This window comes from Dasypus novemcinctus, chromosome 10 (assembly GCF_030445035.2).
Source record: "Dasypus novemcinctus isolate mDasNov1 chromosome 10, mDasNov1.1.hap2, whole genome shotgun sequence".
In the NCBI taxonomy this organism is placed as follows: Eukaryota; Metazoa; Chordata; class Mammalia; order Cingulata; family Dasypodidae; genus Dasypus; species Dasypus novemcinctus.
The window spans coordinates 101,319,351-101,463,529 of record NC_080682.1 but is presented as its reverse complement, the minus strand read 5'-3'; the positions used below and the strand labels follow the sequence as shown (position 1 = coordinate 101,463,529).

The following is a 144,179-nucleotide window of genomic DNA, read 5'->3' as shown; positions in this document are numbered from 1 at the left end:
GTAAAGGAGAGGGTAGACAGAAAGGTCTCCCATGCTGCAGCTGCGGCGGCATTACTCAAGGATTTACTTTGGGAGAGAGCAAATTCAGAATGCCTTGGAGCAATTACACCATTACGCAATGGCACCCCCGAGGATTGGATACTTTCTTGTAGGGATATTGGGGCTTCCTCAGCAGCTGTCCTTGCAGCGGCATTGGCTGATCTCTTAAACATCAAAAATACAGGTAGAACATGTTATAAATGTCATCAGCCTGGTCATTTTGTTAAAGAGTGCCAAGTCACTGCAATTCCAAAAAATAGGAACTGCCCTCCCTTAGTATGCCCTTGCAGCAAAAAGGGGCTACATTGGAAAAGAGACTGCCATTCCAAAACTGATGTGCAGGGAAACCCTCTGCCACCTTTAAACGAGACACGGGGCACCTCTCAGCCTGCCAGTAAGAGAGACCCCTTTATCTGAAATATATTGGACTATTCCCATAACCCAAAATAAAGCTTGGCTAACCCTTACAGTAGAGGGAAAGCGGATCACTGGCCAAGTAGATACTGGAGCAGACATTTCTGTCATTAGCTCTGCTGACGTTGATCCTAGATGGCCTCTTAAAACAAGCCCAATAATTCAAGGAGTTGAGGGCCTAAAAGTTTCCCACCAAATTGTGAAACCTTTAAAATGGGCAGATCCAGATGGAGCTTCAGGCACCTTCTGCCCCCTAGTGTTAAGTAAACTAACCAACACCCTTTGGGGACGAGATGTTCTCCCAAAACTCGGAGCCCTTCTCACCACCTGTCACCCCCAATCCTAAAGGCCACTGATCCACCTCTATTTACCATACCACAACCCAAACCTATCAAATTAACCTGGAAAACCCAAGAACCCCTCTGGGTGGACCAGTGGCCATTGCCTCGAAATAAACTTGAGCCCCTAGAAGCTCTCGTCCAACAACAGCTAGAACTAGGACATATAGAACCCACCACTAGCCCTCATAACTCTCCTATTTTTGTAATACAGAAAGTCAGGAAAATGGAGACTCCTTCAAGATCTCAGAAATGTTAATAACTAAATGGACAAGATAGGCTCTCCTCAGCCAGGGCTCCCACATCCCTCCGCAATCCCTCAAGGAAACTATATTATCGCATTAGACCTGAAGGACTGTTTTTTCTCTATCCCCCTATATGGAGCCGATTGCCAATATTTTGCATTTTCAATACCTGCCATAAACAATGAGCTACCCCAGTTAAGATACCAATGGAAAGTCTTGCCACAAGGCATGAAAAATAGTCCAGCCATATGTCAGCATTGTATTAGCTCAGCCACCCATCTGTTGGTGCCCTTTTGCCAAGTTGTCAATTATATGGATGATATTTTAATAGCTCATCCTGACCAAGATCACCTAACTAAATGCTTTAAATCACTCTTAAACAATTTAGAACAAATAAACCTACATGTTGTCCTGGACAAAGCCCAAACCCTGCCACCATATAGCTTCCTAGACTACACTATCACAAATTTTGTAGAACCAGTAACCCCTTCCTTAAAGTTACCCGACAAATCCAGCTTAAATGAACTCCAATGGCTATGTGGAGACATAAATTGACTCCGTCCTCATTTAGCAATAACCACACAGGAACTCAAGCCTCTTTTCAGTCTGCTGGAGGGCAATTCCTATCCTTCCAGCGTTCGAGAAATTGACACCCCTGCTTACGAATGCATACGCAGAATAAATCATCAACTGAAACATTTAAAATTAGCTCGTTACCAGCATGATTTGCCACTCCTTGTGTTTATTCTTGCTACTCAAGGTACCCCCACAGGAGTTTTATATCAAAGCTCACCCCTTTATTGGGTTCACTTGTCTCAGCTTTTTAGGGAAAGTTACCTCCCATTGTGATGCTGTTTGCATCCTTGGGCGAAAACTCCGAAGAACAGTCATCCTACTATATGGAGTAGAGCCTGACACCATTGTCTTACCGTTCACTCAGGAATAAACCCAACATCTAATACAAATAACCTAAATATGCAAATCCTATTGTTAGGCTACACCGGACAGATAGACAATCACTTGCCAAAGGATAAATTAATTACTGCTATGGACCTCTTACCATTTACCCTCTCTACATGCTTTCCCCTCCAGCTTGCCTATCCCTTGTGTACCGTCTATATTTACAGATGCCAACAAAACTCACAGTGTCGTTGTCATTAAATATATTAACACATCAAATTCGGTCCAAGTTGGACCTCACTCTGGCTCTGTTCAACATGGAGAGCTATACGCCCTCTTACTAGTCGTCCTGCATTATCAATCCATTCCTTTCAACATTTTCTGTGATAGTGCATATGCAGCTAATACCATCAGGGCTTTGCCATATGCTGTGCTCAACACCAAAAACAAATCTATAGATCATTTACTCGCCTTCATCCAACATCTATTAGAAAACAGAAAGCACCCTTGGTACATCCAACACATTCGTTCCCATACTGGACTCCCAGGTCCTCTTGCCAGAGGCAATGCCCTAGCAGATTCTTCACTAGCTGTCCAACTTTTAGCCACTGATATTGATCAAGCAAGAGAACTCCACGCTAAATTCCACAAGTCTGCTCACTCCCTACACTGATTATTTCCTTCTTTAACACACCAACAGTGCAAACACCTCACCCACACATGCATATACTGTGGCCCTCTTCTTCCGCTGGGCCCACTTCAGCCACAAGGAGTTAACCCTCGTGGCTTGTGTCTGAACACCATTTGGCAAATGGATGCTACCTTTGGAAAGACAAAATTTCTTCATATCTCCAAATGTGTTTTTGCTACTGCATTAGCTGGGGAAAAAAACCAAGCATGTCATCACTACTTGTCTTCAGGCTTTTAATCAAATGAGCATACCATGGACTATAAAAATGAATAATGGGCCCTCCTATTCTTCTAAGCAATTCCAGGAATTCTGCAAAACATGGCACATTACACACAAAACTGGTATACCATATAATCCACAAGGTCAAGCCATCATAGAATGTATACACGCTACACTCAAACAACAAATCAAAAAACAACAGGAGGAATTCCCCCAGGACACTCCCAGAGATACCTTAAACAAAGTCCTAATTACCCAAAATTATTTTTCATTCAATGATACAGGCTACAACCCCACCAGTCAACATTGGGGTGGGCTTAAAGATGCCCCAACCCCCCTGCCTCTAGTTAGGTGGAAGGACCCCCTCACCAATGAATGGAAAGGGCCCCACCCCCTATTAACCCAAGGGAGAGTGTATGCTTGTGTCTTTCCAGAAAATGCAGAACAGCCAATATGGGTCCCTAGCTGGCTTTTCCGACCAGCAAGCAAAGATGAGCTCCAGAGGGCAGGGCAAGATGGTGGTTGAGTGAGTGCACCTGATAGTCTCTTCCTGCAAAGAAGCAGCTGGGTAGCATTAGAAATTCTTCAGGACCAGGCTGTTTCAGGATTTTGCAGGACAGGAGGTGTCTGGACATAAGTTTCATGGGAAGGTACCAGAAAATTTGTGTAAAAGATAAAATTGAGGCTCTCTTATCTGGAGTTAGGGGCTGTGAACGGGACGCTTCCCCCTGGGGCAGGCGATCCCATGGCACTGGCACTGCAGCAGTGATTCCTGGAGGCTCTGCGGTACTGGGGAATTCATAAAACCTGAGCAGGCTATTAAGGGGCTAACAGGGCAGGAGGCCTTCGCAAATTGATTTGGTGATACAAATGGGAGTTTTTTGCGAGGCGGGGAATTTTTGATTTCTGACATGAATAATAGTGCTTCCAGCTAGAGCCCCACCCCCAAGGCCAGCTGCTGATCTGCAGCGGCCTTAAATCGCTTGCAGTAAAGAGACGTCACCAGGAGGCTATTTTGGGGGATTGCAGGGTGGGAGGCGTCTGGAAGCCAATTAGGGGAATCTTTTGTGAGGCATGGGATTTTCAGTTTCGGACACTGATACAGCGCTTCCGGCTAGAGCCCCACCCCCTAGGCCTGGCTGCGGATCTGCAGCGTCCTTAAATTGGCTGCAATATTGAGTAGCCCCCAACTGGCTGTTTCAGGGGCTTGCAGGGCAGGAGGTGTCCTGAAGTCGAATAGGTGATACAGCCACAGAATAGACCCCAGAGAGAGGGGGAATTGCGGGTTTCAGACACATAGGTCAGAGTTTGCAGATGTGACCTCTCCCATAGGGCTGGCACCCAGCTGCAAGAATCCCTGAAGGCTGCGTTGCACTGCGGTGCTCCCAGGCTCCCTGTTAACTGGATTTGAGGTTTCCAGGTCTGTGTCCCCTAAACCCTAGTGGCCCACATCCCAGAGACTCATACCTCTTGAGTCTGCAATATCACAGACTTTCCATCCCTGAATCCACCATGCCCTGAGGCCCTTCTGAGGTCCTTGATTGTCCTAGCCCTCAACGTTTGTGTTTTTTTGTTTTTGTTTTTATTTTTAATTTTTAATTTTTAATTTTTTATTGTCCTGGTTGCTAATATTGCATTATTTCCCAGTCTTTTCTCCCATTGTATCCCCCAAGGTCTTTTTTTTTCATTTATTTAGGGTTTTTTTGTTGTTGCTGTTGTTGGTGTTCTATATCTTCTTTTCTTTTCCTTACTTGTTCCCCTCCCTTTTCTTTACCCACCCCCCTTTTTCTTTCTTTCTTCTCTTTCTTTTCTCTCTTTTCTCTTGTCCCTCATTTTCTTCTTATTTTATTTTGTCTTAATTATACAATAGGTGCTGCAGGGAACACATCACATTTGCTGGGTTTCCTCATCCTCCATTGCCTCATTACTGTGTGAATTGATTTTGGCTACCTACACTATCCCCTTTCCCCCACATCTTGATATCCTCCATCATCTACTGTCTCTCCTATATTCCACATCCCTTTCTTTGATCCCCAAATTGTCTAACTCTTAATTTTTAATACCTTTGTTTTGTTTTGTCTTTTATCCACTCTTGAAACTATTGCCTTTCTTTTCTCTTTCCCTCTCTCATGAAAACACTAGCTTTTTAATTCATATCATATTCCTCCCATATTCAGTTGACTACCTCATTAAAGGTACTCTACTTACTGCTATAACTCTACACAACTTACATGAATCTAATATCCATCCCCCAGATCTCATATTGTTGCTCTGTCAACATTTATTACCAATACTACTTTACACATTTTCCTACCTTACACAATTGCCTTTCCCTGGCCCTAATACTTTCCCTCAAAGTGAACTCAGCCAGCAATAAGAAATTAGAATAAGAAGAACAAAGTGACAAAGAGAAGATATAACACTTATGCAAAAACAACAGCTAATTAATCCCGAAGACTAGACAAAGAAGCTAAGGAACTGATTAAACCCGTCAAGATAAAATGATGACCAGACAGCAACAAAAATCTACAAACCAAACCAGTAATCAGGAAAACATGGCTGAATCTAATGAACAAACTAAAAACCAGGAAGGGGAACAGAACTTCACACAAGTAATGAAAGATCTCAGAACATATATCACAGACAAATATAATGAAGTAAAGGAAGAGGTTAACAATATGAAGCCAACACTTGGAGGGGAAACTGCAAACATATGCAAAAAGATAACAGATATGATGGGAATGAACACCAAAGTTCAAGAAATCAGAAATACACTGTCAGCAAATAGCAGCAGATTAGAAGAGGCAGAGCAGAGAATTAGCGATGTGGAAGACAGTACATCGGAAATCAAACAGATAGTAGAATTGATCAATAAAAAGATAGAAAAAATCCAGTTAGGACTTAGGGACCTGAATGACAATGCAAAATGCACAAACATACATATTATAGGCATCCCAGAAGGAGAAGAGAAGGGACAGGGGTTAGAAGGAGTGTTGCAGGAAATAATGGCTGAAAACTTCCCAAATCTACTGAGACAGAGGTACATATCCAAGAAGCACAATGCACCCCAAACATCATAAACCCCAACAGGCCCACCCCAAGACATATACTTGTCAAATTATCCAACGCTCAAGACAAAGAGAAAATTCTAAAAGCAGCAAGAGAAAAGAAAACCATCACATACAAGGGAAGCTCCATAAGATTAAGTGCTGATTTCTCATCTGAAACCATGGAGGCAAGAAGGCAGTGGTATGATATAGTCAAGGAACAAAAAGAAAAAAATTTCCAACCAAAAATACTCTATCCAGCTAAACTAGCATTCAAAAATGATGGAGAGTTCAAAATATTCACAGATAAACAGAAACTGAAAGAGTATGCCAACAAGAAACCTCCCCTTCAAGAAATTCTAAAGGGAGTTCTGAAGGAAGAAAGGAAAAAACAGGACAGGCAGAGTTGGAGGAGAGTGTAAGAGCAACAAAAAAGAGAAAAAGAGAAGAAAACAAACAAACAAACAAAATATGACAAACACAAGTCCAATCAAAATATGGCTAACATAAATAATTCCTTGAAAGTAATAATGCTGAATGTCAATGGATTAAACTCACCTATCAAAAGATTCAGACTGGGACACTGGATAAGGAAATATGACCCATCTATATGCTGTCTACAAGAGACACATCTTAGACCCAGAGACTCATGGAGGCTGAAAGTGAATGGCTGGAAAACAATCTTACAAGCAAACAATAACCAAAAAAAAAAAAAAAAAAAAAAAAAAAAAAAAAAAAAAAGGCAGGAGTAGCTATATTAATATCAGACAAAATAGACTTTAAATGTGAAACAATTGTGAGAGACAAAGAAGGATACTACATATTAGTGAAAGGGACAATCTGTCAAGAAGAATGAACAATCATAAATATTTATGCTCCTAACAAGGGCACCTCTAAATACATGAGGCAAATGCTGTAAAAACAAAGTGAAAGAATAGATGCATCTACAATTATAGTGGGGGATTTTAATACACCACTATCAACTCTGGACAGAACATCTCAAAAGAAAATCACTAAAGAAAAATATTTGAACAGTATATTAGAGGAGCTGGATCTAATAGACATATATAGATCATTATACCCAAACACAGTAGGATATACATTTTTCTCAAGTGCACATGGATCATTCTCCAAGATAGACCATATGGTAGGCCACAAAGAAAGGCTTAATGAATTCAGAAAGATTGAAATCATACAAAATAAAATCTCTGACCACAGTGGAGTGAAGCTGGAAATCTGCAAGGGCCAGAGGCCCAGATTTCACACCAAGATATGGAAATTAAACAGCACACTCTTAGAAAAACAGTGGGTCAAAGAGGAAATCTCAAATGAAATCAATGACTACCTTGAAACAAATGATAATGATAACACAACATACCAAAATTTATGGGATGCAGCAAAAGCAGCATTGAGAGGGAAATTTATAGCCATAAATTCATACATCAAAAAAGAAGAAAGAGCAAAAATTGAAGAACTACCTGAATATTTGGAGGAATTAGAAAAAAAACAACAGGGTAATCCCACAGGAAGAAGAAGGAAGGAAATAACAAATATAAGAGCAGAACTAAATGAAATAGAAAATAAGAAAGCACTTGAAAAGATAAACAAGACCAAGAGCTGGTTTTTTGAGAAGATCAATAAAATTGACAAACCTTTAGCGAGACTAACAAAGAGAAAAAGAGAGAAGATGCAAATAGACAAAATAAGAAATGAGAAAGGAGATATCACCACTGACCCCACAGAAATAAAGACTATCATTAGAGGATACTTTGAAAAACTATATTCCAACAAAAATGACAATTCAGAGGAAATGGACGAATTCCTAGAAACACATAAGCAGCCTATATTGTGGAAAGAAGAAAATGAAGATCTCAACGAACCAATCACAAGTAAAGAGATAGAGCCAGTCGTTAAAAACCTCCCAACAAAGAAGAGTTCAGGGCCAGATGGCTTCACAGGTGAATTCTACAGAACCTTCCGGAAAGAACTAACACCAATCCTGCTGAAACTCTTCCAAAAAATCAAAACAGAAGGAACATTGCCTAACTCATTCTATGATGCCAACATTACCCTAGTACCAAAGCCAAACAAAGACACCACAAGAAAGGAAAATTACAGACCAATTTCTCTAATGAACATAGACAAAAAAATACTTAACAAAATACTTGCCAATCGTATTCAACAACACATTAAATGAATTATACACCACGGCCAAGTGGGATTCTTTCCAGGTATGCAAGGATGGTTCAACGTAAGAAAATCAATCAATGAAATACACCATATAAACAGATTGAAGGAAAAAAATCTCATGATTGTATCTATAGATGCAGAAAAAGCATTTGACAAAGTACAGCACCCTTTCTTGATAAAAACACTCCAAAAGATTGGAATACAAGGAAATTTTTTGAACATGATAAAGAGTATATATGAAAAACCCACAGCCAACATTATTTACAATGGAGAAATCCTAAAATCCTCCCCTCTTAAGTCAGGAACAAGACAAGGATGCCCACTGTCTCCCCTTCTATTTAACATTGTCATTAGAAGTACTTGCTCGAGCACTGAGGCAAGAACCAGATATAAAAGACATTCAAATTGCAAAGGAAGAAGTCAAAATTTCATTATTTGCAGATGACATGATCCTATACATAGAAAACCCTGAGAGGTCTACAACAAAGCTTCTAGAACTCATAAATGAGTTTAGTAAAGTCACAGGTTATAAGATCAATGCACAAAAATCAGTAGCATTTCTGTACACCAATAATGAGCAAGAACAGGAGGAAATCAAGAAACAAATACCATTCACAATAGTAAATAAAAAAATCAAATATTTAGGAATAAATTTAACTAAAGATGTAAAATCTTTTACTCAGAGAACTATACAAGACTGCTCAAGGAAATCAAAGAAGACCTAAATAATATTCCTTGTTCATGGATAGGAAGACTAAATATTATTAAGATGTCTATCCTACCAAAACTGATCTACACATTTAAGGCAATCCCAATAAAAATAAACACAGTCTTCCTTGAAGAACTAGAAAAAGTAACTATGAAATTTATTTGGAAAGGAAAGAGGCCCCGAATAGCCAAAGACATATTGAAACAGAAAAACGAAATTGGAGGAATCACACTACCTGATTTCAAAACATACTACAAAGCTACAGTAGTGAAAACAGCATGGTATTGGCAGAAGGAGAGACACACAGACCAATGGAACCGAAATGAGAGTTCTGATATAGAACCTCATATATATAGCCATATAATATTCGATAAAGCCACCAAACCCTCTCAACTGGGAGATTATGGCCTCTTCAACAAATGGTGCCTGGAGAACTGGATATCCATATGTAGAAGAATGAAAGAGGATTACCATCTCACACCTTATACAAAGATCAACTCAAGATGGATCAAAGACCTAAATATAAGAGCCAAGACCTTGGAAAGCAGTGTAGGGAAACATCTACAAGACCTTGTAATAGGAAATGGCTTCATGAACATCACACCAAAAGCACGAGCAGCAAAAGAACTAATAGATAAATGGGACTTCCTCAAAATTAAAGCCTTCTGCACCTCAAAGGAGTTGGTCAAGAAAGTAAAAAGGGAACCTACACAATGGGAGAAAATATTTGGCAACCATATATCTGATAAGAGACTTATAACTTGCATATATAAAGAACTCCTATGTCTTGAAAATAAAATGATAAACAACCCATTTAAAAAATGGGAAAAAGATTTAAACAGACACTTCTCCGAAGAAGAAATACAAATGGCTAAAAAGCACATGAAAAAATGCTCCAAATCTCTAGCTATCAGGGAAATGCAAATCAAAACTACAATGAGATACCATCTTACTCCCATAAGATTAGCAGCTATGAAAAAAACAGAAGAATACAAATACTGGAGAGGATGTGAAGAAATGGGAACACTCATCCACTACTGGTGGGAATGCAAAAGGATCCAACCATTCTAGAGGACAGTTTGGCGGTTTCTCAAACAGAAACCACAGATTTGCCATATGACCCAGCAATTCCATTGCTGGGTATATACCCAGCAGAACTGAAGGCAGAGACACAAACCTATATATGCACACCAATGTTCATAGCAGCATTGTTCACTATCGCCAAAAGTTGGAATCTACCCAAATGCCCATCAACAGATGAGTGGATCAATAAAATGTGGTATATACATACAATGGAATACTCTTCAGCTTTAAGAACAAATAAACTAGAAGCACACGTGATAACATGGATGAAGCTTGAGAACCTTATGTTGAATGAAGCAACCCAGGCATTGAAGGACAAATACTACATGACCTCAATGATATGAAATAAGCAAGCTGCCTCAGAGAGCTAGAGACTGGAAGATAGGCTTACAGGAAATCAGGGCATAGAGGAAGGATGTAAGCTGACACCTACATGGGTGAAATCTATGATAAGCTGGAGGTAAGTATGTGTACAAGGAAGGGATAAAATGGGGGCATAGGGTTACCTTTGGGTGGGACTTTGTGGGTTTGAGGGGGGCTAGGGATGGGTGGATGGGTAATATTGCCCAAGAAATTAGGGGGAGGGTGGGGCAGCATACGAACATAGGAGATTGTCAGGTGTTGGTTGAGAGTATAATGCTGAGAAAACCTTTTCAAAATATAATTAGGAAAGTTACCTGTTTAAGATACTCGATGGGGATAATCTGACACAGGACAGACTCCTAGGGAATATCTGAATGCTCATTTTGCTAGAGTGGGTTATACCATTGGGTAGAGACCCATATAATGAGAGTGAAGGTAGACCCACAACCTGGGGAGGACTAATGCCATCAAATAGAGGGAACTGTATCTATCAAGAGAAAGGGTGGCTTCCAGGGCATTAGGGCAGCTGAGCAAGTCAAGCCCTCAACACTGTTGCAAGTATCTCTGGACGTGGCTCCTCGGGAAATGGAAATTGACTGTCACTGTGCGCCCCAAGGGGAGGGGGAAATAGATATTGAATAGATGGAACCAAAGTAAATGTGAGGGCAAAAGAAGTGTTTCACAAGAGTATACAAGGATGGATATAAAACATGTAATATTACACTGAAAACATATAGAGGATGACAGACTAATAATGTAAACCATAATGTAAAACATAGGATAACTAAAAATTTAGAAAACTGTATAACCTAAAATATAAACCACAATGTAAACACAAATGTTACCTTGTTTGAAAGCTATTGTCTCAATATCTGTACATCAGTTTCAGTAAATATGATATGAATAAGTTAAAAGATTATCACTGTGGAAGGGAAAAGGTTTTATATTGGATATGTGGGAGCATTGTATATTGTATATATCAATTACTGTGATCTAAGGCTCTTGTGAAGAGAAGCTCAATAATTAGGGAAAATAGAAAAGAAAAAGATAGGATGTAGAATTTTTCCAAATCAATATGTATTCTATATCTAACCTTTAAACTCATCGCTATATTCCATTTTACTATTAAGGGAACCTGGCATTATATTGGGCTTCACTTTTCAGGAAGTTTTGGATCACAGAGTGGTTCAACAATGGCAGCGTAGGAATACTGGTATGGGATGTTATTGACAGGGGACATATAGTTGACAGGGAGTTATACAGGGCATGTGTCCAGGATGCATGGAAATGTTTGGATATACTCATAGTGGAAACAATTAAAAACAACAGCTGGGGGGGTACTGGGTTCCTGCCCGGGGTGGAGGAGGGCTTTGTCATGGTCCCTAGGGGAGCAGCAGCAGTCCCCCAGGTGCAACGGCAAGGACCAGGAAGGAATGAGGATCCAACAGTGACCCCCTGATACTAATGACTATGCTTGTGAGCCTATACACCTGAAATAAGAACAAGGCCTAGAGCAGCACTGTGCCTAAGAGTTCCCTCCTGACAGCCTCTGTGTTACTCAATTGTGGCCAGTCTCAAAGCTAAACAGCATGTAAATGCAATGCCTTCCCCCCAGCGTGGGACATGACACCCAGGGATGAGCCTCCCTGGCATCAAAGGATCACTACCAAGTACCGGCTGATGATGTAACTAGAAAATGACCTTGAATTAAAGGTTCAATGCGGACCAGCAGAATATCCATGTGTACATATAATAATAGAAGTTAAAAATGCTGTTTGACCTAAAGTAAGGGGGAAATGGAAAGGACAAATGAGTTTATATGGCTATGAGTCTCTAAAAAAGAGTCTGGAGGTTTTCAGAAGGATTGCCCGTATGCACACCTGAGCAGAGTCTCAGAGACAGATAAAGTAGATGTAACCCCAGGTGTTGGTTCTTTTGAGGGCTAAAGTGACCCACAGGTTCTATGGTCATAGCAGATGGGGTTCACTGCCATGTCAATTGGCCCTTCTTTGGAGCTGGTGTTTCTGCGTGATGGAGCTGGACTCAGATGTGATCTCTTCACAAGCCTTTCCTGCTACTTTACTGGAATTGTAGTTGGTGCTGGGGTTTAAGATATATCTAGGAGATTTGAATCTCTGGACTGACAATATGATAGCCAGGCCCTGAGCCTCAACAGACTTCAACTCCTACACTCTGATTTATTGGACTTACCCCACTAGCTAACATGGAGTTGAAGAATGTTAACCACTACAGCATGGAGCCTAGAGTGCCTACAACTGAAAGCAGAAGGATTGCATCCAGTATCCATGCGGAATCTAAGCCCCCTCTTGAAATAGATGTGGAATGGACACAACCAAGCCAGGGTCCACAGGAAGGAGGAATACAGTAAAGATTGGAGTGGACTTAATGATATTCTATTCATGAACTATTGTGGTTAATAATCGAGAAAATGTGGCATTGGTGTGGAAAAAGTGGCCATGGTGGCTGTTGGGTGTGGGGAATGGGAGGAAGAGATGAAATGAGGAGGCATTTTCAGGACTTGGAGATGTCCTGAGTGGTGCTGCAGGGACAATTGCCAGCCATTGTATGTCCTCCCATGGCCCACTGGATGGAATGTGGGAGAGTGTGGGCTATGGTGTGGATCACAGGCCATGGGGTGCAGCGATGCCCAGAGATGTACTCACCAGATGCAATGAATGTGTCATGATGATGGGGGAGAGTGTTACTGTGGGGGGAGTGTTGGGGTGGGGGCAGTGGTGGTGAATGGGGACCTCATATTTTTTGAATGTAATATTTTTAAAAAAATGAAAAAAAAAAAAAAGAAAAAAGATGAGCTCCACACCTGACAACCCCTCTGCACCAGACCCTACATACCATCTCTCTCCTCTGCACTGGATCGAAGGAGAACAACTCATCAAATGACCGCATGCCCGAGGACCACGGAGACATGCACCTCAACGACTGGTCAACTGGGGAGACATCAAAAATTTATGCCGCAAAGCTGAATGCCTCACACCCCTAAATCCAACACCCATGCAATAACTTTAAATGCCACTTTATTCACTGATGTTCTCAATAAGTTACGTTCCTTCTTCTCCCTCCCCAACCTTGTTACCTTTGCTATTGTTGGAAGTGCCTTTATTATCGGTGTGTTTTGTCTCAGATGTGTAATGCTTCAGTTGCGTAATATGCAAAAAGATATTAAGGCCTTAGCAATTGTTCAGCAGGCAACGGTAAGTGCTCTGGAAGCAGAAGAAGGCAATGCAGAAACCCTGTCACAAGCCACAAATATATTCGGCCTTGCTATTCTGCAAAAGCTGCAGAACAAAAATCGTCAATAGTACTGCCACAGAACTTGACTGGTAGCCAATGATGGGTAAGATCCTCAGAAGAGGAAAACCGAAGACAGGTACAGTCACCTTGGCTCACCCACTATACAATGTTGGCTCTGCGTCTCGCTTCTTGAATTAAAAGGAAAGGGGGAAATGAGGCTAAGCCAGGCGAGCAGCCCATGTAACTAGTGCAGCTGCTCAGCACATTGTCAGATGAGAAAACTCTCTGGCAAGCACATGCTTTGGGGAACACCCTAAAGATGGCGCCAAAGCCTGAGGTGAAAGCATGCGGGTCTGCCCCTGTGCAACAAGAGCAACAAGAGCAAATGAGCCTACCAGCCTCGCTGAATTAGCATAGCCAATCAGCTATAGACATGCCTGCTAACAGCATATAAAAGCTATAGCACTTCCTGAATAAACCAGACCTGCATCAAGAACCAGCATCTCTGGAGGGGTTACTGAGTGTTCTTTTGCTCCGTCGTCCTTACCTCTGCCTGGTCGCAGTTCCCCTGACCCAAGCGGGCAACAATTCTCCTCCCTCATCATGAGACATTCATTGCATTTGGTGAGTACATCTCTGAGCATCATTGCACCTCATGGTCAATGGTCCACATCATAGCCCACACTATCCCACGTTCCATCCAGTGGGCCATGGGAGAACATACAATGTCCGGTAATTGTCCCTGCAGCACCACCCAGGACAGCTCCAAGTCCCAAAAATGCCTCCACATCTCATCTCTTCCTCCCATTCCCTTTTGGTAAACTGAGGCGGCATGGCAGCTGGCCAGAGTGGGGGCCCCCGGGTGCCTGGGCCCTTCCTCAGGCACTCAGGAGCCTCTCCCTAAGAGGAGGATGGCGGGTCTGGCCTAGAACACACCTTGGCATCTGAGGCGCAGGCTGACAGGATGGCTGATGCCTGGGCCAATTCCCCTCCTCTGCCCAAGGGAGTGGGGACATGAGACCTGGAAGTGCTGCCCTGGGGACGGTGCCCTCCTGGGCGGGGCTCTACTTGCCCCACACCTGTTTGAGGGTAAAACCACACACCATTTGTCTTCAGTCCCTGGGGTGGTGGATGCTTTGGGGGAGGAGTTAGTAATTCACATGGCTCCACTCAAACCCCAGTGTCCCTCATCCTGGGCCCTGCTTCTGGCCCAGCTGGGTCCGTTCAGTGAAGCTACAGGAACAAGGACACTGTACTAAAGTTTTCTAAGGAAAAAGAATCAATAGGATACATGTGTTTATTAAGAGATTTATTACAAGGAATTGACTCATGCGACTGTGGGGCTTGCAGGTGCTTTGCTGGAAATTTCTATAAAAGTGACATTGGAGTCCTAAGTCTGAATTCCTCTGGAGAAGCTGGCTCCCTGGGAATTCCAGCAAAAGCCAATGTTGAAGTTGAGGCAGAAATTATTCTTCTGACCACTGAGACCCTTAGTTCTGGCTGTTACGATGTCCAACTGATTGGATGAAGAGGTTATCCACTTTGTCGATGGTCTTTGTTGAACTTCAAATCAGATTTGAGAAATATCTCAGAACGAGCAGCAAAAATATAAAGATACAGAAACCGTGCTCATGCTTTGGGTGTAAAGTCTGAGAAACCACCGCATATTCCAAGATCTTGAAGATGTTTCCCTATAATTTCTTCTAGTAGTTTTATGGTCCTGGCTTTTATATTTAGGTCTTTGATTCATTTTGAGTTGATTCTTGTATAGGGAGTGAGGTAGGTATCTTCTTTCATTCTTTTGGTTATGGCTATCCATTTCTCCTGGCACCATTTATTGAGGAGACTGATTTGTCCAGTAATGTGGACTTGGTAGGTTTGTCAGAAACCATTTAGTTGTATAGGTGAGGGTTTATTTTGGACTCTCAATTCTCTTCCACTGATCAAAATGTCTATCTTTATGCCAATATCATGCTGCTTTGCAATATGTTTGAAGGTCAGGCAGTGAGAGCCCTCCCACATTGCTCTTCTTTTTTAGGATGTTTTTGGCTGTTTGGGGCTCTTTCCCTTCCAAATTAATTTAGTAATTGCCTTTTCTATTTCTGTAAAATAGGCTGTTGGAATTTTTCTTAGTGTTGCGTTGTACCTATAAATAAGTTTAGGTAGAATTGGCATTTTCACGACGTTTAATCTTCCATTCTATGAATATGGAATGTCTTTCCATTTGTTTAGGTCTTCTTTGTTTTCTTTTAGCAGTGTTTTGTAATTTTCTGAATATAGGTCCTGTATGTCTTTGGTTAAATTGATTCCTAGGTATTTGAGTCTTTTTCTTGCTATTGCAAATGGAATTCTCCCCTCCCCCATTTCTTGATTTCTTCCTCAGATTTTTTAATACTAGTGTACAGAAACATTTCTCATTTTTATGTGTTGATCTTGTATTCTGCCACTTTTATGAACCATATTAGCTCAAATAGCATTGTTGAAGATATTTTGGACTTTTTTTTAACTATAGGACCATGTCATCTGTGAATAGTGAGAGCTCTATTTCCTCTTTTCCTATTTGGATACCTTTTATTTTATTTTCTTGTCTAATGTGGTGTATTACATTAATTAATTTTCTTGTGTTGAACCATCCTTGCATATCAGGAATAAATCCCAGTTTGTCATGGTGTATAGTTCTTTTAATATGCTGTTAGACTGTATTTGCAAATATTTTTTTGTTGTCTTTTGACATAATTTTTAAAAATATATTTTTGTTAGAGAAGTGGTGAACTTACAAAACAATCATGCACATGTGTGGAATTCCTATACAACACCCTTCCACCAACATACCACACTGTTGTGGAATATTTGTTACAGATTATGAGATAATATTGTCAGACTATTACCACTACCTATGGTCCATAGCATACATTTGGCCTATTTTTTTCATACCCCCCTATTATTAACAAGTACATCTTTGGCATTGATGCAAGAATATACATACTACTTTTAACTATAATCCATAGGTTACACTAATTGTATTTTTCCCATGCTTCTCCACATTCTCATCAACCTGCAATAGTAACATACATCTGTTCTAGTTCACAGATGGACATTCTTACATTTGTACTATTAACCACAAGGCTCATCCACCTCTGGGTTCGCTATGTTATTCAGTCCCTAGATTATCCTCTAGCTTTCTTTCAATTGACATTTATATTCCTAGACTACCCTTTCCAGTCACATTCCAATTTATAAATCAGCTGTGTTAGTTCTACTCACTGTAATGTGTTACCATTTCCACACTTTACAGTCAAGTTAGTTAAAACTTTTACAAACTTTAAGCATTAGTACTCCTTCTCAGCCCTCCTCCTATCTCTGAATAACCTATACTCTAGGTTTTAACTTTATGTGTTTATTCTTTGTATTTGGTTCATATTAGCGAGACCATGCAATATTTGTCCTTTTGCGTCTGGTTTATTTCACTTAGCATAATGTCTTCAGGGTTCATCCATGTTGTCATATGTGTCCCAATTTCATTTCTTCTTACCACAGCATAGTATTCCATCATATGTATTATACCACATTTTGTTTATCCATTCATCAGTTGATGGATGCTTGGATTATTTCCATCATTTGGCAATCGTGAATAATGTTGCTATGAACACCAGTGTGCGAATGAATGTTTGTGTCACAGTTTTTGTTTCTTCTGGATATATTCCTAGTAGAGGAATTGGGGGATCATATGGCAGTTCTATATTTAGCTTCCCGAGGAACCACCAAACTGTCTTCCACAGAGACTGCACCATGTTACAATCCCACCAATAGTGAACGAGTGTTACATTTCTCCACATCCTCTCAAGCACTTATTATTATTATTATTATTATTTTAAATTTTAAATAATGGTCATTCTATGTGGTGTGGAATCTCATTGTCATTTTGATTTTTATTTCCCTAATAGGTAGAGATACTGAACATTTTTTTATGTGCTTTTTTGGCCATTTGTATTTTCTCTTTGGTGAAGTGTCTATTTAAGCTTTTTGCCCATTTTTAAATTGAATTGCTTGCTCTTTTCTTGTTGAGTTTTATGATCTCTTTATGTAGAATGTAAATCAAACCCTTATCGGATATGTGGTTTCCAAATATTTTCTCCCATTGAGTGGGTTGCCTTTTCACCTTCTTGATGAAGTCCTTTGAATCACAAAACTGTTTAAGTTTGAAGAGGTCCCATTTATCCATGTTTTCTTTCATTGCTCATATTTTTGGTGAAAGATTTAAGAATCCATCATCTACCACCAGGTCTTGAAGATGTTTCCCAACATTTTCTTCTAGGAGCTTTATGGTTCTAGCTTTTATATTTAGTCTTAGATCCATTTTGAGTTAATTTTTGCATAAGGTATGAGATAGGGATCCTCTTTCTTTCTTTTGGTTATGGATGGATATCTACTTCTCCCAGCATGGTTTGTTGAATACACTGTTCTGTCTCAGCCAGGTGGGTTTGACAGCCTTGTCAAAAATCACTTGACCATAGATATGAGGGTCTGTTTCTGAACCATCAGTTTGTTTCTATTGATCTATGTCTCTATGTATCTTTATGCCAGTACCATGCTGTTTTTACCACTGTAGCTAGGTAATATGATTTAAAGTGTGGAAGTGAGAGTCCTCCAACTTTCTTTTTCCTTTTTAAGATGTTTCTTGCTATTTGGGACCCCTTCCCTTTCCAATAAATTTGATAATTGTGTTTTCCATTTCTTAAAAAAATGCTTGTGGAATTTTTGTCAGATTTGTGTTGAATCTGCATATCAGTTTGGGTAGAATTGACATCTTAATGATATTTAGTCTTCCAATCCATGAACATAGAATGTTCTTCCATTTATTTAGGACTTTAAAAAAATTTTCTTTCAGCAATGCATTGTAGGTTCCTGAATACAAGTGCTTTGCATCCTTGGTTAAATTAATTTGTAAATATTTGATTCTTTTAGTTGCTATTGTAAACATATTTTTTCCCCCTGACTTCCTCCTCAGATTACACATTACTAGTATATAGAAAAACTACTGATTTTAGCATATTAATCTTGTATCCCACCACTCTGCTGAAATCGTTCATTGGCTCTGGTAGCCTCGTTGTAGATTTTTCAGGACTTTCTAGGTACAGGATCATATCTTCTTACTTATATGTATTGTGTTGAGAATTTTTGCATCTATGCTCATGAGGGAGATCTGTAATTTTCCTTTTTTTGTGGTATCTCTATCTGGCTTTGGTATTAGTGTGATATTGGCATAAAATGTTTTGGGTACTTTTCCCTCCTTTTCAAATTTTTGGAAAAGTTAGACAGTATTAGTGTTAATTCTTCTCCAAATGATTGGAAGAATTCACCTATAAAGCCATCTGGTCCTGTACTTTCCTTTGCTGGGAAACTTCTTCCCTTTACTTTTAAAGAAGCTTTAGATTACATAAATGTTACATTGAAAATATAGGGGATTCCCAGATACTGCACCCCCCTTCCCACATGCTTCCCCATTAACAGCATCTTTCATTAGTGTGGTGCATTTGTTAATATTGATGAACCCACCTGGAAGCATTGCTATGAACCATAGTCTGGTTTACATTATTATTATTATTATTATTTTGCTTACATCTGCCTGTTTAGAGGCAGCCTTGAAGTTTTTTTTTTGTATTGTTTTTTTTTAAATTGGTTTACATTATTGTTTATACTTTGCACTGCAGAATTTAAAACAAAATGTGTAATGGTTCATATCTGTCATTGCAATATCATGCAGAACAAATTCAATGTCCCCCAATTGCCCCATGTTATACCTATTCTTCCCTCTCTCTCTCCTCAGAATCTTGGGTGACCACTGTCTTGATATCAATGTTACATGTTCTTACATTACTAGAATAACAATTAGTCTTCTTTAGCTCTACTTATATTCCCATATTTGTTTATTCTTTCCCCAATCTTGAGAATGTTGAGTTGGTGATGCTACTCTGCTTCTGATTGAGATGGGGCTTAGATCCCATGGGAGAGATGGAAGAAATTGTCTTGCTTGTTGTTGTAGAACCTCTTTGTTTTTTTTTTGGGATGGGCACTGTCCATCATGATTCTTTTATTCATTTTCCTGGGTGAGTCTGATGAACTGGAGAATAGGTGTTGGCTGTAACTCTGCTGAGATTCAGGGATCAACCAGCACATGAACCAGGGTAACTATGTAGTTAGCAAGTGTAGTGCTAATTCTAGATTCAACTAAAAGGGGCAGAAGAACCATGTGCAGGAAAATTATAAATAAGTCTAACCCTGATACCACAGGGAGATTAGTTATCATAATATTCCAATGTAAGGCCCACTGTTGGGGCACCAATTTTCTGGGGTTGCCTGCCTTGCCTACACTGTCTAGATGTCTCTAGAGCCTGCAGGAGCACCCCTGCATAAGACACTGTTTACTGTCCCAGTCAGTGAGAGCCTTCTGAGACATGCATAAGTTTAAGCTCTAGTATGATCTTCTGACTTACTTTGAGATTTCTTAGCAACAAAAACAAAAACAAACTCATTTATGTTTAATATTTCCCTCTTTTGGCCTTGTCTTTTTCCAAATGTATTGCTAGTTGTCACTTGGTAATAATCTCTGTGCCAGTGAGGCTTACCCCTGGGAGTTATGTCCTATGTTTGGGTGGGTAGGAAGTGAATTTATGTGCTGAGTTTGGCTTAGAGAGAGGCCACATTTCAGCAACAAGGAGACTTTCAGAAGGTAACTCTTAGGCAATATATAATTCTAGGCTAAGTTTCCATTGCTCAAGAACAAAGTTCATAAGTACAAACATCAATATCTAGGGCCTGGTGTATTGGTCTGTTCTCCTTTGCCAGGCACTGTTATTCACTCTAGAGATTCTTGCCACTCTATTAGAAATGGTAGCAGGACTCCCCATCATGGGAATTCAATATTACTTCAGTTATTGTGTGGGTCTCCACCCACCAAGACAATATCCCATGACCACTTGAACACATTCATATTACATAGAGGCATGACTTTATTGGGAAATTTTTGATGACTAATTCAATCTCTTTAAATGTAATTGGTTTGTTGAGTTCTTCTATTTCTTGTAGAGTCAAGAAATAGAAATTTCTATTTGTGTGTTTCTAGGAATTTGTCCATTTCACCAAGGTTGTCTAATTTGTTGGCATACTGTTTCTCATATTATCCTCTTATGATCCCTGTTATTTCTGTGTGGCCAGTCATAACTACCCCCCCTTCATTTCTGATTTTATTTATTTGCATCTTCTCTCTTTTATTCTTTGTTAGTCTACCTATGGGTTTATGAATTTTATTGATCTTCTCAAAGAACCAGCTTTTGGTTTTGTTGCTTTTCTCTATTGTTTTTTTTGTTCTCCATTTCATTTATTTCTGCCCTACTCTTTATTATTTCTTTCTTATGCTTGCTTTGGGATTGGTTTGCCATTCTTTTTCTAGTTCCTCCAGGTGTTCAGTTAGGTTTTTGATTTTAGCTCTTTTTCTTTTCTCATATAGGCATTTAGGGCTATTAATTTTCCTCTCAACCCTGCCTTTGCTGTATCCTATAAGTTTGATAAATTATGTTTTGTTTTCATTTGTCTCAAGGTATTTAGTAATTTCTCTTACAGTTTTTTCTTTGACTTACTGATTGTTTAGGAGTGTGTTGTTTAGCCTCCACATGTTTGTGAATTTTCCCCTTTCCTGTTTATTATTGATTTCCACCTTCATTCCATTATGATTGGAGTAGGTGCATTGCATATTTCAAACTTTTTTATATTTATTGAGACCTGCTTTGTGACCCAATGTGTGGTCTATCCTGGAGAAAGATCCATGAGCACTTGAGAAGAATGTATAATCTGTTGACTTAGGATGCAATATTCTGTATATGTCTGTTAGGTCTACCTTGTTTATCATATTGTTCAGGTTCTCTGTTTCCTTGTTGATCTATCTACTCATTCTACTGAATGATGTGAGTACTGTATTGAAGTCTCCAACTATTATTATAAGGATGTTTATTTCTCCATTCAGTTTTGCCAGAATTTGTCTCAAGTATTTTGGGGTATCCAGGTTAGGCACATAGTTATTTATGACTGTTACTTCTTTCTGGTGGATTTTGTCTTTTCTTAATATAGAAGACCCTTCTGTATCTCTTATAACTTTTTTGAATTTGTAGACTGTTTTGTCTGATATTAGTATGGCTACCCTTGTTATATTTGGTTACTGTTCACATGGGATATCTTTTCCCAAAGTCTCACTTTCACCTGATTTGTAGCCTGGATCTAGGGTGAGTATCCTGTAGACAGCATATGGATGGCTCATGTTTCATTATCCATTCTGTCAGTCTATAACTTTAAAAAAATATAATAAACTTTATTTTTTAAACAGGTTTTAGATTTCAGAAAAGTTACATCAAAGTAATAAGGGATTCCCATAGAGCCCACCTTCTTCTCCTCCCACATCTTTCCTTATTAATAACATCTTACAATAGTGTGGTACATTTCTTACCATTGATGAATAATTATTGAAGCATTGCTACTAACCAAGGTCCATAGTTTACATTGTGGTTTATACTTAATTCCAATGCCCTAAAAATGCCCTATCTTCCACTTATTATTCCTTACCCCCCCCCTCAGAATCTCTGGTAACCATTACCTTTATATAAATGTTACATGATCCTCCATTATTACAATATTTATTAGTTTGCTTTGTTCATGGCTGCATTCCCCCCTTATGTTTGTTCATTCCTCAACCTTGAGGATTTTTGATGATGATGCCTGCTCTGTCTCAGATTGAGTTGGGGCTTAGATATTATGGAGCAGATGGAAGGGACTATTTTGCTTGCATTTGTAGATACTTTCTGTTTTTTGGTATGGGGGTTGTCTAACATCATAATTTAGTTAGTTTTCCTGGGTGAGTCTGATGAACTGGAGAGTAAGTGTTGGCTGTAACTCTTCTGAGATTCAGGACTCAACCAGCATATGAACAGAATGAAGAGTTAAGTCTCTGAGATGTATATTTAACAGGTATAGTGCTAATTAGAGGTTCAAATAAAAGTGGTAGAAGAATCATGTGTAGGGAAATTATAAGTGAATCTAACTCTCTTGTATTGGGAAAATTAGATATCATATATTCCAAGTTAAGGCCCTCTGACAGGATACTGATTTCAAGGGGTTGTGTTCCATGCCTACAGTTTCCAGATGGCTCTAGAGCCCCCAGGAACACCTCAATTTGAGGCTTTGTTTACAGTGAAAGTTAATGAGATCTGCCTGAGACATGCAAAAGTATAAGCTTGGGAATGACCTCCTGACTCATTTTGAAATCTCTGAACCATAAAACTCTTTTATATTGATGCTTCCCCCTTTTGGTCAAGGTTTTCTTTCAAATGCATTGCTGGTTGGCACTTAGCACTTCAGTGCCAGAAGGCTCATCCTCCGGGGTCATGTCCCATGCAGGGTGAAGGTAATGAGTTTATTTGCTGGGTTTAGCTTAGAGAGAGACCACACTCCAGTAACAAGTTGGTTTTCAGGAGGTAACTCTTAGACAATAGCTAGTATGAGGCTAAGTTTCAATTTTACAAAAATAATATTGAGGGCTTGACATATTGGCCTATGTTCTTTTACTAGGCACTGCCTATGTACCTGAGAGCTTTTTGCCCCCCTATTTAAAAATGTAGCAAGACTGCCCCAGATGGGAATTTAATGTTCTGTTGGTTATTGTGTGGGTCTCTACCCACTGAGATATCACCCTATGACAAGATGAACACATTCATATTCCAAAAAGCATACTCCAGGCACACCCTTTCCCACATATTCTTTCACCATCAACACCCTGCACCAGGGACTCTCCCCTGCCATATTTTCTAAAAGAAGATTCCACACTTGTATTTTCAACCACAGACCTCCTCCTCTTCAGAGATCACCTATTCCTTCCTCCAGCCTTTCCCCCAGTTAATAGAAAGTCCAACCCACCACCCCCAACCTTGCTCGCCCTTACCTTTCATCACTTTCTACCCCACTCACACCCCTGCACCACCATCACCCCCATCCACTGCCAAACCACCCCTTTCCACCTTATCATAGTTTCTGCTCAGATTGAGCATTAGCCCACCACTCTTTACTCCCTTTCAGTCTACTGGTAACTACATTCCATACTCTATCTCTGTGTGTCTGCTCAATATGCTTAGGTCATATCAGTGAGGTCATGCAATATTTATTCTTTAGTGATTGGATTACTTCACTCAACATAAGGTCTTCAGGATTCATCTACATTGTTGCATGTATCAAGACGTCATTCCTTCTTACAGCTGAATAATATTCCATTGTATGTATATACCTTATTTTGCTCATCTATTCTTCTGTTGATAGACATTTGGTTTGCTTCCAACTTTTGGTAGTAGTGAATAATATTGCTCTGAACACCGGTGTGCCTATGTCTGTTCGGTTCCCTGTTTTCTGTTCTTTTGGGTATATACCCAGAAGAGGGATTGCTGGATCATATGGCAGTTCTATAATCAGCCCTGAGGAAATGCCAAACTGTTCTCCACAATGGCTACACCATTCTATATTCCCACCAGCAGAGGATGAGTGTTCCCTTTCCTCCACATCTTCTCCATCATTTGTAGTCCTCTGTTTTTTTAATAACTGCCAGTCTAATAGGAGTAAGATATCTCATTGTTGTTTTGATTTGCATTTTCCTAATAGCTAGTGATATTTAGCATCTTTTTATGTGCTTTTTAGCCATTTGTATTTCCTCTTTGGAGAAGTGTCTATTCAAATCTCTTGCCCATTTTTAAAATGGGTTATATGCCTTTTTATTTTCAAGATGTAAGATTTCTTTATATGTTGAATATTAGACCCTCCCTGGATAAGTGGTTCCCAAATATTTTCTCCCATTGAGTAGGATTCTTTTTCACTTTCTTGACAAACTCCTTTGAAGTGCAAAATTTTAATTTTGAGGAGGTCCCATCTATCTATTTTTCTATCCTTGCTTACATGTTGGGTGTAAAGTTTATGAAACTTTCCTACACAAGAACTTGTAGATGTTTCCCTACATTATCTTATAGGAGCTTTATGGTCTTGGCTCTTATATTTAGGTCTTTGATCCATCTTGAGTTAAGTGAAATGGTGATCCTTATTCTTTTGGATATAGATATCCAGTTCTCCCAGGACTATTTGATGAAGAGGCCAGTCAGTCCTTGTTGAGTGGGTTTGGTGGTCTTATCAAATATCAGTAGATCATATATGAGAAGGTCTATATCAGAAATCTCATTTTGGTTCTGTTGTTCAGTGTCAAAACCATGCAGTTTTGACAATTGTAACTTGTAGTATGCTTTAAAGTCAGGTAGCATAATTCCTCCAATTTTGTCTTTTCTTTTTCAAGATGATTTTTACTTCCAAGTAAATTTCATATTTGACTTTTCCAGTTCAGTAAAAAATGGCATTGTAATTTTTATTGGTATTACATTCAATTTGTAAATCAAATTTGGATAAGATAGACATCTTAATGATATTTAGCTTTCCAATCCATGAACGTGGAATTGTCTTCCATTTATTTAGGTCTTTTTTAATTTCCCTTAACAATGTTGTGTAGTTTTCTGTGTACAAGTCCTTTATATCCTTAGTTAAGTTTATTCCTAGATATTTGATTCTTTTAGTTGCTAAAGTAAATTGAATTTTCTTCTTCATTTCCTCCTCAGATTGCTCTCTATTAGTGTAAAGAAATGCTACTGATTTTTGTGTGTTGATCTTATATCCTGCCACTTTATTGAACACATTTATCATCTCTAGAAGCTTTGTTGTAGATTTTTCATGGCTTTCTATGCATAGGATCATATGCAGTGAAATAGTGAAAATTTTACTTCTTCCTTTTCAATTTAGATTCCTTTTATTTCTTTTTTTTTTTTTGCCTAGCTACTTGAGTGAATACTTTTCCAACAGTGTTGAATAAGAGTAGTGACTGTGGGCATCCTTCTCCTGTACCAGAGCTTAGAGGGAAAGCCGGAAAGCCTCTAGCATTTCATCATTGAGTATGATGTTAATGTGGGTCTTTCATATAAACCCTTTTTCATGGTGAGGAAGTTTCCTTCTATCCCTGTCTTTTGAAGTATTCTTATCAAGAAAGGGCGCTGTATTTTGTCAATGGCCTTTTTGCATCAATAAAGATGATCATGTAATTTTTTTTCTTTTGATCTATTAATTTGGTGAATTCATTGATTGATTTTCTTATGTTGAACAATCCTTGTATACCTGGGATAAATCTCACTTGGTCATCGTGTATAATTTGTTTGATGTGTTGTTGAATAAGATTAGCAAGTATTTTGCTGAGAATTTTAGTATCTAAGTTCATTAGAGAAAATGGCCTATAATTTTCATTTCTTGTGGCATCTTTATGAGCTTTGGTATTAAGGTGATGTTGGCATAGGGGAATGAGTTAGGCAATGTTCCCTCCAATTCTACATTTTGGAAGTGTTTAAGCAGGATTGGTATTAGTCCTTTCTGGAATGATTGGTAGAATTCACCTGTGAAGTCATCTGTCTTGGGATTTTCTTAATTTTGAGGTTTTTGATGAATATTTCAATCTCACAACTTGTGATTGGTCTGTTGAGTTCTTCTACTTTTTTCTTTCTTTAATGTAGGTTGCTTGTGTGTTTCTAGAAATTTGTCCATTTCATCTAAGTTATCCATCTTGTTGGCATACAGTTTTACAGAGTATTCTCTTTATTTATGTGGGATTAGTTGTGAATATCCCCCTTCTTATTTTTAAATTTTATTCATTTGCTTCTTCTCCTTTTTATTTGTTGGTCTAGCTAAGGGTCACATCTGAGTCCAACTCCATTACCCTCAGGAGCACAAATTCCAAAGTAGGGCCCACTGGCAAGGTCATGAACTCCAGAGCCATCTGCCATAACTGTTGGACCTGTGTGTCTCGATAGTCCTCAGGAATACCTGGGGTTATAGCTACTTTGGCTGTCTCTGGGATCCTGTTGAGACGTGCATAAGCATGACCCCTCTGATGACCTCCTGATTCATTTTGAAGTCTCTTAGCCATATAAACTCATTTTTCTTTACCATTTCCCCCTTTTATTCAAGGTCTTTTTCTAGTTGCATCATCAGCTGGTGCTTGGTATTAATCCCTAGGCACCAGGGAGGCTCATTCCTGGGAATCATGTCCCATGCTGGGGGGAAGGTAATGCATTTACCTGCTGAGTTTGGCTTAGAGAGTGGCCACATCTGAGCAACATGGAGGCTCTCAGGAGGCAACTCTTAGGCACCCTGCAGCTCTAGGCCTAGTTGAAATTTCAGGCATACAGGCTCATAAGCATAGTCATCAGTATCAAGGGCTCATCATTGGGCCATCCTTCACTGGTCTTTGCCCTTGCACTTGGGGGATTGTTGCTGTTCCATTGGGGAATGTGACAGAGCTCCCCTGGCTAGGAATTCAGCACTCCCTCAGTTCTCATGTGTAACTCTACCTACTATGACAATACCCAATGAATATCTGAACATTTTTATATGGTCTACATATATGCCCTGGAAAGCTTCCTCCCAAGCATGGGCCTCCATAAATGACACTCCACACCTGTGCTTCTTCCCTGCCATAGTTGAACCCCTCTGTGACCCAAAACTTCTTAAAAATGAAGTCTAATATATTGCCAAATTCAATTAGTAGGAAAATGAAATAGTAATGATAGGTTCTATTTCTCTTGTATCTTTTCTCATCTTTCTCCTCTAGGATTCACTGGGATCAATCTTGGGGACCTCTAGTGTAGAGAGAGGTTCCCTGTCAATTCTGCCACCTCAGTTCCTGGTCTCTGCTGCCCTGCACCTTGATTCTCCCCTTCATCTCTCTTTTGTTGTTTCATCATCTTGCTGCATGAATCACTTGTGCAGGCACTGGCTCACTGCATGGGAACTTTGCTGCATGGGCACTCAGCTTGCCATGCAGTTACTGGCTCACATGTGGGCACTCACATGGGCATTCAGCTCACCACCTGGGCATTCAGCTCACCACCTGGGCATTCAGTGCACCACATGGGCACTGGCTTGCCATGTGGGCACTGGCTCACCATGCGAGCATTCATGTGGGCACTCGGCTCACCATGCGGGCACTTAGCTCACCATATGGGTACTCACATGGGCACTTGGCTCACCACATGGGTACTCAGCTCATTGCATGGGCACCCACATGGACACTCGGCTTGCTGCACAGGCACTCGGTTCACTGAGGAGGCCCCAAGGATTGAACCTGGGTCCTCCCATATTGTAAGCAGAGGCCTAATCACATGAGCCACATCTGCTTCTCCATTTTTACTTTTTATATAAATGTAATCATGTAATATATAGTACTCTGTGTCTTGTCTCCTTCACTTGATACAATTTTTTTTGTCTGATACAACATTTTGTGGTATTAACCTACATTTGCTCAACTTCAAAGAAAGTCTTAAATATGCAATTTTATCCATATTTATATTTTACATGATTTATTTATATTTCACATATTTTTTTCATAATAGGGCAATCATACAGTATTTGTCCTTTTGTGTCTGGCTTGGTTCACTCAACATAATTTCCTCCAGGTTCATCCATGTTGTCATATGTTTCATGACTTCATTTCTTCTTACCACTGCATAATATTCCACAGTGTGTATAGGCCACAATTTATCCATTCAACAGTTGATGGACACCTGGGTTGTTTCCAACTTTTGGCTATCATGAATAATGCTGCTATGAACACCAGTGTGCAGATGTCTGTTATATGTCACTGCTCTCACTTCTTCTGGGTGCATTCCTAGTAATGGTATTGCTGGGTCCCATGACAAGTTAATATGTAACTTCCTTACAAATGACCAAACAGTCTCCCACAGTGGCTGTCCCAATTTACATTTCCACCATAAGTGAATAAGGATTCCTATAGCTCTCCACATCCTCTCCAACATTTACAGTTTTCTGACTTTTTAATAGTATCCAGCCTAATAGGTGTGAAATGATACTTCATTTTAGTTTTGCTTTGCATTTCCCTAATAGATAATGATGTTGAACATTTTTTCATGTGTTTCTTTGCCATTTGTACTTATTCTTTGGAGAGTGTCTTTTCATGTCTTTTGCCCATTTTTTCCCCTAAATTATCTTACTTCATTTTTTAAAAATATATTTTTTATTTTTAAAAAAAGATATTTAGGGGAAGCAGCTGTGGCTCAATCAGTTGGGCTCCCATCTACCATATGGGAGGCCCTGGGTTCTTGTCCCAGGGTCTCCTTGTGAAGGCAGGCTCACCCACATGCTGTGGAGAGCTGCTGGCCCAGGTGCTGTGGAGTGCTGCCCAGCCTGCCAGTGTCACAGAGAGCTGACTCAGTAAAGTGATGTAACAGAAAGGGAGACAAGCAAAAAATGCAGAAGAGTGCACAGTGAATGAACATAGCAAACAGCAAGCAAACTGCAAGGGGGAGGGGAAATAAATAAAAATAAATACAGACACAGAAGAATGCACAAGAAATGAACACAGAGAGCAGACAGCATGCAAAAAGCCACAAAGGAGGGGGTAATAAAAAAATCATACAAAAGATTTTTAGATTACATAAATGTTACATAAAAATTATAGGGGATTCCCATATGCCCCACTCTCCACACCTACCCCACTTTCCCACAATAACGACATCCTTCTCAAGTATGGTACATTCATTGCAATTGATGAACATATTTTGAAGCATTGTGTCTAAGTATGGATTATAGTTTACATGGTAGTCCACACTCTTCCATACAACTCTGTAGGTTATGGCAAGATATATAATGGCCTGTATCTGTCATTGCAATGTCATTCAGGATGGTTCCCAAGTCCCCAAAATGCCTGTTTTTCCCTCTCCTTACCCTCAGAAACTCCAGTGGCCATAGCCTCCATATCAATGATATAATTTCTTCCATTGGTAGAATCACAATAAGTCTATAATAGAATACCAGTAAGTCTACTTTAGTCCATAGTTCATTCTCCAATCCTGAGGATTCTGGGGTGGTGATTTCCACTCCACCTCTAATTGAGAGGGGGCTTCTATCAAATATGGCTGATGGATGGGGCTCTCTTGCTTGAAGTTGTAGACTCTCAGTTCCTTGTATGGTCATTGTCGATTATCTCCTCCTTGTTAGTTGTCCTGGATAAGTCCAATGAATGGAGAGTAGATGTTGCAACTCAGTTGAGATTCAGACCCTACTGGCATATGAACAGCCCAAGGATTTGTCTCTTGGATGTGCACTTACCAACTCTAGTACTAACTATAGGTTCAAATAGAAGGGACAGTAGAACAATGTGTAGGAGAAAACACAACTGAATCCAACTCTGTCAAAGTAGGACCCAAATTCCAAAGTAGGACCCACTGGCAAAGCACCAACTCCTGAGCTATCTGTCCCGACTATAGTGTCTGGATAGCTCCAGGGCCCTCAGGAGACCTGTTATTTGGGGTAGTGTCTAATTTGGCTGAGATGTACATAAGCATAACCTTATGACTCTGCTGTCTCTTAGCCACATAAACTCATTTTCCTTTACATTTCCCCCATTTTGTTTAAGGTCTTTTCCAGTTGCATTGCCTAATCAGAGAGGTTGTCTTTTTATTGTTGAGTTGTATGATCTCTTTGTATTGCATGGATATTTAAATCCTTATCAGGTATAGGATTGCCAAATTTTTTTTTCCCATTGAGTTTGCTGCTTTTTTACCCTTTTGACAAAATCCTTTGGGGTGCAAAAGTGTTGAATTCTGAGGAGGTCCAATTTATTTTTTCTTTTGTATTTCATACTTTGGGTGTAAAGTTTAAGAAACTACTGCCTACAACAAGTCTTGAAGATGTTTTCCTACATTTTCTTCTAGGAGTTTTATGGTTGTTGTTTTTATATTTAGATCCTTGATCCATTTTGAGTTAACTTTTGTATCAGGTCTGAGAATGGGATCTTCTTTCTTTCTTTTGGATATGGCTATCTAGTTCTCCCAGCACCATATGTTGAACAGACATTTTGACCCAGATGAGTGGGCTTAACAGCCTTTTCAAAAATCACTTAATTGTGGCAATGCTGCAATATGTGTTCATCAACTGTAACAAATGTACCACACTAAAATAAAAAATCACTTGACTGTAGATGTGAGAGTCAATTTCTTTTTCTGTCTTTATTTGTTTAATGTTACATTCAAAAAATATGAGGTCCCCATATATCCACCATCCTCCTCCCCCACACCTCCCCCATAACAACAATCTCCTCCATCATCATGAGACATTCATTGCATTTGGTGAATACATCTCTGAACACTGCTGCTCCTAATAGTCAATGGTCCACAACATAGCCCACACTCTCCCACAGTCCACCCAGTGGGCCATGGGAGGACATACAGGGTCCTGTAACTGTCACTGCAGCACCACCCAGGAGAATTCCAAGTCCTGAAAATGCCCCCATATCTCATCTTTTCCTCCCACTCCCTACCCCCAGCAGCCAACATGGCCACATTTTCTTTGATTACTAATCACAATAGTTCATGAATAGAATATCAGTAAGTCCACTCTAATCCATACTCTATTCTTCCATCCTGTGGACCTCGGAATGGTTGTGTCCACTCCACATCTATGTAAAGAAGGGGCTTAGATTCCACATGGATGCTGGATGCAATTCTGCTTTCAGGTGTAGGCACTCTTGGCTCCCTGGTGTGGTGGTTGACCTTCTTCACCTCCATGTTAGCTGAGTGGGGTAAGTCCAATAAACTAGAGTGTACAAGTTGCAAGTCTATTGAGGCTCAGACCTGGCTATCACATGGTCAGTCCAGGGATTCAGGTCCACTGGGTATACATTAAACCCCAGCACCAACTACAGTCCAGGAAAAGTACCAGGAGAGGCTTGTGAACAAAGATCACATCTGAGTCCAGCTCCATCACACAGAAACACAAACTCCAAAGTAGTGCCAACTGAGATGGTACTGAACTCATCTGCCATGACCATAGAACCTGTGGGTCTCTGTAGCCCTCAGAAGAACCAGTACCTGGGGTTGTATCTACTTTATCTGTCTCTGGGACTCTGCTCAGGTGTGCATGAGGGCAAACCCTTTGATAACCTTCCAGCTCTTTTTGGAGACTCATAGCCATATAAACTCATTTGTCCTTTCCATTTCCCCCTTGATTCAGGTCAAAAAGCATTTTAAACTCCTGGCATTATATGTAGATTGAGATATTCTGCTGATCCGAGTTGATCCTTTTATTCAAGGTCATTTTCTAGTTACATCATCAGCTGAGACTTTAGTAACCCCTCAGCACCAGGGAGGTTCATCCCCAGGAGTCATGTCCCATGCTAGAGGGAAGGCAATGCATTTACATGCTGATTTTGGCTTTGAGACTGGCCACGTTTGAGCAACACAGAGGCTCTCAGGAGGTAATTCTTAGGCACCCTGCAGCTCTAGGCCTTGTTCTTATTTCAGGTGCACAGGCTCACAAACATAGTCATTAGTATCAAGGGTTCATTGTTGGACCTTTCTTCTTTTTTATCTTTGCTGTTGGACTTGCGAGATTGTTGCTGATCCTTTAGGGATTGTGATTGAGCTCCCTGGCTAGCAACTCCGCACTCCCTCAATTGTTGTTTTTAATTGTATCCACTATGAAAATATCCAAACATTTTTATGTACCCTGGATATATGCCCTGGAGAACTCCCTGCCAATCATGTGTCCCCGTCAATAACATCCCACACCAGTATTCCTCCCCTGCCATTGTTGAACCTGTGAGAGTCAATTTCTGAGTTCTCAATTTGGTTCCATTGGTCAATCCGTCTGTCCTTATGCCAGTACCATGCTCTTTTTACCAATATAGCTAAGTAATATGCTTTAAAGTCAGGAAGTTAGAGTCCTCCAACTTTATTTTTCTTTTTAAAAATATTTTTGTCTATTCGGGGCTGCTTAGCCTTCCAAATAAATTTGATTATTGGCTTTTTGATTTCTGAAAAAAGGGCTATTAGGATTTTTATTGGAATTGTGTTGAATCTGTAAATCAGGTTGGGTAGAATTGATATCTTAATGATCTATAGTCTTCCAATCCATGAACATGGAATGTCCTTCCATTTATTTAAGTCTTTTTCAGTTTCTTTTAGCAATGCTTTGTTGTTTTTTGAATACAGGTCCTTTATGTCCTTGGTTAAGTTTAATCCTAAATATTTGATTGTTTTATTGCTATTATAATGGAATTTTTTTCTAATTTCCTCCTCAGATTGCACATCTATTATTTTTGCATATTAATCTTGTATCCTGCCACTTTGCTGACTTTGTCTATTAATTCTAGTAGCTTTGTTGTGAATTTTTTCAGGATTTTCTTCATATAGAATTGTGTCATCAGTGACTAGTGAAAGTTTTACTGCTTCCTTTCCTATTTGGGTGCCTTTTATTTCTTTATCTAACCTAATTACTCTAACTAGAGCCTCTAGCACAATATTGAATAACAATGGTGATAGTGGGCATCCTTATCTTGTTCCTGATCTCAGCAGGAAAGCTTTCAGTCTTTCACCATTGAGTACTATGCTAGTTGTAGGTTTTTCATATATGAACTTTACCATATTGAGAAAGTTTCCTTCTATTCCTACTGATGACTATGCTAATGAGCCGGTATGCCTGAAATATGAACGAGGCCTAGAGCTGCAGGGTGCCTAAGAGTTACCTCCTGAGAGCCTCCATGTTGCTCAAAAGTGGTCACTCTAAGCCAAACTCAGCTTGTAAATGCATTACCTTCCCCCCAGCATGGGACATGACTCCCAGGGATGAGCCTTCCTGACACTCAGGGACTACTACCAAGCATCAGCTGATGATGTAACTAGAAAAAGACCTAGAATAAAAGGGTTAACTCAGACAGCAGAATATCTCAGCCTACATGTAATATCAAGTGTTAAAAATTGCTTTTATGACCTTGAATAAAGGGGGGAAATGGAAAGGACAAATGATTTTATATGGCTATGAGTCTCCAAAAAGAGTCAGGAGGTCATCAGAGGGGTCATGCTTACACACACCTCAGCAGGGTCCCAGAGACAGCCAAGATAGATGGAAACCCAGGTGCTGGTTCTCCTGAGGGCTACAGAGACCCACAGGTTCTATGGTCATGGTGGATGGTGCTGGAGTTCAGGGCCATGTCAATTGGCCCTACTTTGGAGTTTGTGTTCCTGAGTGTGATGGAGTTGGACTCAGATGTGACCTTTCTACACATGCCTCTTCTGTCACTATGACTGGACCTGTGGTTGGCACTGGGGTTGGTGTGTACTCAGGATACCTGAATCTCTGGACTGTCCATGTGACAGTCAGGCCCTGAGCCTCAGCAGACTTGCAACTCTTAACCTCTGGATTATTGGACTTACCCTGGCCAACTAACATGGAGGTGAAGAAGGTCAACCACCATTCCAGGGAGCCAAGAGTATCTACAACTGCAAGCAGGAGAATTACATCCATCATCCATGTGGAATCTAAGCCCCCTCTTGATATAGAGGTGGAATGGACATAACCATCTCAGGGCCCACAGGATATAAGAATAGAGTATGGGTTAGAGTGGACTTACTGATATTCTACTATGGAACTATCATGATTAGTAATGGAAGAAATTGTAGCATTGATGTGGAGAAAGTGGCCATGGTAGCTGCTGAGGGTAGAGAGAGGGAAGAAGAGATAGGATGTGGGGCATTTTCAGGACTTGGAGTTGTCCTGGGTGGTACTGCAGGGACAGATGCTGGACACTGTATGTCCTGCCATGGCCCAATGGGTGGACCGGGGGAATGCAATGAAAGTCCCATGATGATGAATGAGGTTGTTGATGTGGGAATAGTGGGGTGAGGGGATGGGGGGTGTATGGGGGCCTCATAGTTTTTGAATGTAGCATTTAAAGAAAAAAAGAGAAAAAAAGAAAAAAAAGAAAGGGTGCTATATTTTGTCAAATGCCTTTTCTGCATCAGTAGAGATCATATGATTTTTCATGTTCAATTTATTAATGTGGTTTATTGCACTAATTACTTTCTTGTGTTGAACCACCCTTGCATACCTGGGATAAAACCCACTTGATCATGGTGTATAATTCTTTTTTTTTTTTTTTTTTTTTTTTAAAGATTTATTTATTTATTTTAATTTCCCCCCCTCCCCTGGTTGTCTGTTCTTGGTGTCTATTTGTTGCGTCTTGTTTCTTTGTCTGCTTTTGTTTCTTTGTCCGCTTCTGTTGTCGTCAGCGGCACGGGAAGTGTGGGCGGCGCCATTCCTGGGCAGGCTGCACTTTCTTTTCACGCTGGGCGGCTTTCCTCACGGGCGCACTCCTTGCGCGTGGGGCTCCCCCACGCGGGGGACACCCTTGCGTGGCACGGCACTCCTTGTGCGCATCAGCACTGCGCATAGCCAGCTCCACACGGGTCGAGGAGGCCCGGGGTTTGAACCGCGGACCTCCCATATGGTAGACGGACGCCCTAACCACTGGGCCAAAGTCCGTTTCCCAGTGTATAATTCTTTTAATACACTTTTAATTTCATTTTGCAAGTGTTTTGTGAGGATTTTTTGCATCTATAGTCATTAGAGATATTGGTCTGTAATTTTCTTTTTCTGTAGTCTTTTTTTTTCTTTATTATTTTTAAATGTTTCATTAAAAAATATGAGGTTCCCATATACCCCCCACATTTTGGTATTAGGGTGATGTTGATTTCATAGAATGAGTCTGGTAACATATTTTTTCTGTTCAAATTTTTGGAAAAGCTTGAGGAAGATTGGTATTAGGCTGTCTTTGATTGGTAGAATTCACCTGTGAAGCCATCTGGTACTGGGCTTTTCATCTTTGGAAGGTTTTTGATGTCTGGTTCAATCTCTTCCTCAAGTGCTTATTAAATTATCAATTTCATTTAGTTCTGCTCTAAGTTTTGTTATTTCCTTCTTTCTGCTTGTTTTGGTATTGGTTTGTTGTTCTTTTTCTAGTTCTTCTAGGTGTGCTCTTAGGTCTTTGGTTTTAGCTCTTTTGAAAATATAGGCATTTATGGCTATACATTTCCTTTGTAGTACTGCTTTAGCTGAATCCTGTAAGTTTTGATATATTGTGTTCTCATTTCATCATTTTGAGGTAGTTACTGATTTCTTTTGCAATTTCCTCCTTGATCCACTAATGGTTTAAGAGTGTGTTGTTTAACCTCTCCAATTCACTGGACTCACCCAGGACAACTAACAAGAAGATGATGATGAACAATGCCCATCCCAAGGAACAGAGTGCCTTCAACTGCAAGCAAGATAGCTCTATCCATCTGCCCCATAGGATCTAAGCTGCCTCTCAATTAGAAGCAGAGTGGATATCACCATTGCCAAATCCTTAAGATTGGGAAATGAACAATGGACTAAAGTAAATGTATTATTATTATCCTACTATAGACAGAATTGTAGCAATGGAACAACTCTTATCATTGATATAAAGGCAGTGGCCACCAGAGGTCTGAGGAATGGGAGAGGAATAATAGGTGTAACATGGGGGCATTTTTGGGACATTGGAGTTGTCCTGTATGACATTGCTGTGACAGATCAGGCCATTGTATATTTTGTCATATCCTACAAAATTGTCAGGACAGAGTGTAAACTATAATGTAAACTGTAATCCATAGTTAGTAGCAATGCTTCAATATGTGTTCATCAATTGTAACAAATGTACCACACTAATTAGGGATGTTGTTGATGTGGGAAACTGTGGGAGAGGAAGGGAGTGGGGCATATGCGAATCCCTTATATTTTTAATGTAACATTTATGTAATCTAAGGCTTCTTTAAAAATAGACAAAAAGTGTGTTTTTTAACTTCCATGTATTTGTGCCTGTTCTGCATCTCTGCCCCTTATTAATTTCCAACTTCATTCATTTGTAGTCAGAGAAATTACTTCATATAATTTTAATCTTTCAAATTCATTGAGACTTGTTCTGTGACCTAGTATATGGTAAATCCAGGAGAATGATCCATGTGCCCTCAATAAAAACATATATCCTGCTGTATTTGTGTGTAATTTTCTTTTCTTTCTTCCTTTTCTTTTCTTTCATTCCGACATCTTTTGTATGGTCTTCATTTTCTTTCTTCTTTTCTCTTCATTCCATGATTTTATTTTATTTTACTTCTTTTCTTCTACCTTTTTAAAAATTAATATTCATTTTTATATTTTATATTTTATGATTTTTCACTTTTATTACTTATATTTTTCCTGGCTCTTTTATGGTTCCTTTTCCATCCATTTTTAAAAATTCTTTTTCTCATCTGCCTTCTTTCTCTTTTTATGGACTTAATAAGTTTTCAGGGTAATATGGACAACTACAATGGTACAGAATAAATGAGACCAAGTGTCAAAGAGGGCCATACACCAACCAAAATGAAATAAAACTAGAAAGAGAAGCTAACCAACTGAGTAAGTCCATTAAGACAAGCATAGGCCTAGACACCAGCAAAAAATTATAAGCCAAACTAAGAAACAGGAAGACATGGCCCAATCCAATGAGAAACTAAAAATCAGGAAGAGACAGAGAACATGGAACAACTAATCAAGGATGTACAAACAAATACCATGAATCAACTTAATGAAGTGAAGGAAGAGATAAACAATATTAAGAAGGCACTTGGGGAACATATAGAAGAAATCTGAAACATACGTAAAAAGATAACATATCTGATGTTGATAGAAGGCACACTGCAAGAAATTAAAATTATGCTGGAAACATATAACAAGAAAAGGAAGAGGTAAAAAAGAAAGACAATAAAGAAAATAAAGAGGAAGAAGAAAACAAAGAAAAAAGACAGAGAGGCAACCATCTCGCTTACCAATAAATCACCCTGTTGCCTGCCCTCTGCAGGAAAGGTACCCAGATGTAGAGAAAAAATAAAGAATAAACAAACAAAAAAATAATACCTCAAAAAAAAATCTGAGTCTAAGTTCCCTGTTGTGAGGCTGCTGTTCCACAGCTTCCCCTCCACCAGGAAGCTGGCTGGGTGCTTGACAACCCCCTAGATTGCTCTCTGGCTCTCTTCTCTTCTGGGCCAGTTCTGCACCTTAAAGTTTGCAGGTTGTCTCTCCCTTCCCCTTTCCCTTAGGCCAGTTGGGCATCTGAGGTCTCGCTGATCTGCCTCTCACAGCTCCCTTTCCCCTCAGGTTGGTTGGGCATCTGACTGCTCACCGGCTGCCTCTCCTGGCTCCCCTCTTACCTGAGCTGTTTGGCTGCTGTCAGCCCATCTCCTCACCAACCCAGTTCCTCTCTGTCCCAGGGTGGGTGGGATCAGCTTCCCCATCCCTTCTCCTTGGAGCCACTTTAGCACCATCTGGCATCTCTTTTTCCCAGAAACCAGCTGAGCTCCAATCTGCTCCTCTCATCTCCCCTCTCCCCCCATTACCTCTCTTCCCTGAGCCAGCAGGCTGCCTGTGCCCACAGCTCTTTGCCTTGCAGTTCCACCACGTTGAGAGCCTACTAGGCTCTGGGACACACCCCTGGTCACTTTGTGGCTTTTCTACTGTCAGAGCTAGTTGAATTCTGGTCTTCCAGCCAAATCACTTGCCTGGCTTCCCTTTCTCTCTCTATCTGAGCTGGCTGGGTGCTGGCTTGCCTGCCCTGTCTCCCATGGCTTCCCTCTCCCCCAGCCAAGTACATACCTCCTTTCTAGCTGCCCTCTCTGATATCACCCACGGCCCTGTAACTTCCCCTCTGCCAGGTAAACCTGGAGAAGGAGCGCATCCTGCATTCCCTAGGCCACCAACTTGGATCTGTCTGCCAACCTACACCTTTTGATTGGGTTGTTTACTTCATTTACATTTACTTCTTTACTTCTTTTGTTTATACTTTCTGATAGTCTTCCCTCTACCCTCTTCTCCAAGACTCTCTCTCCTGTCTTTTTCTTTCAGGCTGTAAGGCTCATTTTAATGCTTCCTGCAAAGCTGGATTCTTTTTTTTAATGAATTCTCTCATTTGTGAATATTTAAAACTCACTTTCATATTTGAAGGACATTTTTGCTGTATAGAAAATTCCCAGCTGGCAAATTTTCTCTTTCACTATCCTAATTATATCATACTACTCTCTTCTTGCCTCCATGGTTTCTTTTTTCTCTCAAAATATTTTTTTTTTTGCCTCCATGGTCTCTGATAAGAAATCTGCACTAAGGTCTTACTGGGCATGGCATCCCTTTGTATGTATGATGGTTTGCTTCTCCTTTGATGCTCTAAGAATTTTCTCTTTATCTTTGCTGTTTGACATAGTATGTATCTTGGAGTAGGTCTATTAAGATTTATTTTGATAAAGGTGCTTCTCATTTCTCTCATGACAGTTGGGAAATTTTCAGCCATTATTTTCCTCAAATAATAATTCTGCCCTTTTCCCTTCTCTTCTCCTTCTGGAACTCCCATGACACGTATGTTGTTGTGCATCATGTTATCATTCAACTCCCTGAGCCCCTGCTCAATTTTTTTCTGTTTTTTCCTCTGCGTTCTCTCTCTTCAATTTAAGCTGTTCTGTCTTCTGCATCACATATTCTTTTTTCTATCATTTTAAGTCTGCTATTGTATGCCTCTAATTTGTTTTTTATCTCACTTATTTTGTCTTTCATTCCCACAAACTCTTGTTATTTTTCTATTCAGGTTTTCAAACTCTTCTTTGTACTTGTCCAGTGTCCTCTTAATGTCCTTTATCTCTTTAGCCATATTGTCTTTCAACTCATTGATTTGATTTAGGAGAATTGTATGAATCTTTTGATTAGTTGTCTCAAATCCTATGTCTTAAGTGGGGCTATTTCTGTCTGTCCTCTACCTATTTTTTTGGTAGAAAAGTGAGTCCTCTGTTTCTCAAATCCCTCATCTTCCCAGAAGGCACTTTTGTACCTCAAAAGATTTTGTCAAAAGAGTGAAAAGGCAGATGCTCCACGGGGGAAAATATTTGAAAATTATATATCCGACAAAAGTTTAATATCCATACTATATAAAGACATCTATGGTTCAACAATAAAAGGACAAACAACCTGATTTAAAAATGGGCAAAAGACTTGAATAGATATTTGCCCAAAGAAGAAATACAAATGGTGAAAAAACACATGAAAAAATGTTTCACATCACTAGTGATTAAGGAATTGCAAATCAAAGCCACAATGAGATATTATTTCACACCTTTTAGAATAACCACTATTAAAAAGATGAAAAATTACAAGTATTGGAGAGGATGTGAAAGGATAGAAATGCTTATTCACTGTTGATGGGAATATAGAATGTAGAATGGTACAGCCACTATGGAGGACTGTTCGGCAGTTCCTCAGGAAGTTGAATATAGATTTGCCATGTGACCTGATAATGCCACTACTAAGTATTTATACAAAGAAGAACTGAGAGCAATGATACAAGGAGACATCTGCACACCAATCTTCATAACGGTGTTACTCACAATTGCCAAAAGATGGAAACAACCCAGGTATCCCTCACCTGAAGAATTGATAAACAATCTATGGTGTATACATATAATGGAATATTATGAAGCTGTAAAAAGAAATAAAGTCATGAAGCATATGGCAACATGGATTAAACTGGGGAACTTTATATTGAGTGAAGCAAGCCAGACAAAAAAGAACAAATACTATATGATTGTGCTATTATGAACTAAATATATTTTTAACTTCATGGAATAATAACTAGTATTTAGGTCACCAGAAAAGAGAGTGAAGTTAGAGAATGAAATCTTAGTGTTAATCTGTGCAGAATTGGTAAAACGGTTGTTCATAAATCTTTGGAAATGAATAAAATGATGAAAGCATACTGTAGTGTTTATAACTAGCAGAGCTAATATTTGGGTATGACAGTGATTGAAAGGGAAAGTATAAGTTCATGTATATTACTAGAAGAAAAGCTAAAAAATGAAACATGGGACTGTATAGCATAATAAAACCTCATATTACCCATCCATTAATTTATTAAGCAAAAAATTGTTGTGCATATGACTTTTAAATAAAGCTTACTTTTAAAATAATCATAAAGAAAAACTTCATGTGAAATATGAATGTGGGTAATACTGCATATAAAAGATGTTCTTTTAGAAACTGAACAAATGCATGTTAATTTTAAAAGATGTTAATATCAGGCAAAAATACAACCAAAGCAAAATATCGACAGTAGTATATAGTAATACATTAATAGTTTTCCATTAAGGGTAAAAAAATAAAGGAAACATACTATCTGGAAGAAGCTAGATAAAAAGTACTACATATTGTTGACTCCATCTATACAAAATATAATTATAAATAAATTCGAGATGGAAACAGGATAGCAGCTATATATGGCAGTGGAGGGAAGCGGACTTGGCCCAGTGGATAGGGCATCTGTCTACCACATGGGAGGTCCACAGTTCAAACCCTGGGCCTCCTTGACCCGTGTGGAGCTGGCCCATGCGCAGTGCTGATGTGCGCAGGGAGTGCCATGCCACGCAGGGGTGTCCCCCACGTAGGGCAGCCCCACACACAAGGAGTGCACCCCATAAGGAGAGCCGCCCAGTGTGAGAGAAAGTTCAGCCTGCCCAGGAATGGCGCCGCACACATGGAGAGCTGACACACAGGATGACGCAACAAAAAGAAACACAGATTCACGTGCCGCTGACAACAGCAGTGGACAAAGAAGAATGTGCAGCAAATGCACACAGAGAGCAGACAATGGGGCAGTTAGGGGGGAAGGGGACAGAAATAAAATTTTTAAAAATCTAAAAAAATATGGCAGTGGAAGCATAGAGAGATTAAGAAGTGATTTTTAAGGGGTAGAGGTTTATTACTGTTATTTGTAAAATAATGAAAATGCTCTAATGATCAAAATGATAGATGCACAACTGTGTGATTATACCAAAGACCACTGATTGCACACTTTGGATGGATTGTATGCTTTATTAATATATATCAATAAAATTGAAAAAGAATAACAAAATATAAATTATTAGAATTCCAGAAGGAGTAAAAGGCATTATCAAAGGAGAGATAATAGTTAAGCAAAGAATAGTAGACCATTCTCTGAGCTACAATAACAGGCTCTCTGTGTTTCAGGGTAGAACATATATTCTCAACAGGGGCAATATTGCCCCCAAAGGGGTGAAAATTTGTACTTGGGGATGAAAAATCTTACCATTTTTAATGTCTAAATTGTAGGTGTACATACACTACAGTAACAGATAAACAAGCTACAATATCAAAGTTTCATGTGGGTGGGTAGGGATTAGGAACAAATTCCTATAAAATCTTCTGAGGGGACAATAATGAGAGAAATAAAGTATGAGAAACGCTGAGCTAGACTGACAAGAGAAACACTAAGTCATGTGCCGGTAAAATTTTTGAATTTCAAGGAGAAAGAAAATCATACAACCATCCTGTTAAAAGATCATGTTACATACAAAAGAAGAATCACACTGGAATTAGACTTTGTATCTCTAATTCTGGAAGTAAGTGGAACGGCAGTTAAGGACTATTGAGAGAAAGGACTATGTTCAATTAATCTTAAATTGAGCCATAATGCGGCTGATTATCAAGCTGAAAGATATTTGAAGATATACAGAAATCCAGAGAGTGTATCTCCCATATTCTGCACTTAGGAAAATACTTGAGAAAAGAATTTCCAATCCAAAAAAGTGCATCAGAACAATGCTACATATATGACTCAGCATGTTAGGCACATTGTGCTGATTTTCGTCATGTGGATTTTGGTGTGTGGTATTAGCCTCAAATTTTGGAAACTTGCAGTGCCGCTGTGATGGTTAAGTTCATGTATCAACTTGGCTTGGTTATGGTGTCCAGTTCTTTAGCCAAGCAAACATTTGCCTGATTGTTACTGTGAGGGCATTCCTTGGATTTAAATCATTAGTCAATTGATTGCATCTATGGCTGACTGCATGTACAATCATCAAAGGAGATTGCTTTCAGCAGTGAGAGAAGTTTCATCCAATCAGTTGAAAGCCTTACTGCAGGGACAGTTGCTGGACCTTGTAGGTCCTGCCATGGACCATTGGGTGGACTGGGTGACAAACTACAATGTAAACCACTATCCATGTGGTGCAGCAGTGCTCCAAAATGTATTCACCAAATGCAATGAATGTGCCACAATGATGAAAGAGGTTGTTGATGTGGGAGGAGTGGGGTGAGGGGGGTGGAGGCTATATGGGGACCTCATGTTTTTTGAATGTAACATTTAAAAAAAAAAAAAAAGAAAGAAAGAATTTCAATCTCTCTTTTGGCCATCAGTCTTTCCTGGGGAATTCACTGAAATCTTCATGGGAGTTCCCAACTTGCTGTGCTTGCCCTGTGGAATTCGGTTTTGCCAATCCCCATGGCCATGTGGGCCAATTCCTATAATAAATCTCATTATATTTACATATATTATTAAGGTATATATCCTGAAAAAAATATTCTGTTTCCCTGGAGAATTCTAACAATCAATAGCATGCCAACATTAATGGAAGTCATTTGTTCAATTCTTATCCCTATGTCCCATTACAAATAGTTACTCAGAGTAAATGAGTTTTATTAATATTATGTAATTTATTTGAAATATTTATTAAAAAAGAACATAGATATTTTACATTTCTTTGTTAATGGATTTTTACACTGCTTTATTACTTTTTTTTAGAGCAATTGTATGTTTACAGAAAAATAATGTTGGAAGACCAAGTTCCCATTTATCACCCCCATCCAGTCCTACCTACCGCCGAGTTGTCCCCTTTATGACATTTTGCATTAATGTGATACCTTTGTTTTCTTTGTTTATTAGCTTTGATGAGCTAATATTATTTTAATTATATGCTTAGCTGTAGTCCATAGTTTACATTAGGGTTTACTTTTATTATTATTATTATTTTTATTTTTTTTCAGATTTATTTTATTTATTTCTCTCCCCTCCCCCGCCAGTTGTCTGTTTTCTGTGTCCATTTGCTGCGTGTTGTTCTTTTTGTCCGCTTCTGTCGTTGTCAGTGGCACACGAATCTGTGTTTCTTTTTGTTGCGTCATCTTGTTGTGTCAGCTCTCCGTGTGTGCGGCGCCATTCCTGGGCAGGCTGCACTTTCTTTCGCGCTGGGCAGCTCTCCTTACGGGGTGCACTCCTTGCGCGTGGGGCTCCCTACGCGGGGACACCCCTGCGTGGCACAGCACTCCTTGTGCACATCAGCGCTGCACGGCGGCCAGCTCCACACGGGTCAAGGAGGTCTGGGGTTTGAACCGCGGACCTCCCATGTGGTAGACAGACACCCTATCCACTGGGCCAAGTCCATTTCCCTAGGGTTTACTTTTTGTGTTATACATTTCTGTTTCTTTAAAAATTTATTGTAGTAACATATACAACATAAACTTTCCCATTTTAACCACTTTCAGGAATACAGTTCAGAAGCGTTAAGTTACATTCTTAATGTTGTGCTACCATCACAACCATAATTAATTTTTTAAAACTTAAAGTACTGACCTTTAATTTACTAATTGGAAAAATATTTATTAGATGATTTACTATTGGCTAGCACAATGCCAGTTACTGAGAAACAGTGTAAGAAGAAATAGATAGTGTCTCTGTCCACAGGAGAGCTCATCCTAGTGAGGAAGAAAGATAAACATCAAATAATCACACTCATGAACGCACTTTCATGAGTACTGTGGGATTTTAAAGGAAAACTTGTTTCAGACTGAGGGGTGAATAAGGGCTTCCTTGGAGGAAATGACCTCTAATCTGTGATCTGAAAGTTGAACAGATGAGTACAATGTGTCTGAGGCTGGAGCATGTGCAGAGAACTTTGAGGGGGGAGAATAGATAGAGGTAGCTTGTGTAAAGATATACTGAACCTGGGCCAAGAGTGGAGTCTTAAAAGAATCAAAAAAAGACTAAAAGACTACAGATTATTTTCCTAACAGGCAAGGTTAAGGTCTTTGTCTTTTCATTTTTAAAATACATGGAAGTTATCCAAGTTTTTAAACAAGGGTAACTCCTGATCAGGTTAGTCTTTTGAAAGTATTCTTTTCTCTGTCTGCTCTGTGAGCCTAGGTTGGAATGAGACAGAGTAGTAGCAGACAGACTTGAGGGAGTCTGTCAAGCATGGAAGGTTAGGGCGAAGAAGATGTCATTTAAGAGATCTAATTTTGAAGCATATTAACTCTGTCCTGAGCTGTCCTGGTGTGTAAGCTCTCTTTAGTATAACTTATAGGGCTTTGCTGCTCAATGCAGTTCTCAGCCTAATGCTCGGCATCATCATACTGCAATTTGGAAATGCTTCCATCCTGCACAAATGAATCAGAATTTGGATGTTAAAAATAGCCTCAGGTTATCTGAATGCAAATAATTTGGGGTGGGGCAAAGATTCTCAAATTTGGCTGAACATTATAATTACCTGGGATTACTAGTTTCCACCACCAGAGACCTGGATTCAAGTGGTATCAATTTTGGCCTGGAGTGAACAAGGTTTAGCCACTTCTCAGGTGCTGGAAATGTACAGTCAAGTTCCAGAAACCTCTTCTTTAAGATAGTTTTTTTCTCAAACTTTAGTGTATATAAGAATCACCTGTAGGATTTTAAAAAACAGATTGCTGGGGCCCACTCCAAATTTCTGATTGAGCAGATCTGTGGCAAAGTCCAAGAATATGCATTTTTAGCAAGTGATACTGATGCTGCTGGTGGGGGGGTGGGGGGGAGTACACTTTGAAAAGCAGAACTGTAAAGTGTTTACTGATTTAGAAATATTTGCAGTGTAAGATGGACCTTAATTGGGACTGATGTGGAAAAATATGCTCTGCTGCTTTACAGATAGATTTTACCCATTCACTATTTTGAAGTCACATGATTATTCTTATTTTCTGGTACTTCCTATATAATTTTGAATTCTACTTGGTTCCATTTATATAAAGGGCAATAAGAGAAAAATTATTTAAAACATATTATATTTCAGTATGAAACTCCTAGACACACTGTACTTGAAGACATACTAAAGTAGAAAGAGACTTGTGTCAATTTCTATATTCCAGTGATCATCAGTATGAATTCAAGAGTAACAAATGCAAAATATTTAGTTGTGTTGTTATGAATCCTCAAATAACAGCAGAGAGGTTCAAAATGTGATTTTCTGCATTGGTGAACATTTTATGAATTTCTGGGCAAAACTATGTACAATCTTCCTTTGATTCACTGAATATTAAAAACATGCAATAATACTTTTAACTATATGTATGATGAATTTTTTTTATAGGCTCAGGAAACTTTAAGTAGGTTTTTACCCATACCCATGTCCAAAAGCCACTGGAGAGTCCTGTGACATGCTGGACAATTTGGACTTGTGCAATACTGTTCTGAGCATTGCAGATAGCCACTATAGATAATAGCAGCTCTTAATCTCTCAGTGAGCACTGACTGTGCTAACTCAAGATTTCAAAATGCTCCCAACAGGGTGGCCACCAATCCTGTTGTGAATTAGTGATTTAGGTGATTTAATCACCTCTAGCATCCTCATGATTAGAATAGGCTCTGCCATTATAGTCCATGAGGGTAATTGAATCAACCAAGACCATGAAAGCCTCTTCCCATTCTAAGATGACTTATATAAGGTTGTTTCCTGTTCTTCAACATTTTGCTTGTTGGAAGAGCTGACGGTAGGGATCATCCTGGTGGCTTCAGAGTCCCTATAGCTGCTGAGGCCCATCAGTCTTGCTGAAGTTCCAAGTTGCCATCACCATGGCCTCAGACCCACTCAGGCTGGCAGTGGTATGTATGAGTAACATGAATAGGAGCATGGAAGTCCACAGCCTTCTCAGGAATAAAGGGTTCAGTGTTTAGTTTTTTGGAACTGGACATGATGTGAAGCTCCCAGGCCCAGGTCCCAAACTGTGTGATTTATGGTTTCACACCACAGAAACAAAATATACAATGGCCTTCTAAGGAAAGACAGAGAATTCTTTATCCAGAATGGAATCTTACACATTTTGGGTAGAAATCAGAGAATCAAGCCTCAGCTGGAAAGATTTCAAGAGTGTACAGATTCCTTTGATTTCATCTTTACCTGTGAAGAGAGTTTATGTTAGAGTAGTAGAAAATCTATTTCAGAGGACAGGAGACCTTCCAGCCTGTGCATTTGATCAATGTGGAAATTGAAGACACCCAGGAAGATGCCACTCTGGGAGCCTCCTCATTTATGAGCTCTGCCAGCACATACAATGTGCAGATGACAGGAAAGCCAGTCTGGATGAGCTGCTCCTGAAATTGGAGGAGAAAAACAGGAAAGACTTTTCTTCACACCATCTGCTTTCACTGATGATCTTGGCTGGACTTGGCTCCTTCCTAAATGACTTTTGTGTCAAATTTGACTACTCCATATTTTCCCTGAAAAGCTTTGTCTTAGTTTTCCAGGAGGTTCTCTGAGAAATACCATGTACACTGGATGGCCTACCAGACATTTATTTTCTCTTGGTTTTGAAGGCTGGAAGTCTTCACTTAAGGTGTTAGCAAAGGCATGCTTTTTCCTGGAGTCAGTAGTATTCTGGTGCTGACAGATCTCTATCAAATGGTGATCTTCTCTCTGGCTTCTTCTGGCTTCTGGCTTCTTCTTGTGGCCCTCTCTGATTGACTGCATCTAAATTTTGTCTCTTTATGAGGCTTCCAGTCATGTGGATTAAGACCCATGTGGTGGTCTGCAGCTGTACCTACCCCATAAAAATATGTTCTTAAATTTAATCCATTCCTGTGAGTGTGAACCTTTTGTAAGTAGGGCCTTTTGATGGGGCTACTTCAGTTGAGGTGTGGCCCAGCCCAATCAGGATGGATTATTAATGGAATCCTTTATGAGGGAATGAAATTCAGACAGAGAGAGCCTTAGAAAGCAAAAAGCTGAACATCAATGGAACCTGGAAGAGGAGGAAGAGACCAGGAGATTCCACCATGTATCTTGCCATGTGACAAGCTAAGAACCAAATTTCCCAGCACCCAACCCCAGAAAGCAACACCTTAATTTGGACTTTTCCCAGTCCCAACCGTGAGTGAATAAATTCCCATTGTTTAACTGGATCCATTTCATACTCTTCACTTGAACAGCCTAGGAAACTTAACCCATCCTGATTCAATGTGGCCACAGCTTGACTAACAGCATCTTTAAAAGGACCTATTTACAAATGGATTCATGCCCACAGGCACAAGTGATTAAGATTTGGGCATATTTTTTGTTGGGGATGCAATTCAATCCCCAGCAGCATCTTTAAAGACCTTTCTCCTAAGTGCTGTTTGGGTTATTATTTTTAGGTATACCACCAGAAGAAAGAATGTTGTCAAGAAAAGCCTTTTATGAGAAATGAAGAGAAAGCTGTAAATAGTTACTGTTTTAAAGCACTCAAAATGTTCATTATTCCCCTAGGTACTTAACATTGGGCAATTAATGCTCCGGGCTCTGTGAGGAAGTTACCACCATTACTGAATTTCCTGAATGAGCAAACCAAAGCTTTAGTGGGTAAATGATTTGTTTAAAGATATCCAGTAGATAAAGAACATTTTAAGAGCAATTACTTTTCACAACTTTTAAAATTTTGTTGAATTATACATACATACACATATGTATTCAATAAATGTATAGTTGAGAACTTACAAAACAAACAAGCATCTCATCATACAGAGCTCCCATACAACATTTTTTTCTTGTTTTCAGTATTATATTGAAGATATTTTCCCTCTAATGAGAAAAGGATTATATTGAATTTTTAAATTTAAGTCTTTGCTTAAGTATTGCATCTTTTTTCCTAATGTTATCTTCAATATGAAAAACATGAGATAATGTGCTGCATATTATTGCTAAAAACATCACAGTATCTATTAAAAAATACCTCACCAAATGATATCAGGTCAAATCTAATTTAAATAAAAGGTATACACTTGTTTCTGTTGGGGGATGAATTGCATACCACTAAGCCACATGCTTTTTAAAACTTTTTTAAGCCTTATCCATTACACTGAGCAAAGCATTCTTTCCTAATGAGAATTTTTGTTAAAACTTAAAAGTTTTATTGGTTTGAACATTGAGATCATCAGATAATAAATCCAAGGATGTCCAGAGAAAACAAGGGAACTATTTTCTTCTTAGGCATTAGCAGTGGAACCAAACCAATGTGTTATTAAAAGTAGAAAAATAAAGCAGAATTAGGTGGTAAGAGCTGAATTAATGTGTGTTATAGAATGAACTAGATTTAAACTTTCAAAACAAGATTTCTCCTGTCAGGATGGGGCAAGAGTGGAAGTGGGCATCAGCTAGCAGGGTGTTTCATGCAAGAGAGAGTGGTCCTCTGGAGTAGGGCGGTGGCTGTGGAAGTACAGAGGAGTCAAAGGATTGTGAGAGATGTTGGAGTTAAAGTGACAGGAGTTGCTGATGAGAAGAGGGTGAGGGCAGGATTTGGAATCACTCTCGGGTTTCTGACTTATCTACAGGGTGGCTGGGTCCAGATACGCGGGTGGGGCGGTGAGGGCCTTCTCCCCTCTTGGGTTTTCTCTCTTTTCCCGTTGCACTTCCTGGTACGGCCATGAGCTGACAGTGGGCAAGCTGGGTGGCAACTGCGGCAGGGGATGAGGACAGGTGATTCGAGTAATTGTTTCAAATTAAGGGAAAGCAAACTGAATAGAAGTTATAGAAAGCAAACTGAATACAAGTTTTATAGTCGGGTATGGAGCAGCCAGTATTGAGGAGAGTTTGAAGAGAAGGGAAGCCCTTTCTGGAGGAGTATATTCCTCAGGAGTGGCTAGGGGATTGTTTGCAGATTACTGGTGGATGGCGAGCAGAGGAGGGGTCCCTATTCCTGTCCAAGCATAATCCAGCCATCTCCACTTGGATTTCCTGGGAACTGGGAAGAGCGCTGATGCTTGAGGGAGCCTATGTATCAAGCCGCTTCCTGAAGGGAGTAGCCACAACCGGCATTTTCCTAGGTTCCTGTTGATGAAGCAGCACAATATGTTTGGGAGCAAGACAGAGTGACTTTTCCAGACACAGAGAATGTGGCCAGAGACCCTTGCTTGATGAGTTCAGGGTAACTTTGTCACTTCTGCAGGGTTTGGCAAAATTCTGCCCAGTATAGGTTTCCGTACAAACAGGGTGAAAACAGGTCTCCGAAAACTTTTCTGTATAAAGAGCAAGTGCAGGATGACTGAAGGAAGGGACAGGTTGTTATCCTGGGAACAAAGCAGGCCACATTCCACCACAAGAATTTGTTTCATATCCTTTGTCACTCTCTTCAGTCATTCTAATCCTTCCCTAGACTTTGTATCCATACTGCAGCATGAATGACTTTTGCAAGTTTCAAATAAGACCTTCTAATCATCCCCGTTTCCTCACAATGTTTCAATAAATTAACAAAACACATTTAATGACTTCCTCATCAAAATCGTTTAAAATATACGACTGACTCTCAGACTGTTAAAAGTATTCAGCAATATGCTATTTTTTCAGTAAAGGTACCCAATGCAAAAGGACAGAGCATGGTTGTAAATGAATATTGCTCACTGCTGTAGCAATACTAATACTTGCAAATAGTATTTAACATCAAAATAATTTAAAGGGACTTTGATGATTGATTCTTTTTTTCATTTTTTTGGTCTTTATTTTTTTAATATTACATTAAAAAAATATGAGGTCCCCATATACCCCCCACCCCCCTCACCCCACTCCTTCCCCTCACCCCACTCCTTCCCCCATAGCAATAATTTCCTCCATAATGATTGATTCTTAAAAACTAGAGCCAACCAAGAATGAATTCATAAGTATTTAAATACAGCATCAAAATGTATAAATAAAACTGACAGGTTTATCAGGAGAAATTTCAATATACACATTCATAGTAGAAGATTTTTGTCATCATCAGATAAAAAGGAAATATCTTTCATAGAACATTTAAATTTGGTTAACAATCTTGATCTAATGTAGATATATACAATCCAATAATAGAAAATACACATTATTTTCAACTACACAGGAAACATTTACAAAACTAAAGCACTGTATCAGCTCACTAAAATGTTTCAGCTAATTCAAAATAATTGATAATCACAAATGACCATTAGGGGAGTGGTTGAGTAAATCATGGTACAGTCATATGATGGCATACTTTGTTATTAAAAAACTGAGAGAGAGAGTTACATATTTCAATTAATGATCTATCTCAAAATACTGTCAAAGAAACAATTGCACAGGAGAGTGTTACAGGCAAGGTGACTTTATTTGTAGCTACCTTGGTAGGAGAGAGAACTAAACTCTGAGGAAGGCAGAGGGTGGTTAAGCTTTCAGAGAAAGGGCAGTGAGAAATTACCAGCAGGCCATCTGGCCAAAGAGGGGAGGGAGGGTCAGTGTGAGGTTGATAACTTGGAATAGCTAGTCTCTGAAGTTGTCCTCCGCCCTGCCTTTTTATTTGCAGTCTAAATTGATTTTCTTGGCAATCCCACAGTTGCAAGATAAGTTTGAAGGTAGTCAGGGAGGGGGAGGGAGCAGGTAGGGGCCTGCCAGGAGCAAGCCTGGCAGCTTTGTCAAGGCAAAGACTAATAATTTTGGCCAATACTAATCTGAAAATTTTCCTTGAACTATATTAAGTAAAAAAATTTCAGTTTAGGATGAGATATTTATCATGGTAAGGAATGTAAAACTATATTGCTAGTTATGATTTTGTACCCACGTAATATATTTTTAGGAAGGCTATAGAAGAAACTAAATAGCAGTTACATTGAGGGGGGGGACTTTAAATTTTCTATTAAATGTACGTAGATCAATATTTATTTATAGAAATTGGTTAGAAAATGACTGAATCCCAATGGTTGAGGTTTGGTTCTTTACAATAGTACATGTGTCGGAAAACTGCTGATACTGAACTCTGTGAATTTGATACTTGTTACTCTTAATTTGCTTCAGGCTTTGAGTATCGTGTATGTGTCACCAGAGAGGATTATTAAACCTTTAATAGAGGGAAATGGATGTGGCTCAAGCAGTTGGGCTCCCTTCTACCATATGGGAGGTCCAGAGTTCAATGCCCAGGGCCTCCTGGTGAAGGCAAGTTGGCTTGCTTGCGAGCTCTCCCACGCGGTGTGCTGGCCCAAGAGGGAATGCTGCCCTGTGTCCAGTGACCCCTGTGCAGGAGTGCTGCCCTGCATAGGAGTTCCGGCTGATGTGGAGAGCTGGTGCAGCAAGATGATGCAATAAGAGACACAAAGGAGAGACCATAGAGACATAGCAGAAAAAGGGAGCTGAGGTGGCACACGAGAATGATTGCCTCTCTCCCACTCTGGAAGGTGTCAGGATCAGTTCCTGGAGCTGCCTAATGAGAATACAAGCAGACACAGAAGAACACACAGTGAATGGACACAGAGAGCAGTGGGAGGGTGGGGGGGAGAGAAATAATAAATCTTAAAAATATTTAATAGAGATAGATCTAATTGCTACTATCAGAGTGTCTAATTTAAAAATTGAAGCACTCATAAAAAATGAGTTGTATTATTCAGTTTCCTCAGATATTTGTTTAAAGATCATGTCTGATATTTTTTCCTGTTTCCTAAATGAGTAGTTGTTTTCTCTGAAATTAGTCTCATTTAGTTAATTAATTCAACATATATTTAGAAGATAACTCACTCTGTGCTGTGATGCAACTATAAGCTCAAATACTTCTCTGTGTGAGACTTCTAAGTTTTTAAAGCAGTTTTATTGAGATATATTCACATACCATACAATCCATCCAAGGTTTACAATTGATGGCTTTTAGTATAATCACAGAGTGGTTCATTTATCACCACAATCAATTTTAGAACATTTTCGTTGCTCCAAAAAAAAAAACCTCACACTCCTAAGTAGTAACCTCTCAATCCCTCTATCCTTCCCCAGCCCAACATAATGACTAATCTCATTCTGTTTCTATAAATTTATTTATTTTTAAAGAATATTAAAATATTACTGTTAACCATAGTCCATAATTTGCATTAGGTGTATTTTTTTCCATATACCCCCCATTATTAACAACTTGTAATGGTGATATATATTTGTTATAGTTCCTGAAAGAAGGTTTTTGTAATTGTATTATTCTCCACAGATACAGTCCACCATAAGGTTCACTGTGTTACACAGTACCATGTTTTATCCTCATGCTTTCCTTCTAGTAACATGTACTACCCAAAACTTCTCCTTTCAACCTCATTCACACACATAATTGAATGCTGTTAACAATATTCACACAAATGTGCTATCATCACCTCTATCCATTTATAAACATTTACTATCAACCTAAATAGAAACTCTGCACAAATGAAGAATAAGCTCTCTATTCTCTTCCCCCATTCTATCTCTTGGTAACCTATATTCTAGATTCTAACTCCATGAGTTTGCTTATTATGTTTAGTTCATATTAGTGAGATCAGACAATATTTGTTCTTGTATCTGGCTTATTTCACTCAACATAATGTCCTCCAGGTTGATCCACATTGCTGCATGCATCAAAACTTCATTCTTTCTTACTGCTGGTTAATAGTGCATCAAATGTATAATATATACCACATTTTCCTTATTCATTCATTGATTGATGGACCTTTGGGCTGCTTCCATCTTTTGGCAATTGTGACGTGTAATTCTGAATAGTCCCTGCCCTCAGGGTTACAAGACTAGTGGAGGGAGAAAAATAGTCATCAAACAATCCCACATGAATGAGGTACTGTGAGTTTTGGGAAGCTTTGAAGAGGCGATCTTCATTCCTAAGGGGATGAACTTTCAGCTGAGACCTGAAGGGGGTGGATAGACAAGTACTGTGTGAAGATCTGCGTCAGGGATTGGGGCAAAATAAACATAGTAAGTGTGTAAGAGACGGGGATTAGTTTAGTTTTCACATAAAGGTAATATAAAGCAGGGAGGAAGAAAATATTAATTAATGTAACCTGGAAACCTACTGCCTCAGTCTCCCATTCCAAGTTAAGCAGGAACAAAGGAAACCAGTTTAAGCCAGTTCTATAGCCAGAAAAAAGGATGCACAAGAAAGAGCTAAATAAATACCAATTCAGCACTAAATTCCATTCCTTATTTGGCAAAAGGAGCAGGTAAAAGCCAAAATGGTTGGAATGTAATGGGGGGAACTGTTAATCTCAAACGGGGGCACTTGCGTGGGGAGAGTTAGACCTCTTGTATAGGCTGTAACCTTTGAAGTATCCAGTCTATGGAGAAACAGAGGAAGGGCTTGTGTGCTAGGCTTAGGGGTATAAATTGTGTCACTTTCCTTTGTTTGGCATGCCAGCCACATGTTCTGGCTGTGTGTCCCTTCTTGCAAGATTCAGAATAAATTCTTTTCTTCTCCACAAGTGGGTAAGCCTTATTTTTTTCCAGAAGAAGATTTCTTTCCTACAAGTGAAAAAGTTTTAGTTTTGTTTTTGTTTAGAATGAGAGACTGGTTTTCTTATAAGCAAAGAAAAAATGATTATATTCCCTCAATTCTAAGGCTAGGGCAGAGCTCTTCGGCCTTTCCTCCTGCAAACCAGGCTCTCTACCTGTGCCCCGGGTATTGATGTGAGCATTGATGTTAGTTGCCTTGATGTTAGAGCAGTTTTTCCTGGCAGGCGACATGGTTCCTGCCTTGAGACTTGAGATGATAGACTGGCCTTTCCTCTCTTGGAAGGGCTCTTTTAGGCCATTAGAGTACAGTTTCATTCTTATACTCAAATGCTGGAAAGGCGATGTTTGTCTGTTCTTCTTTCCTTCTCTCTGCTGTCTTGCATTGACCCAGAAGATTTGCAGCATTCTGTGGTACTCTTACACAGCCTCATCACAGTTCATCTTGATAATCAGAACTCCACCTTTGAGGGTACACTTTCTTTTTTCCTATACATGAACTAATTCTGGTCCAATAATGCTTATGATGCATATGAACTGCAGGAGGGTTTTTTGAAATCATGGACAAGGTTCTCACTGGTTACAGGCATGATATTTTTAGACAACAATACTCTGGGTTTGTTAAAAAACATTTTTATTTTCCAGACCTAGTATTTATAGCTAATAATTATTAGGTGATTATTATGAGCTACTCACTTTGTATATATTAATTTATTTAATCCTGACAACAATTTTCTAGAGTAGGTCTGATTATTATCACCAATTTACAGATAGGGAAACTGAAGCAAAGAAAGAATAAGTGACATATTTCTACTGCTCTAATGTGAAGACTGGATGTGAACTTGGCAGTTTGACTCCAGAAATTGTGTGCTTAGAAACTAGGCTGGCACTCTTGGCTCCCTGGTGTGGTGGTTGACCTTCTTCAACTCCATGTTAGCTGAGTGGGGTAAGTCCAATAACCAGAGTGTAGGAGCTGAAGTCTGTTGAGGCTCAGGAGAGTGCCTACAACTGAAAGCAGGAGAATTGCATCCAGTATGCATGTGGAATCTAAGCACCCTCTTGATATAGATGTGGAGTGGACACAACCATTGTAAGGTCCACAGGATGGAGGAATAGAGTATGGATTAGAGTGGACTCACTGATATTCTATTCATGAACTATTATGATTAGTAATCAAAGAAAATGTGGCATTGGTGTGGAGAAAGTGGCCATGGTGGCTGTTGGGGGTAGGGAGTTGGAGGATGAGATAAGATGTGGGGGTGTTTTGGGGACTTGGAGTTGTCCTGGGTGATGCTGCAGGGACAGTTACCAGACATTGTATTTCCTCCCATGGCCCACTGGGTGAACTGTGGGAGAGTGTGGGCTATGATGTGGACCATTGACCATGAGGGGCAGTGGTGCTCAGAGATGTATTCACCAAATGCAATGAATGTCTTGTGATGATGGAGGAGATTGTTGTTATGGGGGGATGAGTGGGGTGAGAGGGTTGGGGAGTTTTTGGGGACCTCATATTTTTTGAATGTAATATTAAAAAAATAAAGACAAAAAAAGAAATTAAAAAAAAAAGAAACTAGGCTGGATGCAGTTTACACAGAATACAGTTTTTATATTCAGCCCTCTTTCCAGCTACTAGTAAAATCTTAAACTAGTCATTTCTGATTAACATAATTCAGTCAATTCAAGTTTTATCCAACCAGTTCAGGATGTCTCCCATGCCCCTTTCTCCCAGAGGCTGATTCTAACTTCTAGGGCAAGTGTGCAGCACTAGGGCAGGGGTGGGGAGGATGTTATTAATTACACGGGCATCTGACAAGATGTGGGGGTTCAGGGTGGCCTCTGACCATCTGCATGTATGGTTGCTGATGTCCTTGAAATAGACCTGTCCCTTCTAGTCCTGAAGTTCTTAGTCCCAGAAGTAGGGACTACAAAATCCTTGTTCTGACCACAAGATGTTCCCAGGCCTTCTTTCACTTTATCATGGGGTTTAGAAAAGTTTTATATGATTTTCGCTACCACTCTGTGGCCTGGAGGAGACTCAGTACTATAGTCATGTAAAATGCTTAGATTTGTTTCCCCAGGTTTAGCTGCACTTGATTTTCACATGATAGCTTCAGCTAGAGTAGTGAGCATCCAGTGGGCACATGAAAATTATGCATGACATGAAGTGGACAGAGGTGGGCTTAACTTTGAGTAGAGTACATTTCTGAGCATTTATTAATCTTTTAAGAAATATTATAAATTGGTCTTAGAATTTCTACAAAATATAAAATTCAGGACGAACCACTTATTTTGAATGTAATGCAGTATAGAAAAGTAGAATTATATCTTGCGACTGTTGTAGCAATAATCTTCTCACAGAATCTGATTACTTCTGAAATCTGTATGATTCCCTTCTTAATAATTTGCTTGTTGGACTCATTAAGTTCTGATTTGAAAAGAACAAAATTGTTAGTTCCATTCACAAAGAAATGTATCCATAAAATTATTAATTTTATATAACTAATGAAAAATAGTAAAATCTTTTAGAAAAGCCTAAACTATGGAGGGCAAATCTTGGATAATATCTGTGTATATTTATACCAGAACAAACACAATGGCTTTCTGAATGTGGGATTACTTTCTCCTTCCTAACTTTCTATATTTTCTGATTTTTAAAAATCACGTACAGTATTACTTTTATAATCATTAAGATAGAAAGTTACTTCAAAGTTGAAAAAGAAAGCTCACACCATACATCAGGATGAAAAAAAATCTCAATAAACTTATTTATAATAAAAGGATATAAAGAAGGCAGGAAGGAAGCAGACTTGGCTCAACGGTTAGAGTGTCCACCTATCACATGGGAGGTCCATGGTTCAAATTCAGGACCTCCTTGACCTGTGTGGAGCTGGCCCACATGCAGTGCTGATGCGTGCAAGGAGTGCCGTGCCATGCAGGGGTGTCCCCCATGTAGGGGAGCCCCACGTGCAAGGAGTGTACCCCATAAGGAGAGCCACCCAGCATGAAAGAAAGTTCAGCCTGCCCAGGAGTGGTGCTGCACACATGAAGAGCTGACACAGCAAGATGATGCAACAAAAAGAGACACAGATTCCAGGTGTCACTGACAAGAATAGAAGTGGACATAGGAGAACACACAGTTAATGGACACAGAGAACAGACAACTGGGACGGGGGCAGAGGCGGGGCGGGGGGGAGGGGGAAAGGGGAGAGAAATAAATAAAAATAAATCTTTAAAAAAAAATAATAAAGAAGGCAGGAAATTTACCCCCCAGTAAACATTAATGTGGATTTATGATGCCAAATCACCAAATAGAATGATGTACTTGAGAGGTGAATGAAATAAGAATGTGTCCAAAATAATCATGCAACACATGTCTACTTCTACAAATTGTTGCACATGGACATTTATGCAATCTTAGGAAAAGTTACAGTTCATTATTTATAATGAATTTGAATCTTATGACCACCCCTGGAATGTATATAACTTCAAAATAATTCTTCTCATGAGGAACAAAAATTTTAAAATATTTATATATATTAATTGTGTGCATTGAGATTCAGATTAAAAATAAGTTTAATATTCATTTAAACCGACCTGAAAACAGGCTTGTAGGAAGACTGGGTTGGCTGAAAGAGGTTTCTGTACTGAAGCATTAAACATTTGCATACTTGGTTTGGGATGGAGTTCAGAGCATCTGCAGAGGAACAGGAGAGAAAATAAGAGAGGGAGAGGGAGGGAGAAAATAATCTTAGGGACCTGGGACCAGGTGCATTTGGGAAGAGTGTGAGGCTGGTAGAGACAGCTCTGTCCCTGGAGCCCCTGATATAAGGGCTTCCCTCAAGGGTTCTTATGAAAGAAGATAAACAGCCCAAGCTGCATTTCATCACTGCTGTTGAAGACTCATCTGAGGTTAGTGAGTGATTTAGGCATCTCAAGGTGCAGATAGTTCCAGGATCAAGGTAAGGACTTGGCTGTTATAGGCAGATGTGATAAGACTCTTGAAGCACATTGATATTTGTGGAAAAAGAATGGTAAAGACCAGAGGCACAAATCTGGTTTGTTACAGCAGATGTGGAGAGTGAAATCTGGGGAGGGAAAATGAGGGCACATGGAGTAGATGCTGATTTATCGAAAGTTGGTAAATAAAGAGGAATGATCCAATAAGTGGCAGGTGTCCTCGTTAGAAAACATCCTGACTTTGACTGTAGATCCTTCATGGCAAAATAGGATAGGGATCTGGGCTCAGCTGCCCAAACAGATTGTTGGAGAAGGCTTTGGGGTCAGGTTTGCAAAGAGATTTCTCAGAGATGTGGCATTCGAGTGGGGGCTTTTAGCATCAACATGTCTTAGACCAAAGTTACTCTATCAGGAGATCAATCTCACAGGCAAATTCCCAACTTCTGAACACCTTGGCCTCTTTGTAGCTCCAATTAATAAAATGTCCCCTGCTACTTCCTTTTCCCAAACAACTGACCATCCTTCGTTTCTGTAATTTGCCCTCTACTTAATTCCTGTCTTGGTTGATTTGTGTCTTCCCTGGCCTTTTCCTTCTTGCTGTTTTTTTCTTTTCCTTTCCTGGGCAGGTCTGTGGGGTACACACCGGCTCCCTTTCCCAGGTGCCATCCCACTCATCTTCCTTTCCTTCCACTCCCTGCGGGAGGAAGGCTGCCCTCAATGGAGAGAATGTTCTCACAGAGAGGCCATAGGCTGTATAGAAGACAGTTCTCCATCCCGAGGCCAGCTGACTGCACTCCCTTGTCTGGTGACTGTATTAGCAGAATGAATCTTACCATAGTATTAGGAGGATAGTATTAGGAGATGATATTCCACTCCAGGAAGAAAAATAAGTTGCACCAGGAGGGCGAAATGGAATGGAAGAAATTATATAGCTTAGCCACTAAGCTAGATATTTTTAAAATATTTCAAAATAGAAGGAATTAATATTTGTCTTTGTCTTCATACCTATCTGCTTACATGTTTGTCTCTCTCTCAAACCATAAGCCTATAGGATCCAGGTACATTCCCATTGCTTTTCTACTATCCAAGTGTGTGAAATGGTGCCCGAAAAATATTTATTGTTTAAAATATGCTTGCTGAATGACTGAGTTAAGATACAGATGAAAGAACACTAGGAAGTAAATGATAAAATTTCCACCTGCAGAAAAATCTTCCAAATATGCATACTTCTTTTCCCCTGCCAATTACTCTTTTTCTGATTTCAGTCATTTCTCAGTTCCCTGAGGTGCCAACCAGAGCTGCCTCACCTAAAGCTCACAGACTTTACCAACGTTATTGCTTGATGGTTCTATGCCCTCTCTTCATGGTTGTGGAAACTGTACGTGATGAAGTCAGGTAGATTTCAAACCCTATCTCATCAGGTATTGGCTTGCAACATTTGGCAAGTGATTCAAATTCTCTGAGTTTCACTTTTCTTAAGTGTGAAATGGGGATATATCCTTTCTAGAGTGGATTTCCATTTCCTAAATTCAAGAATATATAAAGCGCCACATGTGGTGTGTTTACTTCCGTCCCTGGCATAAAGCAGATGCTTAATAAATGTTAGTTTAATTCCTCTGTAACTGTATTATATTCCAATTCATTCATTCCTGAAACACCACTGGCTTTTTATACTGTAGTCTCTTCTGTCAACCACTGTTCTATAAACCTCCACAGGTAATATTTCTAAACTAGACTAATTGTTCTAAACCACTATCTGCAAAACATCTGAGGGCTGACTACTGTGTAAAGGATGGAGTCTAAATTGCAAAGTTGCATTCAAAGTTCTTATCTATCAGGACAAACTGACCTGTACAACCACCTGTCTCTTTTCAGCACTCCCTATGCACCAGTCCTACTGGGCAGAAATTGTTTATGAATCTACTATGCTCTGATATGTACACCCACCTCTTGTTATGCTGCTTCCCTCTCACAATCATCACCTAGTGATAACCTACTCAATCTCAAGACTGAGTTCATTTCAAGAATCATCTTATTTATAGCCTTTCCAGACACTATTAATGACTTCCTCTGTGCATACAAAATCCTCTGTAGCAGTACTATCTTTTACTTTCATTTGTTAGTGATATGTGTTTCTTTAAATTAAACTGTTATTATTGAGGGCATAGAACCTATCCTAGTCACTTGTGTATGCTTCTTTATTTTCATGTTTAAAGAGGATGGCGAGTGTGGGATATACCAAAAGCTCTGGGTGACCTCAGAAAGAATATTAAAGGAAAATTTCCGGTCTCTTTGAATAGCAAGTGAGGTTCCTGGTCATCTGCTCCAGGCATGACTACCTTAAACCACACTGGGATCAGCCACACAGTCTTTCACTTGCTGGGCATCCCTGGCCTAGAGGACCAGCACATGTGGATTTCCATCCCCTTCTTCATTTCCTATGTCATGGCCTTGCTTGGGAACAGCCTGCTCATCTTCATTATTCTCACAAAGAGCAGCCTCCATGAACCCATGTACCTCTTCCTCTGCATGCTGGCAGGAGCAGACGTTGTCCTCTCCACATGCACAGTACCTCAGGCCTTGGCCATCTTCTGGTTCCATGCTGGGGAGATCTCCCTGGATCGCTGCATCACTCAGTTCTTCATCATCCACTGCACTTTCATCTCTGAGTCTGGGATCTTGCTGGTGATGGCATTTGACCGCTACATTGCCATATGCTACCCACTAAGATATACCACTATTCTTACCCATGCCTTGATTGGGAAAATCGGAGTGACAATCTTTCTGAGAAGTTATAGTACAATTTTTCCAATAATATTTCTTTTAAAAAGATTGACTTTCTGCCAAAATAATATCATTCCACATACTTTCTGTGAACACATCGGCTTGGCCAAATATGCTTGTAATGACATTCGAGTGAACATCTGGTATGGGTTTTTTGTCATAGTGTCAACAGTGGTCTTAGATGTATTGCTGATTTTTGTTTCGTATCTGCTGATTCTCCATGCTGTGTTCCACATGCCTTCCCTAGATGCTCGCCACAAAGCTCTCAACACATGTGGCTCCCATGTCTGTATCATCATCCTCTTTTATGGGCCTGCAATCTTCACAACCCTTACTCAGCGGTTTGGACGCCATATCCTACCTCATATCCACATCTTGTTGGCCAATGTCTGCATTCTGGTTCCACCTATGCTGAATCCCATCATTTATGGGATCAAGACCAAGCCTATCCGAGAGCAGGTGGCCCACATACTTTGTCCAAAGTAGAAATAATTTTGGATAGGGACAAAGTTCAGAATCTGTAGCTATCCATGAGGTAGTCTATAGCAGCAGTGGGAATGACTTCTATCTATGGAACAAGTTCACCAGAGAGGTTGCAAGACTGACTTTTCCCACTCTCTAAACAACCTGAGAGAGCAGTACCATATTTGACTGAGCAATCTACCTCCTGCACATTTTACTGGGGCAAGATGGATTTTTTTTCGGAAGTCATATCCTTTATGACACTTGCTTGATCTTTGGAATTAGATGAAGTGAGAAGAGTGTTCTGCCCTGGGAATGTGTCCACCTCATCTTCATGTAGTTGCTCAAGTTCTGAAACATCACGTTACGGGCCTGGGCAATTAAAAACTCCATTCTTTTTTGTCCTTCATTCTAGCAAGTGATATTCTTAGACTTTGCAGCTTTTCCTATTATATTATAATTTATATACTGATCAACATGCGTGCATGTATTACAGAAATATAAATGAGTTGTGTGGAACTTATTTTACAGAAAAATCTTTGAGGAGACTGAGGGTGATCACTCCTGTGCTGAGAAAAGACCAGTGTGGTTTCTGAAGAGGGTGTGTATGCTGGAAGAATGCTGAGGGAGGAGAACTCCTCTATTCCAGTGTCACATGATATTCTTCAAAGATCCTCCTCAGGAAGGCATTCAAGGCTCTTAGTGATCTGAATCTGGCTTCTTTATAGCAATATTTCCCACATTGCCTTCCAAGTAAGCCAAACTTCCAACACACCAGGCTGCTCACTCCTTACCTTTCCCAGGTCATGCCATAGTCTTTCATGTGTGTCTGCTTTTTCTTGGAATAACATCCCTTGACTTGTGGAAAACTATTTCTTACATAGGCCTGACTCTTACATTGTCTCCCCTGGGATGCTTTCTTTAACCATCTCTTTACATTAGGTATTTTTTTGAGTTAATAATTTCTCTACGAGAAATACCATTTCCATATTTCTTTTTTAACTACTTATTTTATTAAAAATATATGCTTTTTATAGAAAAAAACAGAACTAATAAGATGAAAATCATTTTTTTTTTTTGAGGTACTGGGGCTGGGGATTGAAACCAGGTCCTCCTGTGTGGGAAACCAGAGTTCAACCATTAAGCCACATTGGCTCCCTTGAGTTGGTTTCTTCATTTGTTTGCTTGTTGTTTGTTTTTTCTTTGTTTTTGTTTTTGTTTTTACGAGGCACTGGGGACTGAACCCAGGACCTTCCATGTGGGAAGCAGGTGCTCAACCACTTGAGGCACATCTGCTCCCTGAAAATCACTATTAAACTGGTAGTCTTCAAGCTATTTATTGTTAAAATTTTGGTCCTATAGTTTATATCTATGTCTACATACTTATTATCTATATCTGTATTCGCATCTCTATGACTACTATCTATTATATCTATATCTATCTGGAAAACATGATTGTATGATATATAAAGAGGGTATTTATCATACTATATAGAAAGTTTTATAACCTAGCTTCTTTATCTAGCATTATATTGTTGACATTGTTCATTTCTAATATATATTGACCTACATGCTCAATTCCTACATCTATATAGTATTTTATTGCAGGGTTTTGCCATAAGTTATGCAATCAAGTCTACTTCTCTTAAGCTCTTCTTTTATGGCATTTAATTATTAATTCTTGTGGCCTACACACAGTGCTGATGCACACAAGGAGTGCCATGCCATGCAGGGGTGTAGGGAAGCCCCATGTGCAAGGAGTGCGACCCGTAAGGAAATCCGCCCCACAGGAAGAAAGTGTAGCCTGCCCAGGAGTGACACCACACACATGGAGAGCGGACATAGCAAGATGATGCAGCAAAAAGAGACACAGATTCCCGGTGCTGCTGACAAGAATGCATGCAGTCACAGAACACACAGTGAATGGACAGAGAGAGCAGACTACAGGGGGAGGGGAGGGAAGGGAGAGAAATAAATAAAAAAATCAATCTTTAAATAAAAAGATCATATAAAAATTGTAAAAAAAGTTTAAGACTAAATTTTACTTAAGTGCACAGCTAAGCAGATATTCTAAATCAATTTTTGTGTGTTATCTTTTAAAGTAAGATGTGGACTGCATCAGAACAACAAAACAACAAAAATAGAAGGAAGAATCCTAGTCAGGAGAAAAACCACTGATAAACTTTTTTGGTGTAATCCCTTATAATCTTCATTCTGTATGTGTATATTTTCATAAAGAGGTCAAGTTATCTATAAAATCTTGGAATCTGCTATTTTCATTATATATTTTAATGTAATCATATTCTCATGATTTAAATAATCTGGTCATAAATATAATTTCTAATGTGTGCCTATTATTCCACTGTAATATTTTCAATATTATTGGGCATTTGGATTTGGATTTGTCCCAGTGTAACAATTACATACAAGGCTCCTATGAACATCTTCGTGCATAAAGCTTACTGGTTTTTCTGCTTTCATTTTAAGGATAGTTTTCGAGAATTGCAATTTCAGGTTTTTGGTGAAGACTATAAACTTGTATTCAGAAATCATGTATGATTTACTCATGTTTAGGAGTTTATGAGAAAATAATCTCATTGCACCAACAATTGGATTGAATATTCTCATCTTTTAAAATTTTTGCCATTTGTGATACTGTGTTGCAATTTTTGTTTCTTTTTTTATATTTGTTTCTTTTGATAGCTGTTGAGGTTGACCATTTATTGATAATCATATTTCATCTTGTGAAGTAAAGAGCGATCATTTGTCAAATGCCTATGAAGTTGCATATCCATGAGATATGCATTAGAGACAAGGAAATGGAATTCTGCTAAGGTAAACAAGCCTATTTCTGTTTTATTTTCCAAGTCTTTGCTTTTGGGTACTGTCACATGGATCCTTAAAAGAGAAAGATTATGTCTGTAAACAAATATATTCCTCTAGGTGTGATACCCTTTGATTACATTAAATTTAGCTGAGAGGCCTTTGATTAGATAACCTGTTAGGACTGTTTTAGGACTTTTGATTCAACTATGTCAGTAAGTGTGACTCAGGTTGTGTCCCCACCCCTTGCTGGGTCTGATATAAACAGACTCACAGGGACAGACACACAAGAAGAGAGAACTTTGTCATTTTTGATCCTGCCATGTGACAAAAAGGAGAAGGCTCAAGGAACTGAGGTCCTGGGGGAGAAATGAGCCATTTGCCTGATAGTTTACAGCTTATCTTTGGAAGAGACCTGTTATTGGGAACAGTTGACACTGATATAGAAAGCCCTAAGAGATAAGCCCTAAACCAGTTTGCAGCTGACATTGGGAAGAAAGTGGAGTAGCTGAGCCTGTGAGAGGAAGCTAGGGGGGAGGGGTGGGGTGGGTGGGAAGGCAGAGACCAAGCAGAGATTGACCTCCGTCTTGCTTCAACACATGGCAGCTGAGTTTGTTGAGAAAGCACCTCTTATGGTGCTTTGAACTGGACTTTTCATGGCCTTGAAACTGTAAGCTTTTACCCCAAATATATCCCCATTATAAAAGCCAACAGATTTCTGGTACTTTGTATGGCAGCTGGGGCAAACCAAGACAGACATATCTCTTAGATGATTCTAGCTATTCCTGCCTTTGCCCATTTAACTCTTAAAAATCTATGTTGTTCTTATCTATTATTATTTTTAGTTTTCTCTCTCATATTTAAATATTTGTACAGTATAATTGCCCTCCAGTCTTAGTGTTTTTATAAACTGACTTAAATAATAAGAGGTATATTTATATCTTTTGCTTCACATCTTTTTCATTTGACCTTAGAAAATTCTCCTTCAGCTATGATCTGAGTATTATTCATATTCATTTCTATTTTAGTTTTTATCTCTAAAATAGGATTATTTTTTCAACCTTATAGAATTTTTGTGAGGATCAAGTGGGTTAATATACGTAAAGTGCTTAGAATTATCTGGTATATAGTAAGTATTACATGTATTTGCTATCATTATGGCTCTTTTTTTGTTTAAAATGTATTTATTTCATTTTCAGTATTTATTTATTAAACTTTTATTGTGGAATAATTATAGATACACAGGAAGTTGAAAAATATGTGCAAGGTGATCCTGTGTACTCTTCACCCTCTTTCCCCCATGGTAAATGCAGTGGATTGAATTATGTACAACAATTTAGACTGCTCTTGGTCTTGATCTGCATTCCCGTAGGTGTGACACCTTTGTAAGTAGGATCTTTTGAAGATGTTATTTTAGTTAAGGTATGACTCAATAGAATGAGGCTGGACCTTAATCTGAATTACTGGAATCCTTTATAAACAGAAGAAATTCAGGCATAGTCAGAGAAAGCCACAGGGCAGAGCCAGCAGTCAGAAGTCAAGGGAAGCTGGAAGAGAAAGGAGAGGACATCGCCATGTGACACAAGGCAGAAATACAACCAAGGAACTCCAAGGATCGTAGGCAGTCAGCACCAGACCTTAGGGAGGAAGCATTGCCTTGTTGTTGCCTCAAGTTTGGGCTTCTCTTACCTCTAAACCATAAGCAAATAAATTCCTGTTGTTTAAGCCAACCCATTGTATGGCGTTAGTCATAGACACCTGGTAGACTAAGACAGTAACCTCTTGCATAATTATAGTACAATGTCAAAACCAGAAAATTTACACTGGCATAATCCATGTCTTATTAAGATCTCAACAATTTTACATGCTTTCATTTGTGTGTGTGTGTGTGTGTGTGTGTGTGTGTGTAGTTCTATGCAGTTTTACCACATACATAGATTTGTGTAAACCACCACATCAAGTTAAAGAACTGTTCCATAACCCCAAGTTTCCTTTTTGTGGTCTCATCTACCTTCTTCTTTCACATATCTAACCACTGGCAATGACTGATTGATCCTTCATCTCTACACTTTTATTTCATGAATGTTATATAAATGGAATCATACAGTATGTAACTTTTAGAGACCGGCTTTATTTAACTCAGCATATTCCCTTGAGATCTTTCCTGTTGTTGCATGTATCAATAGTTCATTTTTGTGTAGTAGTGTTCCCATGGTATGGTTTTACCAGTTTTTTTTTTAACATAAACATGTTAAATGACATTTAGAATGTTTCTATTTTTTGCTATTGTGAATAAAGTTCTTTTGAACATTCATACACAGGTGTTTGTGCAAACAATCGTTCTTATTTCTCTAGGATAAATGCTCAAGAGTGCAATTCTGGGTCATAGGAAAAGTGCATGTTTAGTTTTATAAGAAACTGCCAAACTGTTTTCCTCATTGGTTGTATCATTTTACATTCCCACCAGCAATCCTTGAGTGATCCAGTTTCTCTGTAGCCTCACCAACATTTGGGTGAGGCCTCACTGCCTGATGATCACAGAGGCCAATACTATGACATTGGGATTTTGAGAAAAGAAAGATTTAATAAGCTCGAGTGGCACGGAGAGACGGGGTCAGGCTCAAATATGTCTCGCCAATCTGAGTGGTAAGGGAGATTTTACAGGAATCGCAAGTGAGAGGTGGGAACAGAGGTGGGAGCGTTGACTTTTCATAGTGCAGTTGTTAATTATAGAGTTGTCCATATGTAGTAGAGTAGATTTTAGATTAGATCTTCCTTATTGAAGGCTCTCTCACATTGATCTGCTTCTGATGTCTCCCTGTCCTTGTAATCTTGGTTCTGAGGAAGGTAATCCCTGTTCCTGGTTTCTCTAAGGTCGTTGACAAGACAAGAGTCAGTGTTTTCTGCACATGCTTAGGTTATATGACCTGCAATTAAATAAACTCAGAAGAAAAGGTCCCAGAAACAGGGCACTCATCCACCCCAAACCAGTTTTGGCCTGCCTGTGGTTTCATTACTGCGACGGTTTGCTCGGTCGGTAGAGGTGGGGTCTGGCTGCGGACGAGGGGTCGGTCCAGCTCAGGACGAGGGGTCGGTCCCGCTTGGGACGAGGGATCGGTCCCGCTTGGGACGAGGGGTCGGTCCGGCAGCAGACGAGGGGTCGGTCTCACAGGGGTTGCGCGGTTTGGCTGATGGGGTCGCCCGGCGAAGCCGGCGACGAAGGGGTCGCCTGGAGAAGCAGGAGACAAACTGGGGACAAGGGAGGCCAGGCCCTTGTCGGGGGCTCTCAGGACTGGAGGGCGCACGGCAGAAGAACTACCACGGAGACGAGGTAAACACGCAGGTCCACTTTATTGAGGGAGAGGCAACAGTTTTATAGGAGCTGGGGAAGGCTGATTGGTCGAAGCCACGCCCTGTTCTGATTGGTTGCCAGCAAAAGGTCAGTGGGCGGTACTGGACGGGGGAGGGATGGTGGTTAGGGATTGGCTGTCGCTGTTGCTGGGGGAAGGGGCAGGGTTTAGGGATTGGTGGCTGCTGTTGCTGGGGTGGAGGGCAGACTTGAGTTTCCCGCCCATGCCTGGCTGTTGCTGCTGTCGGGGGGAGGGAAAAGGGCAGAATGGATTTTTCCGCCCACCCCTGGCTGTTGCTGCTGTTGGGGGAGGGGAAAAGGGCAGACTGGAATTTTCCGCCCTGCGCCTGCACAGGGAGAAAGAAGAAGAAGGGTGCCGCCCCACAAGGCATTGTGTGGCGCCATCCGGAAGGAGGGGTGGCCGCGGAAGCATGGCTGCCGAGAAGGGGAGACCCAAGGGCACTCTGCGCCCATGCCGAGCTTCCTTCAGGGGTGGCGGTGGGCCCGACCAACCACCCTATTATGGGGGCAGCGGAATTAGGCCTACCGCGGCCGCTCCCCTCGCCAGGCCAGCAAACCACACTTCAGCCTGAGGGGTGACCGCACATAACCACTGTTTTCTATTTTAGCCTTTCTGACAGGTGTTCATTGGATTCCCATTGGTGTTTTAATTTTCATTTTTCTAATTGTTAATGATGTTGAAACATCTTGTTTGCCATGTGCATGTCCTCTTCAGTGAAATCTCTGTTCATGTTTTTTGCCCATTTTCTAATAAGATTTTTTTTTACTGTTGAGTTTTGAGACTTCTTTATATATCCCAGATCCAAGTCCATGGTTGAATATGAGGTTTGCAAATAAAAATTTGCAGCCTGTAGTTTGTTATTTCATTCTCTTCAAAGAGTCTCTCTCAAAGAAAAACATTTTCGTTTCTGTGAGATCCAATTTATCAATTCTCCTTTTATGGACCATGCTTTTGGTGTCAAGACTGAAAACTCTTTGCCTAGCTCCTAGGTCCCTTAAGGTTTTCTCCTTTTTTCTCCTAAAGTTTTACAGTTTTACATTTTACATTCATGTCTGTGATCCATTTTGAGTTAATCTTTATATGAGGTGTGAAGTTATGTTGAGGTTCAATTTCTTTCCTTGGGCCTATGGAGGTCAGATTGCTTCAGCATCATTTATTGAAACAGGCTCTCCTTCCTCTACTGGATTACTTTTGTGTATATGTCAAAAATTAGTTGGGTAGGGAAGAGGATTTGACAAAACTGATAGAGCATCTGCCTACCACATGGGAGGTCCAGGGTGCAAACCTAGGGCCTCCAGACCTGAGTGGTGAGCTGGCCCATGTGCAGTGCTGATGCACAAAGAATGCCATGCCATGCAGGGGTGTCCCCGTGTAGGGGAGCCCCATATGCAAGGAGTGTGCCCCTTAAGGAGAGCTGCCCCATGTGAAAAAAGTGCAGCCTGTGAAGGAGTGGCACCGCACACATGGAGAGCTGATGCAGCAAGATGACGAAACAAAACAGAGATACAGATTCCCCGTGCTGCCAACAAGAATACAAGCGGACATAGAAGAAACACACAGCGAATGGACACGGAACAGAGAACTGAGCCAGGGAAAGAGGAGAGAAATGAATAAATAAATAAATAAATAAATAAATAGATAAATCTTAAAAAATTAATTGGGCATATATGTGGGGGTCTATTTCTGGGTTCAAAATTTTGTTCCATTTATCTTGTAGCTTATTTGACTTTGCATTTTCTCCCAACCTTTCCATTTCTTTCCCCTTTTTAGTCAGCATTTCATTTATTAATAAACAGCAAGCTTTGAGAAATAACTGTTTCTGAGCTCTTGACTGTTAAAGTATGCTTAGACTCCTCTCTCAGGAAACTCCAAGAATAATCTATTCTGCAAACTGTTTGACCACCTTCATATCAACAGAAAGATGTAACTTCATCCTTACAATGAAAATATTGTAAATGCTCATTTTACTTAGTTACTGTGAAAGTGTAACTTCTGCCCTCCTGGGAAATACTGTGAATGACGGTCCCTTGATGATCTACTCTAAGCCACAGATGGGGATTTAGGCCACAACCAAGCTCTGTCTCTTGGAGAGAGAGGACTACCCTCTGGACCACTGAGGGTGAGGTCCCATGTAACTCCTCTATTGAATGTTCTTTTTCTCATGAAGCTGGAACTTGCCTGGGTCTTTCTTTGGTCTGACTTATCCCTCTCAATTTTGTGGGAAGCTGTAATTTTACATGGCTCCCTGCTATACTCAGAACATATTTACTGCCAATGCCATACTATCATGATTAGTGTAGTTATATAGTAAGCCTTAGCAACGGTAGAGTAATTCCTCATATCATTTTTTTCTTGGAATTGTTTTATATACTATAGGTATTTTACTTTGCCAAATACATTTTAGAAAAAGCTTGTCTATGTCTACCAAAAAGACATTTCTGGGATCTTGATTGTATTTGCATTAAATCCATAGATAAATTCGCGAAGAAATTATATCTTTACTACGTTAAATCTTCCAGTTCATTAATGTGGTATGCCCCTCCATTTACTTTAGTTCCTCTTGGATTTATTTCATTACCATTTTGTGTATGTCAGCATACAGATTCAGTACAGTTTTAATAGATTTATACCTAACTACTTTATTTTCTTTGGCATGATTATAAATGGTACTGAGCTTTAAATTTCAATTTCCATGTTTGTCACTAGTATATAGAAATGAGTTTGATCTTTGTGTATCAATTTTGTATCCTGACACTTTGCTGAACACACTTATTAGTTGTAGAATTTTGCTTTATTTATTTATTTTTGTTTGTTTGTTATGGTAGATTCCTTGGCAACTTCTACATAGACAATAGTGTCATCTGTATATATGAACAACTTTATTTCTCTATTTTTAATCTGTATTTCCTTTTCTTGCCTTACTGTGCTGGCTAGAACTTCCAGTAGTGTGTTGATAAGAGTGGTAAGAAAGGGCAAAACATCAAAAACAAAGTTTTATGATATTTTTCATTTTTTAATACCCCAATTTGTTTTTTTTACTTTTAGTTTTTCTAATTAGTGTGTATTCTATTTCTATTCTTCAAAACCTATCATTACTATTTCATTTTCCTACTAATTGAATTTGGCAATATATTAGGCTTCATTTTTGAAGAAATTTTGGATCACAGAGGGGTTCAACTATGGCAGGGGAGGAACACTGGTGTAGGGTATTATTGATGGGGGACACATGGTTGGGAGGGAGTTCTCTAGGGCATGTATATAGGGTATAAAAAAATGTTTGGATATTCATTGGATATTTTCATAGTAGTTAAAGTTACAAACAGCAACTGAGTGAGTGCTGAGTTCCTACCCAGGGGAGCTCTGTCACATTCCCCACTGGAAAAGCAACAATCCCCCAAGTGTAAGGACAAAGACCAGTGAAGAAGGATGGTCCAGTAATGAGCCCTTGATATTGATGACTATGCTTATGAGCCTCTGTGCCTGAAATTTCAACTAGGTTTAGAGCTGCAGGGTGCCTAAGAATTACCTCCTGAGAGCCCCTTGTTTCTCAAATGTGGCCACTCTCTAAGCCAAACTCAGCAGGTAAATGCATTACCTTCCCTCCAGTATGGGACATGACTCCCAGGCATGAGCCTACCTGATACTGAGGTATTATTACCAATCATGAACTGGTGATGCAACTAGAAAAAGACATTGAATAAAAGGGGGAAATGGTAAAGAAGAATGAGTTTATATGGCTAAGAGTCTTCAAAAAATAGTCAGGAGGTCATCAGAGGGGTTGTGCTTACACACATCTCAGCAGGATCCCAGAGACAGCCAAAGTAGATACAACCCCGGGTACTGGTTCTCCTGAGGGCTATGGAGACACACAGGTTCTACAATCATGGCAGTTGGCTCTGGAGTTTAGTGCCTTGTCAGTGGGCTCTACTTTGGAATTTGTGCTCCTGAGTGTGATGGAGTTGGACTCAGATGTGACCTTCTACACATGTCTCTTCTGTCACTTTTACTGAATCTGTAGTTAGTGCTGGGGTTGGTGTATACTCAGGAGACTTGAATCTCTGAACTATCCATGTGCCAGCTGGCCCCTGAGCCTAAGCAGAGTTGCAACTCTCTGGTTCATTGGACTTACCCAGGTCAGCTAACAGGGAGGTGAAGATGGTTAACCATCACACCAGGAAACTGAGAGTGCCTACTACTGCAAGCAGAAGAATAGCATCCACCAACCATGTGTGATCTAAGCCTCCTCTCAGTATATAGGTAGAGTAGACATCACCATTCCAGGGTCCACAGGATGGAGGAATAAAATATGGATTAGAGTGGGCTTACTGATATTCTACTATAGAACTATTGTGACTAGTAAGGGAAGGAATTGTAACATGGATATGGAGAAAGTGGCCATGGTAGTTGCTGAGGGCAGGTAGAGGGAAGAAGAGATGTGATATGGGGGCATTTTCGGGACTTGGAGTTGTCCTATATGATATTGCAGGGACAGATGCTGGACATTATATATCCTGCCATAACACACTGAATGTACTGGCAGAGAGTGTATACTACAATGAGAACTATAATCCATGCTGTGCAGTAGTGCTCCAAAATGTATTCACAAAATGCAATGAATGTGCCACAGTGAAGAAAGAGATTGTTGATGTGGGAGGAGTGGGGTGGGGTGGTGTGTGGGGTATATGGGAACCTCTTATAATTTTTAATATAACATTTTTTTGTGATCTATGTATCTTCAAAAAAATATAATTAATTAAAAAAAAAAAAGAAAACGAGTGGTGAAAGTGGGTGTCTTAGTTTGCCACAGGGCTGCCAGGGTAAAGTACCAGAAATGGGTTGGCTTTTTTTTTTTTAAGATTTATTTTTTAAAAATTTATTTATTTCTCTCCCTTTCCCCTTCACCCCCCTGCCCCAGTTGTCTGTTCTCTGTGTCTATTTGCTGCGTCTTCTTCTTTGTCCACTTCTGTTGTTGTCAGCGGCACGGGAATCTGTGTTTCTTTTCGTTGTGTCATCTTGTTGTGTCATCTTGTGTCAGCTCTCCGTGTGGATGGTGCCATTCTTAGGCAGGCTGCACTTTCTTTTGCGCTGGGTGGCTCTCCTTATGGGGCGCACTCCTTGCACGTGGGGCTCCCCTACACAGGGGACACCCCTGCGTGGCAGGGCACTCCTTGCGCGCATCAACACTGCTCATGGACCAGCTCCACACGGGTCAAGGAGGCCCAGGGTTTGAACCGCAGACCTCCCATGTGGTAGAAGGACGCCCTAACTGCTGAGCCAAGTCCACTTCCTGGGTTGGCTTTTGTAATGGAGATTTTATTTAGGGCAAAAGCTTACAGTTCCCAGGCCGTGAAATGTCCAAATCAAAGCACCATCAGAGATGCTTTCTCGCCAAAATCAGCTACTGTTAATTCTGGGTCCTGCCACGTGGTGAAGACGGCCACTATTCCTTGTGTAGGTCCCTAACTTTCCCTCCAGAATCTACCGTCTTCCAGAGTTCAGCCATGGGCAATCAGGCATAGGGCTTCACTCTTCCTGGGTCTCCTCTGTCTTGGGTGCTTTGCTTTCTTGCTGAGTGCTGCTCTAAGCTATCAGGCTTACTGCTGGCCTCTTTAGCCTTGAGCTGCTCCCTGGACCCAGCCTCTCTGAAGTCACCTTCCTTGCCCCTGTGCTTTTCTTGCAGTTCTCTTTCTCACATGGCAGGACCAATATGGTGGATTCCTATTTTTCTGTGTATATCTGTCTCTTTTTGTGTCTCTGTTTATATCAGATGCATCTGGAGGATGGACACCGAAGCTGGCTCATGCCTCACTGGGCAGTCCAATCAAAAGCCCTAAAGCCATTTTAGCAAGAAATCTAATCAAAGGCACTTTAACTGAATTTAATGCAACCAAAGGGTGCCACATTCATAGGAATAGATTAGAATATAATCTTTTGCTGGGATTCATATAATTCAAACTGTCACAGTGGGCATCTTTGTCTTGCTCTTGATCTTAGGACTAGGTTTAGGTCTTTCCCTGTTTATGATGATGTTAGCAACAGATTTTGTTTTTGGTAGCTAATCTTTTTTAAAGTTGAGGAAATTTCCTTTATTCCTAGTTTGGTGTGGGTTTTTATTGTGAATGGGTGTTGGATTGGGTCAATTGCTTTTTCTGTGTCAATGGATAAATTCACATGAATTTTTTTCATTAGTTTTTTTTTTTCTTTCTGCGGGTTGGAGGGACTGGTTCTTTATTTCAAAAAGAAATTGTCAATTTTTAGTATCAAAACAGTTGCATTTTTAGTTTGTCTTTCTCCCAGTTGGTCCCCAAAAGTGACCACATGAAAGGAGAGTACATTTTAAGCCAATAAGCTGCAGGATGCACACCTATCAGACCTCAGAGAAACGTCACTAAAAAGGGGGAACTAGGTGGAGAAAGAAATTATAAAAAATCAGCACACTGCCACCCAGACTGTAGAGAGCACTCACAATCAGGTGGGTTGGCCAGTGCTCCCCAACCCCAAAAAAGCGAATTTCAAAATAATAAAAAATTAAAAGAAAAGTTTTGTCCATATGCTATTCAAGATTTTTCTAGTACTGGCTGATCCAAAACATAAGATGGGACTTTTTAGAGAAAGCAGCTTCAGACCCAGAAAAGGGTGCTGAGATGTTTCATATGGCTAAATTAGTGGCAAAAACATAATTTTCTTTCCTTTCTTAAAAGGAGGCAGGAGAGTAAATCAGTGGTCACCCCAACATAAGAGGCACATGATCCATTCTGTGAGCTCTTGAAAAGGGAGTAGAGAAAGGACAGGACAAAGATTTGGTCTCAGACAGAGGTCTCAACATATTAATCCGGTCACTTCTGAGAAAAAAAAAAATAATAAATTTGCCCTAAGTTAACTTAAAACTGAAAACTTGAATAGCACTTTTTTTTTGGAGGGCTCACTCTTGGGATCACTTTTCTGGTTTGGCTGGTGCTTTGAATAGAGCAATCAATGAGTTTTCCCCTGGGTTATGTTTGACTCTCAGTGATGCAGGCCCGTCCTTCTTTCCCTCCTCTCTGGGGTGGGCAATATCCATTAAGCTGAAAAACTACCTTCCAAAAGTGAGAAAGGGATTAGATTGCTGCATTGGAGCTGTGGAATTATTTCGAATGTTTTACACATGGCTGCTACAACAACAAAAAAGGGGGATAATTACAAAATGTACACATCACAACATGCTTTTATTAATTTTTTCTCTTACAACATGCTTTTTTTTTTTTTTTAAAGATTTATTTATTTAATTCCCCCCCAACCCCAGTTGTCTGTTCTCTGTGTCTATTTGCTGCGTCTTGTTTCTTTGTCCGCTTCTGTTGTCGTCAGCAGCACGGGAAGTGTGGGCGGTGCCATTCCTGGGCAGGCTGCACTTTCTTTCGCGCTGGGCAGCTCTCCTTACGGGGCGCACTCCTTGCACATGGGGCTCCCCTATGCGGGGGGACAACGCTGTGTGGCAGGGCACTCCTTGTGCGCATCAGCACTGCGCATGGGCCAGCTCCACACGGGTCAAGGAGGCCCAGAGTTTGAACCGCGGACCTCCCATGTGGTAGACTGACGCCCTAACCACTGGGCCAAGTTCGTTTCCCTCACAACATGCTTTTAAAGACACTTGCATTGTGCTCACATTCCCTTAAGTGTTATTCCTAAAGGTGCTCAGCCCCCTAGCCCAGTTGCAATCTCTGGGAGAGGTCGAGACAGTTTGGTGCATACGACACGGGGTCGGGGGTAGGTGTATAGCGAAAGGAGAAAGCAGCCTTCCAGTTAAAGATCAGCCTTAGTTTAAAGGTCAGCTTCAGGCAGGCTGGCCTCAGGTGGAGTTGGGGTCAAAAGGAGGAGCAGCAGCTGGGCAGGATTGGGGTGCTCTTCGTCTCATTCAAGTCAAGCAGAGTCTAATCCTGCATTCTTTGTGTACAGGGATGCTCCTCTTTGGTACATTTCAGTTTATCTTCCAAATCATCAATTGTGTTTTCCAGCTTGGCTACCCATCTCAGCAAACTCAGCACGGGTCTCTGCCTCCTTGACTTTATCAGTAAGAATTTTTCTCTCCTTCATATTTGTCCTCTTTTTGAGAGTACTTGTCTTCAGCAGCACTCAGACACTTAAGGTTCTGGTCCATCAGTCTGATCTGCCCATCCAATGGTGCGGCGGCTTGCTCAGTCGGTAGAGGTGGGGTCTGGCTATGGACGAGGGGTCAGTCCAGCTCTGGACGAGGGGTTGGTCCCACTTGGGACGAGGGGTCGGTCCGGCAGCAGACGAGGGATCGGTCTCACAAGGGGTTGCGTGGTTCGGCTGACGGGGTCGCCCGGCGAAGCCGGCGACGAAGGGGTCGCCCGGAGAAGCAGGCGACGAACTGGGGACAAGGGAGGCCAGGCCCTTGTCGGGGGCTCTCAGGACTGGAGGGTGCACGGCAGAAGAACTACCGCGGAGACAAGGTAAGCACGCAAGTCCAGCTTTATTGAGGGAGAAGCAACAGTTCTATAGGGGCTGGGGAAGGCCGACCGGTCGAAGCCACGCCCTGCTCTGATTGGTTGCCGGTGAAAGGTCAGTGGGCGGCACTGGACGGGGGAAGGGTGGTGGTTAGGGATTGGCTGTCGCTGTTGCTGGGGGAAGGGGCAGGGTTCAGGGACTGGTGGCTGCTGCTGCTGGGGTGGAGGGCAGACCTGAGTCTCCCGCCCACGCCTGGCTGTTGCTGCTGTCGGGGGGAGGGAAAAGGGTAGACTGGATTTTTCCACCCACGCCTGGCTGTTGCTGCTGTTGGGGGAGGGGAAAGGGCAGACTGGAATTTTCCGCCCTGCGCCTGCGCAGGGAGAAGGAAGAAGAAGGATGCCACCCCACAAAGCATCGTGTGGCGCCATCTGGGAGGAGGGGCGGCCGCGGAAGCATGGCTGCCGAGAAGGGGAGACCCGAGGGCACTCTGCGCCCATGCCGAGCTCCCTTCAGGGGTGGCGGTGAGTCCGACCAGCCACCCTATTATGGGGGCAGCGGCTTGGCCTGCCGCGGCTGCTCCCCCGCCAGGCCAGCAAACCACACTTCAGCCCGAGGGGTGACCGCACAATGGGACTCGTTCCTCAGTGCGTTCCAAGGCCCCTTCAATAATCAACTGACGAGCACCTCCTCCTACTTCCGATATGCTTCTTCTGCAATGTTCTTAGCTTCTTTGAGCTGGGTTTCTTGGAGTTCCATCTTTTCTTCATCTTTTAAAGCCCGGGTTTCAACAACCTTCACACCCTCTTGCTCTCTCAGCGGCTTTCTCTGCCTCCTCTAGCTTTTGTAGGGCAGTGGCCAGGCGCTCCTGGGCACGGTCCAGCTCCTCTTCAACTAGCTGGATCCGAACGTTCAAGGAGGCCACCTCATCCTCAGTCTGTCCATGGGCCGCCTTTCTCCCTGCACTTCCCGCTGCAGGCGCTTGGTTCTCTCCTCCACATCACTGGCCTACTGCTGTAGAACCTGGGGCTTGGGTGTCATCGCCTCCATGGTGGTGATCCCGGCCATGGTGCCCATCCAAGAACTGCTCACGTTCTGCTTCCTGCCTCCTCCACTCTGCTTGGCAATCTCTCCTCCTCATTAGCCTTTTGATAGGATGGATTACATTGATGGATTTCCTTGCATACCTGGACTAAATCCCAGTGGGTAGTAATGTGTAAGTTCTGTTTTTAAAAATCTACTCTGCCAGTCTAATTGCTTTGTGTAGATCACTTTCATTTAAACGAATTATTGCTATGTTTAAGGGCTTAGGTCTGCATTGATTTGCTGACATTTTGTTGAGGATATTTATGTTAAGTTGATGATATGTGTATTGATCTGTAGTTTTCACTTTCATGCTGTCTTTGGTGTTGGTATTAAGGTTCCAGGTCATCTGCTCCAGGCATGACTACCTTGAACCGCACTGGGCTCAGCCACACAGCTTTCTGCTTTCTGCACATCCCTGGCCTAGAGGACGGGCATATGTGGATTTCCACCCCCTTCTTCATTTCCTGTGCAACCGCCCTTCTAGGGCCTGCTCATCTTCATTATCTGCACAAGGAGCAGCCTCCATGATCCCATGTACCTCTTCCTTTGTATGCTGGCAGGAGCAGACATTGCCCTCCCACATGCACAGTACCTCGGGCCTTGACCAACTTCTGGTACCATGCTGAAAAGAAGAAAATATTAGCAAATAGAATAATTACACCATGACTGCATGAGATTTGTCCAGGTATGCAAGATTGGTTCAACATTCAAAAACCAATCAATGCAATCCCATCGACAGGCTAAAGAAAAAAATTTCATGTGGTAGTATCAATTAGTGCAAAAAGTATTTGAAAAAATTCAACACCTATTCATGATAAAAACTTTTAGCAAACTAAGACTAAAAGGAAACTTCCTCACCATGGTAAATTACACATGCAAAAAATCTCCAGCAAACATCATATTTAATGGTGAGAATCTGAACTGAACTGTTCATTAATGGATAATTGGTAAAATGTATATCCGTATAATGGAATATCGTTCATCCACAAAAGTATCCATAAAAAGGATCTATGAAAGCACTGGTCTATGCTATAATGTAGATGAACCTTGAAAATCTTATGTTAAGTAAAATAAGCCAGATACTAGAGGCCATCTGTTGTGTGATTCCATTTATATGAAATGTCCAGATGGGTAAATCTAAAGAGACAGAAAGCAGATCAGCGGTTTCCAAGAGCTGGGGGAAGGGAGAGGATTGATTAGGTGACAAAGGGAATTTTTTAGGGTGGTATAACTTATGTGCAGCATGATATTATAATGGTTCATCCATGACATTATGTATTTTTCAAAACCCATAGATCTTTAGATCATTAGAGTGAACCTTAATTATGCAAATTAAAACATCATTTAAGCATTTGAGGATCCCTGGATAGAATGCAGAATATGGCAAATCAATCTAACTCTATTACAAATATATAAAATGTGTGGGGAAAGAGGTGCTGACCTAAGTTAACTTGGGAAATAAGTGGATTCTATAATACTAAAAACAAAAGAAAGTGCCCCTAAGCCTGTGTGCTAGTTGGTAAAGACAATTTTTCTCCCACAAGCTTATGGGATAACAAATCTAATACTGCTATACCTTATACTAGAATTGAATGATGAAGTAAAAGAATGGCAGATGATGAGAGACAGGTTTCTCACTATTGGAGCGGTAATTTATGGATAAACAAGAGGAATGGGCACAAAGATCCATGGGGTAATGGATTAGAGTTGTAGACATAGAAAGTTAATATACATTTACTTATATTTAGCTTAACGTAGATACAGACAATTGCATATATATAAATATTAATAGATATGTACATATACAAGTGTTAATAAACACACATATATTTCCTTGCTCTGTCAGTTGAGAGGGCCTAGAAGCAACATCTTCTTAGCTAACAAGTACATCTAGTGTCCAGATTTTGACTTCTAATACCATTTCCAAAGAAAGGAATATAGTTCCTTGGATAAATTACTGATTGTAGGGGTGGATCAGGGAAAATATAAGATGAGCTTGGTGCATCTTCAAGCACCAGAAAGTAAGGATGCTGTCAAAGGAAAAAAAAGCACAATGATGGGGTTATGGCAAAGTGACAAAAAAGATGACTGAAAGTTCTACCAAATGTCCCAAGCTGGAACAATCTGAGGAACAATATAAATTAATTGAATTATCACCCAAACTATAAAATAAATACCCAAGATTCCATACTGATATGAATATAATTATTGAATAATCAAATAAATATAGGAGAATGGACAAATTTCCAGTGCAGAAGAGTTCTAAGTAATTCATGTAGATACTCCATCCCTAAAGATTTAGAGCATTACTTCCCACTCCTTATGTGGGTCTGGGCAGAGTGACTCACTTCCAAAAAGGACAGTCTGGAAAGGAGGGAAAAGGAATAATGTGGACAAACTTGACAGGTACTCAGCCACGCGAATAAAGTGAACATCAACAGTGATAAGTCATGTTGATTGCACGTGCCCTTGCTATGATGTGAAAAAAATGGCATTTAATTCTGTAGACTTCGTCTCCCAAAACCCATAACACCAGTCTAATCATGAGAACAACACCTAAAACATCTCAGTTGAGGGATAGTCTATAATCTACCTTACCTCTTAAACTCCAAAGTGGCTTCACTCCTTTGGTGAATGGTACTTCCTCAAAACTGTCAATGTCAAAAAAGACAGGGAAAGGCTAAGAAAGTGTCACCCCTAGAGGAGAGATGCCTAAAAAATATATTGTGGTGTCTTGGATGAAAGTCTGGAACAGAAAATGTTGTTAGGTAAAAACAAAATAAATCTGAATAGGATATGTATAATGGCACAAAAGAAATTATATCTGGTGCCCTGTCATCCTGCCTGGCTTAGTTCTAAGTTTCCCATTTGAGCGATGACCATTCCATCTAACCCTGCCCTGGGTGTAACTGCGACTAGCAGTGCCTGTACCTCCATGTGGTTGGAATGATAAGAGCCACCTTAGTGTCTCTGAAGGGACCCTGGAATTTTTCTCCAAACAGCTCTTGTTCCCTCTTCTCTGAAGGGCCTCTTGCCCTTTCACACGACATGTTCTACTAGCAAGGCCTGTATTTCCATATGGCTTGGAGGATAAAAGCTGTTGTCAGCTTCTCCAAATGACCTTGCACTTCTGCTTTTGGCATTGTGTAATTGAAACTTTCCATCCCTATTAACCTGGGAAAGCCCTTCCCCTGTGGGTTACAATGAAGGCAAGGGCCTGGGAACCACATGTGCTTCTTTTCCCCACCCCCATGGGCCTTCCCAGGAGCCTAGGTTATCTAAGCCCTGAGTCCCTTCACTGCCCTGGTTCTCGCCTCTCCTCTAGGGCCTTAGTTCTAACAAAGCTCTCCTTTCCTGCATTTTCAGCTGGCTGGCTATCTTGTGTTTGTGTCTCATCACCCAGAGAACTTCCACCTAACATCTAAAACAGTATGGACTTTAGTTAATGATAATGTTTCAATATTGGTTCATTAATTATAGCAAATATACCATAATAATGTAAGATGGTGCCATAATACTGTAAGATGTTCATAATAGGGGAAAGAGGTAAGAGATGTAGAATCTGTACTATGCAATTTTTCTTTAAATATAAACTTGTTCTAAAAATTGTTTATTAAAATAATATTATTAAAAAGAATAAAAAAGCAAAATGAAAAGAAAAAAATAATTTGAATATTGACTTTCAAATATGTGTACTAATTAAAAATGTGCAAAACAATAATTCCTATTAAAATGGAAATAGGTATATTTTGTGTGGCAGTGCTAACATTTTATTTGTATTTTGTATAGCAATGCTAACATTTTAGTTATTGAAAATAACCCATGTACACTTGTAATCTGGGAATGAAGTTGTTGAAGAGAGGGTGGTAAAGGCAGGATGGAAGACTTGACCCAAGGGCTTTAAGTACGGGATCTCTGTGTACTAGCTCACTCTGTGGTCTTTAGGCAAATGCATAAAGTCTCTGCTGCCTGTTGTCCATCACTCCCAGTTCTCCTGTGAATAATCCCATTCTAGCCTGTCTCCATTTGAGACAGGTAAATGATGCTTTATTGCTGTAGGATGAAAGTTCAGGAGGAAGAGTAGGAATTATGGGCTTAAGGAGCCTAGGGTAGGTGGCTAAGGTATTCATAGCTCCTTATCTTGATCCGCTATCCCACCCACTTGATATGTAGTTTTTCATTATATATTTTGAGAAATTCCTTAGTGCTTCAGTGTGCTGGATTGTGGGAAAACACAATGAAAAGAGACTATCTTCAGATCCTAGAAAGTTTACAGTCAATTGAGGAAGCATTGACAGATAAACTCTAATCTCTGAGATCGGTGCCTGAATTCCGTGTAGCAGCAGAAGGAAAGGAGTGACTTGGTGGGGGATGCAGGCGCATTGTTGACATACTGATCAGGTGAGAAGTGCACTGAGTTGGGGCAGTTAGCTCAGCAGCACAAATCAGGGAAACAGGGGCAGCTTCTCCAGGTTTTGGAGGTGCCTGGATCTAGGCCGAAGAATGTTCCATGAAGCATTTGAGAAAATTTTTAGGGTGACCTTGAGTTGTACCAGTCACTCTAGTTCTTGCAACTTCACCCATAGACCAGTGCCTGATCATTAAGCTCCTTTTAACCTCTCTTCTCTTCCTTCCCAAGAAACCCTCTTTGGCACTTTGAAAGTATCCAATGTCCTCTTCACCTCTGCTTTTAGTTATTTAAGACTTGTGTAGCTTGATCTTCGTCTCTTTTTCCTGTTATTATGACCTTGTGAAAATTGTGGTACACACAACTTGCCATCAGCTCCCATAGTACTACAGAATTTACTTTTACTTCTTTCATCTTCTCTAGGAGGATGGCTTTCCTCAGGGGACTATATATTCTCATAATGGCTGTGTGGTCACAGACTGACTGGTGGTGGTGCTGGTCACATGAGGTGCATCCTCAGAAGTCTCTGCTTGCACTCCTCCTATGTGCTTTTATTTTCAGCTTAGCTTCAGCCATTACTTAGAGAGAAATCTGGGAATGAAAAGAGTAATGGATTTCCCTACTCCAGAAATTAAAATTAAAGGTGAGGAGAATGGAACTTGGAGGAGGAGGGAAAGAAAGATTCTGTGGTGTTCTGACAGTGTGGTGGGCCCTGAGTCTGCCCTGAAATAATGCAAAGACATGGATAGCAGCTTATCTTTGGATCTCTGAACTCGCCCCCTGGATTCTGCATCGAGCTCATCTGAGAATAGGTGTCTAGTTCAACAGCCAGCTGGTGGCGTGGAAGAAAGTAGGGTTGGCCCTGAGAGTGAAAATTAATTCTTCTACAAATTATTTCTTTTCTCTTCAGGTGAATAAGTAGCCCTCTCCTCTGGCCACTAAGGCATCTGTCACTAAAGCACCTGTGTGTCCTCTAGACTCTGAAACAGCTTAACTTTTCCCTTTGCCCTATGCCCCAGTCCTTAGAGGTTGGACCCATGGTAGCACCTGGCCCCTTCTTCTGTAGGACATTGGACAACAGACCCATATCTCAACTTCTCAGGCCTTAGTTGTCCCAAATATGAGTGGGGGGTGTACAAATGCTTTAGATCTTTATTAAAATTTTATTGTTAAAGAGACATTGATAAGGAAGTAAATATAAATACTATTACGAGTTGTTAGAAGAAATTAGTGGCATCCCATAAGTAACATTTCTTACATCAATGCCTAACATTGAGAAGGTACTTTATTATTATTATTTTTTTAAGATTTTTTCTTTATTTATTTCTCTTCCCTTCCCTGCCCTTCCCCTCCCCCCAGTTGTCTGCTCTCTGTGTTCATTTGCTGTGTGTTCTTCTGTGTCTGCTTATATTCTTGTCAGCAGTACTGGGAATCTGTTTCTCTCTTTGTTGTGTCATCTTGCTGCGTCAGCTCTTGGTGTGTGTGGTGCCACTCCTGGGTAGGCTGCACTTTTTTTTGTGCTGGGTAGCTCTCCTTATGGGGGGCACTCCTTGTGTGTGGGGCTCCCCTATGCGGGGAAACCCCTGCGTGGCACGGCATTCCTTGCACACATCAGTACTGCGCTTGGGCCAGCTCATCACATGGGTCAGGAGACCCTGGGTTTGAACCTTGGACCTCCCATGTGGTAGGTGGACGCCCTCTCCATTGAGCCAAATCTGCTTCCTGAGAAGGTACTTTAAGAAGATTGTTTTCTTAATCCTGTATGACTGTGATAGTAATCCAAGTAATCTAGTAATATATCAATTTTTCTTACTAGGGAAAATGATCAACTGTTTATTCAGATTCCAGTATTTGCCATGTTTGCTTATTCTATCTTCTTAGCTTCCAGATTAATACATCTAAAATGCTTTCATTTCCAAAACTCAAAATGACTGACCGTTTATTTTCATAACTTGTATTCAGTGATGATCTACTTTTGTTGCCATCCTTTCTTCATTGCTCTAAATTTGCAGTACCACTACTTTACAGAGATGAAAGCTGTTTTAAACATACTTTGTGTATGTAAGCCAAACATTTCTCCTTAAATTCTCAAGTGATTTCATTCCGTTCTTTACTTGGTATTCCATCAACCCAATTACTTCTTACTCTATTTTCAAAGCTAAAAATATGAACTCATTCTCCAAACCTTTCAGAAATAGAATCAGGGGATATTATTCCTTCTATTATGTTTCTATATTAAAATACTCTTGTATCTATATATTTACTTAATAATTTTTGTTAGTTGCATAAATGCTCATTTTTTATTAACTTCAGATCTCACTCAGAAAGCAAACCATATCTTATTTACCTTTATATATTGTAGTTCCTGGCACCATTAGAATGGAATGGAATCAGTATGTGCCAAAAGGCCCTGGTGACATCAGAGAAAATCTTTACATGTAATCTGAAATTTCCTCCATCACTGTAAATAGCAAGTGAGGTTCCTGGTCATCTGCTCCAGGCATGACTACCTTGAACCACACTGGGATCACCCACACAGTCTTCCGCTTGTTAGGCATTCCTGGCCTAGAGGACCAGCATATATGGATTTCCATTCCCTTCTTCACTTCCTATGTCATTGCCCTGCTTGGGAACAGCCTGCTCATCTTCATTATCCTTACAAGGAACAGCCTCCATGAACCCATGTACTTCTTCCTCTGCATGCTATCAGGAGCAGATGTTGTCCTCTCCTCGTGCACAGTACCTCAGGCCTTGGCCATCTTTTGGTTTGGTGCTGGGGAGATCTCCCTGGATCGGTGCATCACTCAACTCTTCTTCATCCATTCCACTTTCATCTCTGAGTCTGGGATCTTGTTGATGATGGCATTTGACCGCTACATTGCCATATGCTACCCACTGAGATACACCATTATTCTTACATATGCCCTGATTGGGAAAATTGGAGTAATGATCTTTCTGAGAAGCTTTGGTACAATTTTGCCCATAGTATTTCTTTTGAAAAGATTGACATTTTGTAAAGGTAACATCCTTCTGCACAGTGGTTGTAATCATATTGTTTTAGCCCACATTTCCTGTGATGACATCAGAGTAAACATCTGGTATGGGATTTTTGTTCTGATATCAACAGTGGTCTTGGATATTGTGCTAATTTTTATTTCTTATGTACTGATTCTCCGTGCTGTCTTCCACATGCCTTCCCAAGATGCTCGCCACAAAGCTCTCAATACCTGTGTCTCCCATGTCTGTGTCATTATCCTCTTTTATGGGCCTGGAATCTTTACAATCCTTACTCAGCGATTTGGACACCATATCTCTCCCCATATCCATGTCCTACTAGCTAATGTCTGCATTCTGGCTCCACCTATGTTAAATCCTATCATTTACGGGATCAAGACCAAACAGATTCGGGACCAAATAGTTCATGTGCTATTTACAATGCAGAAATAACTTTGAATTGGAAGCTGATATTCTGTTTTCTCAGCAATTGTATCTATGCATGAGGTGAGCTTGCGTCAATATATGGCAAAGCTGCGATACTAGTTAAATGAGTCAATATGTTGGTGTCACTAGAGGAATTGCACTGGAGAGGTTTGGGTGCATGTTTCTTCCAAAACCTCTAACCAGTCATTAATGTCCATGTCTTTGGTGTCTTAGGTTGCTTTTATATCCATAGAATCAAGAACATGATCAGTCCACTTCTCTAAGTCTTACTTTAACCCTAGACTGGAGGCTGGAATGAGATAAACTGGATATGATTGTCTTTTCTAGACACTTGCCAAATTATTATTCTTTTCTGTTTGAAGGGCTGTTCTTTTCTATTACTTCCATCAAGCCTATGATATTTCCTCCCTGTGACCTCTGTCCCTTCAATTTTTGCTTTTTATAGGATTATCCCACCTGTTTCATAGCAAAAGAAACCAATCAACCAACCAACCAACCAACAACAAAACTAACAAACAAACAAAATAGCACTTGAATCCACCTTCACCTACAGGTGCTGCTTAATTTCTATTTTCTATCTTAGAATAAAGCCTCAAATAGTTTGTCCCTTACAGGTTTGAATGTTATTCCTCATTTTTCTCTTAATCCCTGTCCACTTTGGCTTTCAACTCCACCATTTCACTCAAACTGTACTTGTCAAGGTCATAAAGATCTTTCAATTGCTAATATTAAATATCAATCTTCACCATATTCAATATAATAGCAGCAGCTTGATACATTCAACGACTCTTCCTAGAAAATGTTTAGTCACACCCTTCTTGTGTTTCTTTGATCTTACTGGTTGTACCTCAGACTACTCTGATGGGCTTTTCTCATCTCCTTGACATCTTAACCCTGGAATGCTTGGGGGCTCAGTCCATGAACCCCTACTCTTTTCTATTTACAATCACTCTCTAATCTTATCTGTTCTTGTATCAATATGCTATGGACTTCCCAATTTGTATCTCCAGCCTCTCATTTGTTCCTCAGGCTTAAACTTCTGATGTTCTACATATATTCCTTGTATGTCTAATAGGCATTTCAATAAAATGTGTCAAAAGCACATTGAAGTTTCTTTCCTTCAAACCTCTAGCAGCCTTACCCTTATCATTTAAAGGCAATTTTATTCTTCTATCATTCTGGTACATCTTCACTTGTTATCTTTCCCTCATATACAATGTCACTAAAGATATTCTTACTGGGATCCTTCCTTCTACCTTCATTCCCCATATATACCTGATTTTTGTATATTTTTGTCCTAATATTTTACTTTTTTTTGACAGTGTATTGGGATAAATGCCATTTTAAAGTGCACAATTCGGTGGTTTTCAGTACACAACAAAGTTATGTAAATATCACCACTATCTAATTCCAGGACAATTTCATCACTCTCAAAAATCATCCTTTTAGGGTTATACCATTAAAGTAGAGATCAGAACCTAAGTTTTGGTCAAAGTGTCCCAGTGGCTGTCCAGAATAAGGCCCATAGGTTCATGAGGGTTTAAACAGCCTGCATCATCTTGCCTCTGGCCAAGTGTCCTACTTCTTTTTTTTTTTTTTTCCTCATTCTGCTTCAGCAATAGTAGACTCCTTTTTTATTTGTTAAACATGCCAGGGATTCTCCTCCCTGGAGTCTTTGTGCTTGTTTAGCTCCTTCTTTGCCAAGATATCTGCATGACTTGCTCCCTTCCCCACTTCAGGTCCTTGTTCAAGTAAAACGTTCTCAATGATACCTTCTCTAGCCATCCTGTTTAAGATTTCAATCCCTGCAACATCTCTTCATGGGCACTCTAAGCCCTTTCTATACATTTATTTTTCTCTATAACCCATAACATTGATAATGGTGATAGTAACAGCAAAATGTTATACAGAGCTGATTGTATTTTGGCTTTCTTTACTTATTTTATTTTCCATATTCTTTCAAGTAAGTATAATTTCAGTGAGGGAATAACTTTTTTCCATGATCTCTTTACTGTTTTTTTCTGCACTGCCTACAACAATTCCTGGCACATAGTAGGACCTCATTAAATATTTGTTTTGTGAATGAACGAACATTTGTTATGTGAATGAATCAGAAGATAATTGAATGAATAAAGATCATGTGTTAGTTGTTGTTGGTGAACAGTTTTAAGGAACTGGTACCTTAAAGCCCGATATTTCCCATGTCAGGGAGTACTGTGGAATTGGAATTGGAATTACTATTTGCATCTATCAGGGATGAGTGTCTCAAGGATTCCCACCTCCATGAGACAAATGAACCTATACTAGGCAACTACCTAGAAGCTACCTTTTCAGCAAATTTTTATTTTTCACTTTTCCTCAAGTCCATTCTTCAACAGCATGTATTCACCCATCCCTCAACCCTCTTTGGTCTTTCCAGGTTCTTCCACACCTCTGTACCTTGCAGATGTGTCTTCCAAGAATGCCTGTTTTTTCCTTTCAATTATTTGTGATAATTGTGATATTTGTGACTCATATTTCAAGAGTCATTTCAATCTTTCCTCTTTTGTGGAACTAAAAATATTAGATTGCTGTTGTTTTAGTTCCCAGGGCTGCCATAAGAAAGTACTGTAAACTTATTGACTCAAAACAACAACAATTTATTCTCTCACATTTCTGGAAGCCAAAAACCTGAAATCAAGTTGTTGGAATTGCCATGTTTCCTCCGCTGTCTCAGGACTGAAGTCATTTTGCCTCTTCCAGCTTCTGGTGGCTCCAAGTGTCCTTGGCTGTGGCTGCCTAACTCTAATGTCTGCCTTTTCCTTCTTCCCATGTGTCCCTCCACTGTGTGTCTCTTCTACGGACACCTCTCATTGGATTTAGGGGCCACCTGGAGAATCCAGGATGATTTTATTGAGGGGTTTTTAAAGTAATGCTCCTGCAAAGACCCTTTACCAAATATGATCAGAGTCTCAGGTCTCAGCAGTTGAGCTATGGACATATATCTTTTTTGGGGCCACAGTTCAGCCCACTACAGATGGATAATAGGTTGGCCATTTTTAAAAATTGTATTTGCTTTTTGTTTCAAAAAGAGATAAATTGATTTGTGAATAGAAGGATTTATAAGTGTATGATTAAGCAAGCAGAGACCAGTTAATGGAAGAATCTAGGTTGTGGGCATATGGTGGATTATTGTGAAACTCTTTCAATATTTCTGCATGTTTGAAAGATTTTATGATAAAATATTTGAAAAATGCACTTATTTGGATAAATCATGTTCATTTTAGAAAAATACTCAAATAAGCCTAATGGAAACAAAATGATTACAAAAATCACCCACTTGTTCAACTCTGATATATCATTGTTAATAACTTGTGTTTTTAGGTACCGGGGCCAGAAATTGAACCCCAAACTGCACATGTGTGTCAACCACTGAGCCACATCAGCTCCTATAAGTCGCTATTTCATTTGTTTTGCTTGTTGTTTTTTTGTTTTTAGTAGGCAGTGGGGATGAACCTGGGGCCTCCCATGTGAGAAGCAGGCATTCAACTGCTTGAGCCACATCCACTCCCCATTGTTAATTACTTTTTAATGTTAATGTGTGTGTGAGAACAGCAGGGTCATCAGTATATGCTTGTTTTCCTGGTACCTATTATGTGGTAAGTTGAATTATGTAGCCCAGAAAAAAAACACGTTTTCAATCTTAATCCATTCCTCTCGGTGTGAACCCATTGTAAATAGGACCTTTTGAAGATATTATTTTTAGTTACAGTGTGACCCAATGGAACAGGGTCAGGACTTAATGCCATTACTGGAGCTTGTATGAGAAAGTGGAGGAATGAAAGAGAAAGTCATTGGAACCTAGAAGAGAAAGAAGACATCCCTAAGTGACTGGAAAGCCAGGGGACCCAAGGACTATTGGCCGGGGAAAATGCTACTGACCCTGGGAGGAAGCAAGCCTTCCAGCCTCTAAAAACCATGAGCCTATAAATGTTCACTGTTTAAGCCAATCCAGTATGAGGTAATTGTCATAGCAGCTGGGAAACTGAGACGCATTATATCAACTAATACTAATAAAGAAAATAAATGTTCTTTTTAAAAATGATAAAAAGATTAAAAATTACTTTTTAAAGAGCAAATGTATGAAATTCCTATTGTAGACTATTGGTAAAATGCTGAAATTCATGAAGATATTGGTTTTATGATTCATGTTTATAGTGTAACTTATTTTATCTCTATACTTGAACATTTTAATATATATTTGAAATCAAACTCTGTGCAAAATCTTATAGCCTGTTACTTTCATGTACATTTCTGACTATTTTAATATATTTGGGGTATATTGAAACTAGTTTTACTCACAGCAAATGATGAAATTTAAGAGTTTATCTTAATGTAACCAAACATTGTATATTTAACATAAGATGTATTTTTCAATTTTTTCCAGTTTCCTGAAAACATTTGCAAACATTTCCTTATCTTATCTGTCCTTTAGTTTTAGTTGTAGAGGAGGACCTAAATTTTATGTAGTTGAATTACCAGTCTTTTCCTTTAAGTGTCCCTTTCTTCTTTTTAATAGACTTTATTTTTTAAAGCAGATTTAGGTTTACAGAAATATTGCACAGAAAGTATAGAGTTTCCATACACCCCTTTATCCCCATGTACAATATTAATAGTAGTTTTATTAACTATTAACATCATGCATTATTATTGTACATTTTAAGTCAATATTGATACATTAATATGAACTAAATCCATGGTTTACATTAGAGGTCACTACATTTTTGACAAATGCATAATGTCATGGATCCAGCATTACAGTATCATGCCAAATAGCTTCTCTTCAAATAAATTTTCTGTGCTTCCTTATTCATCCCTCTATCCTTTCCCCTGAACCCTTACAACTACTGAGCTTTTTACTGTATTTATAATTTTACCCTTTCCATAATCCATATAACCAGAATCACACAGTAGCTTTTTCAAAGTGACATTTTGCTTAAACAAAATGCATTTTAAAATTTTCCTTCATGTCTTTCTGTAGCTTAATAACTTGTTCCTTTTTATTGCTGAATAATTGCATCAAACATTGTATGGATGCACTATGGTTTGTTTATCCATTCACTTATTCAAGGGCATCTTGGTTACTTCCAGTTTTTGGTAACTATGAATTAAGCTAATATAGACATTCAGGTGCAGGTATTTACGTGGAGATAGGTTTTCATCCTATGTGGGTAAATAACCTAGGAGTGCAATATCTCAATGATATGGCTAGCTTATGCTTAACTTTTTAAACAACTGCCATATTATCTTTCAAAGTGGCTGTATCATTTTGCATTCTTACCAGCAGTGAGTGAAAATTCCTGTGCTCTACACTGCCACCAGCATTTGGTGTTAGTAGTGCTTGGATTTTAGCCATTCTAATAGGTAGGTAGTGGTTCTCATTGTCTTTTTGATTTTCAATTTCCGAATGACTCATGATGTTTAGCATCTTTTTAAATGCTTATTTGCCCTATGTGCATCTTCTTCGATGAGGTGTCTTGTCTGCTCACATTATGCACATTTTTAAATTGGGTTGTGTGTTTGCTCACTTTTGAGGCTTAAGAATTCTTTTAATCTTTTGGATGTAACTCCTTTAATAGATATGTATTTTGCAAATATTTTCCTCTAGTCTGTGGTTTGTCTTTTTATTCTCTTGAGTGTCTTTCACAGACACCATTGAAGACGTTCATGAAGTTTAACTTACCAAGTTTTTTTCATAGACCATGCTAAGAAGTCATCACCAAGCCCATGGTCACCCAGATTTTCTCCTTTGTTAGTTTCTATAAGTTGTATAGTTTTGCATTTTACTTTTAGGGTTATGGTCCATTTTGAGTTAATTTTAGTGAATGGTGTAAGGTCTGTGTCTAGACTAATTTTTTTTTTTGCATGTGATTGTCCAGTTGTTACAGCACTATTTGTCCACTGAATTGTTTGTGTTCCTTTGTCAAAGTTCAATTGACTCTATTCCTGGGCTCTTTATTCTGTTCCATTTATCTATGTCCATTGCCGTAATGTCTTGATCACCGTTGCTTTATAATAAGTCTTAAGGTCAGGTTATGTTAGTCCTCCAACTTTGTTCTTCTTCCTCAGTAATGTGTTGCCTATTCTGGGCCTTTTGCCTTTCCTCATCAATGTTAGGTTAGCATATTGATATCCAAAAAACACCTCACTGGGATTTTGACTAGAATTGCATCGAATCTAAAGATTAAGTTGTGGCGAATTGACATCCTAATAATATTTATTTCTCCTATCCATGAATATGAAATATTTCTCCAATTATTTAGATTTCTTTTATTAGAGTTCTTAGTTTTCCTCATACAGGCCTTGTACATATTTTGTTAGATTTATACCTAGGTTATTTCTTTTTATTGGTGCCAATTTTTTGGTGTTATGGTTTCTATCTCAAATTCTAATTGTTAATTGTTGGTATATAGGAAAGAAATGGACTGTTGGAAGATAAACAGAGGGCCAATCAAATAGAGCCTAATGTGCAAACGCTAAAAATGGAAGAGTTTGATTTAAAGATTTTTTTGGTCTGTTTGATACTTGGAAAATTGTTGGTGAGGTGAACGAAGAGTTTGTTGCCATGGAAGCATAATAGAAAGTTCAGGAGAGGGAGGTCAGTCATTTTCAAATGCTAGTTGAGAGAATGAACAAGATGACTATAAAAAAAATAACCATTGGCAGCTTGAATCCAAATTTCACCAGAATTTCCCATGTAGTAAAGGTTCTGTGATATAAAGCATAGGGCTATGTACCCAAACACTTTCTTGAAGAGAAATAATGAAATTATTGGCTTAACTTGTAGGTTGTTAACAAATAATTACAGAAATAACTAAATTCATCCTTACAGGACTGAAAAAGAATCAGGAAATATCTGACAGTCTTAAAATCAATGGTAGTTAGTATTTTTGGAGAAAAACATGTAGCTGTTAGAACCACACTATACAAGATAATATAGGCACTAATTAAGGATTTCTTTCTTGTTGGAATGTAGGAAATAATGTACCACAAGAGTGGAAATATAATGTTGATCAAAATGTATTAGGACCAGGAGTATAATCCGTGCTTTATAATGCTAAGATAAATTGCCTCCTTTCTTTTGTGTATTCTCAATTCTGATAAGACTCAAAAAGTATCTCACTTTGTATTAAGTAAATGCTAACATCCCAAATTAAATGTATCTCAAAGACATTTAAAAAATCTGTAACTCTTTTTTCCTCTATTGATTGGAAAGATAGAAATATTTCTTGTTGCTCCAAAATATAGATATTTGCTCTTTTCAGACCAAAGTTAACTGATTTGATTTTATACTTGATTTTATACTTTCAAGTTAGGCATTGACCTGTCTCTCAACAAAAATGTCATATATGAAGCCAAAGCTGTGGAAGCACAAAATCTAGATTATTAAAAATTCAAGAGAAAGTAGAACTATGCAAAAGTAATATGATAATCACCAGGCTTCACACATTCCCCAGGAGTCTGTCCCACATTAGACCATCCCCTCCGAGCATCCTAAACAGGTGACCCTCCTAATTATATTTTGAGACCAGGCTTCCTCCCCGCTCCCCCTGCCCTGGAACTCTTTGCTGATTCTGGATTTTGGCTGAGGCAGAGATCTCTGGTAGGGAAAGAGAAACCAGCCATGCTTTCTTTGGCCACACAGGACAGGAGTAAAATATTTGGAACTTGTGGGTTCTTTTTCCTGTGGAACATTTACTGATTTCTGGAATTGCATTAGATGCTGGGCAACTAAGTTAACAGCATCTAAAAGTTGGTATGAAAACTCTTGCGTTTTTGTGATTCTTAGGAAAGAAAAAATCTACCAGGATTGGGACCGTGCCTAAAAAGTATGGGCAATTTCTCATTTATGTAATTTTATAATGATGAAGCTGCTTAGCGTGGAGCACAAAGAGCTAAATTTAAAAGGCCTTTGAAGTGAAGAATGGAATCTTCCACAGTTATATTTTAAAGTTAGGAGAGAAAGCCCTTCCAGATAATCAAAATTTTTGGAGGGTCCCACCCTTTGGAATAGGAGTATTGAAAAGATAAATTGAGTCTTAGGAAAACTTTAACCTGGCTTTGAGGAATCTCAAGTCCTCATTAATTGAAGTGATCAGCTGCTCATCTTACTGTTTAACAGAGGAAAGGTAAAATACAGGTGATAGAAGATAACATCATCTATATCCTCTACAAGTTGTTTAGTACAATATAAAGCATAGAATAAAAAATTAATGTAAATGGAAATAGGCAAGACCTTATGATAGCTGATCAACAGAAAAAAAAAAAAGAAGATAACCCAGCTATTGGAATTATCAGAGAAGATTTATAGAATTTTATTGAATATGTTAAAAGAGAACAAAATATAGTCAAAATATTTAGAATATGTAGGCTTTAAGCAAGGGAATAAGGCTTCAGGAAAAATTCAAAAGGTAATTATAGAACTTAAGAAAATTATTATCTGAAAATAAACATTCAAAGGATGAGGTAAACATCACATTTTAAAAAGCAAAAGACAGATGAATGAACTGGAAGATCAGCTGATAGAAATAATACAAGCTGAATTGAGAGAGAAGAAAAAAGTGGTAAAAATTGAACATAAGACACTGATAGAAACACTCAAAATATATAAGAATAATTGAGAGAGACACTGGGGCAGAAACAGTATTCATTCTGATAATGACTGAAAATATTCAAAAACTGATGAAAGATATTTATTCATCTATTCAAGAAACTCAGAAAATCCTAAGAGGACACATGGAAAGAAAACCACACAGGACACATGATAATGAATGTTCTGAAAAGGTAAAAAATCCCTAAATATAAAATTTAAAATAGCCAGAAATAAAAGGTATATGATATTCAAAGGAACAACAATAAAACTTTCAAGTAATTTCTCAATAGGAAACATAGAATCAAGAAGGACATTTTTAAACTGCTGGAGAAAATCCTGCCAATTTAACATTCTATATCCATGAAATTATAAGAAGAGATTGATTAAACAATGGGGAATTCATTGGCTCATGGTTTTGAGGCTAGGATAAGTCCAAAATTGAGGCATTAGCATGGTGATGCTTTTTTCCTGAAGACTGGCATTCTGGGGATGACTTCCTGCGATCCTTGGGGTTCCTTGCCTTTTCTGTCACATGACAATGCACGTGATGATGTCCTCTCTGTTCTGTTCTGGTTTCTGTTGACTTTCTGCTTCTGGTTAATGTCCGTGGCCTTTTCACTGTTGCCTTCTCTATAAAACCTCCAGTAATATGATTAAGACCCATCTTGATCAGTTGGGCCACCCTTTAACTGAAGTAGCCTAATCAAATGTTCCATTTTCAATGGGTTCATACCCATAGGAATGGATTAAGATTAAACATGTTTTTATTGGGTACATAACACAAGATAACATAATTGCTGTATGTATATGATTTTCTGAAAACTGAGATATAATTCACATATCATAAAATTCACACTTCTAAATAAGAAAGTGTACAATTCAGTGGTTTTTAGAATATTTACAAGATTGTGCAACCATCGCAATTTCTGTAGATACACTGACACATGGAATCATTTGACTGGTACCTCAGTTGCTCCATTCCTCATCCTAATAATTAGGCTCACATAAAGTATGGAGAGAATAGTTGAGAAAATAAGTCAGTTCCATGATCACAATCATTTCTGCTTTGAGAACAGCATATGAAGCACCAGATCCCAGATCTGTTTGGTTCTAATCACATAAATAATGGGATTTAACATAGGTGGAGCCAAAATATAGACATTGGCAAGCAGAACATGAATGTGAGGTGAGATGTGGCGTCCAAATCTTTGAGTGAGGACTGAGAAGATCCCAGGCCCATAAAAGAGGATAATGACACAGACATGGGAGACACAAGTATTGAGAGCTTTGTGGTGAGCATCTTGGGAAGGCATGTGGAAGACAGCACGGAGAATCAGTACATAAGAAATAAAAATTAGCACAATATCTATGACCGCTGTTGATATCAGAACAAAAATCCCATACCAGATGTTTACTTGAATGTTATCACAGGAAAGTTTGGCCAAGACAAAGTGCTTACAAGCTGTGTTTGGGAGAATGTTACTTTTGCAGAATGTCAATCTTTTCAGAAGATATATTACGGGAAAAACTGTGCCATAACTTCTCAGAAAGATCATTACTCCAATTTTTCCACTTAAGGTGTGTGAAAGAATTGTGCTGTATCTCAGTGGGTAGCATATGGCAATGTAGCGGTCAAGTGCCATCACCACCAAAATCCCTGACTCAAAGAGGAAAGTGGAAGTGAGAAAGAAGATCTGAGTGATGCAGCTATCAAGGGAGATCTCCCCAGCATCAAACCAGAAGATGGCCAAGGCCTGGGGTACTGTGCAAGTGGAGAGGACAACGTCTGCTCCTGCTAGCATGCAGAGGAAAAAGTACATGGGTTCATGGAGGCTGCTCTGTGTGAGGATAATGAAGATGACCAGGCTGTTCCCAAGCAGGGTGATGATATAGGAAATGAAAAAGGGGATGGAAATCCACATGTGCTGGTCCTCTAGGTTGGGGATTCCCAGCAAGCGGAAGACTGTGTGGCTGATCCCAGTATGGTTTAAGGTAGTCATGCCTGGGGAGAGTGTTCAGAATCTCACCTTCTGTTTTCAGAGACAGGAGAATTCAGACTATAGTCAAAGATTTTCTTTGATGTCACCATGGGATTTTGGCACATACCTGACACCATTCCATACTCAATGGCTTGAGCTATGTTGTATATGAAATATGGTTTATTTTCTGAGTGATGTCTTACTTAATCTCATAATCAAGACAATCATTTTATTTTCTTTAGTTGCATAAATGCCTAAGTTAATAATTTACTTAGTGGTACATAATAAAACTAATAGGGGAACACAATGGAAAGAATTATTCACTCTGTACTTGTAATGTTTTTAAGTATAAAATGATATTTGAACTTACTTTTAAAGGTAGTGTAGGATGTTAATAGGTGGAAGGAGTAATAAGTAACAAATGAAATTAGGTCATTTGGCAATTTAAGGAGAGATGTATGACATGCAAATGGTAAGTATTTATAAAAGAACTTTCAGCTCTGTGTGCTTGTGGCATTGCAAATTTGGTCCACTGGAGAAAAGACATAAGGCAAAATAGATTTGATCAGATACAAGCTAATTGACTTAGTTAGTGAGGATATGGTAAACAACAATGAGTTTAAATATTGGAAACATATTTGATGTATTAATCTGGCAACTAAAGGGAGGATAGATTGTAAAGGGGAACGACAACAAAAACTGCAAACTGACAAAACATTAAGTGTTTTGCTCTAGTACGATAAATTGATGAATTGATGGATTATTACCACATTGAAAAAGACAGGAAAGCCATCTTTTCAATCTCAATATTAGGCACTGATCTAAAACATTGCTTATAGAACATCAATAAACTCGTCTAAAAACATGGGGCTGTAGGTAAGATCTTTGCAATTTTCCAGAATAGCAATTTGAGGTTAAGAATATAGTCACAATTTCAGGAATAGATCTGGGATTTGGAGATTTTAAAAAGTTACTGCACATAATATCCTTATCTGTGAAACGGATTTTACCCAACAATATTCAGAAACATGGTATTTTAAAACTTAAAATTTTCCCAACTTTTCATTCCTCCATGCCTGTCTGGATGAATGTAATATCTTCATAATAAGCATCTTCTATGCTCATGATTTTCAAATTTATGCCCGAGTCTGACACCTCTCATGGTTTCCAAAATAATGCTTACAGCTGCTTACCCACTTGCAGGCTTTTTTCCATTGCCCTCTTTGGGTGCACAATAGGATGATTTGGGGGAAGGTGAAAGACCTGAGAAAGTTTTGCATAGGATATAGGCTTGGGAGGGAGGAAAAACAACACCTATGGGAAATGTACAAACCCCTACCCAGATTCTTCTGCTGGTCTCCCCTATGGAACAAAATTCTTAAGCCTCTGGGAGCAGGGCAGCAAGTTGTGCCACCCTCGGGGCATAGTAAATGCCCATTGCAGCTGAGGGGTGGGAACAAGAAAATACACTATGTCGCTAGGTGAATGGAGGAAGACATTCTTGGACCTAACAAATATAGGGCTCCAACAACTATGGGAGTGGGATAATTACTGAGAAGTCCCCATCTCTCAGAAACAGGCTCCAGCACCTGCCTAAAACAGAGGATAGCAAGAAAGACAGTTGATGCCCTCTCTGCTCTTACCAGATAATTACTGAGAAGTCCCCATCTCTCAGAAACAGGCTCCAGCACCTGCCTAAAACAGAGGATAGCAAGAAAGACAGTTGATGCCCTCTCTGCTCTTACCAGTAGGCTAACAAGCATTGAGTAACAACTAATGGAGTAAACTTACTTCAAGAGAGTATCAAGAGCATGGTCAGAGACCATTTCTGAGGAGAGGCACAAATGGAAGACCTAAAGCTGAGGGTGAAGAAGACACTGAGAAAATCACTCTGGCAAATCAACCCCACACTATAGAAGAGGCAAGATTAGAACAACAAAACCAAAACCCAGCTCACCTCCTGACAAGATTCACTTAATACCCATCCTAAAGGAATAACAAAAGACAAGATCTGCCTTTCTCTACTGCCTGTAGCTTTTTTTTTTTAAAGATTTATTTATTTCTTTCTCTCCCCTTCTCCCCCCCACCCCAGTTGTCTGTTCTGTGTCTATTTGCTGTGTTTTCTTTGTCCGCTTGTGTTGTTGTCAGCAGCATGGGAGTCTGTGTTTCTTTTGGTTGCGTCATCTTGTTGTGTCAGCTATCCGTGTGTGTGGCCCCATTCCCGGGCAGGCTGCACTTTCTTTCACACTGAGTGGCTCTCCCTACGGGGCGCACTCCTTGCGCGTGGGGCTCCCCTACACGGGGACACCCCTGCGTGGCACGGCACTCCTTGCGCGCATCAGCACTGCGCATGGGCCAGCTCCACACGGGTCAAGGAGGCCTCGGGGTTTGAACCGTGGACCTCCCATGTGGTAGACGGACGCCCTAACCGCTGGGTCAAGTCCACTTCCCTGTAGTTGACTTTTAACAAAAAAAATCTTGCCACACAAAAAAGCAAGAATAAACAACACAGTCAAATGACAAAGCAGTAAACAGAACCAGAGTGAAAAATGTCTGGACATAGCACATGGGTAATTAAAATACTTATATTACTTATATATGTGAAAGTCTGTAGTGGAGCAGGTGGCTAATATGCATGATTAGATATATAGTTTCAACAGAAAGATGGAAACTATAAGAATTAATAAAATGGAAATACTAGAAATAAAAAAAGAGTGTAATAAAACGTAGACTGCCTTTGATGCCTTTGTAAGTATCCTTGAAACAGCAAAGAAAGGATCACTATGTTTGAAGTCATGCCAATAGAGAGATCATTCAGAACCATGATCAGGGCAGACTGTTACAGTTTTATCTGGCAAAGTACACTCAGCAGAATCTAGGGGCTCAATGTTCCCACAATCATCATTATCATCCCATATGTCTCTACTCCAAGTTTTTGGATCCCATTCCTTTCCAATCTATGCTGTCAGTTTAATAGCAGATATACTTCAAGGTTGGGAATTCAGTTTTCATTGTAATGTAATCATCCATAGATGCAATCAACTTACTAATGATTTAAATCCACAGTAACAATCAGGCCAGTGCTTTCTTGACACAAGAATTAACCAATACAACAATGTGCCTCTTATCAATTGGTAGAACAACTAGAGAGAGGAATATTTCTCATGAATATAGATGCAAAAACCCTTAACACAATTTTGTAATTATCATTCAGCAATATCCAGAAAGAATTATTCACCATGAACAATGAGGTTTATTCCACGGATGCAAAGCTGGTTAAATATTCAAATATTAACTACTGTAATTCCCAATATTTAAATGTTAAAAAAGAAAATTCATGTGATACTATTAATTGATGCAGAAAAAGTATTTGGCAAAATTCAATACTCATTCATGATTGAAAAACCTTAGAAAAATAAGAATAGAGAGGAACTTCCTCAACTTGATAAAAAGTATCTATAAAAATCCTATGGCTAATATTATAAAGACTGAATGCTTTCTTCCTAAGATCAGAAACAAGGCAAGGATATGTCTTTAAGGGCTCTAATTCAGCATAGTGCTGGGAGTTTAGACAGTGCAATAAGGCAAGAAAATGAAATAAATGACCTGCTGATCAAAAAGGAATAAATAATACCATCCCTTTTTGCAGATTACATAAAGACCTATGAAGAAAAATTTAAGAAATCTACAAAACGACATCCCCTAGTACTAACGAGTGAGTGGAGCAAGGCCATAAGGATACAAGATAAACATGCTGGAGATTTATCAATTTTATTTAACTTTACAAAGAACAAGTTTTGATTTGATTTTTATTCTTTTTCTGTTTCTATTAAATACTTTATTGAGTGCTGCTCTTATATATTTTTCCCCTTTATTCTGATTATTTTGGGTTTTTATTTTCTAAGGTTGAAATCTGAGACCTTTTTTTAAAACTTTTAAAAAATTGAAATGTATCACTCATACATAAACATACTTAAACAATAAATGTATAACAGTTGTGAACTTACAAAAGAAACATATAACATCAAACAAACATATATAACATCTCACCCTACTACCAAAACTTGCATTACTTTTAAACCTTTTTAGCTAATGATTAAAGAACATTGTCAAAATATTACTACTAACCAAGTATTTTTCCCCTAACCAATCTGATTATTATCTTTATATCATTTATATATGAATATACATAAACAAGTGTATAGTAAAAGTTGTGAACTTACAAAGCAAACATGCATAACATCATACAGGGGTCTCATATATCAACCTTCCACCAATACCTTGTATTGTCATGAGATGTTTGTTGCAAACTGTGAAAGAATACTGTCAAAATCTTACTACTAATCATAGTCCTTATCTTACGTTTGGTGTGTTTTTCCCCCAACCTACCCTATTATTATTTTTTAAATACATTTTTTTGTGACAGTAGTTGTAAACTTATAAAACAATTATGCACATGTGCAGAATTCCCAAACAACACCCTCCATCAACACACCACAATGCAGTGCGTTATTTGCTACAGATAAAATAATATCTGATTATTGCCATGTCCATAACATACATTTGGCTCACTTTTTCCACACTGCCTCAGTATCAACACAGTACGTCTTTTGCATAGATGCAAGAATATTATATTATTACTACCAACCACAGTCCATAGGTCACTCCAGCTATATTTTTCCCATACTTCTCCACATTCCCATCACCCTGCAGTAGCGAAATACATTTGTTCTAGCTAACAAAGGACACACTTGCATCTGTACCATCAACCACAATTCTCACCCACCTCTTGGTTTACTGTGCTATCCAGTTCCTAGATTATTCTCAAGCATTCTGTCAATTGGCATTTACATAACTAGACTACCATTTTCAGTCACATCCCCATTTATAAACTAGCTGTTACTGTGTGTTACCATCCACTCTATACATTTCCACAATTTTACAGTAAAGCTAATTAAAACTTCTACATACATTAAACATCAGTAGTTCACTCAGTCCTTCTCTTATCTCCTTTAAGAATCCATCACCTACCACCAGGTCTTGAAGATATTTTCCAATAATTTCTTCCAGAAGTTTTATGGGTCTTGCTTTTATTTTTAGTTTTTTGATCCATTTTGAATTAACTTTTGGATAAGGTGTGAGATAGGAGGGTCCTCTTTCCTTCTTTCAGCTATGGTTGTCCAATTTTTTCAGCACCATTTATTGAATGGATTGTCCTATCTGATCTGTGCGAGTTTGACAGGCTAGTCAAAAATCACTTGCCAATACCTGTGAAGGTCTGTTTCTGAACCATAAATTTGGTTCCATTGGTCTACTGTGTCTGTCTTTAAGCCAGCATCATGTTGTTTTTACCACTATAGGTAGGAATTAATATTTTAAAGTCTGGAGATGAGGGTTCACTTTTTCTTTTATAATGTTTCTGGCTTTTCAGGACTCCTTACCCTTCCAAATAAATTTAATGATTGTGTTTTCAATTTTTTCTTTAATGCTGGTGGAATTTTTATCAGGATTTCATTAAATCTGTATATCAATTTGAGTAGAACTGACATCTTAATTGTATTTAGTCTTCCAATCCATGAGCATGGAATGTTCTTCCAGTTATTTAGGGTTTTTTTTGATTTGTTTTAATATTGAGTAGCAGTTTTCTGAGTACATGTGTTTTACATCATTAGTTAAGTTTATTCCTATTTGAGTTTTATCTGTCATATTTTATTTTCACCACCCTTTTTACACTTTCAATTACTTTTCTTGATATAATCTTCATTTCTCGACTCTCTTCCCGGCCCTTCTCTCCTATCTTTTCTTTTCAGGCTCTAGCACACCCTTTAGTATTTCCTGAAATTCTGGTCTCTTGCTTAGAAATTCTCTCAGTTTCTATTTATCTGTGAATATTCTAATCTCACCCTCATTTTTGAAAGTCAGTCTTGCTGGATATAAGATTCTTGGCTGGATGTTTTTCTCTTATGGTATCTCAAATATATCAGACCACTATCTTCTTGCCTCCATGGTTTCTGGTGAGAAATCAGCATTTACTCTTATTGGATATCCCTTATATGTTATGCATTACTTTTCTCTTGCTGTTCTCAGAATTCTCTTTTTGTCTTTGGTCTTTGACGTTCTGATAAGTATGTGTCTTGGAGTTGGTCTACTTGGATTTTTTCAAATGGGAGTACGTTGTGCTTCTTGGACAGGAATATCTATGTCCTTCAATAGGGTTGAGAAATTTTCTACCATTATTTCTTTAAATATTCCTTCTGCCCCTTTTCCCTTCTCTTCTCCTTTTGGGACACCCATGACATGTGTGTTTGCATGCCATTTGCTATCATTTACTCCCTGAGACCTTGTTCAATTTTTCCATTCTTTTCTTCATCTGTTCTTTTGTATGTTCACTTTCAGAGGCCATTTCTCCAAGCTCACCAACCCTTTCTTCTGCCTCCTCAAATCTGCTATTATATGATTCAAATGTTTTTTTAAATTTCATTGATTGTACCTTCCATTCCTATAAGATCTGCTATTTTTCTATATATGCTTTCAAATTCTTCTTTGTGCTCATCCAATGTCTTCTTTTTTTAATTTTTTTTTATTATTCATTTTTAAAAAATATTACATTCAAAAAATATGAGGTCCCATTCAACGCCACCACCCCCACCCCACCACTCCCCCCACAGCAATACTCTCTCCCATCATCATGACACATCCATTGCATTTGGTAAGTACATCTTTGGGCACCGCTGCACCTCATGGACTATGGTCCATATCATAGCCCATACTCTCCCACGTTCCATCCAGTGGGCCCTGGGGGGATCTACAATGTCCCGCAATTGTCTGTGAAGCACCACCCAGGACGACTCCAAGTCCCAAAAATGCCTCCACATCTCATCTCTTCCTCCCAATCCCCATACCCAACAGCCACCATGGCCACTTTTCCCACGCCAATGCCACATTTTCTCTGTGGACCTTGGATTGGTTGTGTCCATTGCACATCTATGTCAAGAGGGGGCTTAGAGTCCACATGGATACTGGATGCAGTCCTCCTGCTTTCAGTTGTAGGCACTATAACCTCCATGGTGTGGTGGTTGACATTCTTCAACTCCATGTTAGTTGAGTCGGGTAAGTCCAATAAATCAGAGTGTAGGAGTTGAAGTCTGTTGAGGTTCAGGGCCTGGCTATCATATTGTCAGTCCAGAGATTCAAATCCCCTAGATATATCTTAAACCCCAGCACCAACTACAATTCCAGTAAAGTAGCATGAAAGTCTTGTGAAAAGAGATCCCTTCTGAGTCCAGTTCCATCACGCAGAAACACCAGCTCCAAAGAAGGGCCAACTGACATGACAGTGAACCCCATCTGCCATGACCATAGAACCCGTGGGTCTCTTTAGCCCTCAAAAGAACCAATACCTGGGGTTACATCTACTTTATCTGTCTCTGAGATTCTGCTCAGGTGTGCATAAGGGTAATCCTTTTGACAACCTCCAGACTCTTTTTTAGAGACTCATAGCCATATAAACTCATTTCTCCTTTCCATTTCCCTCTTACATTAGGTCAAATAGCATTTTAAACTCCTGTTATTATATGTAGACAGGGATATTCTACTGGTCTGCGTTGAACCTTTAATTCAAGGACATTTTCTAGTTGCATCATCAGCTGGTATTTGGTAGTGATCCCTCGGTGCCAGGGAGGCTCATCCCCGGGTGTCATGTCCCACGCTGGGGGGAAGGCATTGCATTTACATGCTGAGTTTGGCTTCGAGACTGGCCACATTTGAGTAACATGAAGGATGTCAGGAGGAAACTCCCAGGCAAAGTGCTGCTCTAGGCCTTGTTCTTATTTCAGGTGTATAGGCTCACAAGCATAGTCATTAGTATCAGGGACTCACTGTTGGACCCTCATTCCTTCCTGGTCCTTACTGTTGTACCTGGGGGACTGCTGCTGCTCCCCTAGGGATCAAGACAGAGCACCCCTGGCCAGGAACCCAGTACCCCCCAGGTGTAATTTTTAATTGTTTCCATTATGAGTATATCCAAACATTACCATGGCCCCTGGACATATGCTCTGTATAACTCCTTGTCAACCACATATCGCCTGTCAATAACATCCCATACCAGTATTCCTCCGCTGCCATTGTTGAACCACTCTGTGATCCAAAATTTCCTGAAAAGTGAAGCCCAATATAATGTCAGGTTCCATACTAGTAAAATGGAATGTAGCTATGAGTTTAAAGGTTAGATCTAGAATACGTATTGATTTGGAAAAATTCTACATCCTATCTTTTTCTTTTCTTTTTTCCTAATTATTGAGCTTCTCTTCACAAGAGCCTTAGATCACAGTAATTCATATATACAATATACAGTACTCCCACACATCCACCATAAAACCTTTTCCCTTTCACAGCGATAATCTTATAACTTATTCATATCATATTTACTTAAAGTGATGTACAGACTCTGAGACAATAGCTTTCAAGCAAGATGACATCTGTGCTTACATTGTGGCCCATACTTTAGGATATACAGTTTTCTAAATTTTTAGTTATCCTATGTTTTACATTATGTTTTACATTATTAGTCTGTCATACCCTATATGTTTTTGGTGTAATACATGTTTTATATCCATCCTTGTGTACTCTTGCTAAACTCCTCTCTTACCTCCACATTTACCTTGGTTCCATCCATTCAACATCCATTTTCCCCTCCCCTTGGAGCCCACAGCGACAGCCAATCTCCATTTCCCGAGGAGCCACGTCCAGAGATACTTGCAACAGTGTTCAGGGCCTGACTTGCTCAACTGCCCTAATGCCCTGGGAGCCACCCTTTCTCTCGAGAGATACAGTTCCCTCTATTTGATGGCATTAGTCCTCCTCAAGATGTGGGTCCACCCCCACTCTCACTACTTGGGTCTCTACCCAATGGTACAACCCACCCTGGCAAAATGAGCATTCAGACATTCCCCAGGAGTCTGTCCCGCATCAGACCATCCCCTCCGAGCATCCTAAACAGGTGACCCTCCTAATTATATTTTGAGACGATTTTCTCAGCATTTTACTCTCAAGCAACACCTGACACTCTTCTGTGTTTGTATGCTGCCCCTCCCTCCCCCCAATTTTTTGGGCAATATTACCCATCTGCCCATCCCCAGCCCCCCTCAAACCCACAACCCCCCCCAAAGGCAACCCCTTGCCCCCATTTTATCCCTCCTTTGTGCTCATACTTACCACCAGCTCATCATAGATTCCACCCCTGCAGACGTCAGCTCACATCCTTCCTCCACCCCCCGATTTCCTAGTCTCTAGCTAGTCTCTATCTCTAGTCTCTAGCTCTCTGAGGCAGCTTGCTTATTTCATATCATTGAGGTCATGTAGTATTTGTCCTTCAATGCCTGGGTTGCTTCACTCAACATAAGGTTCTCAAGATTCATCCATGTTATCACGTGTGTTTGTAGTGTATTTGTTCTTACAGCTGAGTAGTATTCCACTGTATGTATATACCACATTTTATTGATCCACTCATCTGTTGATGGGCATTTGGGTTGACTCCAACTTTTGGTGATAGTGAACAATGCTGCTATGAACATTGGTGTACATATATCGGTTTGTGTCCTTGTTTTCAGTTCTGCTGGGTATATACTCATCAGTGGTATTGCTGGGTCATATGGCAAATCTATGGTTAGTTTTTTGAGAAACCACCAAACTGTCCTCCAGAATGGTTGGATCCTTCTGCATTCCCACCAGCAGTGGATGAGTGTTCCCATTTCTTCACATCCTCTCCAGCATTTGTATTCTTCTGTTTTTTTCATAGCTGCCAATCTTATGGGAGTAAGATGGTATCTCATTGTAGTTTTGATTTGCATTTCCCTGATAGCTAGAGATTTGGAGCATTTTTTCATGTGCTTTTTAGCCATTTGTATTTCTTCTTTGGAGAAGTGTCTGTTTAAATCTTTTTCCCATTTTTTAAATGGGTTGTTTATCTTTTTATTTTCAAGATATATGAGTTCTTTAAATATGCAAGTTATAAGTCTCTTATCAGATATATGGTTGCCAAATATTTTCTCCCATTGTGTGGGTTCCCTTTTTACTTTCTTGACCAACTCCTTTGAGGTGCAGAAGGCTTTAATTTTGAGGAAGTCCCATATATCTATTTGTTCTTTTGCTGCTCGTGCTTTTGGTGTGATATTCATGAAGCCATTTCCTATTACAAGGTCTGGTAGATGTTTTCCTACACTGCTTTCCAAGGTCTTTATGATCTTGGCTCTTATATTTAGGTCTTTGATCCATCTTGAGTTGATCTTTGTATAAGGTGTGAGATGGTAATCCTCTTTCATTCTTCTACATATGGTTATCCAGTTCTCCAGGCACCATTTGCTGAATAGGCCATTCTCTCCCAGTTGAGAGGGTTTGGTGGCTTTATCGAATATTATATGGCTATATATATATGAGGTTCTATATCAGAACTTTCAATTCGATTCCATTGGTCTGTGTGTCTCTCCTTATGCCAATACCATGCTGTTTTCACTACTGTAGCTTTGTAGTATGTTTTGAAGTCCAGTAGTATGGTTCCTCCAATTTCATTTTTCTTTTTCAATATGTCTTTGGCTATTCAGGTCCTCTTTCCTTTCCAAAAAATTTCATAGTTAGTTTTTCTAGTTCCTTAAAGGAGGCTGTGTTGATTTTTATTGGGATTGCATTGAATGTGTAGATCAGTTTTGGTAGGATAGACATCTTAGTAATATTTAGTCTTCCTATCCATGAACAAGGAATATTCTTCCACTTATTTAGGTCTTCTTTGATTTCCTTGAACACTCCTGTATAGTTCTCAGTGTATAAGTTTTTTACATCTTTAGTTAAATTTATTCCTAAATATTTGTTTTTTTTTTACTATTGTAAATGATATTTGTTTCTTGATTTCCTCCTGATCTTACTAATTATTGGTGTACAGAAATGCTACTGATTTTTGTGCATTGATCTTATAACCTGCGACTTTACTAAACTCATTTTTGAGTTCTAGAAGCTTTGCTGTAGACCTCTCAGGGTTTTCTATGTATAGGATCATGTCATCTGCAAATAATGAAATTTTGACTTCTTCCTTTCCAATTTGAATGCCTTTTATATCTGGTTCTTGCCTCAGTGCTTGAGTACTTCTAAGACAATGTTAAATAGAAGGGGAGACAATGGGCATCCTTGTCTTGTTCCTGATTTTAGAGGGAAGGATTTTAGGATTTCTCCATTGTAAACAATGTTGGCTGTAGGTTTTTCATATATACTCTTTATCATGTTCAAAAAATTTCCTTGTATTCCAATCTTTTGGAGTGTTTTTATCAAGAAAGTGTGCTATATTTTGTCAAATGCTTTTTCTGCATCTATAGATATAATCATGTGATTTTTTTCCCTTCAATCTGTTTATATGGTGTATTACGTTGATTGATTTTCTTATGTTGAACCATCCTTGCATACCTGGAATGAATTCCACTTGGTCGTGGTGTATAATTCACTTAATGTGTTGTTGAATATGATTAGCAAGTATTTTGTTAAGTATTTTTGCGTCTAGGTTCATTAGAGAAATTGGTCTGTAATTTTCCTTTCTTGTGGTGTCTTTGTTTGGCTTTGGTACTAGGGTAATGTTGGCATCATAGAAGGAGTTAGGCAATGTTCTTTCTGTTTCAATTTTTTGGAAGAGTTTCAGCAGGATTGGTGTTAGTTCTTTTTGGAATATTTTGTAGAATTCACCTGTGAAGCCATTTGGCCCTGGGCTCTTCTTAGTTGGGAGGTTTTTAATGACTGATTCTGTCTCTTTACTTGTGATTGGTTTGCTAAGATCATCAATTTCTTCTTTTGTCAATATGGGCTGCTTATGTGTTTCTAGGAATTCGTCCATTTCCTCTGAATTGTCATTTTTGTTGGAATATAGTTTTTCAAAGTATCCTCTTAAGATAGTCTTTATTTCTGTGGGGTCAGTGGTGATATCTCCTTTCTCATTTCTTATTTTGTATATTTGCATCTTCTGTCTTTTTTTCTTTGTTAGTCTTGCTAAAGGTTTGTCAATTTTGTTGATCTTCTAAAAAAATCAGCTCTTGGTCTTGTTTATCTTTTCAAGTGCTTTCTTATTTTCTATTTCATTTAGTTCTGATCTTATCTTTGTTATTTCTTTACTTCTTCTTCCTGTTGGGTTACGTTGTTGTTTTTTTCCTAATTCCTCCAAATGTGCAGTTAGTTCTTCAATTTTTGCTCTTTCTTCTTTTTTGATATATGAATTTATGGCTATAAATTTACCTCTCAGTACTGCTTTTGCTGTATCCCTTAAATTTTGGTGTGTTGTGTTATCATTATCATTAGTTTCAAGGTAGTCATTGATTTCTTTTGAGATTTCCTCTTTGACCCACTGTTTTTCTAAGAGTGTGCTGTTTAATTTCCAAATCATCGTGTGAAATCTGGGCCTCTTTCCCTTGCAAATTTCCAGCTTCACTCCACTGTGGTCAGAGATATTATTTTGTATGATTTTGATCTTTCTGAATTCAGTAAGCCTTTCTTTGTGGCCTAGCATATGGTCTATCTTGGGGAATGATCCATGTGCACTTGAGAAAAATGTATATCCTGCTGTGTTTGGGTGTAATGATCTGTATATGCCTATTAGATCCAGCTCCTCTAATATACTGTTCAAATATTTCATTTCTTTAGTGATTCTCTTTTGAGATGTTCTGTCCAGAGTTGATAGTGATGTATTAAAATCCCCCACTATAATTGTAGATGCATCTATTCTTTCACTTAGTTTTTCAGCATTTGCCTCATGTATTTAGAGGCGCCCTTGTTAGGAGCATAAATATTTATGATTGTTCGATCTTCTTGACAGATTGTCCCTTTCACTAAAATGTAATATCCTTCTTTGTCTCTCACAATTGTTTCACATTTAAAGTCTATTTTGTCTGATATTAATATAGCTACTCCTGCCTTTTTTTGGTTATTGTTTGCTTGTATGATTGTTTTCCAGCCATTCACTTTCAACCTCCATGAGTCTCTGTGTCTAAGATGTGTCTCTTGTAGACAGCATAGAGATGGGTCATATTTCCTTATCCAGTGTCCCAGTCTGAATCTTTTGATAGGTGACTTTAATCCATTGACATTCAGTATTATTACTTTCAAAGAATTATTTGTGTTAGCTATATTTTGATTGGAGTTGTGTTTGTCATATTTTGTTTGCTTTTTTTCCCCTTCTCTTTTTGTCTTTTTTGTTGCTCTTACACTCTTCTCCAACTCTGCCTGTCCTGTTTTTTCCTTTCTTCCTTCAGAACTCCCTGTGGAATTTCTTGAAGGGGGGGGTTTCTTGTTGGCATACTCTTTCAGTTTCTGTTTATCTGTGAATATTTTGAACTCTCCATCATTTTTGAATGCTAGTTTAGCTGGATAGAGTATTCTTGGTTGGAAATTTTTTTCCTTTAGTACCTTGACTATATCATACCACTGCCTTCTTGCCTCCATGGTTTCAGATGGGAAATCAGCACTTAATCTTATGGAGCTTTCCTTGTATGTGATGGTTCTCTTTTCTCTTGCTGCTTTTAGAATTTTCTCTTTGTCTTGAGCATTGGATAACTTGACAAGTATATGTCTTGGGGTGGGCCTGTTGGGGTTTATGACGATTGGGGTGTGCTGTGCTTCTTGGATATGTACATCTGTCTCTTTCAGTAGATTTGGGAAGTTTTCAGCCATTATTTCCTGCAACACTCCTTCTGACCCCTTTCCCTTCTCTTCTCCTTCTGGAATGACTATAATATGTATATTTGAGCATTTTGCGTTATCATTCAGGTCCCTAAGTCCTAGCTGGATTTTTTCTATCTTTTTATCGACCAATTCTACTATCTGTTTGATTTCCGATGTACTGTCTTCCACATCACTAATTCTCTGCTCTGCCTCTTCTAGTCTGCTGATATTTGCTGCAAGTATATTTTTGAAATCTTGAACTGTGGTGGTCATTCCCATCATATCTGGTATCTTTTTGCGTATGTCTGTAATTTCCCCTACAAGTGTTGTCTTCATATTGTTAACCTCTTCCTTTACTTCATTAAATTTGTCGGTGATAAATGTTCTGAGATCTTTCATTACTTGTGTGAAGTTCTACTCCCCTTCCTGATTTTTAGTTTGTTCATTGGATTCAGCCATGTTTTCCTGATTACTGGTTTGGTTTGTAGATTTTTGTTGCTGTCTGGTCATCATTTTATCTTGACGGGTTTAATCAGTTCCTTAGCTTCTTTGTCTAGTCTTGGGGATTAATTAGCTGTTGTTTTTGCATAAGTGTTGTATCTTCTCTTTGTCACTTTGTTCTCCTTATTCTAATTTCTTATTGCTGGTTGAGTTCTCTTTAAAGGAAAGTATTAGGGCCAGGGAAAGGCAATTGTGTAAGCAAGGAAAAAATGTAAAATAGTATTGGTGATATATGTTAACAGAGCAACAATATGAGATCTGGGAGGATGGATGTTAGATTCATGTAAGTTGAGTAGAGTTATAGCAGTAGGTAGAGTACCTATAATGAGGTAGTCGACTGAATATGGGAGGAATATGGTATGAATTAAAAAGCTATTGTTTTCATGAGAGAGGGAAAGAGAAAAGAAAGGCAATAGTTTCAAGAGTGGATAACAGACAGAAATCAAAACAAAGGTATTAGAAATTAAGAGTTAGACACTTTGTGGATCAAAGAAAGGGAGGTGGAATATAGGAGAGAGATTAAATGATGGAGGATATCAAGATGCAGGGGAAAGGGGATAGTGTAGGTAGCCAAAATCTATTCACACAGAAATGAAGCAGTGGAGGATGAGGAAACCCAGCAAATGTGAGGTGTTCCCTGCAGCTCCTATTGTATAATTAAGATAAAATAAAATAAGAAGAAAATGAGGGACAAGAGAGAGAGAGAAAAAAAAAGAGAAGAAAGAAAGAAAGAAAAAGGGGGTGGGTAAAGGGCTGGGTCCAGGTAGCGAAAAGAAAAAAAAAAGATATATACCAACCACAACAGCCACAACAAGAACAACAACAACAACAAACCCTAAATAACTGAAAAAAAATAGACTTTGAGGGATACGCTGGGAGAGAAGACTAGGGGATAATGCAATGTTAGCAATCAGGACATTAAAAATAAAATAAAATAGAAATAAAAACAAAACAAAACAAAATAAAAAAGAAAAAATGCAAATGTTGAGGGCTAGGACATTCAAGGACCTCAGATGGACCTCAGCGCGTGATGGATTCAGGGATGGAAAGTCTGAGATAGTGAAGACTCAAGAGGTGTGAGTCTCTGGGGTGTGGGCCACCAGGGTTTAGGGGACTCAGACCTGGCAACCTCAAGTCTGGTTAACAGGGAGCCTGGGAGCACCGCAGTGCATTACAGCCTTCAGGGATCCCCATAGCTGGGTGTCAGTTCTATGGGTGAGGTCACATCCGCAAGCTCTATCCTGTGTGTCTGTACCCCACAATTCATTCACTCACTGGGGTCTATTCTGTGGATGTATCACCAATTCTACTTCAGGACCCCTCCTACCCTGTAATCCCCCGGAACGGCCACCTGGGGGCACCTCTACACTGCAGCCAATTTAATGATGCAGATCAATAGCCAGGCCCGGGGGTGGGGCTCCAGCCGGAAACGCTAATAACAGAATCCAAACCCAAAATTCCCACGCTTCACAAAATATTCCACTAATCAGCTTCCAGATGTCTCCCACCCTGCCAGACCCTGTTGGCGTCTCTTTATTGCTATCAATTTAAGTCCACTGCAGATCGGCAGTGGGGCTTGGGGGGGCGGCACTCTAGGTGGAAGTGCTATTATTTGTGTCCACAATCAAAAATCCCCCTGCTTCACAATAAAACTCCCGTTTGTCTCCCCAAATCGGTCTGCAAGCGCCTCCTGTCCTATTAACCCCCCAATAGGCTGCTCAGGGCTTATGAATTCCCCAGTACTGCAGAGCCTCAAAAAAAATGCCACTGCAGCGCCTGGTGCCGCAGTCTGCCCACCCTAGGAGGGAGCATCCCGTGCAGCCCAGACCTCCATGTAATAGAGTCTCAATTATATTTTGTAGACGAGTTTTCTTCGTTACCTTCCCACCAAATAGATGTCCAGTCACCTCCTGCCCTGCAAAAATCCTGAAACAGCCTGGTCCCGAAGAACCTCCAATGCTGCCCAGCTGCTTCTTTGCAGGAGATATTATCATGTATGCTCACTCAGCCACCATCTTGCCCCGCCCCCCCAATGTCTTCTTTTTTTTTTTTTTTTTTTTTAAAAAGATTTATTTATTTATTTAATTTCCCCCCCTCCCCTGGTTGTCTGTTCTTGGTGTCTATTTGCTGTCTTGTTTCTTTGTCCACTTCTGTTGTCGTCAGTGGCACGGGAAGTGTGGGCGGCGCCATTCCTGGGCAGACTGCTCTTTCTTTTCACGCTGGGCGGCTTTCGTCACGGGCGCACTCCTTGCGCGTGGGGCTCCCCCACGCGGGGGACACCCTTGCGTGGCACGGCACTCCTTGCGCGCATCAGCACTGCGCATGGCCAGCTCCACACGGGTCAAGGAGGCCCGGGGTTTGAACCGCGGACCTCCCATATGGTAGACGGACGCCCTAACCACTGGGCCAAAGTCCGTTTCCCCCCAATGTCTTCTTAATATCCTTAATCTCTTTAGCCATCTCACTGAATTTATTAAGGAGATTTGTTTGAACATCTATAATTAGTTGTCTCAACTCCTTTATGTCATCTGGAGCCTTATCTTGTTCCTTTAACTGGGCCATAGCTTCCTGTTTCTTGGTGTGGATTGTAATTTTTGGTTGATGCCTTTGCATCTAGCTTACTAGAGTATTTATTCTGGGTACAGTTTTTCTCTTTAGTTTAGGACTTCCTGCCCTTCTCCCTTGATGGTTGTGCAGAAGGAGCCAAGCATATAGTTGGTGCTATAAGCTGTGGAGGCTCAAGCAACCCTCATTGTGCCAGGGACCAATGAAGCTTCTTCCAACTTTCTCCTTTGCCAGGGGTAGGGACAGCAACACAGCTATGTGGAATAATCCACATGCAGGCCTAGACTGTAGTTGCCCAGAGAGACTGATGAAGCTTCATATCCCTTTCTTCCCTGCCTGCTGCAGGATGGAGCTGAAGATGTGGGCAGTAATCTATGCAGTGCAGGTCCAAGATGACAGCAGTTGCCCTTGTAGACTTCTGATTTTCAATCTATGGCAGCCAAAGTTACCTGCAGTTACCTCTATAGGCTGGTGCAGGTTTCCTCAGCCTCCTCCCCACCAGAGGTGGGGCTGAAGCCTAGGCTAGGGCTGCAGTCTGATCTGTATGAAAGAAACTGGTTCCTGCTGACACTGAGAGTTTCAGTCAGCCCAGCTTCCCCTCAGGCTGGACGTGGAGTCAGAATGGCAGGTACTGACCTCTTTCCAACTTGGGATGGTTCACCTGCCCCTCATTTCCAAGGATATTTCCTAGCCAGCCAAGTCCACCAACCAGTAGCCAAAATCGGCAGCCAACTGTCTCCTCCTCCCCAGCTTCTGGGAAATGGAGCTTCCAATTCCCATCACAGAACAGCTCCTGGGGTGGCTAATGCCACCAGAGTAGGACAATCACTGGCCTCTGTGGCTTCACTGGCAATTTCCCAGAGACTGGTGCAGGTCCCTGCAGCATTCCCCCTGCTGGAGGTGGCACTGGCACCCAGGCCAGACCTGCAATATGATCTGGATGGGAAGAAGCAGGTCCCCACCAGCACTGGGATTTTCAGTCCACCCCGTGTGGGAAACAAAGGCATGTTGTTTCCATGGAAGCAAGTTACTTCCTTGACCACCGATTCATGCTGTCTCCATAGCTATACATGCAGGTCATAAATCTAGCAAGGAGATGTGTACATTCAGGTGGAATGAGGACTAGGTAGAATGGGACAACCTGGGCAACAAGATTTATGGGTATGCTTTCTCAACAATATAATAGAACATTGAAATTTTGTACTTTGAATTATAATTGTAGATTTTGATCCATTGTGTTACACAGGTTGAGGTAATAGTAATAGTTAGCTAGGATAGTTGCTGGTTCTCACGATTGCTTGGGGTATATAAAGAAGCCCCTGAGATTAATAAACTTGTCTGATGAGCTTGAGGCTTCAATGCTCTCAGATCCCCTGATCCCAATCTCTCTTTGTCTTTCATTCCTGATACCCTTTGTGTCTGCGACTCTGACAACTCCTCTTCCCTCGTGCCAGGCGCGGAGCCAAGATGGCAGCTCCTGGCCTCTTTCTAACTTGGACAGGCTCAAGCTTTAGCTGTTCTCAGGATTATTCTGTAGCCTGCTGAATTTCTTCATCAATTGCTGAAATTGGTGCCCAACTGCCTCTTCCTCCCCCGTTTTGGGCAAGTGGAGCTTTCTATTCCAGTCACAGAATAGCTTCCGAGGTGGCTTGTGCCTCTGGTGGAGAATGGGCACTGGCTTCTGGGGCATGGAGTGCTAGATGGGCAGTTTTCTTCCACTCTTTCAAAGATGTTTCAGAATTCTCTTCTGGTCTCCTGGAGCCCCAAACAGATGCTTCAGCTAGCTCCAGAGAGCTCTGGGTATTTGCTGATGGCCCTGTAGCAGGAGCTGACTCTAGGAGCTCCTTATTCTGCCGCCATCTTGCTGGTTCTCTCCCCTTAATAGATTTTTTAAAAAAGATTTATTTATTTATTTTCCCCATTTCCCCTCCTCCCACCCTGATGTTTTTGCTGTCTGTGTTGTCTTCTCTTCTCATTTTCTCTTCTCTAGGATTCACTGGGTTTCAATCCTGGAGACCTCTGATGGGGAGAGAGGCATACTTTACATCCTCCTGGTTGCTCTCTTGAGTGACTTAATGAAGGTTGTTTTTGGCAGAGGGCATTCGACTTAATTATTTCTTGCACTGTTCCAATGGGATGCATCTCTGTCCTCAGGATAAAGGCTGGCAAGGCAAATCAGAGATAATTTGCCCTGGCTCAGGCTCTCAGACTTCCAACCTATAGATTAGCTGACATACATTCACCCCAGTATGTTCAGAGAGGCCACTCTGCTCCCTGTGTAACAGGGTCAGGGATACACAATTGTAGAGCAAACTGACTCCATCCCATGTTTGGAGTAGTTAGGAGAGGGGTTAGCAAAGCCACAACGCACTTCTTCTATAGCTTAAATTTTTTATTTTTAAAGGTTTATATTATGTAGGTGTTACCTAAAAAATATAGGGGGTTCCCATATGCCCTCCTCCCATTTTTCCCACATTATCAACATCTTTCATTAGTGTGGTACATTTGTAACAATCAATGAACACATATTGAAGCATTGAACTAACCATGGACTTTAGTTTACATTATCATCTATACTCTGTCCTGCACAAACTTGTAGGTTATGACAAAATATGTAATACCCTGTATTCACCACTGCAGTGTCAGGCATGACAACCCCAATGTCTCCCAAAGTACCCCCAAATTTCACACATTCCTCCCTCAGATCCTCCAGTGGCCACTACCTCTATATCAGTGATAAAAGTCCCTCCATTGCAAGAATAATAATATGTCTATAATTAACTAATAATAACTCAACTTTAGTCCATTGTTCATTCCCCAGTCTTGAGGATTTTGGACTCTATTTCTAATTGAGACTTACCTCGGATCCCATGGAGCAGATGGATGGATGGAACTATCTTGCTTGCAGTTGCAGATACTCTATGATCCTTGGGACGAACATTGTCCATCATCATCTCCTTGATATTTGTCCTGGGTAATAAGGCCAATGAACTGGATAGTAGGTGTTGCAACTCTGCTGAGATTTAGGGCTCAACTGGCACATGAATGGACCAAAGATTTGTTTTGGGGACATATATTTAACAAGTATAGTGCTAATTATAGGTTCAAATAAAAGGTGCAGAAGAGGTATGTGTAGGGAAATTATAAATGAATCTAACTCTGTTATACTGGGGAGCATAAATTTCAAAGTAAGGCCCACTGATAGAGTGCCAAATTCCTGACCGTGTCTTCTCTGTGTGTCAATGTCTCTAGAGGCCCCAGGAGCCCCATGATTTGAGTCAGTGTTTACTATGGAAGCCAATGAGATCCTGCTGAGACATGCGTAAGTGGAACCTCTGGAATGAAATCCTAATTCACTTTGAAATCTTTTAGCCATAAAAAACCATTGGTATCTAATATTTCCCCCTTTTGGTCAAGGCCTTTTTCCAGATACATTGTTAGTTGGCACTTGGTAATAACCCCTTTGTGTCAGGGAAGCTCATCCCCAGGAGTCATGTCCCATGCTGGGAGGAATATAGTACCTTTATATGCTGAGTTTGACTTAGTGAGAGGGCATGTTTGAGCAACAAGGATGTTTTCAGGAGGTAACTCTTAGGCAGTATACAAATACTAGGTTAAGTTTCAATTTCACAGAAAAAGGCTTATAAGTACAATATCAAGGGCCTGACATAATGGTCTGTCTTCCTTCACTAGGCATTCCCCTTGTACTCAGGAGATTCTTGCTGTTTTATTAGAGAATATAGTAGGACTCCCCAGGATGGAATTCAATATTCTTTTGGTTATTGTGTGGGTCTCCACCCACTGAGACAATGTCCCATGAACAGTTGAACACATTCACATGTCTTGAAAGGCATGCCCCAGGTGCACCCCTCCATATACATCCCCCTACTACTGACACCTTGCACCAGCAATCCTCCCTTGTCTCAGCTGTGACCATTCTGTGATCCAAAACATTTCCAAAAATGAAGCCAACACAATAGCCAAATAAAATTAATAAGAATATGAAATAATAATAGTTTAAAAAATAACAAATTGGGGAAAAGGACTTGGCCCAGTGGTTAGGGCATCCGTCTACTGCATGGGAGGTCTGCGGTTCAAACCCCGGGCCTCCTTGACCCAGGTGGAGCTGGCCCATGCGCAGTGCTGATGCGCGCAAGGAGTACCCTGCCACGCAGGGGTATCCCCCGTGTAGGGGAGCCCCACGCGCAAGGAGTGTGCCCCATAAGAGAGCCGCCCAGTGCGAAAGAAAGTGCCGCCTGCCCAGGAATGGCACCGCCCACACTTCGTGTGCCGCTGACGACAACAGAAGCGGACAAAGAAACAAGACGCAGCAAATAGACACAGAGAACAGACAACCGGGGAGGGGGGCGGAATTAAATAAATAAGTAAATAAATCTTTAAAAATATATATATAAAAAATAAAAAAATAACAAATTAAATACAAAAAATTAAAAAAATTAAATATAAAAATTTTTTAGACATTGTATCTTTCATCACTGCAAGATCTGTTGTCTTTTATGTACAGTGACAATTTCTTCCTTATATTCCTCCACTGTCTTATTTTTAAAATTTTATCCTCAAAGAAGCTTTAGGTTATAGAAAAGTCACATAGAAAATATAGAGGATTGTCATATACCCAATGACCTCCCCTTTTTCCACTCTCCCCTATTAATTACATTTTATATGCAGATAGTACATTTTTACAATTGATGTACAAATATAGAAGCATTGCTGCTAACCATGGTCAATGGTTTACATTTTGGAACATATACATTTATAGGTTTTGATGAAATTAAAAATGGCCTCTATCTGTTATTGCAAGATCATGCAGAATAATTCTAATGCCTTAAAAATGCCCTATATTCTGTCTATTCTATTTTTCCCCCTCCCTCCCCTTGGAACTTATGTTAACCACTAAGTTTCAATTTTTGAAGAATAAAATTCATAGTTACTTACAATAATATTGAGGGCTTGACATATTCATGTTTTTATTTTTTTTAATTTTTTTATTTAACTGGGCACTGTCTATGTTCTTGAGGGATTCTTGTCCCTGTAATTGAGATCATAGCAGGACTCTCCAGGATGGGAGTTTAATATTTCCTTGTATGTTGTGTGGGTCTCCATCCACTGAGATAATACACTATGAGAAGATGAACACTTACATATTGCATAAAAGGCTGCCCCAGATGCACCCTATCCTAAATCCCTCCACACCTGATGTCATACATCAATGGTCCTCCCCTGCTATTATTTCCAAAAGAACTTTCCCAACATTGTAGTTTTAACTACATGCCTACAAATCCCCAGAGTTCACCTGCTCTCTCCTCCAACCTTCCCCCTGTTCCATGGGTAGTCCGCCCTACTCTCCCTCACAGACCATCACTGCCAAACCCAATCATATCATTGTACCATTCTCATGCCCATCCACTGCCCAACAATACCCTTCCACCTTATAATAGGTTTTGCCCATATGGACATTGGCTCACTACCCTCTACTCCCTTTCTGTCTCCTGTAAGCCTATATTCCAGACTCTATCTTTGTGAGTCTGCCCAATTTGCTTAAGTCATGTCCTTCAGTGCCTGGGTTACTTCACTTGACATAAGGTCTTCAAGATTTATCCATGTTATACTGTGTTTTAATACTGCGTTCCTGCTTACAGCTGAGTATTATTCCATTGTATGTGTATATTAATACCACAGTTTGCTTATCCATTCATCTGTTAATGGGCTTTGGGTTGCTTCCAACTTTTGGTAATAGTGAATAATGCTGCCATGAACACTGATGTGCATATATCTGTTCTTGTCCCTGCTTTCAATTTTCTGGGTATATATTCCCAGTAGTGGGATTGCTGGATCATATGGCAGTTCTATAGTTAGTTTTCTAAGAAACTGCCAAACTGTCCTTCACAATGGCTGCTCCATTCTACATTCCCACCAGCAGTGGATAATTGCCCCCTTTCCTCCACATCCTCTTCAACACTTGTAGTCCTCTGTTTTATTTCAATAGCTGCCAGGTTAATTGGTGTAAGATGATATCTCATTTTGGTTTTGATTTGAATTTCCCTACTAGGTAGTGATGTTGAGCATTTTTCGTGTGCTCTTTAGCCATTTCTATTTCTTTTTTGGAGAAGTGTTTACTCAATTCTTTTGCCCATTTAAAAAAATTGGGATGTTTGTCTTTTTATTTTTATGATGTAGGATTTCTTTATATATGATGGATATTAGGCCCTTATCGGATAGATGGTTACCAAATATTTTCTCCTATTGAATAGGCTGCCTTTTTCACTTTCTTGACAAACTCCTTGGAAGTGCAAATGTTTTTAATTTTGAGGAGGTATCATTTATCTACTTTTTCTTTTTTTGCTTGTGTTTTGTGCATAAAGTGTATGAATACATTACCTACTACAGTATCTCATAAATACTTCCCTATATTATCTTTTAGGTGCTTTATGGCCTTGGCACTTATATTTAGATCTTTCATCCATCTTGAGTTAATTTTTATATAGGGCATGAAATGGTGATCCTATCTCATTCTTTGGATATGGATATCCAGTTCTCCAAGCACTATTTGTTGAAGAGGTCATACACTCCCAATTGAGTGGGCTTGGTGGCTTTGTCAAATATCAGTTGACTATATATTCAAGGATCTGTATCAGAACTCTCAATTTTGTTCTATTTGTCAGTATGGCTAGCCTTGTGCCAATACCATGCTGTTTTGACCACTGTAGCTTTATTGTATGTTGTAAAGTCAGGTAGTGTGATTCCTCCAATTTTGTTTCTCTTTTACAATATGTCTTTTCTCTATTTTGGGTCCTTTGCCCTTCCAAATAAATTTCATATTAACTCTTCCAATTCAGTGAAAAATGCTGCTGTAATTTTTATTAGGATTGCATTAACTCTGTAAATCAATTTGGGTAGGACAGACATCTTAATGATGTTTAGTCTTCCAGTCCATGAACAGGAATATTCTTCCATCTCTTTAGGTCTTCTTTGATTTCCTTTTACAGTGATGTGTAGTTTTCTGTGTACAAGTTCCTTACAGCTTTAGTTAAGTTTATTCCTAGGTATTTGACTTTTTTCCTTTTGTTTTTCTTTGACTCTTTTAGTTGCTATTGTAAATGGAATTGTTTTTTTCATTTCCTTCTTGGATTGCTCATTCTTTGTGTACAGAAATTCCACTGATTTTTGCATCTTTATCTTATATCCTGACACTTTACTGAACTCATTTATCAGCTCTAGGAGCTTTGTTGTAGATTTCTCTGGGCTTTCTATATATAGGATTATGCCATCTGCAAATAGTGAAAATTTTAGTTCTTCCTTTCCAGTTTGGATGCCTTTTATCTTTTTCTTGCGTAAGTCCCTGAGCATGTACTTTTAACACAATGTTAATTAAGAGTAGTGTCAATGGGTATCCTCATCTTGTTCCAGGTCTTAGAAGGAAAGCTTTAAGAATTTCACCATTGAATATGATGTTAACTTTCGGTTTTTCATATATATACCCTTTATCATGGTGAGGAAGTTTCCTTATTCCTATTTTTGAAGTGTTTTCTTTCTTTTTTTTGTTTCTTATCAAGAAAGGGTGCTGTATTTTGCCAAATCCTCTTTGCATCAATAGAGATGATCACCAGGAAGCAGATTTGGCTCAATGGATGGAGCATCTGCCTGCCACATGGGAGGTCCAGGATTCAGACCCAGGGCCTCCTGACCCATGTGGTGAGCTGGCCCATGCGCAGTGCTGATGCGCACAAGGAGTGCTGTGCCATGCGCAGGGGTGTCTCCCACATAGGAAAGCCCCATGCATAGGGAGTGTGCCCTGTAAGGAGAACTACCCTGCATGAAAAGAGTGCAACCTTCCCAGGAGCGGTGCTGCACACATGGAGTGCTGATGCAGCAAGATGACGCAACAAAAAGCGACGCAGATTCCCAGTGCCACTGACAAGAATACAAGTGGACACAGAAGAGCACACAGTGAATGGACACAGAGAACAGACAACTGCAGGGGGGAGGAGAGAGAAATAAATGAAAAATAAATCTTAAAAAATAGAGATAATCATGTGATTTTTCTCTTTTGATCTATTAATGTGGCATATTACATTGATTGATTTTCTTATGTTGAACAATCCGTGCACACCAGGGATAAATCCCACGTGGTCATGGTGTATAATTCATTTGATGTGTTCCTGCATATGATTAGCATGTGTTTTGTTAAGTATTTCTGCATTTATGTTCATTACAGAGATAGGTCTGTGGTTTTCCTTTCTTGTGGCATCTTTTTATTTTTTTTGAGGTTCAAACGTAGGCTTTAATTTTCTTTTATTTAAGTTCTTTTATTATTATTATTATTTATTTTTTTGTCTTTATTCATTTTTTTAATATTACATTAAAAAAATATGAGGTCCCCATATACCCCCCACCCCTCTCACCCCACTCCTCCCCCCATAGCAACATTCTCCTCCATCATCATGAGACATTCATTGCATTTGGTGAATACATCTCTGAGCACCGCTGCACCTCATGGTCAATGGTCCACATCATAGCCCACACTCTCTCACATTCCATCCAGTGGGCCATGGGAGGACATACAAAGTCCGGTAATTGTCCCTGAAGCACCACCCAGGACAGCTCCAAGTCATGAAAATGCCTTCACATCTCATCTCTTCCTCCCATTCCCAACACCCAGCAGCCACCATGGCCACTTTCTCCACACCAATGTCTTGTGGCATCTTTTTATGGCTTTGGTATAAGCCACATGTTGGCATCATAGAAAGAGTTAGGCAATGTTTCCTCCACTTTTATCTTTTGGAAGAGTGTAAGTAGGTTTGGTGTTAGTTCTTTCAGGAATGATTGGTAGAATTCACCTGTGAAGCCATCTGGTCCTGGGCTGTTCTTAATTAGGAGGTTTTTGATGACTACTTCAATCTTGATACTTGTGATTGGTCTGTTGAGTTCATCAATGTAGGCTGCTTGTGTGTATCTAGAAACTTGTCCATTTCATCTAAGTTATTCATCCTGTTGGCATGTAATTTTTCAAAAGTATCCTTTTGAGATACTCTTTATTTTTGTGGGATCAGTGGTGATATCCTCTTCCTCATTTCTTAATTTATATGTTTGCATCTTCTCTCTTTTTTTCTTTGTTTGCCTAGCTAAGGGTCTGTCAATTTTATTAATCTTCTCCTGCCCTTTTCTGTTTATTGTTTGCTTGTAAGATTGTTTTCCAGCCATTCACTTCCAACCTCCTTGAATCCCTGGGTCTAAGATGTGTTTCTTGTAGACAGCATACAGATGGGTCATGTTTCCTTATCCAATCTTTCAATCTGCATCTCTTAACAGGTGAGTTTAATCCACTGACATTCAGTGTTATTACTTTCAAGGAATTACTTATATTAACCATATTTTCTTTGGATTTGTGTATGTTGTATGCTTTTATTTCTCTCTTTTTTTTCTGTTTAGTTGTTTTTACACTCATCTCCAACTATGTCTCTCCTGTTTTTTTTCTTTCAACCTACAGAACTCCCTTTAGTACTTCTTGAAGGGCAGGTTTCTTATTGACATATTTTCTTAATTTCTGTTTATATGTGAATATTTTGAACTCTCCCTTGTTTTTGAATGCCAACTTTTCAGGATAGAGAATTCTTGGATGGAAGTTTTTTCCTTTAGTGCCTTATCTATGTCATACTACTACCTTCTCACCTTTATCTCCACGGTTTCAGATGAGAAATCAGCACTTAATCTTGTTGAGCTTCCCTTTTATGTGATGGACTCTTTTCTCTTGCTGTTTTCAGTATTCTCTTTGTTGTCAGCATTGGAGAATTTGATAAGTATATGTCTTGGGGTAGGCCTGTTAGGATTTTTATTGTTTGGGGTTTGCTGCCCTTCCTGGACATGTATGTCCATGTCCCTCAATAGAGTTGGGAACTTTCCAGCTATTATTTCCTCCAACACACCTTCTGCCCCCTTTCCTTTCTCTTCTTCCTCTGGGATGCCTATAATGCATATGCTTGTGCATTTTGTGTTGTCATTCAAATCCCCAAGTCCCTCCTGGATTTTTCTATCTTTTTATCTTTCTATTCCATTATCTATCTGATTTCAGATGTACTGTCTTCCACATCACTGATTCTTTTCTTTGCCTCTTCTAATCTGCTGTTATTTGCTGAGAGTATATTTTTGATTTCTTGGATTGTGCTGTTGATCCCCATCATATTTGTTATCTTTTTGCCTATGATTACAATTTCTTCTGTATGCTCTCCAAGTGTTTTCTTAATATGCTTAATCTATTCCTTCACTTCTTTAAATTGGTCCACGATACATGTTTTGAGAGCTTTAATTAGGTGTTCGATGTTCCACTCCTCTCCCCCATTTTTAATTTGTTAATTGCTTGGGCCATGTTTTCCTGATTATTGGTATGGTTTGTACTTTTTTTTGCTGTCTGGTCATCATTTTATCTTGTTGTGTTTATTCAGTTGATTAGCTTCTTCATCTCGGGGTTTAATCAGTTGTTTGTGTGTGTGTGTTGTCTTCTCTTTGTCACTTTGTTCTTCTTATTCTATTTCCTTGTTTTTGGCTAAGTTCCTTTGAAGGAAAATATTAGGGCCAGAGAAAGCAAAAGGGGTAAGAAAAGAAGAATATAATAATAGTATTGATAGTGAATGTTAGCAGAAGAACCATGTGAGATCTAGGAGAATGGATATTGAACTTATGTAAGCTGTGTAGTTATAACAGTAAAAAAATGTAGTACCTATAATGAAATAGTAAACTGAATATGGGGAGGAATATAGTATGAATTAAAAGGCCAGTGTGGTCAGGAGAGAGGGAAAGAGAAAAGAAAGGACAATAATATAAAGAGTGAATAAAAGATAGAAAACAGAAATATTGGGGTTAAACAAAGAGAGGTGGAATGTAAGAGAAATATTAAATGATGGAGGGTAGAAAGGTGTAAAGGAAAGGGTATAGCATTGGTTGCCAAAATCAGTACACACAGAAAAGTCGAAATTGAGGAAGAGAAAACAGCCAACAAGAAACAAGCTGACAGCATCTAATTAATTAAAAAAGGGGGGAGTTGATAAAGAGGAAGGAAAGGCAAGAAAACAAAAAAACAGCCAAGCCCACAAGGAGAGAGTCAGCAAAACATTGAGAAAAACCAGACTTCCCTCTTAAGCCCCTGTGGAGCTTGTCAGGCTGCCATTGTTTATAATTATCCTGCAGCTTTCTTGCTGCAGATTTTGAAGTGTGTTTTAGGGAGTAAACTAAATTAAATTAAATAACAAATGTAACCTTTTTTTTTTTTTAGGAAAAATAAGAGACCCAAGGGAAGGATAATGTATATGTTTTCCCTGTTCTAAAGTATCAGCTTGATATTTAATACCCCAGTGGGTCACTACTCTAAGAGGAGTTGGAAATCAAACTAGAGACATTGCACATTCAAGGCTGAAACTCTCCCCCTGAGCTAAACTTTCTTCTTGGGTTGATTTGCTCTTCAGAAAGAGTCCCTTTCCTAGAGGCAGGGTTGACTCTTTGCAATTGGATGAACTGCTGATTAGGAATCTGGCCTCCCCTTCCATCTTTATTTTCTAACTGCTTTCTCTCCCATGGCAGAAGGAAGCAATAATCTGTGTGAGAGTTCCCTTTTGAAATTCAAATGGGACCCTGGTGACTTAAATCACCACAGAAAAAAATGACTCTTAATCTCTTTGAAAGAGAGTACCCACACCTTGCTGAGAACCCTAAATATGCTCTTGGAAGCTTATTAAGCACTTCCTACTGTCTCCCTCCCTTAGGTGTGTTGCATAGGACTAGTTAATTGCCTGACTCCACCTTCTCCTAGACCAATTTTCCTTATCCCAGGGAGGTTAGGTAAATTAGGCTGCCTCAGCAGATTTGCCTCTCCCCTCTTCCTGGTTTCTCCTTAAGCCAGCTGCTATACTCCTCAAAGCTCAAAAAAGGGGAGCGAGACAATTGTTGGACCCCTCTCCACCCCTCACCAGAACCACCCCCTCTCAGAGACTGTCTTCTCCATCTGTGTGACTGGGAAGGCTCAGGGAACACTGTGGCTTCCTGCCCTGAGGAAGGGCTTAGCCATCTGACAGCTCCAACCCCAAGCACCAGAAACTCATGGTTTCACCTTGAGCAATCACTGTTTTTGTTGTGCTCTCTCCATATTGATGTTCTGAAGCCTCCTGCTTTGTGGGTTCCCAAAACAGCTCACTCAGGCAGGATTTTGTCCCCACTCAGCCATTTTTTTTTTGTTGGAGAGATTATGTGGGTGCACTTACTCTGATGCCTTCTTGCCCCTCCTCTGTTATTTGTTCTGATTTTGATTTTTAAGAAATGAACAGTGGGGACCATACCAGGGGACTCCCATGTGGTAAGTAGGTGCTTTGCCACTTGAGCCACATCTTCTACCCAGTTTGTCTTTTTGTTGTTGAATTTTATGGTCTAAGTATCATGGATATTAAACCCTTATCAGATATGTGATTGCCAAATATTTTCTCCCATTGAGTTGGCTGACTTCTCACCCTTTTGACTAAGTCCTCTGAGATGCAGAAGTGTTTAATTTGGAGAAGGTCCCTTTTGTCTATTTGTTGTTGTTGTTTCTTGTGCTTTGTGTCTAAGGTTTAGGAAACTACTCCTATCACAAGATCTTGGAGTAGTTTTCCTACATTGTCTTCTAGGAGTTTTATGATTTTTACTTTTATATTTAGATCCTCCATCAATTTTGAGTTAATTTTTGTATTCAGTGTGAGATGGGGTCCTTTCTCTTTTTTTGGATATAGATATCCAGTTCTCCAAGCACCATTTGTTGAAAAGACTTTTCAGGCCCACCTGGGTGGGCTTGTCTGCCTTATCAAAAATCACTTGACTGTAGATAAAGGGTCTATTTATGAGTTCTTGATTTGATTCCATACATATATCAGTTGTCTGTCTATGCCAGTACCATGCTGTTTTTTTGCCATGTAGCAAAGTAATGTGACTTAAAGTAAGGAGAGACCTCCAACTTTGTCTTTCATTCTTAAGTCATTTTTGCCTATTTATAGTCCCTTACCCTAACAAATAAATTTGATTAGTGGCTTTCCATTTCTGCACACACAAAAAATGCTGTTGGGTTAATTTTGGGATTGTGTTGAACTGCAAATCAGTTTGGGTAGGACTGATATCTTGATTATATTAAGTCTTCCAATCCATGAACACAGAATGTCATTCCATTTATTTAAGTCTTCCACAGTTTTTTTTAGTAATGTTTTGTAGTTTTCTGAATACAGGCCCTTTATGCCCTTGGTTAAGTTTATTCTTAAATATTTGATATTTTTAGTCCTTATTATAGGGGGAATTTTTGTTCTGATTTCCTCCTCAGTAGTATATAGACATGCTATTGATTTTGTATATTAATCTTGTCTCCTACCACTTTGCTGCATTTGTCTGTTAATTCTAATAGCTTTGCTGTGGATTTTGCAGGATTTTCTAGAAATAAATTATATCATCAGCAAATAGTGAAAGTTTTATTTCTTTTCCTATTTGGGTGCCTTTTATTTCTTTATCTAGCCTAATTGCTCCTAGAACTTCTACCACAATATTGTATAACAGTGGTGACAGGTGGCATCCTTGTCTTGTCCTGATCGCAGCAGGAAAGCTTTTAGTCTTTCACCATTGAATAGAATGCTAGCTTAGGTTTTTCATATATGCACTTTGCCATATTGAGAAAATTTCCTTCTAATTCTACCTTTTGGAGTGTTTTTTTAATCAAGAAAGGATGCTGTATTTTGTCAAATGCCTTTTTTGCGTAAATTGAGAGGATCATGTGACTTATCTTCTTCAATTTGTCCATGTGGTTTATTGCACTGATTTTATTGTGTTGAACCATGCTTGCATACTTAGGATAAAACCCACTTGATCGTGGTGTACACTTCTTTTAATGTACTTTTGGATTCTGTTCACAGTATTTTGTTGAGGATTTTTGCATGTGTATTCATTAGAGATATTTGTCTGTAATTTTCTTTTTTGTAAGCATCTTTAACTTGTTTTGGCATTGGTGTGATGTTGGCTTCATAGAATGAGTTTGGTAGCCTTCTTTCCTGTTCAATTTTTTGGAAGAGCTTGAGGAAGATTTGTATTAGATTGTCTTTGAAGGATTGGTTAAATTCACCTGTAAAGCCATCTGATCCCAGAATTTTCATCTTTGGCAGGTTTGTGATGACTCAATCTCTTCACTTGTGATTGGTTTGCTGAGGGCTTCTATTTCTTCTAGGGTCTGTGTAGGTGGCTAACATGTTTGTAGGAATTTGTCCATCTCATTTATATTGTCTAGTTTTTTGGCATACAATTTTTCATAATATCCTCTTGTGATCTTCTTATTTCTGTGGGTCAATGGTAATGTCCCCCCTCTCATTTCTGATTTCATTCATTTGTGTCTTCTCTCTTTTTGCTTTATCAGTCTGGGAAGGATTTGTTGATTTTCTCAAAGAACCAACATTTGGTTTTGTTGAATCTCACTGTTGTTTTTTTGTTCTTGTTTTCATTCTGCTCAAATCTTTACTATTTCTTTCTTTCATCTTGGTTTGGAATTAGTTTGCTGTTCTTTTCTAATTCTTTTAGGTATGAAGTTAGATCTTTAATTTTGGCTCTTTCTTCTTTTTTAATGTAAGCATTGAGGAATATAAATTTCCTTCTTATCATTGCCTTTGTGGTGTCCCATAGGTTTTGATATATTGTGTTCTCATTTTCATTCATCTCATGATATTTGCTGAATCCTTTGCAATTTCTTCTTTGACCCCTTATTATTTAAGGGTGTGTTGTTTAATCTTCATGTTTATGAATTTTCTCCTTTTCAATCCATTATTGATTTCCAGCTTCATTCCATTATTATCAGAGAGTGTTTTGCATAATTTCAATCTTTTAAAAAATGTATTGGGTCTTGTCTTATGAACCAACATTATGGTCTGTCCTGAAGAAGGATCCATGAGCATTTGAAAAGAAAGTATATGCTGCTGTTTTGGGGTGAAATGCGCTATAGATGTTATGATGATTAGGCTATGGTGTCAAATTGGCCATGTAATTGTGCCCAGTTGTTTGGTCAAGTAAGCACTAGCTACCTGTAATACAAGGGCATTTATGGACTTTAGTCATCATTGACTTTACTGCAGTGGTAAATCATAGATAGCTGGTTAAAATTACATCAGTCAGGGAGATTGCATCAACAATGAGTGCTACTTAACCCAATCAGTTGAATGCCTTAAAAGGGGAAGTGATTCCAGCATTGAGAGGATTATTTCCCAGCTCGTCTTTGGATAGCTCACCTTTGGACAGCTAACAAGCCCCAGAACTCTTCAAGAACCTTTACTGGACTTTCATTGCAGCCCCTGGTTGTGGCATGCCTGTGGAACCTGGACTTGTGCATCCCCACAGCTACATGAGAGACTCATAGAATCACATACTATTGATAGATATCTCTTCTTGATTCTGTTTCCCTAGAGAACACTGACTAATATAGCTTGGTACTGGGAAAGGTTCTTGATGAACAGAGTCTTAAACATGGGGTGTCTGAGGTTGTTCTGGGAGTTTTGCAATAGTCTCTCTACTCTAATTGGACTCAAGGGTACTGGAAACTCCCTTTTCAATGACGAAGAGGCTGCTAACAGTCCATGGCATGAGTTGGCAATCGAGATATGCAAAACAGCATCACTGGATTCCCCTACTTCCTTGCTTATAAGAAGCAAGGATCTGGGTGAGAGTATTTTTAACGCTTTAACAGAGTTTTGTGGAATCAAACAATATAATGATTTTGGTTGGCTCCTCCTAGATACTCTAGATGCTGTTACAAAAGAAAGAGATAAGTTAAAGGCTTCAAATTTGAAACTTAAACACTGAACAGATGATGCAAAAGTTTTTATGTGTGCTCTGAAAGAAAATCTTGTCTCCTGTAGCCACAGGCTCAAAATATCTGAGAACCAAACTCAGACTATGATTGTATGAGCAACAGAGTTACAAAGGAAACTAAAATCTCAATCCTGCAGGGTTTCTGCAGTTAAAGTGAAGTCATTGATTGGAAAAGAGTAGAATCCAGAGAATTGGGATGAAGACATATGGGATGATGATGATATTGATGGAGATATTGGAACCCTGAATTCTACTGAGACTTTACCAGATAAGCCTGCCATGGCCTGCCCTGTCCAGACCACACCTTGTCAACCTTGTATCATCCAGCCTCCAGCATGCTCTAGGGAATCTGAAACAGGTGTCTTTTAGTTCTAGTACATTTATCATATTATTAAAGCTCTCTGTTTCTTTATTTATCCTCTGTCCAGATGTTCTATCCAATACTGGGACATGTGTATTGAAGTCTCCAACTATTATTATAAAGACATCTATTTCTCCCTTCAGTTTTGCCAGTGCATGCCTCATGTATGTTGGGACACTTAGATTAGGTACATAAGTATTTAATGTATTTATTTATTCTTGGTGATTTGCCCCTTTTATTGATATATAGTGACTTTTCTCATCCTTTATAATAGTTTTTCATTTAAAATCTATTTTGTCCAATATTATTATCATTACTCCAGCTCTTTTTTGTTTACTATTTGCCTGGAATATCTTTTTCCAACCTTTCATTTTTATCCTGTTTGTGTACTTACATCTGAGGTGAGTCTCTTGTAGACAGGATATAGATGGCTCATTTTTTTTTAACCCATTCATTCAATTCCATGGGTAAGATGGATGGGACTTTCTTGCTTGCAGTTGTGGACTCTCTCTGTTTCTTGAGATGGCCATTGTCAGTTATCATCTCCTTGTTAGTTGACCTGGGTGAATCCAATGAACTGGAGAATAGGTGTTATGAGTTTGTTGAGATTCAGGACCTGACTGGCATATGGACAGCTCAAAGATTTAAGTCTCTTGGAGATAAAACCATGAACTCTAGTAGTAACTATAGGCAATCTTTAAAAATGAAGCCCAGAAAATAGCTGAAATCAATTAATAAGAAAATGATATAATAATGATGGGTTTAAATATAAAAAATAAAATACAAAGTATTGAAATAATAAAATAAAAAATATAAAATTAAAAAATTATAACATGACCGAGATGGGGCAAGATGGTTTCTGAGTGAGTGCACCTCATAATCTCTCCTGCAAAGAAGTGGCTGAGTAGGGCTGAAGTCCTGCTGGACCAGGCTGTTTCAGGGGCTTGCAGGGCAGGAGGTGTCTAGACACTGATTTGGTGAGACAGTGACAGAAAAGATTCCTGTGAGAGGTGGAATTTTGGGTTTCTGACATGGAGGTCAGAAGTTGTAGTTGGAACTCCTTCCACTAGGGCTGGCGGCCCGGCTGCCCTAGTTATGCTGCAGTGTTATGCTGCAGTGTTCCCAAAGCTTTGTTATTCTGCAGTGTTCCCAAAACCTGTGTTTACTGGATGGGTGGTTCCCAGGTCTGTATCCCCTAAACCCTGGTAGCCGAGCTCCAGAGACTCATATACATTGAGTCTGCAATATCACGGACTTCCCATCCCCGAATCCACCACACCCTGGGTCCATCTGAGGTCCTTGATTACTCTAGCCCTAGCATTTTTTTTTCTCTCCTTGAGCTTGGAGGAGTGTACCAGCTGACTTGGGAAGAGTCTAGGAAGAAAGGAGAGGTGAATCTGCTGAGAAAGCCCAATTTATCTAAACGTCCTGGGATAGGAAACTTCGTCTGGGAGAAGGTGGAGTCAGAAAATCAATTAGACCTCCCCTAGCACACCTAAGGAGGAGGGACTGTAGGATGTGCTATCCAAGCTTCCAATAGCATATTTGGGGTTTCTGGTGACGTGTAGGTGCTCTCATGCTGGAAATAAAAAGTCACTGTCTTCTGTGTTGAGTTGGTTTAACAAGGACCCACTTGAATCTCCTACTGGGCCCCTCATGTAGCTTTCCTGCTGCCCTGGGAGAGAGAGAAGTGAGGAAGGGAGAAAGGGGAAATGTCAGATCCCTAAGAATTTTATTTAACTGCAAAGAGGATTCCTAGCTTGAAACTTCTTTTTTTTTTTTGTCATGGTTGCTACTGTTGCATTGTCTCCTGGTCTTTTTTCCCATTTTCTCCCCCAAGGCCCTTTTACATTTATTTAGTTTTTTTTCTCTTTTTCCTTTTCTTGCTTGTTCCCCCCTCTTTTCTTTGCCCCCCTTTTTTCTCTCCCTTTCTTCTTTTTTCTTTTCTTTTCTTTACATAATAGGTGCTGGAGGGAGCACTTTACATTTCCTGTGTTTCCTTAACCTCCATTTCCTCTTTTCTGTGTGTGTGTTGATTTTGGCCACCTACACTATCCCCTTTCCTCTATATTTTTCTATCCTCCATCATCTACTGTTTCTCTTACATTCCACCTCCCTTTCTTTGGCCCCCAAATTATCTGATTTCTTATTTCTAATACCTTTATTCTGTTTTCTGTCTTTTATCCACTCTTGATGTTATTGTCTTTCTTTTATCTTTCCCTCTCTCATGAAAAGACTGGCCTTTTAATTCATACTATATTCCTCCCCATATTCAGTTGACTGTCTTATTATAGCTACTCTACATACTGCTATAATTCTACACAACTTACATGAGTCTAATATCCATTCTCCTAGATTTCATGTTGTTGCTCTGTTAACATTTATTACCAATACATTTTCTTTTCTTACTCATTTTGCTTTCCCTGGCCCTAATATATTCCTTCAAAGTGAACTTAGCCAGCAACAAGAAAATAGAGTAAGAAGAACAAAGTGACAAAAAGAAAACATAACACTTATGCATGAACAACAACTAATTAATCCCCAAGACTAGAGAAAGAAGCTAAGAAACTGATTAAACCCATCAAGATAAAATGATGACCAGACAGCAACAAAAAACTACAAACCAAACCAATAATCAGGAAAACATGGCCAAATCCAAGGAACAAACTAAAAACCAGGAAGACGAGCAGAACATCAGACAAGTAATTAAAGATCTCAAAACATATATTAGAGACCAACTTAATGAAGTAAAGGAAGAGATTAACAATGTGAAGAAAACACTTGGAGAGGAAATTGCAGACATAAGCACAAAGAAAACAAATATGATGGGGATGAACACCACAGTTCAAGAAATCAAAAATACACTCTCAGCAAAGAGCAGCAGATTAGAAGAGGTAGAGGAGAGAATTAGTGACATGGAAGACAGTACATCTGAAATCAAACAGATAGTAGAACTGATTGATAAAAAGAGAAAAAGTCCAGCTGGGACTTAGGAACCTGAACGACAATGCAAAATGCACAAACATACTTATTACAGGCATCCCAGAAGGAGAAGAGAAGGGAAAGGGGACAGAAAGGGTGTTGGAGGAAATAATGGCTGAAAACTTCCCAAATCTACTGAGAGAGATGGATGTACATGTCCAGGAAGCACAATGCACCCCAAACACCATAAATCCCAACAGGCCTTCCCCAAGACATGTACTTGTCAAATTATCCAAAGCTCAAGACAAACAGAAAATTCTAAAAGCAGCAAGAGAAAAGAGAACCATTACATACAAGGGAGGCTCCATGAGATTAAGTGCTGATTTCTCATCTGAAACCATGGAGGCAGGAAGGCAGTGATGTGATATAGTCAAGGTACTAAAAGAAGAAAAATTCCAACCAAGAATACTCTACCCAGCTAAGCTAGCATTCAAAAATGATGGAGAGTTCAAAATATCCACCGAAAAACAGAAATTAAGAGAGTATGCCAACAAGAACCCTGACCTTCAAGAAATACTAAAGGGAATTCTGCAGGAAGAAAGAAAAAAAACAGGAGAAGCAGAGATGGAGGAAAGTGTAAGAGCAACAAAAAAGACAAAAAGAGAAGGAAAAAAACAAACAAAATATGACAAACACAAGTCCAAAGAAAATAAGGCTAACATAAATAATTCCTTGAAAATAAAAAACTGAATGTCACTGGATTAAACTCACCTGTCAAAAGATTCAGACTGGAAGATTGGATAGGGAAATATGACCCATCTATATGCTGTCTGCAAGAAACACATCTTAGACCCAGGGATTCAAGGAGGTTGAAAGTGAATGGCTGGAAAACAATCTTACAAGTAAACAATAACCAAAAAAAAAAAAAAAAAAAAAAAGAGGCAGGAGTAGCTATATTAATATCAGACAAAATAGACTTTAAATGCAAAACAATTGTGAGAGACAAAGATGGATTCTACATATTAGTGAAAGGGATAATCTTTTAAGAAGAATGAACAATCATAAATATTGATGCTTCTAACAAGGGCGCCTCCAAATACGTGAGGCAAACCCTGGAAAAACTAAGTGAAAGAAAAATGCATCCACAATGATAGAGGGGGACTTTAATACACCATGACTGACTTTGGACAGAACATCTCAAAAGAGAATCAATAAAGAAACAAAGACTTTGAACAGTATATTAGAGGAGCTGGACCTAATAGTCATATACAGATCATTACACCCGAATACAGCAGGATGTACATTTTTTTCAAGTGCACATGGATCATTCTCCAAGATAGACGATATGCTAGGCTACAAAGAAAGGCTCAATGAATTCAGAAAGATCAAAATCATACAAAATAATTTCTCTGACCAGAGTTGGGTGAAGATGGAAATCTGCAAGGGCCAGAGGCCCAAATTTCACACCAAGATATGGAAATTAAACAACACACTCTTAGAAAAACAGTGGGTCAAAGAGGAAATCTCAAAAGAAATTAATAACTACCTTGAAACTAATGAAAATGATAACACAACATACCAAAACTTATGGAATGCAGTAAAAGCAGTACTGAGGGAAATTTATAACCATAAATTCATACATCAAAAAAGAAGAAAGAGCCAAAATTGAAGAAGTAATGGCACATTTGGAGGAATTAGTAAAAAAACAACAAAGTAACCCCACAGGAAGAAGAAAGAAAGAAATAGCAAAGATAAGAGCAGAACTAAATGAAATAGAAAACAAGAAAGCACTTGAAAAGGTAAACAAAACCAAGACCTGGTTCTTTGAGAAGATCAATGAAATTGACAAACCTTTAGCGAGACTAACAAAGAAAAAAGAAAGAAGATGCAAATACACAAAATAAGAAATGAGAAAGGCGATATCACCACTGACCCCACAGAAATAAAGACTATCATAAGAGGATACTTTGAAAAACTATATTCCAACAAAAATGACAATTCAGAGGAAATGGACGAATTCCTAGAAACACATAAGCAGCCTATATTGACAAAAGAAGAAATTGATGATCTCAACAAACCAACCACAAGTAGAGACAGAATCAGTCATTAAAAACCTCCTAACTAAGAAGAGCCCAGGGCCAGACGGCTTGGCAGGTGAATTCTACAAAACATTCCAGAAAGAACTAACGTTAATCTTGCTGAAACTTCCAAAAAATCAAAACAGAAGGAACATTGCCAAACTCATTCTATGATGCCAACATTACTCTAGTATGAAAGCCAAAGGAAGACACCAAGAGAAAGGAAAATTATAGACCAATTTCTCTGATGAACTTAGATGCAAAAATCCTCAAGAAAAAACTTGCTAGCCATATTCAACAGCACATTAATTGAATTATACACCATGACCAAGTGGGGTTCATTCCTGGTATGCAAGGGTGGTTCAACATAAGAAAATCAATCAATGTAATACACCATATAAACAGATCAAAGGAAAAAAATCACATGATTATATCTATAGATGCAGAAAAAGCATTTGACTAAATACAGCACACTTTCTTGATAAAAACACTGCAAAAGATCAGAATACAAGGAAATTTTCTGAACATGATAAAGGGTATATATGAAAAACCCACAGGCAACATCATTTACAATGGTGAAATCCTAAAATCTTTCCCTCTAAGATCAGGAAAAAGACAAGGATGCCCACTATCACCTCTTCTATTTAACATTGTCTTAGAAGTACTTGCTTGAGCACTGAGGCAAGAACCAGATATAAAAGGCATTCAAATTGAAAAGGAGGAAGTCAGAATTTCATTATTTGCAGATGACATGATCCTATACATAGAAAACCCTGAGAAGTCTACAAGAAAGCTTCTAGAACGCAGAAATGAGTTTAATAAAGTTGCAGGTTATAAGATCAATGCGCAAAAATCAGTAGGATTTCTGTACACCAATAATGAGCAAGCTCAGGAGGAAATCAAGAAACAAATAGCATTTAGAATAGTAAATAAAAAGTCAAATACCTAGGAATAAATTTACCTAAAGATGTAAAAACTTATACACAGAGAACTACACAACCCTGTTCAAGGAAATCAAAGAAGACCTAAACAAATGGAAGAATATTCCCTGTTCATGGATAGGAAGACTAAATATTATTAAGATGTCTATCCTACCAAAACTGATCTACACATTCAATGCAATCCAAATAAAAATCAACATAGCATTCTTTGAAGAACTAGAAAAACTCTCTATGAAATTTATTTTGAAAAGAAAGAGGCCCCGAATAGCCAAAAACATATTGAAAAAGAAAAATGAAATTGGAGGAATCACACTACCTGACTACAGCTACAGTAGTGAAAACAATATGGTATTGGCACAAGGAGAGACACACAGACCAATGGAACTGAATTGAGAGTTCTGATATAGATCCTCATATATATAATCATATAATATTCATTAAAGCCACCAAACCCTCTCAACTGAGAGAGAATAGCCTATTCCACAAATGGTGCTTGGAGAACTGGATATCCATATGTAAAAGAATGAAAGAGTATTACCAACTCACACCTTATACAAAAATTAACTCAAGATGGATCAAAGACCTAAATATAAGAGCCTTGACCATAAAGACTTTGGAAATCAGTATAGGGAAGAATTTACAGGACCTTGTAATAGAAAATGGCTTCATGAACTTCAAACCAAAAGCAAGAGCAGAAAAAGAACAAATAGATAAATGGGACTTCCTCAGAATTAAAGCCTTCTGCACCTCAAAGGAGTTTGTCAGGGAAGTGAAAAGAGAGCCTACACAATGGGAGAAAATATTTGGTAACTGTATATCTGATAGGAGACTTATAACCTGCATATATAAAGAACTCCTGTATCTTGAAAATAAAAAGACAAACAACCCATTTAAAAAATGGGAAAAAGATTTAAACAGACACTTCTCCAAAGAAGAAATACGAATGGCTAAAAACATGTGAAAATGCTCCCAATCTCTAGCTATTAGGGAATGCAAATCAAAACTACAATGAGATATCATCTGACTCCCATAAGATTGGCAGTATGAAAAAAACAGAAGAATAAAAATGCTGGAGAGGATGTGGAGTAATGGGAACACTCATCCACTGCTGGTGGGAATGCAGAAGGATCCAGCCATTCTGGAGGACAGTTTGGCGGTTTCTCAAAAAACTAGCTATAGATTTGCCATATGACCCAGCAATTCCACTGCTGGGTGTATACCCAGTAAAACTGAAAATAAGGACACAAACTGATATATGCACACCAATGTTCATAGCAGCATTGTTCACTATTGCCAAAAGTTGGAATCTACTCAAATGCCCATCAACAGGTGAATGGATAAATAAAATATGACACATACACACAATGGAATACGAGTCAGCTTTAAGAACAAATACACTACAAACACACGTGATAATGTGGATGAATCTTGAGAACTTTATGTTGAGTGAAGGAAGCCAGGCATTGAAGGACAAATACTACATGACCTCAATGATATGAAATAAGTAAACCAAGCTGCCTCAGAGAGCTAGAGACTGGATGATAGGCTTACAGGAAATTGGGAGGGGGGGGGTAGAGGAAGGATGTAAGCTGACACCTACATGGGTGAAATCTATGATAAACTGGAGGTAAGTATTTGTACAAGGAAGGGATAAAATGGGGGCATAGATTTATCTTTGGGTGTGGCTTTGCAGGCTTGAGGTGGGCTAGGGATGGGAGGATGGGTAATATTGCCCAAGGAATTGGGGGGTGGGGGAACATATGAACATAGGAGATTGTCAGGTATTTGGTTGAGAGTATAATGCTGAGAAAACTTTTCAAAAATATAGTAAGGAAGGTTACCTGTTTAAGAGGCTTAATGGAGATAATCTGATGCAGGACAGGCTTCTAGGGAGTGTGCGTGCTCATTTTATCATAGTGGGTTATATCATTGGATAGAGACCCATATAATGAGAGTGAAGGTAAACCCATATCCTGGGGAGGACTGATGTTCTCAAATAGAGGGAATTGAATCTCTCAAGAGAAAAGGTGGCTCTCCATTTTGTTAGGGCAGTTGAGCATGTCAAGCCCTCAACATTGTTTTAAGTATCTCTGAACATGGCCCTTCAAGCAATGAAGATTAACTGTCACTGTGGGCCCTGAGGGAGGAGGAAGGAGGCATTGAATAGATGGAATCAATGTAACTGTGTGGGCAATAGAAGTGTTCCACAAGATTATGCAAGGATGGATATAAGACATGTTAAATTACACCAAAAATGTATAGGGGCCTACAGGCTAAAATGTAAATCATAATGTAAAACATAAGATAACTAAAAATTTAGAAAATTGTATAGTCTAAAGTATAAACCACAATGTAAACCCTAATATTACCTTGTTTGAAAGCTATTGTCTCAATATCTGTACATCACTTTCAGTAAATAATGTATGAATATGTAAAAAGATTATTGCTGTGGAAAGGAAAAGGGTTTTATGTTGGATATGTGGGAGTACTGTGTATTGTATATTTGAATTACTGTGATCTAAAACTTTGGTGAAGACAAGCTTAATAATTAGGGAAAAAAAAAAGAAAGGATGCAGACACTGAGAAAAAGTGGATGAAGTTGCCTTACCAGTTTGCATACAGGGCAACACTTACTGCAGTGATGGAATGCAAAACACCAAAAACAAAGCTTTTGTATTTTTAAATTTTTTGATACCCCAATTTATTTTTACCTTCATTTTTCTAAATTAATATGTATTCTATATCTAACCTTTAAACTCATCACTATATTCCATTTTACTATTAATGTAACCTGGCAATATATTGGGCTTCACTTTTGAAGAAGTTTTGGATCACAGAGAGGTTCAACAATGGCAGGGGAGGAATACTGGTGTGGGATGTTATTGACAGGGGATGCATAGTTGGCAGGGAGTTCTCCAGGGCATATATCCAGGGTACATAAAAATGTTTGGATATTTTCATAGTGGTTACAATTAAGAACAACAACTGAAGGAGTGTTGAGTTTCTAGCCGGGGGAGCTCTATCACAGTCCCTAAAGGAACAGGAACAATCCTCCAAGTGCAATGGCAAAGACCAAAAAAGAAGGAAGGTCCAACAATTAGCCCTTGAAACTAATGACTATGCTTGTAAGCCTGTCCACCTGAAATAAGAACAAGGCCTAGAGCTGTAGGGTGCCTAAGAGTTACCTCTTGAGAGCCTCCATGTTGCTCAAATGTGGCCAGTCTCAAAGCCAAACTCAGCATGTAAATATGTTGCCTTTCCCCCAGCATGGGACATGACTCCTGGGGATGAGCTTCCCTGGAGCTGAGGGATTACTACCAAGTAGCAGCTGATGATGTAACTAGAAAATAACCTTGAATAAAATGGTCAACTTGGACCAGCAGAATATCTCAATCTATATATAATTCCAGGAGTTAAAAATGCTTTTTGGCCTGAATCAAAGGGGGAAATGGAAAGGACAAATGAGTTTATATGGCTATGAGTCTCCAAAAAGAGCCAGGAGGTTATCAGAGGGGTTGCCCTTATGCACCCCTGAGCAGAGTCCCAGTGACAGATAAAGTAGATACAACCCCAGGTATTGGTTTTTCTGAGGGCTACAGAAACCTACAAGTTCTATGGTCATGGCAGATGGAGTTCAGTGCCATGTCACTTGGCCCCACTTCAGAGTTTGTGTTTCTGTGTGATGGAGCTGGACTCAGATGTGATCTTTGTTCACAAGCCTCTCCTGTTACTTTTACCAGAACTGTAGTTGGTGCTGGGGTTTAATGTATACCCAGGGGTCCTGAATCTTTGGACTGACCATGTGATAGCCAGGCCCTGAGCCTCAACAGACTTGCAACTCTTACACTCTGGTTTATTGGACTTACCCCACTCAGCTAACATGGATGTGAAGAAGGTCAACCACCACACCAGGGAGCCAAGAATGCCTACACCTGAAAGCAGGAGAATTGCATCCATCATCCATGTGAAATCTAAGCACCCTCTTGATATAGAGGTGGAGTGGATATAACCATCCCAGAGTCCACAGGATGGAGCATGGATTAGAGCAGACTTATTGATATTCTATTCATGAACTATTGTAATTTGTAATTTGAGAAAATGTGACATTGGTATGGAGAAAGTGGCCATGGTGGCTGCTGGGGGTAGGGAGTGGGAGGAAGAGATGTGATGTGGGGGCATTTTTGGGACTTGGAGTTGTCCTGGGTGGTGCTGCAGGGACAGTTACCAGACATTGTATGTCCTCCTGTGGCCCTCTGGGTGGACTGTGGGAGAGGGTGGGCTATGATGTGGACCATTGACCATGAGGTGCAGTGGTGCTCAGAGATGTATTCACCAAATGCAATGAATGTCTCATTATGATGGAGGAGTTTGTTGTTATGGGGGGAGGAGTGGGGTGCGGGGGTTGGCGGTTATATGGGGGCCTCATATTTTTTTAATGTAACATTAAAACAATAAATAAAGACAAAAGAAAGGAATAATTTTACAGTGGACAAACTTGACAGGCGTTCAGCCATGTGAATAAAGTGGACATCAACATGTTAAGTCATGTTGATAGCATGTGCCCTCGTTATGATGTGAAAAAAATGGCATTTAATTCTGTAGACTTTGTCTCCCCAAACCCATAACACCTGTCTAATCAGGAGAGCAACACCCAAAACATCCCAACTGAGGGATAGTCTATAATCTACCTTACCTCTTAATAAACTCCAAAGTGCCTTCACTCCTTTGGTGAATGGCACTTCCTCAAAACTGTCAATATCAAAAAAGATGGGGAAATGCTAAGAAAGTGTCACCCCAAGAAGAGAGATGCCAAAAAAATATATTGTGGTATCTTGGATGAAAGTCTGGAACAGAAAGTGTTGTTAGGTAAAAACAAAATAAATCTGAATAGGATATGTATAATGGCACAAAAGAAATTATATCTGGTGCCCTGTCATCCTGCCTGGCTTAGTTCTAAGTTTCCCATTTGAGTGACGACCATTCCCTCTAGCCCTGCCCTGGGTGCAACTGTGACTAGCAGTGCCTGTGCCTCCATGTAGTTGGAATGATAAGAGCCACCTTAGTGTCTCTGAATGGACCCTGGGGTTTTTCTCCAACAGCTCTTGTTCCCTCTTCTCTGAAGGGCCCCTTGCACTTTCACACCACATGTTCTACTAGCAAGGCCTGTATTTCCATATGGCTTGGAGGATAAAAGGTGTCGTCGGTTTCTTCAAATGGTCTTGCACTTCTGCTTTTGGCATTGTGTAGTTGAAACTTTCCATCCCCATTACCCTGGGAAAGCCCTTCCCCTGTGGCTTACAATGAAGGCAATGACCTGGGACCCACATGTGCTTCTTTTCCCCACCCCCACGGATCTTCCAGAAGCCTAGGTATCTAAGCCCTGAGTTCCTCCACTGCCCTGTTTCTCCCCTCTCCTCCTCTAGGGCCTTTGTTCTAACAAAGCTCTCCTTTCCTGCATTTTCAGCTGTCTGGCTATGTTGTGTTTGTGTCTCATCACCCAGAGAACTTCCACCTAACATCTAAAACAGTATGGACTTTAGTTAATGATAATGTATCAATATTGGTTTATTAATTACAGCAAATGTACCATAATAATGTGAGATGGTAACATAATAATGTAAGATGTTAATAATAGGGGAAAGAGTTGGGAGGTATCTTTTAGAACTCTGTACTATGCAATTTAAAAAAAAATATAAATGTTCTAAAATTGTTTATTAAAATAATCTTATTAATTATAATTTGTATATTGACTTTCAAAATATGCACTGAGTACAGTTGTAATTATATTCTTTTATAGATTGTAGCAAATATAGCACTATAATTCAAGATATTGATAATAGGGTGATATATGGGAACTCTATTTTCTGCATGATTTTCCTAATAAATCTCATAAAAAAATGTGAAGAACTTTAACTAATTTGCCTTAAAATGGGAACAGGTATATTTTGTGTAGCAACACTAACATTTTACTTACTGAAAATAACCCACATCCACTAGTAATCCAGGAATGGAGTTGTGGAGGGGGAAGTGGTAAGGGCAGGACTGAAGAATCATAATGACTTCACCCATGGGCATTAAGTGTGGGATCCCTCACGTACTGTCTCATTTTGTGGTCTTTAGATAAATGCATAAAGGCTCTGCTGCCTGTTTTCCATCATTCCCAGTTCTCCTGTGACTCATCCCATTGTAGTCCATGTGGACTCCATTTGAGACAGGTAAATGATGCTGTTGGATGAAATTTCAGGAGGAAGAGTAGGAATTATGGGTTTGTGGAGCCTAGGGTAGGTAGTAAAGGTATTATTCCTAACTCCCTCCCACCCATGCATCATCCATCAATGACACCCCACACCAGTGCCCCTTCCCTGCCATAGTTGAACCCCTCTGTGATGCAAAACTTCTTTAAAAATGAAGCCTAATACATTGCCAAATTCAATTAGGAAAATGAAATAGTATTGACAGTTTTAAAAATTAGAAATAGAATATATAATAATTTAGAAAAACTAAAATAAAGTAAAAATTAAATTGGAGTATTAAAAAATGAAAAAATCATAAAACTTTGTTTTTGACATTTTGCCTTTCATCACAGTAATAGGTGTTACTCTGCAAGTACAGTGGCAAGGCAATCTCCTCCATCCTTTCCTCAGTGTCTATATTCTTTTTAAAATAAAATTTTTAATTTTGTATTCTAAAAAGTTTTAGATCACAGTAAAGTCACATATACAATATAGGGGACTCCCATATACCCAACATCAAACCCTTTTCCCACTTCCCCAGCAATGATCTTTTTAAATGTAGATGTTATATTAGCTACAGCTGATGTACATATATTAAAACATAGCTACCAACCATGGTTCCATAATGTAAACCATGACAACCAAAAATTTAGAAAAGTGTACAGTCTAAAATATAAGCCATAATGTTAACCATAATGGAAGCATCCCTCTTTTTTTCCCTCAACAAATCAATTTTATTGTTACATATTAGCAAAGCATAAATCCATCCAAAGAGTACAATCAGTGGTATTCGGGGTAAGCACAAATTTGTGCCTTCATTGCCCCAATCATTCCCAGAGTATTTTTATGATTCCAGTAATAATAATAATAAAAAAAAACCAAACAAATAAAACTCATCCCCTCTCAATCTCTCTATGCCTCGCCTGCCATACATAGCTTGTACTCTTTCTCATTCTCTAGTTTATTTGTTTTTATATTTTGTAAAAACAGTCTTATATAAGCAATATCCCCACAGTTACTTTTTCCATGGTTTTACTATCTTGTACAGTCCCATGTTAGTTTTTAGCTTTCCTTCCAGTAACATACATGACCTTAGACTTTCCCTTCCAACCACTGTCATACCCATACGATAGTACTGCTAGTTACAAACACCATGATATGCTTTAACCATTTCTATTCATTTCCAAAGATTTACAATCTCTTTTAACAGTTCTGCACAGATTAACCATTAGCTTTCCATTCTCTACTACCCTTCAAAGTTCTGTGATGTATTTTCTAATTATTAACTCTAAGAGTTTTCACAACATATATTAAAAAAAAATTTATTTATTTATTTATCTCCCCTTTCCGCCCCCACCCCGGTTGTCTGTTCTCTGTGTCTATTTGCTGCGTGCTCTTTATCCGCTTCTGTTGTCGTCAGCGGCATGGGAATCTGTGTTTCTTTTTTGTTGTGTCCTCTTGTGTCAGCTCTCTGTGTGGACGGCACCATTCCTGGGCAGGCTGCACCTGCTTTCGTGCTGAGCGGCTCTCCTTACGGAGTACACTCCTTGCGTGTGGGACTCCCCCATGCAGGGGACACCCCTGCGCGGCAGGGCTCTCCTTGCACGCATCAGCACTGCAAATGGGCCAGCTGCACACGGGTCAAGGAGGCCTGGGGTTTGAACCGCGGACCCCCCATGTGGTAGACGGATGCCCTATCCACTGGGCCAAGTCTGCCGCCATTCACAATATATTTAGTCCATAATAGCACAATCATACAGTATTTGTCCTTTTGTGTCTGGCTTTCTTCACTCAACATAATGCCCTTCAGGTTCATTCATGTTGTCATATGCTTCATGACTTCATTTCTTCTTACTACTGTATAATATTCCATTGTGTGTATACACCACAATTTGTTTATCCATTCCTCAGTTGATGGAAACCTGGGTTGTTTCCAGCTTTTGGCAATCATGCATAATGCCATTATGAACACTGATGTACATGTGTCTGTTTTTCTCTGCTCTTATTTCTTCTGGGTATATCCCTACTAATGGTATTGCTGAGTCACATGGCATATTTAAGTCTATATTTAACTTCCTTAGGAACTGCCAAATAGTCCTCCACAGTGGTTATACCATTCTACATTGCTGAATAAGTGTCCCTATATCTGCACATCATCTCCAACATTTACAATTTTCCGACTTTATAATAGTGGCCACTCTAATAGGTGTGAAATGATATCTCATAGTTTTGATTTGCATTTCCCTAATCACTATTTTTTTTAAAGATTTATTTATTTTTAATTTATTTCTCTCCCCTCCCCGCCCCCAGTTGTCTGTTCTCTGTGTCTATTTGCTGCGTCTTCTTTGTCCGCTTCTGTTGCTGTCAGCGGCGTGGGAATCTGTGTTTCTTTTTGTTGCATCATCTTGTTGTGTCAGCTCTCCGTGTGGGCAGTGCCATTCTTAGGCAGGCTGCACTTTCTTTCACACTGGGTGGCTCTCCTTATGGGGCACACTTTTTGTGTGTGTGGCTCCCCTATGCGGGGAACACCCCTGCATGGCAGGGCATTCCTTGCACGCGTCAGCACTGCACGTGGGCTTGCTCCACATGGGTCAAGGAGGCCCGGGGTTTGAACTGTGGACCTCCCATGTGGTAGATGGATGTGCTAACCACTGGGCCAAGTCCGCTTCCCCATAATCACTATTGATGTTGAACATTTTCATGTTTTTCTTCACCATTTGTATTTATTTTTTGGGCAATTGTCTTTTCAAGTCATTTACCCATTTTTTAAACAGGTAGTTTGTCTTTTTATTGTTGAGTTGTATGATCTCTTCGTATATCATGTATATTAAATCCTTATCAGACATGTGATTTCCAAATATTTTCTACCATTGAGTCAGCTGCCTTTTCACCTTTTGACAAAGTTTTTGAGGTGCAAACTTGTTCAATTCTTAAGAGGTCCCGTTTATTTATTTTTTCTTTTGTTTCTCATGCTTTGGGTGTAAGGTTTAAGAAACTACCACCTACCACTAGATGTTTTCTTACATTTTCTTCTATGAGTTTTATGGTTTTGCTTTTATGTTTAGGTCCTTAATCCATTTTGAGTTAATTTTTGTATAAGTATGAGATAGGGGTATTCTTTCTTTCTTTTGGATATGGCTATCCAGTTCTTCCAGCACCATTTGTTGAACAGATTGTTCTCGCCCAGCTGGGTGTGCCTATCTACCTTGTCAAAAATCACCTGACTATACATCTAGGTGTCTTTTTCTGTGTTCACAATCAGCTCCATTGGTCAGTGTGTCAGTCTTTATGCCAGTACCATGCTATTTTTAACACTATAGCTAGGTAATATGCTTTAAGTTCAGGAAGTGAGAGTCCTCCAACTTTGTCCTTCTTTTTTAAGATCTTTTTGGCTATCTGGGGCTCCTTACCCTTCCAAATAAATTGGATAATTTGTTTTAAGGCTGTTGGACTAACAGGTAGGTGAATATGGTCAACCACCACACCAGGGAACCGAGAGAGTCTATAGCTGCAAACTGGAGAATTCCATCCATCAGCCATGTGGGATCTAAGCTCCTCTTGATTTAGAGGTGGAATGGGCATCGCCATCCCAGGGTCCTCAGGATGGAGGAATAAAATATGGATTAGGGTGGACTTACTGGAATTCTACTATAGAATTGTTGTGACTCTAGCAGTGGAAGAAATTATATCACTAATGTGGAGACAGTGGCCATGGGAGTTGCTGAAACCAGGGAGAGGGAAAAAGAGGTGTGTTATTGGGGCATTTTTGGGAGATGGAGTTGTCCTGAATGATATTGCAGGGACAGATGCAAAACATTATAT

At 39.5% G+C, this 144,179-nt stretch overlaps 3 protein-coding genes and 2 pseudogenes across 3 annotated transcripts; 3 read left to right on the top strand and 2 right to left on the bottom strand.

Annotated features, from left to right (window-relative positions):
* The first annotated feature begins 46,179 nt into the window (after positions 1–46,179).
* LOC101444568 (RNA polymerase II subunit A C-terminal domain phosphatase SSU72 like protein 3-like) lies at positions 46,180–46,756 on the top strand (annotated as a pseudogene).
* A 13,350-nt stretch (positions 46,757–60,106) lies between these two features.
* On the top strand, positions 60,107–61,045 carry LOC131280249 (olfactory receptor 52B4-like). Its single transcript, XM_058306349.1, has one exon. It carries the CDS (start codon positions 60,107–60,109, stop codon positions 61,043–61,045), a length of 939 nt encoding a protein of 312 aa, XP_058162332.1.
* A 14,011-nt stretch (positions 61,046–75,056) lies between these two features.
* Positions 75,057–76,725, bottom strand: LOC101423151 (tropomyosin alpha-3 chain-like; annotated as a pseudogene).
* Positions 76,726–83,653: 6,928 nt separating this feature from the next.
* Positions 83,654–84,598, top strand: LOC101422716 (olfactory receptor 52B4-like). Its single transcript, XM_058306435.1, has one exon. The coding sequence runs from the start codon at positions 83,654–83,656 to the stop codon at positions 84,596–84,598; it is 945 nt and encodes a 314-aa protein (XP_058162418.1).
* A 9,681-nt stretch (positions 84,599–94,279) lies between these two features.
* LOC101422276 (olfactory receptor 52B4-like) lies at positions 94,280–95,224 on the bottom strand. Its single transcript, XM_004476756.1, has one exon. The coding sequence runs from the start codon at positions 95,222–95,224 to the stop codon at positions 94,280–94,282; it is 945 nt and encodes a 314-aa protein (XP_004476813.1).
* Positions 95,225–144,179: the final 48,955 nt, after the last annotated feature.

Bases quoted from the DNA above. Each gene is read 5' to 3' on its own strand.
- LOC131280249 (XM_058306349.1), top strand. From the start codon at position 60,107: ATGACTACCTTAAACCACACTGGGATCAGCCACACAGTCTTTCACTTG.
- LOC101422716 (XM_058306435.1), top strand. From the start codon at position 83,654: ATGACTACCTTGAACCACACTGGGATCACCCACACAGTCTTCCGCTTG.
- LOC101422276 (XM_004476756.1), bottom strand. From the start codon at position 95,224: ATGACTACCTTAAACCATACTGGGATCAGCCACACAGTCTTCCGCTTG.